Here is a 144,179-nt window from a genome sequence, read left to right as displayed (position 1 = left end):
ACTGTTATTAAAATATATATATTTTGCATTATATCATTTGCTTGTGTTTTTTTTAATGTAATACTATATAAATAATGTATATATATATATACATATATATAAATATATATATGTGTGTATATATATAACATAAACAAATTAACAAATGGAAACAAATAAAAAAGACTTTTACTAAAAATATGAAACAAAAAGCCAGAAAAAAATATGGGCTCCTGTATCCCACGATATTTTTACAGCAATCTCCCAAATTGAAGAAAATACCAGGACTCCCCGAGATGCTTAGTTAATTTATTAGCACAAAATGTCTCTACACCAATGCGTTTCGCCTTTCGGCTTGTTCACGGTGTAGCTCAAGATCCATCAATTCCAATTATACACACAGGTAACGCTTGACATTGAAAGTGGACTAGCTCAATATATCATGTATAAATAAGTCACCACAGTTCCTCCATCTTGTCACATATGTCATGCCATCGAATACATTTATATTTCTGCACTAAGAAGTATCTAGCTGAAAAGCGAGACAAATATGTTTGCTTATTTCTGTTCTAAAAATGGTCCATCTGTTACTCCACCCGTATATTTATGCTGGAATTAATTTTCTTGCCAAATGTAATATTTACACACAACTTTCCAGCCAAAGTAGGCATTGTGTTACTCGGAAACCATTCCCCACGATGGAGGTATTCACCACGTTCATATGCGTTTCAGTCCAAAAGAGCATTGTATACACAAAATGTAGCCCCTATTGGAATTATGAAACACAATTTATCGCCCATACAATGGTATACATGCATCAAAATATTGTATCATCAAAAAACAGTAAGACAGAGTTTACAATCAAAGGGAGCTTTGACTGTAATAGTGAGTTTTGCATTCATGTTCTCATTTGCCCTTGTGGTAATTACTACATAGGGAGCATCATATTTAATGCAAACAAGAGGGTGCTGGAACACAAGCGAGCAATAAGGAGAAATGATGAACACTATCCAGTGGCTCGTTATTTTAATGATATATGTGGCCGAAATGAGAACGTTTTAACTCTTGTGGTTTTGCATTCAGTGAAGCAGCAGGAAAGGGGAGGTGATAGAGAACGGCAACTGAGGATCCTAGAGTCAAAATACATAATAGACTTTGAAACTTTAACACCTATAGGTTTAAATTCCAGCGAGGAATTGTCTGTACATTTAGGGTAAATAAGAACTTACTCTAAAAAATATAAATAGTACAGTGAATTCACACACAAATGAGTGGTAATTGAGGCCATGTATAAGTGAATACCATTTGTGTAGTGAAAGGAGATGCTGTTCACAGCTTTCTCGGGTATTTTAAATTGAATTGAACTTGAATTTTATCTCCTTGTAGTTTGTCTATCTAAATTGAAATGTGGCCTTTTAGATGATTTGTAGATACGGCAGTGATTTAAAATGATTATTTATTGGTTTTACACACTTTTTTAAAATGTATGTCTATATGTGCACACAGGTAGGAAGTACAATTGAGGTTGGAGGAATAACAGTTCAGCGAAGTTAAGAGAAGTGTCATTGTACTACTATTGAGCGAGATAATCACTAAAACATGCTGGAGAAGTTTAAAGAACCAAAAAAGATGTATGTTTGGTGGTACAATTTTTTGATGCATGTATACCAATGTATGGGCGGTAAATTGTGTTTCATAATTCCAATAGGGAAAGCCCACTTGGGATAGATTTTGTGTATGCAATGCTTTTTTGGACTGAAATGCATATGAACGTGGCCAATACCTCCATCATGGGGAATTTGCTTCTGAGTAACGCAATGCCCACTTGGGCTGGAAAGTTGTGTGCAAATATTAAATTTGGCAAGAAAATTAATTCTGGCTTAAATATACAGATGGGCTAACAGATGGGCCATTTTTAGAACAAAAATAAGTAAACATATTTGTCTCTCTTTTCAGCTAGATACTTCTTAGTGCAGAAATATAAATGTTATCGATGGAATGAAATATGTGACATGAGAGTAAAATATGAGGATAATGATATACTCGCATTGCGGTTATAAACTAGAATGCATCATTAATTGCACTTTAGACATTCCAAGATGGCGTAACTGTGGTGACTTATTTATACATGATATGTTGAGCTAGTCCGCTTTCAATGTTTAGAGTTACTTGTGTGTATAATTGGAATTAATGAATCTCGAGCCACACCGTGAACATGCTGAAAGGCGAAATGCGTTGGTGTAGAGACAATTTGTGCTAATAAATTAATGAAGCAGGGAGCCCTGGTATTTTCTTCAATTTGGGAGATTGTTGTAAAAAGGAAGCAAATCTGGAGGGAGAGAAATGATCCCGTCAGAAAATTGGGCAGGCGGGAGAAAGCAAGCCGCGTCTGAGATAGAGCGTCGGCGGGAGATGCGGAAGTCCTCGGGGCACTGTCATGTAACCCTGGTTGCAATCTGGTTAGCAGGAGTCAATCCGGGTGGCAGCGAGGGCGTGCAAAGCTATTCCTCGTGGAGCGTATGATTCAGTAGGAACTACTCTCTCCCTCCAGATTTGCTTCCTTTGATGTTTCCACCCGCTGCTGACTCGCCCAGTTCTCTTCTTACGCCCATTCAGCACCGTCTTTTAAACTGAACAACCCGGTCCCTAACATAGAGGATCGAAACGCCGTCGACCGTTCAGCGCAAATAAAAGGCAACCTCACTGCTGTGGTTTTTTTCCAAAACGATTGTCATGATTGCAAAGAATAATCTATTCATTACTGGAACCACAGTTTATGATATAATTTCTTTCACTGTATATAATTTGTCACTCCTTTTTGCGCCGTTTTCGCTGATTCCACAATTGTCACTTGCGTTGCCACCTTATGTGTCACTTACACATCTAGCACCAAGTCCAATTTGGGTTGTTGTTATTTTCGCTTACAATGTATATCTACAGTGCTGATACAACTGTAATCTGTTTTTATTTATCCTCATGTTTATAAACATTTATTGCCTAATACATTTTTGAAACATCTCTTGCTTGAGTCTTCCTTTCTCCCCCCCGCTGATGTCATGTACATGCATTTTTAATTGTCCAGCATAATCATACCAGTTGAGACTTGTTGTTCTTTTTCTCTCATACCTACCCACATCTCAACGTGGTTTCTGGGTTACACTCCTGTTGATATATACAAAAAAAAATAGAAAATCTTTAAAATATGGAGCATTGCCTGAATCTACATGAGATGCTGTTTTGATCTCACTTTCCAAGACTAATGTACATTGTGCACCTACTATAGCGTTTTATCCCCTGCCCATGCTTAACATGGACTTCACAACCCTTAGCAAAGTTCTGGCCCTCCGGCTACTTCCCCATATGACCGCATTGATACATGTGGACCAAAACGGTTTTATCCCAGCCCGCAGTACTTCCATTAATCTTCAGCAGTTATACCATGTCCTCTATCATCCAGAAATGCAATCTGAAACGAGGGCCACAATTATACATGTGGACTTGGAAAGACCTTTGATTCGGTGCGGTGGTACTAGGGGAGCATTGGATTAATTGGGTTAAGTTACTTTATACTTCACAAAATGTGCGAGTTACAACCGGCACAACCATCTCCCTACAATATAATGCCTATAGAGGCACGAGACAGGGATGCACAATATCCCCACTTCTCTTCGCTTTGGCCATTGAACCACAGATGGAGCTCTTTCAGGAAGAGGGGCTGGGCTCTGGCGTAGGACTACTCACCCAAAGAATCTCTTGCTTTGCTAACAGTGCCACTAGAGTAGCAGAAGTGAGACAGTGACGGCCAGGTCCCATTATTTTTTGTGTCCCCATCTATATTGCAGCCTGTCTGGAAAAGCAGCAAAATTAAGGCTGAAGAGAGCAGCTCTTAGCTCAGCATTGACCTTCTGCCCGGCTGCAAGTGCCACTGAGTGCTACTTTAACTTATAAAAGAGTTGTACAAGCTTTTCTCGCTCACACAACATGTGCTCTTAAGGAATGAGTAGCATGTAGATTATCTCTAGAGTGGGTGCTTAACTCACTGAGAGGAAAGTATAGGAGGATGAGTGAATTAATATGTGAGTTCTGGCACCATTCTTAATTAGGTAATAATCCACATCCGCATCCTTAAAATCCTGCTGCTGTCACTCAAAGAGTTGCAGTTTGTGTTTGTTTTTTAGTTTCCATGTATTGAGGAATTGCTATAACCTAGTAGGTCAGAGTTATTTTGAGAAGCCTCACCACAGCCTAACTAACTATGCTCTAGTCAGGCAAACAGGTGTCAAACTCTTTGAAAAGGTTTTGAATGCGTGCACATCAGGCGCTGTGCAATGTCAGCCTCCGTGCTACACCTGTTCAAAATGTTTAGGGCCACCAGTGGTTCCAATATCTGCGTCTCCCACTCCCTGCTAGGCCCCATTGTCAATATTCCAGTGTCCACTGCTCAGAAAATCCTGTATCCGAGAGTATCCCTGTCTCAATGTCTCTCCATCTATGTAACTCCCATGCGGACACTGTGTCTTCCTGCCCCAGTGTCTCCATGTCTGATTGGCTTTGGGAAACCTCTCTCTGTGCCTCCCTATCCACGTGCTTCCTTGTGCTGGGTCTTCCTGTGACTCACTGACCTCTGACCCATTGTTTTTAGGTCTCGCCTGAGCCAGCGCATGCACTGCTCTGCGAGACATTTAGTTAGTGGATAAAGTGCTACCAGAGGCTTTTCCTGGCCTCAAGCTTGCGTTCACGAGCGTGTGGACGCGCGCAGCCGCCATCTGTCTTTCCTCCGTCTGGCCGTCATGGCTCATAAAGCACAGTGCTCTCCCAAGCGCCTCGCTCTGCCCCTCCCCCACCACAGAGTGCGTCCCTGCGATCACTACCCGCTCACTTTTATTTTTTTCCCGCAGCCGCGTCAGTTTCATTTTTAGGTCATCACGTGACTGGAAGTTTGCTTCGTTGGTGTGTTTTCGCATGTGCCACTGCCGTCTTCATGCATTGTATTGCATGTATGTAATTGTAATTTTTTCGTGAAGGACAGCGCTGTGCCCTACCTACGACTGGCAGTGCTTGCAATGTTCAGCTTCAGTAAACTCTGATTGTACGTATCCTACTGAAATAAAATGGCTAGAAAGGGTTTTCGGCCCCATTCACATAAACGTTCACAAGTTTGCATTCAAAGTTCTATCACTTTGCATGGGTGCAGAAACCTGATTTGGAGAGTTTTACAAAGGTTTCCTGGCATACTCCTCCGAATGTTTTTGTGAATCTCCACTTGAGTCCATGCAGATGTACTTGCTCATGTACTTGCAGATTACCCAGGAAAACAAATGTTCTGATTTCCAACAAATAGCATACCACCTTGTGAAATACATTTCAGAAGTAAAAGCTCGCCAAATTTTGGGAAATTTTATAATCACGTTTTATTTATATGCGCTTGTACAGAACAAAGGAGAAGCGGAATAAAATGAAAGCAGGGGTGAGAAGTTCTTTCAGCCACACAAGGCAGCTGTGATTACTTAACCAGGGCGGCCACAAAAAACTGACATGGCAAAAAAAAACCTTCAAAACTGCACGCACATGTTTAGTTCCTTCCTTTTTCTTTATTTTCCTTCCTCTCTGCCTCTCCCTATTTATTTAATTTTTAGACTTCCTTCTTTCATCATTTCTCTATTCCCTTACCCTATTAATCTTTTTCTTTACCTCTTTTGTTTTTATATTTTTCTATCCTTTCTATCATTTATGTCTCCATTTGTTTTCTTTTCCTATCCTTTCTTTCTTCTTCATTCAACAGCTTTTTAGACGTTATTTTGTCCTTTCGTTATTTCCTTTTTCTTACTCTTATTTTCTTCTTTTCTTCTATTTTCTTTCCTACTTAAAGTCATTATTGAGAAACTAGGCCCACTTCCAGTTAGTAAATAAGAGAAAAATAACTTAAAAGTGCATCACTATTCCAGTGTGTTGAAAATGTTATATCTGGACAAAGACAGGGGCAAACACCACTGAACATTCATGAAACACAGGACAGCAGGAATAACACATTTCTGTTTGGAGCACATACCACAAAATGCCTATTTGGATATTGTTTTTGCAGGGAAAGTGATTTTTTTAGCAAATGTATGTCATAACAGCGATCCCTATAATTAAAAATAATGTATACAAAATCAACCTACAACTTATGGTTGGGGTTAAGAACCATGTTGATCCCCCTTCATGCACATGGTTTAGTGCACAGATCCTGTAATGGCATAACGCAACAAGCATTGGCATAGCCAATAGGTCTCACCTTTGGGACCTTATAAGTGTTTAGCCATGCAACAGTTAATGTTGTTGCACCAAGGATATTTTACTGCAAAACTAAATACTTATAAGGTCCCAAAAGCGAGACCTATTGGCTATGCCAATGCTTGTTGGATCTTCTTGACCCATTTTCTCCCGTTTCCAGTGACCCTGACTCACTGACCCTGGTCCAAGCGAGATTCCAGTCCTGAAAACCTCACCTGAACGAAGGCCCACATCTGGCAGATAGGGGGTTGTTTTTAATTGCATTCTGGCACTTGCAGTCTCCATTGGGGACACTTGTGATCTGTAATGACTGCAAGTGCTAGAATGTAAATAAATCAAAAATAAGCATTGTCAAAATCAATTGGTCCGACAATTAACTTAAAGTGCCCCTTCACTGAGTGCATGCATGTTGAGTATGTGTATGCCTTAATGTCATGAGGATGGCTGAGTGTTCGAACCTGAGAAGGAGGCAATGGCAGGTTGGATGAATGACTGGGTGACTGAGTGAATGGTTGAGTGATTGGGAGGAAGGATGAAAGGGAGAGGCATGAATGATGAAGAAGCGGGGACAGTGTGGGCGAGGGAAGAGTGTGGGGGTAGTGGCAGGAGTAGAGTGAGGTGGGCTTCAGGCAGTGTGTGTAGAGGGGTGGCAGTGTCTATAGAGCATTGAGCAGTGCATGTTGCAAAGGGAGAAGGGGGGCAGGTGCAGTGTGCGCAGCACCGGGGGCAGTGTGTCCCGCACATGGTGAACGCGGCCTGCACATGCCTGAGTGCAGCCTGTTTTTCCCTCCACCCTCCTGCCCAAAGGAGTGCCAGGAAAGCCGCACCGCCGTGGAAGCTAGAGAAGATATTTCACCATATGTAAAACACACAAGAACTGCGTCTGTGTTGACTTGTGGCCACGGTGTGGGGTTTGTTGCTAGTCACTTGTGCTTGTTTTTATTCCCTAGCATGCTAATAGCACTAAGTAAGCCTGCTCACGGCTCAACTGAGACCTGTCCCACTGGCTGCATTACCTCTCCCTCGGCACAGTTCCTATAACGGAGGTCCATTGACAGGCGTCTGGCAAGTGTAAAAAAATCAGAGTTAAACACTGGTTCTTCACATTATATAAGAAATTACATTTTTTTTAAACCCTCTCATTTTGGACACATCGTGTAAATATAACAAGCCGCAGAACTGCTCCCTACCTCCCGCCCACCATAAAATCAGAGGTCTGTACAGTTGAGGGCAAGAGCACACAGTTGTAGTGTTCGATAAAGCTCGTCTATCAAAACATACAAATTACAAGGACATCAAACTTCAATATTCACGGCCTATTCTCATCACTGTGATTGTAACTAAGCATTATATATTATGTAATCAATCTCCTGATGCATTTATGACCGTGTTGATTTAAACAAGGATAGTGTGTTATTTTTATTCTTTATAATTTATGGACGATAACTCCCTGATTGAGTTAATGTTTGGGTCGTAAATTAATCCTTCATATCTAAGATATAATAAATTAAGCACTGGGACATTCTGTGCTGCCCGACGCTGTGCAGTGCATGTGGTCCGAGAGCACCTGCTCTTTGGGACATTATAAAAGATGTTTACGTCTGTGTGGAACGTGTACATGAGGTCCATTCCTCTGAAATGCACCAATTACTTACAAGCAATTTCATGAGTCCGTATATCGCGTTAATTAATTGCATATCGAGTAGGCCTGGGCCAAAATCCTGTTCCGTTCGCGGAAATTGTGATAATTTGGCATTTTCGCGTTCCGCGGAAAGCGCGAAAATGTCAACATTACCGCATTCCGCAGCTTAGCAATAATTTGTTTCTTGCTCGCGCTGTAAAATAATACATACTCGCGTGCGCACAATCGCCTTACCTGAATCCCCGCGTTCGCCGACAAGTTTTCCCGATCCGGTCGCGTTCTCCACGAGATGTTGGATTGTTGGTAGCCATTTGCGCTGTCTCTCGACAGTTCGCGCCCACAGTAACGTCATGCGTCGCGCGATCACGTCTTTCTTCTCGCAGATCATGCACCGCGAGACAAGTGAAAACAAGATGGCCGCGCCCGCAAGCAACCGCATGGGTAAGTTGGCGAGCCGCTACCACGCAGAAAATACCGCGAACGGGCGGGAAAAAACCTTCCGCATCTTCACGATATTTATGCGTGTTTGCGGAGATTTTTAACATTTTGCGATAATTTGCGAAAGTGAATTTCGCAAATTCCGCCCACCCCTAATATCGAGGCAGTTGTGCCCCTTAGACACACACATCCACGGATGTTTCCTCCATAAAAGTCCCTCCCCCACCACACCCTGTTCAGTTGTCTCAAGCCGTTGACCCGGAATGGCTTAGTGGGAGGGAGGGAATGGAGCTATTGAATAACTGAGCCCTACAAACTAAAAAAAAGGGTAACCTGCACCGGATCCTTGGTACATGCCCAGAAGATATGCTAAGCCCCTGGTGAGGATTGTGTCTAAAATTACTAAAGGGGGTTTGGAGAAGTGGTGAAGTGAGGGTGGACTCCAATGCACCGTAGTCCAATTGCCAGTGTGTTATTTGTATCTTTTTCCTCATCTGTGAAGTATTATGTTTTAAGTCTGTCGATAAAGTACTTTTCTTCAATAAAGGAAAGCACTGGTTTGGACAATCGGTTAGTGCATTGCTGGGTGATTGTTGAGTTTTGAGTTTAAGCGCCACCATCGCCAGCTGCTCCCTGAGAAACCTGTGACTGCTCGCCATGGCTACAACTGTGGTATCAAGTGCTGACATGCTGACGCACTTGCATCGGTTTTGCAGGACCATACTAGGACAGTTCCAAAGACATCAGAGGCAAACGACCCAAGCCACAATGGCTAAAGACCACTACTCATTGCTTATTAAACTTTAGATCAAATAGTTTCTGTGCATAGGTGAGGTCGCATCTGCGCCTCCCACGCTTCTTTTATCCTCGCATCTCTCAAGTTTTCCTTTTGTCAGCTTCGTCTTTCTTTCAGCCCTCCCTCTGCATAAATGCTGTCTTTTTCTTCTCTGTTTTGTTGTCCCGTTTTACCTTCTAACGCTTAATTAACATATAACAAATAACAATGCATCTCATTATTTTCTTCTAATCAGAAATAACCCACTCTACCTCATTATTTCTACCCCAAGCCCGCCACTTTACTTTTGCTATTTGTTATTTGTCATTTGACATTTCTAAAGCGCACATACACCAAAGTTTCTTGGCACTGAGAGAAGTGACTTTCACTGAAGAGGAAGCCTAGAAATAAAATGATGACGGACTTAAAATAATTGGATGGCGGCTTTTAAAAAACAATGTTTTAAAATGCTTCCTCCATAATGAGCGAGAAGTGGGCGGTTAGGGAGTGTGTTCCACTCTTAAGCAAGAGATCCTGTCTCAGCAGGAAGTCATCCATACTTTAGGAATGTCAAGCAGAAATTTGCCAGAGGAAAGCAGGGCATGGTGGGGAGCATGAAATTTGGACTCTAGAAAGGAAGGAGGGGTAAGGAAGAGTAATATCAACACGGATGGGGGATCCAGTTATCAGGGGAGCTACAGATCGATAGCTGTGGCTCCTGCATAAGGGCGCCGCGCAGGGTCGTCTTAACAGCATTATGGACCCCCGAACAAAGCAGTGCACTGTCCCTGTCTACACAACCACTCACAGGAATAAAAATGTTTAATGGAAAATTAGTGTTAAATTCTGGTCTGCTTGGGGCCCCCGGGCAACTGCCAAGTGTGTCCATGCGTTAAGAGGGCACTGGTGCAGGGGCTGTGCCCCCACTCCTTTTATATGGCTTAATAATATAAGCTTATTTACATAAACAACAGTAAAATGAAGATCCGAAAAAGTAGGAATTATTTTACATTTTTAGAAGGCCTTATGTGCCTGTGTGAGCATGTGCCTGATTGGGCACTGCTAGAACCTACCCACACACAGCCCTTTTATTCTCTCACAGCGCTATGACGTCAGTCTCATTTCTCCACCTTCCCATTGAGCCCCGCTTAAAAACGGCCTCAGGCGTTTTACTTCCAAGTCCTGGCTGTTCAGGTCTGCATGCCACTCAGTAGTAGTTAATCCACTATTTACCATCTCCCCACAGGTTGAGGTGTGGCTGCAAGCTTCACTGACCACACCCACCCTGTGATATGATGGGAAAGGGTGGACATAAAAGGAATGCGAAAGACGTCACAGACAATCATAGGGGCATATTATCAAGCACAGCGTTAACATTATCGCCGCTTTAGCTGAAAACTGGTTTAGCAGAAAACTGCCGCTAAAGCGGCGATAACGGGCTTGATAATAATTCTCAAGGGCATATTATCAAGCCCATTATCGCCGCTTTAGCGACAGTTTTCTGCCACTAAAGCAGCGATAATGTTAACGCCTATTCTGTGGTTTCAGGTCACCTTTTATTTAGTGTATTTCAAGGACGACCACGCGCATGAATCCTAGATTCGATCGTGCTGTGGTGACCTGATGTAACCTTTTTCAGCAACATGACCAGATAAGAAGCTGCCTCTAAAACAAGTAAATTGGCAAAAGAAATTAAAAATCTGTCCCCTTTAATCCCTTTTCTCTTCCCTTTCTAAGTTTCTAACTGATGCTCTCTCTCCTGTGCAGCAACAACTGGATCAGCGTAAAACTCTTTACTGCCACAATGACATGTGGTTGTTTTTATCTCCAGTGCAGGTTTATGTATTCAATCTTTATCCGATTTTTACAAAAAACCATAAAAGATACAAATTCCAACATTTTGTGCATATCGAACACAAGCCAAATCAGATATATAGTGCAATATAGTAGTCCGAACCCGCACATGGTGGTTACAAGGTTTACCTGACATCTGTTTTTAAATTTGGTAAAATCAATCTAAAAATGAGGTTCTTCGTTTACAAATAGCACTATAAAACAGACTTAATATATAAAACGGTGAAATTTAAATAAGGGAACAGCCATAAAATTAGTAAAGTGCAAATGCATTGATCACTTTCTCCGCTTTCTGGAAGGCGTTACTTCTAGGCAATGTGAGCCAAGCGCCCATTCTATTTATGGACAATAAAGTGCATGATAAGTCATATAGGTGATAAAGTGCTAATGCCTCTGTCACATTGTCGATATCAAGTGCATACTATACATAAACAGGGGATTGTACACACAGTGTGCCATGCTAAAATCAATAGTTAAAATAGTCATTAATGATTTATAACTTCAATCTATTTCTCTTGCGTTTTAAGTTTATAGCAAATAGACCGGTTAAGGGGACCGTAGGAGACCACAGAGTGTGACCGCTCAGCCTTCCACAGGGCTTGGTCGCCCCACTCACTGCTGCCGCTCCTGCCTTGCCTTTTGCCGCCTCCTGCCTGCAGATTCCCCCGTCCTTCGCTCACTGCCCGCTGCTTCTTCCAGTTCCCGATGCTGTCTCCCTGTGGCCCAGCCCCCCTGTGTTTCCATTCGCCGCCCCGCTCCCGCCACCCAGCTACTCCTCCCTCCCGGCTCCTCACTTAAGGGGACCGTAGGGGACCACAGAGTGTGACCGCTCAGCCTTCCACAGGGCTTGGTCGCCCCACTCACTGCTGCCGCTCCTGCCTTGCCTTTTGCCGCCTCCTGCCTGCAGATTCCCCCGTCCTTCGCTCGCTGCCCGCTGCTTCTTCCAGTTTCCCGCCGCTGCCTCCCTGCGGCCCCGCCCCCCTGTGTTTCCATTCGCCGCCCCGCTCCCGCCACCCAGCTGCTCCTCCCTCCCGGCTCCTTACTTAAGGGGACCGTAGGAGACCACAGAGTGTGACCGCTCAGCCTTCCACAGGGCTTGGTCGCCTCACTCAAAGCTGCCGCTCCTGCCTTGCCTTTTGCCGCCTCCTGCCTGCAGATTCCCCCGTCCTTCGCTCGCTGCCCGCTGCTTCTTCCAGTTTCCCGTCGCTGCCTCCCTGCGGCCCCGCCCCCCTGTGTTTCCATTTGCCGCCCCGCTCCCGCCACCCAGCTGCTCCTCCCTCCCGGCTCCTTACTTATGACGCCCCCAGAGCGACCGCGCAGCGGACGCGTGCAGCGGGAGCGCCGATTGTGCGCCAAAGGTGCGACAAAGGTAAGCCCGTCTGCGCCCGTCCGCACCTGGACCGCGCCTGGACCACGCCCAGACTGCAAATTCACCTGCCTCCGGACCTGCACCGCTCCCGCCAAGCCAGACACCAGCAACACCCACCTCAAGTGCATCCTGCTCAACACCCGCTCCGTCCACAGGCACGCCGTCAAACTCTGGAACCTGCTCGACGTAACAGCACCAGACATCGCCTTCCTCACTGAAACCTGGATGAACGCCTCCTCAGCGCCCGACATCGCCATAGCCATCCCGGATGGATACAAGATCACCCGGAGGGACCGCGTCAACCAGACGGGAGGAGGCATCGCCATCGTACACAAGAACACCATCCGCATCTCGACCAACTCCGACGAAACCTTCACCGTCGCCGAACACCTCCACTTCCAGATACACACCGACCCCAAGACCACCCTCAGAGGCACCCTCATCTACAGACCCCCGGGACCACGCACACAATTCAGCGAAGACATCGCAGACTTCATCAGCCCGCATGCCCTTCCCTCCGTTGACTACATCCTCCTAGGGGACCTCAACTTCCACCTGGAGAACAACAATGACAGAAACACCACCATCCTGCTGGACAACCTCGCCAACCTTGGACTCAAGCAACTGGTGAACACCTCCACCCACTACGCCGGCCACACGCTTGACCCCGTCTTCTCATCCAGCAAGCACATCTCCGTCAGCCACTCCACCGGACTCCACTGGACCGACCACAGCTGCATCCACTTCAGCTTCAGAAGAACCACGACCCACCACCACCCGCAACAGGTTCCTCGCCGGAGCTGGAGCAAGATCACCGCCGAGCAGCTCACCGCCTCCCTCAGCCAGAACCCTCCTACCAGCACAACGGACCCCAACGAAGCAGCCAGCAACCTCACCAAGTGGCTGACTGCCTGCGCCGATGACCTCGCACCACTAAAGAACCCTCCCAACAGACCCGGCAGCAAGAAAACCCCCTGGTTCACCGACGAACTCACGGACTCCAAGAAGAACTGCCGCACCCTCGAGAAAGCCTGGCGGCTCGACCAGACCACAGACAAAAGGACCGCCCTCAAGCAGGCCACCCGCAAACACCATCAGCTGATCCGCGCCACCAAGAAGACAACACTCAAAGAAAGACTGGACAACAACGCCCACGACAGCAAGGAACTCTTCAGCATCGTCAAAGAGTTCTCCAACCCCAGCGCCGGAAACAACGACATCACTCCCTCGCAAGACCTCTGCGGCTCACTCGCCTCGTTCTTCCACCGCAAGATCGCCGACATACACAACAGCTTCGACGCACAGACCACGCACCCTACCACCGAACCAACGCCCGCCACCACCACCCTTTGCAACTGGACCCCGATCAGCACCGAAGACACCACCCGCACGATGAACACCATCCACTCCGGATCCCCCACCGACCCCTGCCCCCACCACGTCTTCAACAAGGCCGACGCCATCATCGCACCCCACCTCCAGGACATCATCAACACCTCCTTCCACACCGCCACCTTCCCGGAGAGCTGGAAGCACGCCGAGCTTAGCGCCCTCCTGAAGAAACCGACGGCAGACCCCACCGACCTCAAGAACTACCGTCCCATCTCGCTCCTTCCTTTTCCTGCCAAAGTCATCGAGAAGACCGTCAACAGACAGCTCGCCGCCTTCCTCGAGACGAACGGATCCCTCGACCCCTCGCAGTCCGGGTTTCGGGCCAACCACAGCACCGAGACCGCCCTGATCGCAGCCACCGACGACATCAGATCCCTGATCGACAACGGGGAAACAGCGGCCTTCATCCTCCTGGACCTCTCTGCTGCGTTCGACACTGTCTGCCACCGCACCCTAGTGCAGCGCCTCAGCAACATCGGAATCCAAGAGAAGGCACTGGAGTGGATCATCTCGTTCCTCGCCGGAAGAACCCAGAGAGTCCGCCTCCCCCCGTTCAGATCCGAGGCCACCGAAGTCATCTGCGGCGTACCACAAGGATCATCGCTCAGCCCAACCCTCTTCAACATCTACATGAGCCCCCTCGCAGCCATCGCACGCCAACACAACCTCAACATCATCTCCTACGCTGACGACACCCAACTGATCCTCTCCCTCACCAACGACCCCGCCACCGCCAGAGCCAGCCTACACGAAGGGATGAAAGACGTCGCCGAGTGGATGAAGAACAGCCGCCTGAAACTGAACTCAGACAAGATGGAAGTCCTCATCCTGGGATCATCCCCCTCCGCCTGGGACGACTCCTGGTGGCCCCCTGCCCTGGGCACCACTCCCAAACCAACGGACCACGCGCACAACCTGGGCTTCATCCTGGACTCCTCCCTCTCGATGACCAGACAAGTCAACGCCATCTCCTCCTCATGCTTCAACACCCTGCGCATGCTCCGCAAGATCTTCAGATGGATCCCCACAGAAACCAGGAAGACCGTTACCCAGGCACTCGTCACCAGCCGACTGGACTACGGGAACACCCTCTATGCCGGAACCACAGCCAAACTTCAAAAAAGACTCCAACGCATCCAGAACGCCTTCGCACGACTCATCCTGGACATCCCCCGACAAAGCCACATCACCAGACACCTGAGAGACCTGCACTGGCTTCCCGTCAACAAGAGAATCACGTTCAGACTCCTCACCCACGCACACAAGGCTCTCCACGACCTGGGCCCCAAGTACCTCAACGACCGCATGACCTTCTACACGCCCACCCGCCAGCTACGATCGACCAGCCACGCCATCGCCACCGTACCACGCATCCGCAGAGCCACCGCCGGAGGAAGATCCTTCTCCTACCTGGCAGCCAAGACTTGGAACTCCCTCCCCATCCACCTTCGGCTAACCCAAGACCATCTCTCCTTCAGGAAGCAGCTCAAGACCTGGCTGTTCGAGCAGTAACGCACCCCTCCCTCCCAGCGCCTTGAGACCCTTCCGGGTGTGTAGCGCGCTATACAAATGTCGTGAATGATTGATTGATTGATATCTACTAAGGCTAAAAACTATTTTCTGCGATGTGTCTGTTTTCAAAATAAGTAATGCTCCTAAATGTAACCTGAGTCCCATGTTAATGCAGGTCATTTTAATCCATTTTTTCCGGGGAGTTATGCTGGACAGAAGAACAGTATGTGGGGATCATTTTCTACAGCATTGAGTGTGCATAAAGTGCAGATGGCCTCCTTATCATTGATATTTTTGCACATCCCACTTGGATGTATTGGATTTGGTCTGTAATACATCAAAGCGAAACTTCATATATAAGGACTTTGCTAGTTGGGGTTGTATTTTGTTCATGTAAACCTCAAACAGAGGGACCCGTTTTATCGTTATGATAGAAGATTTTCAATTGACTTTGTTCCTGTTTGGAAGTGAGCTCTTCCCCCAGTTTATTTGCAATCCTGTAAAGTAGGACAATATTACTTAGCCCTCCAAGTGCTGTAGGGCCGTGCAATGAACGTGGTATCTCAGATAATTTTGCACTCAAATAGATTGGATTTGGCGATGTCTTCTCCTTTTATTCACTGCCAATATCTCACGGATTAATACGTGAGTCTCCAGTGGTAAAACCTCATTTTGTAAGGAACGAAGTCAATTGAAGGCCTTCAATTATTGATAAGGATTATCACCCATCCTGGTGGTGAACCCCTACCAAATACAGAATGTATCATCAAGAATAGACCTAACCACAGATTGAAACTTGCACATTAAAATTCTAAAACAAAAGTTCAAAATCAACAATACTGTTTTTAATTAATAAGACTGTCCTGAAGAAGGTAGCGTCAACCAATTTGTCCACTAAAATGCCGCGCCGACTACTGTTTTTCTTTATTTTAATATTGATTTGTCAATACTGTTTCTTGAAGTGTATATTCTACATATATACATACATATACATTACTGAAATGAACAATGTGCTATTGTTTCAATGATATGGGTATCTTTCTATGAAATGGTTTTATGCATTGTACTGATTGTATTGTTTTTATGAAAAAATAATTGTTTTTATTATATTCAAAATAAAGGAGAGATATACTTTTAACTGCTTTTATTGCTATCACTGTCTCGTCTAAGGTAAAGTAGGGAGTGCTGTTTTGTCCATACCAGTCGGCTTCCCCTTGGCGAGTTCGTTAGTTATTACCGGATCACCAGAATCCGAGTGTAACCTCGGAAAGTGATTATGCCATGTACCTGGGTCCAAGTAAAGGTCCAGACTAGAGTTCCCCATTTAGCTACCCTGGGCTAACAGTTTTCAAAATCCCATGTGGTCCTTATGTTTTCCTGTCACAAGTAATTTGTTCCAATTACTTTCCTCACTATCTTTTTTTGCCTGTGCTAATACTTTCCTATACTGTGTCCTGCTAGCTCTTAACTTTGTTACATTGTTAGACCGAGCAGCCAGCATCAATTGGGGCTTTGCCACATGACATTCCTTGGTAAACCAGTGTTTGTGAGAGGAGTGCTTGATGGTATTTGATGATTCTTGGGCACAAGCGATTTTACTCAAGAGAATTTTCACCTTCTCGGCCAGAGTATAATGTATTTGCAAAATCGGGATGTCACGTGGGGGAATATTTATATAGGGGGTTAGTACATCTGTAAAGGTATTGTAGATCTTTGCCAACGCTTGGGGATTCCCTACAATTGAAGGCCACTTTAATGCCCTGTGGTTATTGCTGATCAGTGGATTTAAAGGAGGGTTCTTCTTCTTACAGCTTTTTCCCAATGCCCATGTTTCAAAGAGTGCTCCCTCCATTATCAAGCATAAAGGAAAATGGTCACTGTCATCTCTTTGTTCTACTTGTAGATCGATTGGATTACCCCATAAATTGGTCCTCACTATTATGTAATCAATTTTGCTCCTATGAGGTGCCTCTTTTAAATGTATATGAACTCGAGCTGTCTGATAGCAGCCTACCGTTGCAGGCCCTCAGTCCTTGCCCTGAAACCAATCGAACCAGTTGCATTGCCACTATTGTGCAAGGAGTGGAGGTTCCGGCTTCCAGTGGTGGAATACCTCTTGCCATACCCTCTTCTTCTGATACAGTTTCTAGGCCCACCATAGACTCATACTTACAATTACGATCCCCACCTACAGTTACTGGTATCCTAGGATCAATAGTATTTAAAAAGTTGTCCAGTGTCTCCAATACTGGGGATTCAGTGCTAGCTGCTCTTGGCCTACTATAGACATTTATCAGGAGGATTTCTGCTTTGTTTTGTATTTTTATTTTTACCATTAAGATGTCTGGGAATGATAATTCAAGTTGGCTCATGTGAGAAGTTGGCCTGGTATATGATGCTCACTAGTTAAAGTGATCACCTTGTACCATGCCAAGCAACCCTTATGGTGTGGTTGTAAGTCAACCTTTTCGGACTAGCTGCCCTAGTGGTAGCGTAGGCTAAGCAGTCTTTGAGGCTAAACTCGTGAAGCGTGTTAAGCAAGCTGTTTTACCAATAGTAACCCCCTTTTATACCAATGAAAGGACACCACACAGATATATATTCAAAATATATATGTATTTATTTCTCAAAGTAACCCCTAGTCTCTTTATGAGCACAGGAGCACAAATCGTCAAACAAGATTATCACAGAATACACAGAAGTTGCACTTTATATGGATAGGCCCTGGTGGCCACTCGAACCATATACTAAAATAGTGGTATAAGTACCACGAACAGAAAAGGGAAAAGGCCTAGGGCCTCTAGAATCGCTGGGCCTACAAGGAGCTAACGTCAGTTAGTGACCAGGAGGTCCACGGGTGGCGTGTGCAGAGCAAATAGTCACACGCGTGCTCCCATAGGTTTCAATGGGTGCGTAAAAAGTACAAAGTTACTGCAAAAGGAATCTTCCGGATGACCTAGGAACTTAAGATTTGGAACACAGGCACTAGAGATGTATTACTACACATGGGCACCGGAGTACCAGCTTTACCTCACCCACAGGAAGCGGGTGCATAGGCCTCAAAGTGCGTCGGGTTTCTTCTATCTGTTCCGTTGAGCCGGGGACAAAGATGCTGCAGGCGGTCGGTCCGGGAGAGATGCAGTGGATCCAAGAGTGGATCGGAGATGTTGAAGACCTGTAAGCAGAGGGGACAGTGTTCACAGTCACTAGCCAGTGACCAGCGTGGCACCAGGTGGGTACCAGGCGATGTCGGGTGCAAACAGGTGATGAGGGGTAGCTTGTCTCCGCAGCCACGTGGTCCCTGAAGGTCGATGACGTCCAGGAGTCGGCTCACGAGCTGTCCCACGCAGGCTCTCGCTGTCGGCGGTGTCGGCGACTTGATCGAAGCAAACAAGCCTTGGCAAAAGCAATTGCAGGAGGATTCGGAAATCAGCTGTTGGTTCTGACCAGCAAGGTCAGAGGGATTGCTCCTTTGGAGGGGAGCAAGGGCCAGTCTGGAGCAACCAGACCAGCGGTGTTTGTCGTAGATTTCGTCGCCAAGATGGCCACTAGCCAGCGGGCCAGCAACCGGTTAGGCGCGTCGAGTGGCAAAATGCAGAAGGGCCCCACGCAGATCGTGGAGATGCTGGAGGGCTCACCTTTGGTGCAGATGCTGCTCGAGGGTTGGGCTTCTCAGGACCCAAAGCACAACTTGGAGGGAGCCTCGGTTGTTGCACTGGTCAGCTTGTCGTAGTCGTTTCAAGATGGCTGGCTCCACGTGTCTCGGTGCCTCCACGGGTCTCCTCTTTGCAGGGACTGTGGATCGGGCGGTGAGAGGTCTGGAGGTCCAGGTCTTGTCAGTCTCTGGGCTCGGGCTCCGGCGGGAGGCGGCGGCAAAGCAGACGGTGATTCGCTGGATGGTGCTTGCGTTAGCAAGGTGGTCACTCCCTGACCACAGGGGAGATTTTCTTCAGTCTTCTGTGCAGCAGAATGTCGAAGTTCCCGTCTTCTTCTTAGTTTCAAGTTGATTCCAGGATGTCTGAAGTCTTAGGACACAGCTCCTACCTTTATTCGGATTCTAGGGGCCGGACTACCTGCTAGGTCCCTCCCTATGGGTGGGACCAGGAAGGGGGGTGGTTACACCCCCAATCCTTTGTCCAGCTCGCCCCAGGCCCGGGACTGGTGTGCCCCAGGACCGGTTTGAACTGGCATATGCACCGAGGCTCCTTGTGAGCCACAGGCATGTCTGGTTTCTTTCAAGCCCTACCTGACCAATACACAAAATCCTGTCTGGGGTGGTGCACGCACCTCCCCTGGCAGGAAACCCTTTGTCCACACCTCCCAAGCTGGAAGGACTCCCAGCAGCAGGAGGGCAGACTTGTGTCTGTGGTGGCAGCATCCATTTTGTGGAGCTGAGGCTATGTCTGATTTTACCCGGGTTTCAGGTACTGTACATGTCGTGTCCCTCTAGAAGGGTGGAATGCTAACCCCGTCGCCAGAATTGGCGAGGGGTTAGTATTCCAATTCGTATGACACCTTACTCGACATGTTTTGATAAAGCCAAACCAAAGATAGCATTTAACCGCGAGGTTCATAATGCACTTAAGAGTATATGGTATGACGATATCTGGAAACAGTAGAAGGAAGTTGTTCCGACCACTGCAGACAGGCTCAGCTCATGCCAGAGCACCATCTCACATGGAACCACGCACTCTGCCTTCAGGATTGTTAAGGCCTGCCATAGGAGTGACTTATAGGTTACCAGGTGTCCCATTTAAGGTTAGGTATAGGTATACTACACCTAAGTAAGAGGTGATTACACCAACTTACCCCAGCTGAGTGATCAGCCAGTTGTGTCAGATTGTTAGGCCAAGCCTGGGGTGGCATAATACATGCTGCAGCCCTTGGCAGGCCTTGGGTACACCAATGCCCTGGGTACCTAGTGTACACTGGTACAGGGGCTGACAGGGTGATCCACTTCCAATTGGTTATGCACCTAGGGTGCATAGTTTTAATTTAGTAGAGAGAACAGCAGGCTGGGGGTCTGATTGGCAGGCCCACAGCCTCAATATGTCAAAAACCAGTGAAGCAAAAAGCAAAAATTTGGGGTGACCATAGGATAGCAGACCCTACTCTCCTACACAACCCCCCCCCAAACGCTGGGACATTAAACTAGCCTTGACCAGTCTCGTCTTCATGTCCTAAGTGGAAGTACCTGGAGAGACCATCTGCATTCCCATGGTCAGTACCTGGCCGGTGCTCCACTGTAAAGTCCATCCCCTGTAGGGAAATGGACCACCTAAGCAGTTTGGGGTTTTCACCCTTCATCTGATTTAGCCACAAGAGGGGCTTATGGTCGGTCTGAATCTTGAAGTGAGTGCCAAACAAGTATGGCCTCAGCTTCTTCAGGGCCCACACCACAGCAAAGGCCTCCCTCTCAATAGCTGACCAATTCTTCTCTCTGGGGGTCAACCTTCTGCTAATAAAAGCAATGGGTTGGTCTTGACCATCTACATTAAGTTGTGACAGCACAGCTCCCACACCCAACTCAGAAGCATCTGTTTGGACAATAAACTCTTTGGAGTAGTCAGGACTTTTCAGGATAGGTGCAGAGCACATGGCCTCCTTCAGGTCATCAAATGCCTTTTGACAGCTTACTGTCCACTGAACCTTTTTGGGCATCTTCTTGGATGTCAGATCATTAAGAGGAGTCACAATGGACCCATAGTTCTTAACAAACTTCCTGTAATACCCAGTCAAGCCCAAGAAAGCTCGAACTTGAGTCTGGGTGGTTGGAGGGGACCAATCCTTGATGGACTGTATCTTACTCTCCAGTGGTTGAACTTGGCCCCCACCTACAAGGTGGCCCAAATACACAACCTTACTCTGCCCTATCTGGCACTTAGTAGCCTTGATAGTGAGGCCTGCCCTTTGCAGAGCCTCAAGAGCCTTCTTCAGGTGGATCAGGTGATCCTCCCAGGTGGAACTAAAGACAGCAATGTCATCAAGATATGCTGCGCAAAAGTCATCCAACCCAGTAAGGACTTGGTTCACCAGCCTTTGGAAGGTGGCAGGTGCATTCTTCAGACCAAAGGGCATCACCACAAACTGATAATGCCCACCTGGGGTTGAGAATGCTGTTTTGGCCTTAGACTCCTCAGCTAACCTGATTTGCCAATAGCCAGCTGTCAAGTCAAATGTGCTCAAAAACTTTGCAGAAGCTAGTTTGTCTATGAGCTCATCTGCCCTTGGAATAGGGTGTGCATCTGTCCTGGTGACAGCATTGAGTCCTCTGTAGTCCACACAGAACCTCATCTCTCTCTTGCCATCTTTGGTGTGAGGTTTGGGGACCAGAACCACTGGGCTAGCCCAGGGGCTCTCTGAGGGTTCAATGACACCTAATTCCAGCATTTTATGTACCTCAGCCTTTATACAGTCCCTGACGTGGTCAGGTTGTCTGTAAAGTTTGTTCTTTACAGGCAGACTGTCACCAGTGTCCACAACATGGGTACACCAGTCAGTTTGACTAGGTATCAAGGAAAACATATGTGAAAATGATTGTAGAACCTGTCTACATTCAGTCTGCTGATGGGCAGTGAGGTTGCCTCCAAGGGTCACTCCTTCAACTGAGCCATCTTCAGGGTTCTGAGACAACAGGTCTGGGAGAGGGTCACTCTCTTCCTCCTGTCCCTCATCTGTAGCCATGAGCAAGCCCATGTCTGCCCTGTCAACATATGCTTTAAGCCTGTTAACATGGAGTACCCTGTGGGGACTCCTGGGAGTTCCTAGGTCCACCAAGTAGGTGACCTCTCCCTTCTTTTCCAGGATTGTATGGGGTCCAGACCATTTGTCTTGGAGTGCTGCTGGGGCCACTGGCTCCAACACCCATACCTTCTGTCCTGGCTGATACTCAACCAAGACAGCCTTTTGGTCATGCCAAGCTTTCTGTAAGGCCTGGCTTGCCTCAAGGTTTTTAGATGCCTTCTCCATATACTCAGCCATCCTGGAGCGGAGACCAAGTACATAGTCCACTATGTCTAGCTTAGGCTTTTTGAGAGGTAACTCCCAGCCTTCCTTCACCAAACACAGTGGGCCTCTCACAGGGTGCCCAAACAACAATTCAAAGGGGCTGTAGCCAACTCCTTTTTGTGGGACCTCTCTGTAAGCAAACAGAAGGCAGGGTAGAAGGATATCCCATCTTCGCCTGAGCTTTTCAGGTAATCCTTTGATCATACCCTTTAGGGTCTTGTTGAATCTCTCAACAAGCCCATTGCATTGTGGGTGATAAGGGGTGGTGAACTTGTAGTTGACACCACATTCCTTCCACATAGCTGTCAAGTATCCTGACATAAAGTTGGTACCTCTGTCAGATACTACCTCCTTAGGAAACCCCACTCTGGAGAATACTCCCAGCAGGGCCCTGGCCACAACAGGTGCTGTAGTGGTCCTAAGGGGAATTGCCTCTGGATACCTGGTGGCATGATCCACTACCACCAGTATAAATCTGTGCCCAGATGCAGTGGGAGGATCCATGGGACCCACTATGTCTATTCCCACTCTTTCAAAGGGGACCCCCACCACAGGTAGTGGTATTAGGGGGGCCTTTGTTGTGCCACCTGATTTGCCACTGGCTTGGCAGGTAACACAGGAGCGACAAAACTCCCTTGTATCTTCATTCATATGAGGCCAGTGAAAGTGAGGGACAAGCCTGTCCCAAGTCTTGTTCTGGCCTAAGTGTCCTGCTAAAGGAATGTCATGGGCCAAGGTAAGAAGGAAGCCCCTAAATTGCAGAGGTATGACCAACCTCCTGGTTGCACCAGGCTTGGGGTCTCTAGCCTCTGAATAAAGGAGCCCTTCATCCCAATACACTTTATGGGTACCTTGAGCATTCCCAGCAGCCTCAGCAGCAGCCAGCTGTCTGAGGGGTTCAAGAGAGGGACAGGATAACTGAGCCTGCCTCAAGTCAGCCCTGGAAGGTCCCCCTGTCCCCAGAAACTCAACCTGATCAGGTTCAAGCTCTTCAGGGACAGTTCCTTCAGGGTCCTCTAGATCAGCTTCCTGGGAAGGCTGATCATCACTCTGAGGCAGGGGGGAAGGCACAGCCTTGACCCTCCTGTTCTTCTTCTTGGTAGGTACTTGGTCCATTGTTCCAGGATCCAAGACCTGTGGTTCAGTGAGGCACTTTTTGGCCTGTGACCTGGTCACAGCAAGGACATGTGATGATATACCTAACATCTCTGCATGAGTCCTGTACTCCACTTCTGACCATAGAGAACTCTCTAGGTCATTGCCCAACAAACATTCTACTGGGAGGTCTGCACTAACCACAACCCTTTTGAGGCCAGTTACCCCTCCCCATGAGAAGTTAACAACTGCCACACTATGTGAAGTAGTGGCATTGCTGGCATTGGTCACCAGGTAGTTCTCACCTGGTATGTACTGTCCAGGGTCCACAAAGCCTGGTGTCACCATAGTGACACTGGCACATGTGTCCCTGTAGGCTTGAGCCACTTTGTCATTGATTAAAGGAGTCTGTCTGTACTTGCCCAGGTTACTGGGGCTCACAGTCAGGGACAAATCAATGTCCCCATCACAGATCAAGACTGCCTGTGTAAGGGTTCTGTCTAAGTCAGAATCTCCTTCAGTTCCCATAGTGATTCCCACTACACCCTTTGTCTGGGGACCAACACTGCTAACAGTAGTACTGGGAGCAGGTGCCTTAGGGGCAACAGTGTTGGGGGCTCCACCCTTTTTGCAATCACTAGTCCAGTGAGTTGTATTTTTACAATGATTGCACCAGGGTTTCTTCTGACCTTCTTTCTTCTTCTTGGACTGTTGGGACCCACCCTCCTTAGCAGTAGTTTGGGGCCCTGTTGAAGACTTCTGGTCTTTAGGTTTCTGATCTCCACCCTTTTGGTCTGTTTTCTTCTGATCACCCCCTTGGCCCTGGTTCTGGTTCTTTTGCTTAACCCTGGTTCTGACCCATTTGTCTGCCTTCTTTCCCAATTCTTGGGGAGAGGTCAGATCAGAGTCAACCAAGTGTTGATGCAGTTGCTGGTTTTGACAGTTATTTAAAATCTGTTCTCTCATCATCAAATTATACAATCCTGTAAAATCAGATACCTTACTTCCCAGCAACCAACCCTCCAAAGCCTTAGTGGCACATTCAATGTATTCAGACCAGTCCTGAGTCTGTGTCTTTTGGGTGTCTCTGAACATTAACCTGTACTGTTCAGTGGTTAAGCCTAACCCATCTACCAGAACACTCTTCAGGACTCTGTAGTTTCTGACATCCTCTTCTCTAACAGTGAGGAGTCTGTCTCTGCCTCTTCCTTCAAAGGAGAGCCAGAGGATTGCTGCCCACTGATCTTCAGGAACCTGCTGTACTTTGCAGGCTCTCTCAAGAGCAGTTATCCACTTGTGGATGTCATCCCCACTTTTGTAGGGGGGCACAACCTTAGACAGGTTTCTATTGTCGAAAACCCTATCTTTGTCCTTAGGGACAATGCTGCCACCAGTGGGTATAGACCCACTCTCTTTATGCTGTCTAGCCTTGCTAAGTTTCTCTTCCATCAGGGCTACTTCTAGCTCCTGCTTCCTGATCCTCAGCTGAGCCTCTTGCATCTTGGCCTCATGTTCCCTCCTCTGAGGGGTGGTCATCCTTCTCCTGGAGTGACCTTGAGAGCCTCTAGAGCCATGGGAAGCATTGGAGTCACCTGAGCGATTCCTTTGCCTCCCAAGCCCTGTGTTAAGTCCACTGGGGAGATCCAGTGGGTTGAACCCACTGTCAGTCCCCAATAGCCTTGGTTTAGCTGGGCCAAGTATAATACTTGGCACTGGGCTAGTTCTCCCTTCATCCTCACTACTGTCAGTATCCTTTTCACTCTCTTCCTCTGTGGTAGGCATCCCATCTAAGGGGTGACTATTGGGAAGGGGTACTTCAGTGGCATCTTCAGAAGGGGGGCCTCCTGTTCCTGTCCCTAAGGGGGCTAACTGGGAAGCTTTCTTGAGTGCTCTCTGATTCTCATCATTCTGTAAGAGCTCTCTGAGCTCAGCAGAGTTTGGGTTCTTGGGCTGTTTAAGGCCTCTAAGAGTTGCCAAATGCCTGAGCTCATTCTGATTAAGGGTAGCAAAGCTGGATGGTGCCCTCTGGGGGTCACTCTCAACAGAGATGGGTACAGTGGACCCCTCTGCCCCGGCCATTGCTCTTAAGTGTGGGTGGATGTGTTGCAATCTACCTACACTTGGGTTTACCTACTAAACCTATCTAGTAGTTGTAGTCAGGGTGTGCTACTCCCTTTGCTCTACAACAACTAAGTTCAGTAGAACTTAGTATATCTAATCTTGTTTTATATGTACCTACAGGTACCTATGTGATCTTTCAATTGGTAACCAAGAGATTACAATGGTAAAACACAGCAAGCTCAAATCCAACCGCTGCTCACCAATGTGAGAAGTTGGCCTGGTATATGATGCTCACTAGTTAAAGTGATCACCTTGTACCATGCCAAGCAACCCTTATGGTGTGGTTGTAAGTCAACCTTTTCGGACTAGCTGCCCTAGTGGTAGCGTAGGCTAAGCAGTCTTTGAGGCTAAACTCGTGAAGCGTGTTAAGCAAGCTGTTTTACCAATAGTAACCCCCTTTTATACCAATGAAAGGACACCACACAGATATATATTCAAAATATATATGTATTTATTTCTCAAAGTAACCCCTAGTCTCTTTATGAGCACAGGAGCACAAATCGTCAAACAAGATTATCACAGAATACACAGAAGTTGCACTTTATATGGATAGGCCCTGGTGGCCACTCGAACCATATACTAAAATAGTGGTATAAGTACCACGAACAGAAAAGGGAAAAGGCCTAGGGCCTCTAGAATCGCTGGGCCTACAAGGAGCTAACGTCAGTTAGTGACCAGGAGGTCCACGGGTGGCGTGTGCAGAGCAAATAGTCACACGCGTGCTCCCATAGGTTTCAATGGGTGCGTAAAAAGTACAAAGTTACTGCAAAAGGAATCTTCCGGATGACCTAGGAACTTAAGATTTGGAACACAGGCACTAGAGATGTATTACTACACATGGGCACCGGAGTACCAGCTTTACCTCACCCACAGGAAGCGGGTGCATAGGCCTCAAAGTGCGTCGGGTTTCTTCTATCTGTTCCGTTGAGCCGGGGACAAAGATGCTGCAGGCGGTCGGTCCGGGAGAGATGCAGTGGATCCAAGAGTGGATCGGAGATGTTGAAGACCTGTAAGCAGAGGGGACAGTGTTCACAGTCACTAGCCAGTGACCAGCGTGGCACCAGGTGGGTACCAGGCGATGTCGGGTGCAAACAGGTGATGAGGGGTAGCTTGTCTCCGCAGCCACGTGGTCCCTGAAGGTCGATGACGTCCAGGAGTCGGCTCACGAGCTGTCCCACGCAGGCTCTCGCTGTCGGCGGTGTCGGCGACTTGATCGAAGCAAACAAGCCTTGGCAAAAGCAATTGCAGGAGGATTCGGAAATCAGCTGTTGGTTCTGACCAGCAAGGTCAGAGGGATTGCTCCTTTGGAGGGGAGCAAGGGCCAGTCTGGAGCAACCAGACCAGCGGTGTTTGTCGTAGATTTCGTCGCCAAGATGGCCACTAGCCAGCGGGCCAGCAACCGGTTAGGCGCGTCGAGTGGCAAAATGCAGAAGGGCCCCACGCAGATCGTGGAGATGCTGGAGGGCTCACCTTTGGTGCAGATGCTGCTCGAGGGTTGGGCTTCTCAGGACCCAAAGCACAACTTGGAGGGAGCCTCGGTTGTTGCACTGGTCAGCTTGTCGTAGTCGTTTCAAGATGGCTGGCTCCACGTGTCTCGGTGCCTCCACGGGTCTCCTCTTTGCAGGGACTGTGGATCGGGCGGTGAGAGGTCTGGAGGTCCAGGTCTTGTCAGTCTCTGGGCTCGGGCTCCGGCGGGAGGCGGCGGCAAAGCAGACGGTGATTCGCTGGATGGTGCTTGCGTTAGCAAGGTGGTCACTCCCTGACCACAGGGGAGATTTTCTTCAGTCTTCTGTGCAGCAGAATGTCGAAGTTCCCGTCTTCTTCTTAGTTTCAAGTTGATTCCAGGATGTCTGAAGTCTTAGGACACAGCTCCTACCTTTATTCGGATTCTAGGGGCCGGACTACCTGCTAGGTCCCTCCCTATGGGTGGGACCAGGAAGGGGGGTGGTTACACCCCCAATCCTTTGTCCAGCTCGCCCCAGGCCCGGGACTGGTGTGCCCCAGGACCGGTTTGAACTGGCATATGCACCGAGGCTCCTTGTGAGCCACAGGCATGTCTGGTTTCTTTCAAGCCCTACCTGACCAATACACAAAATCCTGTCTGGGGTGGTGCACGCACCTCCCCTGGCAGGAAACCCTTTGTCCACACCTCCCAAGCTGGAAGGACTCCCAGCAGCAGGAGGGCAGACTTGTGTCTGTGGTGGCAGCATCCATTTTGTGGAGCTGAGGCTATGTCTGATTTTACCCGGGTTTCAGGTACTGTACATGTCGTGTCCCTCTAGAAGGGTGGAATGCTAACCCCGTCGCCAGAATTGGCGAGGGGTTAGTATTCCAATTCGTATGACACCTTACTCGACATGTTTTGATAAAGCCAAACCAAAGATAGCATTTAACCGCGAGGTTCATAATGCACTTAAGAGTATATGGTATGACGATATCTGGAAACAGTAGAAGGAAGTTGTTCCGACCACTGCAGACAGGCTCAGCTCATGCCAGAGCACCATCTCACATGGAACCACGCACTCTGCCTTCAGGATTGTTAAGGCCTGCCATAGGAGTGACTTATAGGTTACCAGGTGTCCCATTTAAGGTTAGGTATAGGTATACTACACCTAAGTAAGAGGTGATTACACCAACTTACCCCAGCTGAGTGATCAGCCAGTTGTGTCAGATTGTTAGGCCAAGCCTGGGGTGGCATAATACATGCTGCAGCCCTTGGCAGGCCTTGGGTACACCAATGCCCTGGGTACCTAGTGTACACTGGTACAGGGGCTGACAGGGTGATCCACTTCCAATTGGTTATGCACCTAGGGTGCATAGTTTTAATTTAGTAGAGAGAACAGCAGGCTGGGGGTCTGATTGGCAGGCCCACAGCCTCAATATGTCAAAAACCAGTGAAGCAAAAAGCAAAAATTTGGGGTGACCATAGGATAGCAGACCCTACTCTCCTACAGCTCATATCTATCTTTAAGGAGATTTTGGCCCATATGACTAGGCCTCCTGATGGTCTGCCTCTTGGGGAAGGAACAGGGTTGATACTAAAGGTCCTGTAGCCCAGCTTATGGGGCGGGTCCAAAGTCCATGTTTCTTGTAACAGAGATTGAATCGATTCATATATTCTTGCCATTCTGAGTCTATTAGTTTATGCCTCTCCCCCGTTATCGCTATATTCCATCAAACCAGGTGTTTAGATCTTTGTATGAATTGCTCGCTTCCGTTCTGGGTGCTAGAAAGAACCGCCACTTCTTCCGTGGTTTCACCCTTTTCTTTGACAGTTCCCTGGTGTACATTATGACAGTGATCAGATAGAGGTTTTTCCTTTGGCTATTCCTTTGAACAGAGTGAGGGCCTAGAGCAGTGCGTGACTCCTGTTCCCAGTGCTTATTGTTGGGACATCTAGATGGAATCTGCAGGGAGAATAGAACCAGTACTAGCAAAGCCACTAAGATTAGCTGGTTACTCAATGAGTGATGTGTTTCTGTAAATGAGTGACTTATTGAATGAGGAGGGTTGACTTAGTGGATAGGTAAATGTGATGACTGGTTATATGAGTTGGGTGAATGATAGTGGGAAGCTACATGCACATGGGTGAATATGAATGGGCAGGTTATTCATGTATGGGTGAAAGTGAAGGAATTGTTGAATATGTATAGGTTAGTGTGTATAGTATGTAGGTTAGAGTAACTGAGCAGATGACTATGCATGATAGGGTGGGTAGATGAAAGCTCATTAAAATACCATGAATTGACTGAAATACAACCTGCTGCCAATTTAATAATATTTTAATACATTAATACATACAGATTATATGTGTATTCCAAACAAATATTACTCTCCAGTTCTGGCTATCAATGTTCTTTCAGAGAATGATAGTGTTGTTAGAGGCATCTTACTCCAGGTTACTTAAACAATGATATTATTGGATCTAATAAACACCAGGGAGTCTGTAGTAGATTAGTTTGCTAGTGATCATGTTCTTCCTAGGAGCACTTCTCCATCAACAAGTGGTATAATTGTGACTGATCAGGTGCCTTTACATTGCAAGCTAATGCAGACATACAAAATTGTTTTGTTTTTCATTTTAATAAGGTATGATTAATAAAATAATTCCAGGTTTCACCCGTATCTTCAAGTCACCTCATATGTTGGGTCCTTTTGCAGCAAATGTCTGCATCTTCGTCTGACTGAACAGATGTTGGATCATAAGTCCTTGTCTGCTATGTTACCATTACAATGAGGAGGAGCAGTCACTCACAACCTCTAAGCTAATAACTTTCTGCCAGTTGCTTTGGTTCGAGGTAAGGCAGGAGCAAATGTTGCTCTACCGCAGGGCTCAGACTGACAGGTCCAAGAGGAGGCAGGAGCAAAGGCCCATCTGACCCTCGTGCCAGATGCTTGGGTCCAGGGAATGTGGAAGTCAAGGTCATACCATCCCAAGTCTGTTCTTCAAGGCCTTGAGCTGGGCAAGGTTGATGCTGCTCCCTCCACATACAATGACCACAATTGGGGCCAGGTTTTTACTCAGACGGCCCTCACTCTGCAGCCGCTGAATCAGCCCAGAGTAGATAGCTGCCAAGGAGGCCCCACAGGCTGGCTCAACCAGAATTCTCTCATCATCTGCAGGTGAAAAAGGGAAAGCAACATTATTGCATGCAATCCATTCTATTCCAACTCCTATCACATTATTCTGATGCATCTATTAGCTTGAGCTTTTCACAATGCCATCCACACTCTACTATGTCTTCTAAATTCCTCTGTACCGCATCTGTTTCACTGCTCATCCGCCATGCTGGACCACCTTGTCCAAATTGAAGACTACGTACCACTTCAAAGTGGTACAAAAGGGGGTGGTGATGGACGGAGCATCAGAACCAATCAAACACTCACACCCAGTCAACAGATCTGGGTTTGATCCATCACCGTTCTTTAGCCCACTCTGCCACCCCAGTTCAGACATGGCCATATGCAAATCAGTCTGACCCTGTGCCTCATGGGAACAGTCCAGCCCGAACTGCCAAGCCATGCCTTCCCTGGACCGGAAACAAGCTTCCTAGGACCGGTTTCTGGCATTTCAGCCTTGCTGGGTGGCAGAGTGGGCTAAAGAACGGTGATGGATCAAACCCAGATCTGTTGACTGGGTGTGAGTGTTTGATTGGTTCTGATGCTCCGTCCATCACCACCCCCTTTTGTACCGCTACGTACCACTTCAGCCATAATAGTCACCACCTCAAACTAGCACCACTAAAATTCAATGACCATTCCCGCTGACCTGCTTCGTTTCCACCACTGGTTGTTACATGGCAACAAACAACAAAGGGAAGCAGCCACTTAATGCCCTCATTTTACACCAACTTCTCCACTTCTTAGAGCCCCTGCATCTCCACTCTGCATATTGCTGGAAGAGTCAGCCCCCCAAATTTTTTATCAGCCCCCCCCCCTCCGAAATTTGGCTCTAATTGCGCCTCTGTGGCAGGCCTACTGGCGATGAGGGCGCATGGACACCGGAATGTCAACAGAGAGCTTTCCCCTGCAGCAAATGTTACACCCCTTAGCAAAACACAGTGTAACAACAGCTAGCATAACACAACACATGGCACAACATGCAAAGTAAAGAGAAGCAAACGCAACTCGGGGTGGAGGACATGAAGGTTGGTGACTGAAAGTGGCAGGCCACGTGCGTGGGAAAATATCTAAAGGAGTCCCGGGAGGGTTAGTCTGCGAAACATACATTTCTGAATAAAGCCATTTATGACAGGAAAAGCAGAACTGGAATGTTATGATGATATTCATTGCGTGCACTCCTGGCGCATTAAATTCGGAGCCCAAGCATGCATGAAGGTGAGGTTATGAAAGCATAGCACACTGAGTAAGTGGCATGGCATTCATAAAGAGGTCAAGCTTGGTTTATGCATACCAAGTAGTTACCCCTAAACCCCATGATCCCTTATAGTTGTCTTAAAATTATTAGTGACAATAAAAGTGAGATATATAGGAAATACAGATGTGTCAGGAAAGAAAACCACGAAAAAATGCAGCACACATCAGAGGGCACAGAAAAGGAAACAGAATTTTAAGACATGGTCCGCGGTGGTGTCCTGCTGCAGCAGTTCATGTGCTATGGCCTCTTTTCCTGCAGATTGCGTGTTCCTCAGTTTTCCCTCTCACTGTTATCCCTGTGCCACTCCAGTTGTTCAAAACCACACTGCACTCTGAGCAGATGCTCCCAGTGGCGCCAATGTGTGTGTGCAATAACCATGTATTCAGTCCTTGTTTTGGGTACCTTGTGACATGTCTCTATCGTTATCAGTTTGTTTACTTTTGGGAAGCATCGGGTGTACCTCTTTTGCCCAGCTTGATCCTCTGTTAATGTTGTCTTAGGTTCCGTTGATTTGCTTGTTTGTGTTATCTCTGTCACTCTGCTGGAATCTTCTCCTGTGTTTGCCCATGGTGTGTAGTTGCTGTACTTCGGATTAATGTTACACACATGCCAAGCTTCTCTATACTTTCTCGTGTCTTTGTCATGTGTTAGTTCCAGTATTTGTAAGTCGCCCGACGCTTCCTTGTGCAAAACTAAGAAACCCCCAACAAGATGGGCTACTGGTTTTGCCAATGCTGTTTCAGGGGTTTAGGAGGTTAGAGGAGAGAGGCACATGAGGGAGAGACCAACACGGAGCAGTGGAGGTGTTTTCCAGATTTTGGGGGACCACAAAAGGAAGAGAGTGACAAGGAGTGCGGGCAGGGGGTGTTTTCAGGGTAGAGAAGCACACAGAGGGGAGATAGAGTAACACAAAGCATGGTGGGAGTTTGCAAGGGAATGTACACGAGGAAGAGAGCAACACAGAGCAGACGAAGCATCTACCTGGGGGAGAAGCACAGAACGGATAGGGAGGAACAGAGATCATGGGGCAAGGGAGGTTTGAAGGGGAAAGAAGTGCACAAGAGGGAGAGAAATACAGTAAAAGGGCAAGGGAGAAATGAGCAAGACAGGGATTTGCAAGGGAAATCACACAGGAGAGAGAGCAACACAGAGTGCAGGGGTGTTCAGAAGGTGAAGAAAGCACATGATGGAGAAAGCAACACAAATCTGAAGAGTAAGATGTGTGGTCAGTACTTGTGTCTCGAATTGCCAATCGTGGTCAACACTCCCATGAAGCATAGGTACTTTACCATCGCTTTAATTGGCTGGCTTTTAGAAAGTCACATTTTCTTTGCTTGAAGCATGTGTAGGCTAATCAGTATTTGCTCTCCAATTTCTCACAACTATAGATTGCAATTGAATGTGTGAACATGGTATGAAACTCAACTTTTTATTTTAGTTGTTTTGCAGCAATTTCAAAATATTGTGGAGCTTCTCATTGCTGAATAGGGTGCAATGACTGATATCTATTACTTTGCACTTTGTAGCTTGGTTTTCACTGAGTGGAAAGTGTCACTCTAAGTGCCATACATACACACTGAAACCATGGAAATGTCACACATAAGTAGGGCTCCCGGTTTTATGGTATTTATGTTTTTTAACATTTCCGTCTGTATTTATCCATATTTATCTTTTGGCCATTTTATCTGTATTTATCCATATTTATTTTGTGCTTTGCATATAAATGAAGTTGTCAAACTGTACATTTCCATATTTATTCAACTGATAGACGAGCGCTCATACTTTGCTGTCTGCCGAGTTTTAGCTATTTAAGCTGGCAAATATTAATTAACAATACATCCACTTTAAATACTATCATTATACCATAAATGTATGTTGACATATGCCATTATTTAAAGAAATGTCATCCTGTTTTTTAATTTCCATGCTGGCCAGCTGCTGGCCTATAATTCATGAAAGACAGCATGGAGAGTCACATAAAAGTAGGACAATTTTCTGTATTTATCCACTTTAAAAAATAAATGCAGACAGAAAACAATTTTTTTTCTCTCTGTATTTATCTGTAAAAAATCTGTGAAAACGGGGAGCCTTTCACATAAGCATGCTGAAAACTTGGCGTGCCATGTTTTAGTATGCCTCACTTACAGCACTTAATGGGTTGACTAATGTAGTTGTTCACCAAACTTCATTCACATTTGGGCTGTTAATTCCTCCATACAGGGACCTTAAGTCACAGGCTTAAGTACTGAGCAGCTTCAATTATTAATTCTTGCAAATGCGCAAATGATAGATCTGCTGCACATGCAATGTCACTTCCTGTTGTGATGTCACTTGTGGCAGTGATGTCACTTCTGGCCGTGATGTCACTTCCGGCCGTGATGTCACTTCCTGTGACACCACCTAACTTGGAGAGTCCCCCCACTTCTGTTTTTTAGGACTTGTGCCCTACTCTAGGGAGTTCATCCATAACTGTGTGGTGATCATGTTTAAAGGTCAGAGTGTGAAAACGGAATCAAAGAGCAGAAGGAATGAGGTTTTTGAATGGGTACACGCATATTATATAGGGTTTGCGTGGGCGGGAGAGTGTGGTATCATTCCCATTGCTTCTCTATTTAAGATAATACACATCAGGAAAAGGTTAAACACCATAGCAACTGAAAGGCTTTCAAAGGAAAATGACCAAATGTGTGGAAACACAACAGTGCGTTTCCTATAAATATTGCTGAAACAAAGTTACATAAAAATACCATCATTAAATGGGTTAAAGGAGCAAAAGTGAATGGGATTTTAAAGCAATCCTCCTGTATACTTACTGGAGTTTGGGGGTAGATTAATTTGTTTCCTTGAGATAATTAGGCTAATCATATGTTTCAAATATGAATGGCAACTAAAGGCCAATACCATGAGTGATTATGAAGAGACATATCTTGAAGACATAAGGTCAATGCGTGGGGTTGGAGTAGGAGAAGGTGGTGTAATCACAAAGGAAGACACCCGTTGAGTAATATTAAATCAATTATAGTTTGGAGAATTGTTCAGAGAAGGAGCTCTTGCAGCAGTGGGCTGATAGCTAAGGTTTTTGGTAGAGGATGGTCAGGATACAAATGCAGGATTCACATAGCATGCAACAAGTGTGAAGGACAAATCTATTGTCAGTGCTTGTCTTGGTGCCTTCTTCATCTAAGCTACCAAGATCTGCACACTGTCAATGTCAAGTCCTTGTCATTTGAATTGTATTCTAAAGGAGGGCTTCAGTGTGAACAGTGAGTTTCCTGGTCACCTAAACTATGCTTCTTGTGTGCAGTTCCAATTTTAATGCCAATGCAATTATCCTCAATCAGGTGACTGAATCCATCAATTAGAATATGAAGGAAAATATGGTGTAATTCAGTGACTTCAGCAATAGGTTTACTGGGAAAGGCAATTCTTAACTTGAGCCATTGGTTGCAGGTGGGGCCCACCGGCATTCGTTTTTGGGGACCACAACTTATTTTTCATCATCAGACTTTGACCCAGAACAAAAGAGAGGAAGGCAAAGAAGCGAGTTAGCAAGAGGAAGAGAAAGATGGAAAAACATCATCAAAGGGAGAAAGCAGGGATGAAAAAGAACCTGAATGAGTGAGATAAAAGGAAAGGATGTTTGTCAGCCGATGAAAGAAGCATGAGGTAAAATCAAGACCAGACCTTCTTGGTATTCAGCAACCCCCAAAAACATTTGTCAGAGCTGATGTTGGGCTTCTGAGAAAAATATAGTTGCCCGGCACTTATTCTTTTGCAAACTAAGCACTGGAAAAGTTAATCTTGAAGTTACTGTAAGTTTAGAAATAAACATATGTCACATTTGTCATCACTTGTTTTCGCGTCATTAGCTCCTGTTTTTTGCTGGTAACTGGAGAGAATGACCCATGAAGGAAAGTGGTATTACTGGATTATGTGATAATGTAAAAATACAAATTTGGTAAATTACTTTTCGTTGCATGTCAGAACACGGTACAACATCGACCTGCAACAATATCAACATCAGAATATAACACTTTATCCTCAAGGGGAGTAGGTGTATATTTCAAAATAATGAATTTACACTTACTTCTGTATACTTACTTGATATAGTGTTAATCAATATTGTTGCAGAACTATTACAATCTCGATATTGTGGTAGAGCGCACCATGTTCTGCCCATTAAGCCTGATTTTTTTGTCTTACTTTCTACATTAGGATATGAGTGTCAATGACTGCTACATTCTAGGCGCCTACCAAGTTCCAGTACGTTTCATTGGACCCTGTTATTCTATTGGCCTGCTTTGGGAATTTTTTTCATCAGTACTTTATAGTTGTTCAGTGTAAGCAGTCCTAATGCTCACCTAGGAACTTCTCCATGGCTTCCACAGCTTCCCGGTCATCCACCACTTCGGAGATGATTGGGCACTCTCGGGCACACTGCAGAGCACGCTCTGCTGGGGACTTGGCTCCTAAGCACGTTGCTACGCTGTAAAATCAGGAAAGATGTAAAGCAATTGAAGCATTTAACCAGAAGTAATCTCACACCCCAAGAAAAAGATGCTTCATGATCTGGCCAGGAAAGACCCCGAGCTACACCAAATGGCAGGACAGGGCAGCAGATTAGCTTGACAGAGCAAGCAAAGTTAGGGAGCAAAGGTACTGAAAAAATAAATTTTCAATGCATTACTGTTGTTAAGAAAACAAATATTGAGTAGGTTAGTTATTATACTGAGAGACAAAGTGAAAATCTTCCTAACATTTGGTCTCCCACGGATATTTCAGTTATCACCATGTGCTTCTATTCAACAAATTAGGATTCTCCTTTTCGCTCAGATTCTGGTCACTAGGAGAGGCACAGTTGCCACTCTTCTCTTATGTAACCACAGAGTGGACATTTCCTATATAATAATCCTCATGGAGAGCTAAAAGATTAAGCTTCTGAATATGTATGGATACTCTATTGAGTGGCGACGGAATATCGATTCCGCCAAGACTGCAGTCTGCCCTTTGGTTTAATCCCGGCGGAGACTACTCCACCTCTGCCGTGATTAAACCCCTCCAACGGCTCTTACACCATCGGGCCATCGGAGGTTGTCCTCTAATTCCACCCACCTAATTTAGATGGGAGGAATTACAGGTCAATTTACACTGCCCATCACCGCAGGAACACCCTGGGAAATTGAACAAAGACGATGTTTGTGGTTTACGTAGAGCAGTTTGGTTGAAGAAAATTAATCTGAGACATAGTGAACTGTTACCCATGATTAAACAGGCACCTCGCCCTTCCACTCTGTAACATTATATTTTGGCCCAGTTCCCTTCAACGTCTCCTCGCAGCCGTAGCTAGTCTGCTAGGGCATTGTTAGTTAATCAATCTGAGTTATAGACTCACCTGGTTATGTCGGGAAGAGTGATCTTTTTTCCAGCCTTTAGGCATGCGTTCAGGCAATCGGCCCCCTTGGTTTCCATGGCAATAACAGGTACATCCGCCCAGCCGACCTCTTGCAAGCCATCCACCACACCCACCAGTAGGCCTCCTCCTCCAACAGACAGAATGATGGCCCCTGGTTTACATGGCATGGAGTGTTTTAGCTCCTTGATGACGCTGCTGTGACCTTCCCTGGAAGAAAAGCAGAAATACCAACTAGATCATACCTCTATCAGGAATACAAGGCATTACAAAGAGAACACAACAGATGTATTAGAGGAGTTAGGCTGGCCAAGTGTCTGTCTACATGAAGTATTGCTCAAGACCAATGGTGGAGAAGAATTCTATGGCCCACATTAGGAGCAGATCAGAGCATGAACATTAAAGCATGAACATTCAAAAAGGCAGGCACCCACACTGACTTTACGTAACTCCTAAGCTAGATAGGGGGTAGACAATGGAATACCATTCACCCAATAATCACCGTAGATCCCTACTGAGCAGGGGAGGATAATTCAAAGGGTAAAACGGAGTTATGCAGCTGCTGTATTTTCCTCATAAGTATAAATTTACCGCACTTGCCACTTTTTCCACGATCTGCAGCACAATTGCAGGTTTTAGGTAAAATGTGTCTGTAGCTAAATGTTGTTGAAAGAAACACACGTGTGGTGTAACACAGAGGCAGCCACTCTGCAAAGGTTAACTGGTCAACTTTCAGCCTTTGATGGCTAAAGTCAGGTGGTAAACGGGTAGTAATAGGTGAAATGTTACCCAGCTGGTGTTAATATGACCAGTGGAAGAATGGGCTGGGGGTGGGGGGTGCTTTTGGCTGCATCATCAAAAAATCCTTGAGTGTTCACATTTAATTCATAGTGTAAATAACTAATGTTTCTTTGTCATAGTGTAAATAACTAATGGTTCTTTGTCATGAAAACGTTTTGTTTCATTATTTCTGTAATCCGTGTTACACTAGAGAAACTGTTCTAAGAGCAGCAGGTTTTTCATGGGAGCAGGCGCCTGATGACTTGAATCTTACACTGCCTGCTAGGAAGATACTTACTTGATACATATGTAGTGTAGATTACAGCTCTGAAAGGCTTTTGAGTAATGGATGAGGTGTTTCTAAAAGCACAAGTGTTGCTACAGGGTATACAGAAATCTGAAGACCAGTTTAAAACAAGATATCACAGTTCTGTTTCGCAATTATTGGCCCATCTTTGACTCCGCCAACAGTGACAGCATCACACCAATCAGCACCCCACTATACATCTTCAAATGAAATTCTGCATAGGGACAATTTACGCCCTTCCGCATGGCGCAGAAACTCTTTGAAAGGAGTGTAAACAAGGCCATTTGAACCCACCAGTCAATGCAGCCTACATTTTCCAAACTCTGCCCTATAGAGGGGATCCTTGGTCTATACACCACCCTTTCTATTAGGCTCAGGTGGCACACGCCCTCGTTTCTGACAGACCCCAACAAACTTCAGATCCTTCCAACACGTTATAAAATCCCTTCCAACAGCAGAGCATTGCTTGGACTCTGCCACGTGTCAATGACTCTGAGCCCTTCTTTACATTTTCATACCCTCTTGGCTGCTTCAAACACAGGGATGGTGGCCAACAGGGAAAACACCATCCTTGTATCTGCATTCCCAAATGGTAATCATGTTTTTTGTTAAAGTAGCCCCTTTTCATTGAAAGAACCAGATGAACCTTTTGTGTTTAAAAAAAGTTTCCTTTTTGGGAAAACATTGTGGAGAACTGGCAGTTGTGACCTAGACTACTGCCTATTCCCACTGAGGGAGCCCCCACAAATAAAAAAGAAACACATTTTCCTCTGTGACTCTCTTTTGAGGTGTTGGTAAAAATTCAATGTCATAGATACATAAAATACTGAAACACATTTAGGCAGGAACACCACTTGATCGCCCCTTTCGAATTGTAATTCAATATTGATGGGTAAATCCATTGAGAGTCTGAAATGCTCTTCCAAATCGCAAAAGGGGAATAGAACATTCCATTTTGCGGTCGCAAACAATGTGATTTTGTGAATCGCAGGGTTTGCAACCGCACAAGGGGCTTTGTGCATCTGGTCCCATGAATGGCCCAGTTAACTCAATGGGATTGGTAAAGGGAGCAACGAGATCCAATGGAACACTCTGGGTCCAATGTTTTTCACCTGAGTTTTCTTCCTGCTAAAAGGGGGATTAAATATCTGAAAGAAACTTGGGCAAATGGGAAAAACATAAACGAATAAGTGTATTTCCTAAATATATTAATTCAGAAGTATGCTAATGCCAAGGATATTAGTAACGCTGGGACAAGGGAGGATACTTGGCTGTTTTGCGGCCCACCCATAATTGTGCCTTTTGTGGCATGTATTGAAATTGTGTATCTTTATTACTTAATTTATCTTCTCCATTAACCTCTATTAAGGTTTTGCTCATCATCAAGGACATTCCCATTAGCTATATCCAGCCAAGTAACTAGGGACACATTGCTCTAATGCTACTGGCCACTTTGACTGCAGAAAGAGAAGGAGAGGACCATGTTTCATTCATGAATTCAAGCTATTGGTTCTATATCTATGGAAATTCTTATTTCAACCCAAACCATGGAATAGGCATCTCCCTATGTCTATTTAGGAACCAATTTGGAAGATCCATGGCACAGCCAGGTTGCAAAAAGGCGAGCATCAAATAGTGCATTCGAAGTTCCCTGTTATCCCAGAATTACTCACAGGATGGAGATCACCGGAAACCAGATCACTATCCTCTCTTAATAACCCCAGCTCTTCAAAAGAAATGACCTAAGAAAGGATTGCACAGAGTATCCCATTGAGGCACTAGAACTGAATAATTTGATAGAGTGAAGGCAAAAGGAGTGCAGTAGATCCTGTGTGTAGGTTGAAGATGAGTGATGGACGCAGTCACAGCTTGTTACCAAATTAAATAGCAAAATCAACAAACTGGGATACAAGTCAGATGGTTATTGCTACTACTCTAGCAGAGCCCGGCCTTCCAACATCAGATGCTGACATCCTATTCGTTAAGTTCCACCATGCACTCCTTTTACCATTTCAAAGTTTCATCCAAGTAGGGAAATAGCACATGCATCCCAAATTATTTTACCAATACCAATATCAGAGATTTATCCCATCATTCAAGTGACAACTAACCACCTCTGTGCCAGAGTGAGGGTGACCTGCAGAGTGACATATATTACACAATCATGTTGCATTTAATGACTTTTGCATTTCATAGCTAGACCATGGGATGATTAACCTAGACACAGACACTCAACACTCCCTCTAGGCAAGCCTTGGCCAAATTAAGTATGAGTCAGAGGTGAAACATACACATATTTTCTCTAGACTTCCCTTTGTCATTGTTAGGGAATGATCAATGGAGAAATGTGCAATTAACTCTTATTCTAGGATATTTCTAATCATACTATTGGATAAGCAAAGGAGACATTAACACTTAATACAAAGACTAGTCGTCTTCTTTCCACAGACGGGAATTACATCAATGTGTAGATCTACTTACAGGAGTGTAGGGGTGTCAAAGTGGAGCTAAATAACCAAGAATCCCTAAGAACAGCATATTACAGAAATTGGCCATGGGCAATGGATAATCAACCTCACAATATGCACCCCAGATATCTTCCTACCAGATAAGAGGATGGTCGAAGGGAGGTACATACACCCAACCCTCACTTTTTGCTAACTCCAGTGCTCGTTCGTTGGCATCATCCCACACCTGTGAATAAAAGGAATAATATTAATATGTGTGTTTCATGAAATGCATGAACCTTCTCTTTCTGATCTCTGACAGAAACAGTTGTTTATGAATACGTTAGGAAATTATTAATACCTGCCTCCCGAGCCAATCCCTAAGATTTGGGGACCTGAATAATTTGAACTGTCACACTTGCAGGAAGAGAGAGGGTTAGTAGTTTTGTTACCGTCATTGGCATAATGACAGGGGCAATGGGTGGTGCAAGCTGCAGTGGACTCCTGGTCACGTCCCTGGCACTTATTATTTTAGAAATTAAGCACTGGGAGTAGGGACACAATGTAAGTACGTCTGGTCAGGAATGCAATCCTGCTATGCAGAAGAAGAGATGCATATTCATAACTGTAGAGCATTGGCGTTGTTGCGCATGCCCAGGAATGCATCAGAAAGAGGTTTTACATGGAATAAATAAAGTGCACTGTTAAAGCTATTTATGGTAATGGTAATGGTACTGTAATAGAAGGATGTCAAACAGATCCTTCTACAAATGCACTCATGCAACTATGTGAGAAAGCCATATTCAAATATGAGAAAGTGCTGCAAACCTCTATTTAAGTGCTTTAAGTTGAAAAGAGGCTGTTGGTTAGGGATGAGGTGCAATGGGTTTATTTATTTATTTAGCTATTGAGCTGCGTGAGAGTCATGAGAGAGCTTTACAATAAAGATTATGCATTACTTTGTGAAGTATGAGGAACTGGGTAGATTTAGGGAGTACATATAAACCTTATAATACCCGAAGGGCAGGAATGTGCTGAAAAAGAAGTACAGCGATAAATTGTGTATGGCTTCAAGGGTCACATGGTCACAAGGGCATTGGATGAGATGTTCGACCCCACTGCGATAATAGCAGTGGTTGGTGATGTGCATTTGTAGAACAGTGTAGCAGGTCATCTAGTAAATAGCATTTATGAAATATCCTGATGAAGGTCACATATATATATTTAATGGCAGGCACTAGCCTGATTCATCTCATGTGGCGTTATCTCATTAAAGCACTTTTTTGAAAATCCTTAACTTATACATCTGGTGGTCCGTACCTTGCTCGTCTCACCAGGATCCATGGTGGGCTATGACCTCACATATATATATATATATATATATGTGTGTGTGCATATATATGTGTATATATATATGTGTGTATATATATATATATATATATATATACTTCATCAGGCTATTTCATAACTGCAACACTGTTCGACAAATGCCCATCAGCAACCACTGCTATTATCGCAGTGGGGTCGAACATCTCATCAAAGATATATATATATATTTATATATATATATATCCAACGGAACTTTCTCCGACAGGATCCTCTAAAATGTGCTGCCATAAAATACTGCTGCCCTTGCACATCAAACGCCCATGGGTTTAATTCGGCAAGAGGAGATGTCACTCTTCCTGTACTCCCCTACACGCCCTTACACGCTGCAATGCATAATTCCTTTGGGTAATTTATTCTGGTTGCGAAGAGAGGTGTGCGGGACATGCTCCCCAATTAATTCCAACTGAACTTTCTCCAACAGAAGGGAGCCCCCATCCCTTATATCATAGCAGAACCAGAGGTGAAGAGGATTACGTAGAATACATACCTTTCCAAATACTTCCACATCACACCCGTACCCCTTTAGCTTCTGCACTATTACATCCGGGGTGGAACCTGGTACCAGAATGGAAGCAGCTATCCCAAGCTTCTCAGCAGCGTAAGCAACCGCAAGGCCAGCATTACCACCTGGAGAGAGGATGGAATGGTCACAGAAATAAGGTAATTGGATAGAAACAAAATACGTGTTTGTGTGTGCTTTTTTTTTTTTTTACAAAGAATATACAATTGTGGGCAGGGTGAAAGTATGAAAAAAGAGGAGGAAGATGATTGTGCAGGGAACAAATTGGGGGAGGAGCAAGAAATATATGAGATGGGGGAATAGAGAGAGCAAGAGAATAGAGAAGGTAAGGGAAAGTAAAGAATGTGGAGTAGAATAGCAAAACAATCAACATAATGTGCACCCATAGAATAGGAGGGAGTGCTGCAAGAAAGTGCATAATGTGTACAGAGGCAAGAGAGGGAAAGGTCATCAAAATAAGGCAGTATATTCACAGCAAGACGATGGTGAACTAAAGTAGACTGTAATAGTCACATAAACAAAAAACCGATGGACAGTGTGTGTAAGTGTGTGAGAGAGAGTCACATTGGTGGGGAATGAGAAGGAAATAAAATAAGGATATTGAACTGGGACAGAGGCCTGAATAGAACAAGCATTGGCATAGCCAATAGGTCTCGCCTTTGGGACCTTATAAGTGTTTAGTTATCCAGCACAATATCCTTGGTGCAACAACATCAAGTATTGCATGGCTAAACACTTATAAGGTCCCAAAGGCGAGACCTATTGGCTATGCCAATGCTTGTTAATACGCAAGGGGTGACGCTGTCCATGGCCAACAGAAGTGAAACTTAATTGGAAGGAGGACGCAGACTGCGTTTAAGAGTTGTTGAATAAAAGGTGATGGGACCTTGGGCCGTAGTAAAGCTGGAAACGTAGAAATGCACAATAAAAACACAGAGAGATTGCAGAGGAGGCAAGTGTGTTGATGACTGTGACAGCAGGCGCACAGTGAAGATTGAGACCAGACAGGGTGAAAACGTCAGGTGAGACACACAATAAGAACGCAAAGATAAGCAGAAGAGACTGGCACAGCGCGAGACACGGTAGAAGACCGAAGTGCCGGCAGGGAGCAGCGGATTAAATATAACGGATTATCTTCAAAAGCCACTTGTTCCGTTTCTTGGAGGGGTTACTATGGCCTTGGGATGCTACTCAACACAGTGACCAAACAAGGATGAAAAGCTGAGCTGTCTTATTGGGATCAACATTTCGTGACCCGCAGACCACGGCGTAGTGCAATCTCGAGCGTTTAAAGAATTGACGTATCTATCCCATCGATCTTGAGAAAAACGTGGGCAACTGTTAATGGACCAGGTGCTTCGAGAAGAAAAAACTAGACCCTTCATGATCAACTGATCAATTGCCCTGCTTGCTCGGGAGAGACGGTACGATAAAGAGAGTAAAATGAGGCAGGGCGCCTGATACAGCGCGTGGCATACGGACTGCAATCGAAATAAGTTAATCGAAAGCGGCCCTCATTGACTTGTAAATAGTGCGGGGTGAGAGAAGAACTGCGCCGAGTGAGTGTCAGACAGGAGGAGCACATGCCGACTGCTCTGCACAGTGCGAGAGACTGCAGAGTATGAAAGGGAGAGCACACGGTGAGGCGAGTGTATAGCCTGGGGATAGAGTGGCGAGTCAGACAAAGCACTGCAGAGCCACAGTGTGCAGAAGCTCGTGTTTGACAGCAGAAACAGGACAAAAACACTGACAGCACTGAGGGAGTGGATACTGCACAAGGACAATCTAAGGACGCGAACTGCCACAGCACAGAGATGCGCTGGCAGTGTGCAGTGTGACTGTCGTGCAGTGATAGCCCTGGGGGCTGTCAGACTGGGGCCGTTTCAAGAAGAGACTGACTGAAGCACAGGCTACTCCGAGGAGAGGCAGCCTGGCCCTGCTTGCGAGGAGCCCACGCGTAGAGCATCTGTGCACAGAGATAGATGCAGTAAGCAAGAGGTTGCTGCCCACCATCCGTCTGCAGTCAGAACTACACTGAAACCAGGAATGCAGCGTCCCACGAGTGGTGCACGCGAGCGATGCGCTTAATGAGCCATGACGACGGAGCGTCCCACGAGTGGCGCGCGCGCGAGAACCAGGCCATATGTTTTGAATTATCGCACCCGTGTCTGGGCATGATAATTCAAAACATATGGTGCCCGTGCGGATAACCGCAAGCAATAGGCCACACACGAACGAGCGTGTGGTGAGCTTTCTGAAGCCCCTTACTAAAAGTCTCGCAGTGCAGCACATGCACGCTGCTCTAGTCTCGACCTAAAAAGACAGGGTATAGACATGATAAGAATTACCTTAGTTAGAGGGAGATAGTCGTAGAGATGGAGAGAAAATAATGCAGAGAGGAGGCAGGATGTGAAAAAGACATGGAGAAGTAAGCAGCGATATACAGAAGATGGCTGACTGAAAAAGGGATGAAGAGTTATCTCACAACCAAATAAAAGACTCAAAGACCGATGTACCCCTTCATACATCCAGTGAGAAAGCATCATTGGCAGACACTAAAAGACCAGTGAACACTATTAGAAACACTATCAGAACACTATCAGACTTCTAAAAATAAAGTGTAATATTAAACACATAAAGGTCAACAAATATGGTCAGACACGTAAAATACAGTGGTCCAAAAGAAATGTTCAGAGATAAATTGAACCAGACATTTAAAACCCAACAGGTACAATCAAATAACCAACTAACACTAGTCAATAACTAATGACCAATGTATGCCATCAAAACAGAAAGAACAATGGACACTCTTAGACAACCGAAGACCAATAAATAATATAGGGCACTCAGTGAACAAAAGGTGCTAGGAGACACCATTCGGCATTCAACCACTAATTGACTGTATCTGACACCCAAAGAAAAACAAACTCAATCAGATACCAAATGTCAATGGGCACCATTGAACACCAAAAGATAAACAATCCTTGAGATATTTGCTACCTAAGTACAATGTTTAGAATCACTGATCACACTCAGAGTAAACTAGACAAAATAAAAAATGCAACGAATAACAGGCTCCATCAGGCAACCGAGGATAATGGTAAAATAGCAATGGCTTAAAAATCCATGAACTCTAAAAGAAACCAAAAAGATCAACATACACAATGTTATACACAAACATTAACAGTGTCATACATTAAAATACAACCACTCATGTCACATAAAAAAAAGCTGGAACAACCAAACTGTAGACTAGCAGATACGTTAACCAAAAACCAACAAACATTATCAGATACCTAAATTCACAGCACGCTCTGGCCTACCCAAAGGCAATTCATCATCATTTTGTATCCAGAGAAATAGACACTATCGGGCACCCAAACACTCAGAGACGTTTTAATGCATGGGCAATGTGGGCTCTGGCCCAGGGCCCCAGCCTTTCAGGGGGCCCCCTGACAGTCAGCTCCATTCTCCAGAGTTTTGCCCTAATGACCTTGAATATTTCCTAAACAGTTTGTTTTAAATTCTGTTTTCCTTTCATTTATTTCTTACGTACCTGATGTGTGAGAGGCTAGTACAGCCATTTTGTAGAGAAATTTTGTGTTTATGTTTCATGCAATATACATAAAAAAACGTTTATTTTAGATCAAAACAAGGCCTAACATATAAGAAATGGGAGGGCGTCACAAAGATTATTTGCAGTAATATTGGTGAGCTGCTGCTGTGTTACAATATTGAAAACACACATAACTATCCCTGAATATTACATGTAAACACATTCAGGGCCTTATTTATGAGAAGTGATGCATCGCTGTGTGAAAACAGGGATGCATTACTTCTTAGTGTGCCCTCATTGCAACATGATGGATGTGTCATATTTACTGTATGACGCATCATGTCGCAAGGAGTTACAGATATGTCAGTATTTCTGACGAATCTGTATGCGCAAAAGTGATGCATTGCTGGGGTGTGTCTGAAAATAGACGCAACTCCAGCAATGTGTCCTTTCACATGGGGCAAGCCCCATGTGAAAGGGCCTGCATCAGACTTATGCCTGCTGTGTGGCAGGTGTAAGATATTGACGCAATGGCGTCCTAGAAGTGGCGCACTGAGTTCTCTTAGATTTCAATGCGCCACTTCTACGAGGCATTTTGCGGGGCAACACCCACCCTGCATACATTATGCCTGACGCAGGTATAATGCGGTGCAGGGGTTTACAAAGTGAAGCATCTGCCTAGATGCGTCACTTTGTAAATAGGGCGTAACATTGCACATATTTTATGCTGCCGGTGTGTCACAAAAAGTGACGCACCAGCGGCATAAAAGTGAAGTAAAGCCTCATAAATAAGGCGCTTAGAATTTGGACGAGTGTTCCTTTGCACTGTCAGGGACCTAATGAAATGAAATTGTGTATTTAATAAAGCGCGCAGCTACTCAGACTAGAGAGTCCTGGCGCATGACAGTGGGAGGAAAACATGCGTAAAAGACCCATCAGTTATCAAAAAGCCAGGTTTTTAAGTTCTTTCATCAAAGAGAATAGGTCTGTGGTTAGTCTCAGAGACTCAGGGACGCTATTCCACAATTTTGGGCCTAGAAAGCCGTGGGATCTGCCTCCAATGCGGGCACTGCATATTTTAGGCATGATGGCCAGGTTGGCATTGGAAGAATTTAGGGGTCTAGCTGTTGTGTAGCGATTAACACGCTTATTTATGTAGCCGGCTCCTAAGCCATGGAAAGCTTTAAAGAAGATGGTCATCGCTTTGAAGCCGATCTGTTCTTTTATGCGGAGAGACTTAAGAATAGGGGTCATACCAGATCTGGGTTTAGGTCTCAGGATGGCTCTGGCCGCCGCGTATTGTACCACTTGTAGGCGCTGGATAAGGGGTTTGGGAAGACAGAGGTACAAGCTGTTGACATAGTCAAGCTTTGATGTCACCAGAGTCTGCACCACGATCTTTCTGCTCTCAAGCGGTCACAGTGGCAGGAGTTTTTTTTAGCATCCAGAGTATGCCAAAGCAAGTGCCATTTAGATTTTGAATTTGAAAGCACATGGAGAGTGTCTTGTCTATGACAATTCCTAAGTTTTTGACTTTCTCCTTTTCAGCGGGCGGGGGCGGCATATCTTTTGGCCACCAAGCGCTCCAGTCAGGCGTTTATGGATTACCAAAGAAAACAACTTCAGTTTTGTCAGGATTGCACTTCAGCTGATTGATCTTAAGCCAGTTAAAAATCTTTGTGAGGCAAGACCTAATCATTGCCCCGTCAAAGTCGGTTCCTTTTTCACACGTAAAAATCAGCTGAGTGTCATCAGCATAGGAAACAATTTTGGCGCCCTCTTCCTCTACCAGAGATATATATTAAAAAGGGTAGGACTGAGAATGGAGCCCTGAGGGACACCTACATTCATGGCTGGAACTGGGGATGAGAAAGGGGGGGCCAGATGTCCTGAGATCTATTTATCAAGAAGGATGACATCCATTGTAAAGGCAGTCCCCCCCCAGACCGATGTTAGCAAGTCTCTCCGGGAGCCTCTCATGTGGGACCATATCGAAGGCCGACGACGTATCGAGCAGTATCAGAACAGTCTTGCCTCCCTGGTCCAGCTTACCCTTGAGAAATTCAGTCACTTCCAGCAGAGCGGACTCCATACTGTAGTTAGCCCTAAAACCGGATTGGGACTCATGAAGGAGCTTCCCATCTTCAATGTGTTTTTGGAGGGCCTTGTTTACATGCTTCTCTAGTACTCTGGATAGAACCGGAAGAAGGGAGATTGGCATGTAGTTGGCAGGGTCCGTCGGTTTAGCGTTAGCCTTTTTTATCAGTTGAAGAATCTTAGCATTCTTCCATAATTTCTGCATGTTGCCTGAGGAGAGAGAAGCATTAAAGAGCTAGTTTACTGTGGGGTTTATGGTGGGAGCTAATAGGTTCAAGATATTCCCTGGACATGGGACAGTAGGAGAGCCAGACTTAATGCTTTGGAGAGGGGTCAGTGACTCTTCAAGCTGAAACTCAGGGAAAGCTAGTAAAGATGTAGGATCCAAGAGGTGAAATTTGCTATTAGAACTAAGGTAGAAGGTCAGTTCTTCCTCTGAGATGTTAGTGAAGGCTTGTTGGATCATGGAGATCTTTTTGTGGAAGAATTCAACTATTTACTTAGACCATTCTTCAGTGCATGGCCCTTCCTTTGTGCCGGCTCTCAAGGCAGTAAAGGATTTAACTATGCTAAAGATTTCCTTACTCTTATTTTGGGCATTTTCTATCTTGGTTTGAAAGAGGTTTTTCTTGGCTGCCTTCACGAGAATGTAATGAGATTTTAAGGTGTCTTTATACACCTTCCTGTCCTCAGGTAGATATGATTTACGCCATTTCCATTCAATTGTTCCACAATTTCTGTTGCGAGATCTAAGGGAATCGTTAAACCATGGAGCTGGTGGGTCTGACCTCTTTGAGGAGCAGCAAACAGTACCACTGCATCAATGTTGGTTCGGAGCCATGAATCTATTGAGAGGGCGTCCGAGTCGGGGCAGCCAGACCGCTCTGGTGAGGAACGACCGAGGGCGTCTGCTAACATCGGGATGGATATTTTATGGAACGTCCTGTAATTAGAGACCCTCTGCCCTGTGTTAGCTCAAGGGGCTGTGGCAGAGTTGGGAATGACGAATTTTAATAGGAGGTGGTCAGACCAGGTAATGGAAAGAGGTAGGCTTACTGATATGTCAAAGTTGTGAACGATTTGGTCTAGGGTATGGCCCTTCTCATGGGCGGCCAAAGAAACAGATGGAAACATGTTGCAGGCCTGCAGCGCCTTCAACAAGGAAATTGTTTGAGGGTCTTTTCCATTGTCCATATGTATATTGAAATATCCCAGAATGAGGCAGTTTTTGTATTTTAAGGCCAGGGAGGTGGTGGCTATATTAAGCGTAGTAATAACATTTCCAATAGCACTGGGAGGTCTGTAAATCAGAAATCCAGCTATGCTATGATGGGGGGATAAGGTACAGCAGAAGCCTAAGCAGTCTAGTTTTTTATTGTAAATTATGGCAACACCTCCCTCCTTCCCATTCGATCGGTCCCTCCTAAGAATGTTATAACCCGTAGGGATGGCCGAGGTGATAGTAGGGTTGGAGGCTTCAGACAGCCAGGTCTCAGTGAGAAATAAAAGATCAGACTGTTAGTCTAAAAGTAGGCCATAAATGTATGGTTCATGCTTTTGTATAGAGTGACAATTTAAAAGGGTGGCCTTTAAGTCCTCTGTTTTCTTATTCTTTTACACATATTGTTGCGTGGGAGGATATTGGGTGTGAGTTTCCTGGGCTGGAGGAGAGTCCAGTTGCACTTATTGCATCGAAAGTCTACCTCCAACCTTGGATCAGCGGCTGTACAGTGATATAATGGTAGTCGCCTAAGGCTAAGCAGTTTTTCCCTATTGCAATATAGTGGAAGAAACTCACCGAAGGGGAACTGGGCAGCATGGCCGGCGCCGAATGCCTCCGGGCGCAGACAGGCTTACCTTCGGTGCCAGCGGCGCGCCCGCTGGGCACGTCCACTTAGCACGTCCGTTTGAATCGGGAATATATAGGCTAATGCCTATGATGCAAACTGGATCGCCAACGCAGCTGAGGAAGTGGAAACTGCATAGGCATAAGTGAGGAGCCCTATAGTAGCCCCAGCCCTCCGCACAATCGGCGTATCAGCCGCGGCGGACCAGGACTGGAGGAAAAGCGAGATGCGATTCGAAGCAGCCAAGGAGGTGTAGGCAAGCAGAATCAAGTAAAGTGCAAGTGCGCATAGGTAGGAGAAATTATTAAAAAGCACAGAGTAATTCAGCCAGACATATACAATTTAAAAAGTAATAAAAACCTAGTAGCAGGGCAGAAAACACTAAATCCTACAGCTATCAGCTGCGTGCATCCGTTTGCATCGGGAATATATAGGCTGATGCTCATGATACAAACTGGATCGCTAGCACAGCTGAGGAAGTGAAAACTGCGTGTGTGGAAGTGAGTAGCCCGATAGTAGCCCCAGCCCTCCACACAATCGGCGTATCAGCAGCAGCGGACCAGGACTGGAGGAAAACCAAAATGCAAATCGGAGCAGCTAAGGAGGTGTTGGCAAGCAGAATCAAGTAAAGTGCAAGGGCGCATAGGTAGGAGAAATTGTTAAAAAGCACAGAGTAATTCAGCCACACATATACACTTTAAAAGTATTAAAAACGTAGCAGCAGGGCAGGAAACCCTGAATCCTACACCTGTAAGCTGCACATGTCCATTTACATCGGGAATATATAGGTTAATGCCTATGATGCAAACTGGATCGCTAGCGCAGCTGAGGAAGCGGAAACTGCGTGGGAAACAGGGGCTCAAATTAGATCATAAACTCAAAGGTGTCCTGAACAGGGGCCCCCAAAATATGTTTGGCCCAGGGCCCCCCAAATCCTTAAAATGTCCCTGCAAACACTTGCAAATACTCAAAGAGTAAAAGACAGTTTAGTCACTGACCCAGTAAAACACACATGGGCACACTTAAAGACTGAAAGGCATTTTGATGGTTAGCTCACTTTACATCAGGCGGCTCTTATAACATCTTTCTAGCTGACCTTGTCTATGAGCTGAGCCATGACTAAAGGGACCTGAGGTCTTCCCTATAACACTTGCATGGCACAGACTCCAGCTAGGCCTTTGTTATCTATATCAATCCGAAACAGAAAACCTGAGCACATGCCAGAGATTTATGATAGAGTACATCAAAATATGCATTAAATTTGCATATTGCACTACGGCTCACATGTAGAATTCTTAAAGCCATTTAGGGTAATACCACAATTCTAGTAATTGGTAAGTGGGATATTATGTTTAATTAACTCCTCAGCTCTGATAGAAACCTCTATCTCTACTCAGCTCTCTCTCCAACTCTTGACTATGTAACACATTGTATGGATTATTGACAGGCTACAGGGAGGTTTTACTGTTCCTGTAGGTATATGTATTGATTAGTGAAAGAGAGCAGGAAGGCCAGCCTGGCACTGCAGCTAAATTTATTGATTAGTGAAAAGGAACCGGAAAGGCTGTTTCCCCTGGACCAGGTATCTATACCATTGTTTAGGAAGATATGAAATAAGCAGGCAATGGTTTGGTGATTCAATCCTTCACAGTGCTTTTGGATAAAAAAGATTGACTAGAGATTACATTGATATGCTGTCCCAGCGAAAGATGAGGCATATAAAGTATATGGACAGAGACGTTTTAATGCATGGGCAATGTGGGCTCTGGCCCAGGGCCCCAGCCTTTCAGGGGGCCCCCTGACAGTCAGTTCCATTCTCCAGAGTTTTGCCCTAATGACCGTGAATATTTCCTAAACAGTTTGTTTTAAATTCTGTTTTCCTTTCATTTATTTCTTACGTACCTGATGTGTGAGAGGCTAGTACAGCCATTTTGCAGAGAAATTTTGTGTTTATGTTTCATGCAATATACATAAAAAAACGTTTATTTTAGATCAAAACAAGGCCTAACATATAAGAAATGGGAGGGCGTCACAAAGATTATTTGCAGTAATATTGGTGAGCTGCTGCTGTGTTACAATATTGAAAACACACATAACTATCCCTGAATATTACATGTAAACACATTCAGGGCCTTATTTATGAGAAGTGATGCATCGCTGAGTGAAAACAGGGATGCATTACTTCTTAGTGTGCCCTCATTGCAACATGATGGATGTGTCATATTTACTGTATGACGCATCATGTCGCAAGGAGTTACAGATATGTCAGTATTTCTGACGAATCTGTATGCGCAAAAGTGATGCATTGCTGGGGTGTGTCTGAAAATAGACGCAACTCCAGCAATGTGTCCTTTCACATGGGGCAAGCCCCATGTGAAAGGGCCTGCATCAGACTTATGCCTGCTGTGTGGCAGGTGTAAGATATTGACGCAATGGCGTCCTAGAAGTGGCGCACTGAGTTCTCTTAGATTTCAATGCGCCACTTCTACGAGGCATTTTGCGGGGCAACACCCACCCTGCATACATTATGCCTGACGCAGGTATAATGCGGTGCAGGGGTTTACAAAGTGAAGCATCTGCCTAGATGCGTCACTTTGTAAATAGGGCGTAACATTGCACATATTTTATGCTGCCGGTGTGTCACAAAAAGTGACGCACCAGCGGCATAAAAGTGAAGTAAAGCCTCATAAATAAGGCGCTTAGAATTTGGACGAGTGTTCCTTTGCACTGTCAGGGACCTAATGAAATGAAATTGTGTATTTAATAAAGCGCGCAGCTACTCAGACTAGAGAGTCCTGGCGCATGACAGTGGGAGGAAAACATGCGTAAAAGACCCATCAGTTATCAAAAAGCCAGGTTTTTAAGTTCTTTCATCAAAGAGAATAGGTCTGTGGTTAGTCTCAGAGACTCAGGGACGCTATTCCACAATTTTGGGCCTAGAAAGCCGTGGGATCTGCCTCCAATGCGGGCACTGCATATTTTAGGCATGATGGCCAGGTTGGCATTGGAAGAATTTAGGGGTCTAGCTGTTGTGTAGCGATTAACACGCTTATTTATGTAGCCGGCTCCTAAGCCATGGAAAGCTTTAAAGAAGATGGTCATCGCTTTGAAGCCGATCTGTTCTTTTATGCGGAGAGACTTAAGAATAGGGGTCATACCAGATCTGGGTTTAGGTCTCAGGATGGCTCTGGCCGCCGCGTATTGTACCACTTGTAGGCGCTGGATAAGGGGTTTGGGAAGACAGAGGTACAAGCTGTTGACATAGTCAAGCTTTGATGTCACCAGAGTCTGCACCACGATCTTTCTGCTCTCAAGCGGTCACAGTGGCAGGAGTTTTTTTTAGCATCCAGAGTATGCCAAAGCAAGTGCCATTTAGATTTTGAATTTGAAAGCACATGGAGAGTGTCTTGTCTATGACAATTCCTAAGTTTTTGACTTTCTCCTTTTCAGCGGGCGGGGGCGGCATATCTTTTGGCCACCAAGCGCTCCAGTCAGGCGTTTATGGATTACCAAAGAAAACAACTTCAGTTTTGTCAGGATTGCACTTCAGCTGATTGATCTTAAGCCAGTTAAAAATCTTTGTGAGGCAAGACCTAATCATTGCCCCGTCAAAGTCGGTTCCTTTTTCACACGTAAAAATCAGCTGAGTGTCATCAGCATAGGAAACAATTTTGGCGCCCTCTTCCTCTACCAGAGATATATATTAAAAAGGGTAGGACTGAGAATGGAGCCCTGAGGGACACCTACATTCATGGCTGGAACTGGGGATGAGAAAGGGGGGGCCAGATGTCCTGAGATCTATTTATCAAGAAGGATGACATCCATTGTAAAGGCAGTCCCCCCCCAGACCGATGTTAGCAAGTCTCTCCGGGAGCCTCTCATGTGGGACCATATCGAAGGCCGACGACGTATCGAGCAGTATCAGAACAGTCTTGCCTCCCTGGTCCAGCTTACCCTTGAGAAATTCAGTCACTTCCAGCAGAGCGGACTCCATACTGTAGTTAGCCCTAAAACCGGATTGGGACTCATGAAGGAGCTTCCCATCTTCAATGTGTTTTTGGAGGGCCTTGTTTACATGCTTCTCTAGTACTCTGGATAGAACCGGAAGAAGGGAGATTGGCATGTAGTTGGCAGGGTCCGTCGGTTTAGCGTTAGCCTTTTTTATCAGTTGAAGAATCTTAGCATTCTTCCATAATTTCTGCATGTTGCCTGAGGAGAGAGAAGCATTAAAGAGCTAGTTTACTGTGGGGTTTATGGTGGGAGCTAATAGGTTCAAGATATTCCCTGGACATGGGACAGTAGGAGAGCCAGACTTAATGCTTTGGAGAGGGGTCAGTGACTCTTCAAGCTGAAACTCAGGGAAAGCTAGTAAAGATGTAGGATCCAAGAGGTGAAATTTGCTATTAGAACTAAGGTAGAAGGTCAGTTCTTCCTCTGAGATGTTAGTGAAGGCTTGTTGGATCATGGAGATCTTTTTGTGGAAGAATTCAACTATTTACTTAGACCATTCTTCAGTGCATGGCCCTTCCTTTGTGCCGGCTCTCAAGGCAGTAAAGGATTTAACTATGCTAAAGATTTCCTTACTCTTATTTTGGGCATTTTCTATCTTGGTTTGAAAGAGGTTTTTCTTGGCTGCCTTCACGAGAATGTAATGAGATTTTAAGGTGTCTTTATACACCTTCCTGTCCTCAGGTAGATATGATTTACGCCATTTCCATTCAATTGTTCCACAATTTCTGTTGCGAGATCTAAGGGAATCGTTAAACCATGGAGCTGGTGGGTCTGACCTCTTTGAGGAGCAGCAAACAGTACCACTGCATCAATGTTGGTTCGGAGCCATGAATCTATTGAGAGGGCGTCCGAGTCGGGGCAGCCAGACCGCTCTGGTGAGGAACGACCGAGGGCGTCTGCTAACATCGGGATGGATATTTTATGGAACGTCCTGTAATTAGAGACCCTCTGCCCTGTGTTAGCTCAAGGGGCTGTGGCAGAGTTGGGAATGACGAATTTTAATAGGAGGTGGTCAGACCAGGTAATGGAAAGAGGTAGGCTTACTGATATGTCAAAGTTGTGAACGATTTGGTCTAGGGTATGGCCCTTCTCATGGGCGGCCAAAGAAACAGATGGAAACATGTTGCAGGCCTGCAGCGCCTTCAACAAGGAAATTGTTTGAGGGTCTTTTCCATTGTCCATATGTATATTGAAATATCCCAGAATGAGGCAGTTTTTGTATTTTAAGGCCAGGGAGGTGGTGGCTATATTAAGCGTAGTAATAACATTTCCAATAGCACTGGGAGGTCTGTAAATCAGAAATCCAGCTATGCTATGATGGGGGGATAAGGTACAGCAGAAGCCTAAGCAGTCTAGTTTTTTATTGTAAATTATGGCAACACCTCCCTCCTTCCCATTCGATCGGTCCCTCCTAAGAATGTTATAACCCGTAGGGATGGCCGAGGTGATAGTAGGGTTGGAGGCTTCAGACAGCCAGGTCTCAGTGAGAAATAAAAGATCAGACTGTTAGTCTAAAAGTAGGCCATAAATGTATGGTTCATGCTTTTGTATAGAGTGACAATTTAAAAGGGTGGCCTTTAAGTCCTCTGTTTTCTTATTCTTTTACACATATTGTTGCGTGGGAGGATATTGGGTGTGAGTTTCCTGGGCTGGAGGAGAGTCCAGTTGCACTTATTGCATCGAAAGTCTACCTCCAACCTTGGATCAGCGGCTGTACAGTGATATAATGGTAGTCGCCTAAGGCTAAGCAGTTTTTCCCTATTGCAATATAGTGGAAGAAACTCACCGAAGGGGAACTGGGCAGCATGGCCGGCGCCGAATGCCTCCGGGCGCAGACAGGCTTACCTTCGGTGCCAGCGGCGCGCCCGCTGGGCACGTCCACTTAGCACGTCCGTTTGAATCGGGAATATATAGGCTAATGCCTATGATGCAAACTGGATCGCCAACGCAGCTGAGGAAGTGGAAACTGCATAGGCATAAGTGAGGAGCCCTATAGTAGCCCCAGCCCTCCGCACAATCGGCGTATCAGCCGCGGCGGACCAGGACTGGAGGAAAAGCGAGATGCGATTCGAAGCAGCCAAGGAGGTGTAGGCAAGCAGAATCAAGTAAAGTGCAAGTGCGCATAGGTAGGAGAAATTATTAAAAAGCACAGAGTAATTCAGCCAGACATATACAATTTAAAAAGTAATAAAAACCTAGTAGCAGGGCAGAAAACACTAAATCCTACAGCTATCAGCTGCGTGCATCCGTTTGCATCGGGAATATATAGGCTGATGCTCATGATACAAACTGGATCGCTAGCACAGCTGAGGAAGTGAAAACTGCGTGTGTGGAAGTGAGTAGCCCGATAGTAGCCCCAGCCCTCCACACAATCGGCGTATCAGCAGCAGCGGACCAGGACTGGAGGAAAACCAAAATGCAAATCGGAGCAGCTAAGGAGGTGTTGGCAAGCAGAATCAAGTAAAGTGCAAGGGCGCATAGGTAGGAGAAATTGTTAAAAAGCACAGAGTAATTCAGCCACACATATACACTTTAAAAGTATTAAAAACGTAGCAGCAGGGCAGGAAACCCTGAATCCTACACCTGTAAGCTGCACATGTCCATTTACATCGGGAATATATAGGTTAATGCCTATGATGCAAACTGGATCGCTAGCGCAGCTGAGGAAGCGGAAACTGCGTGGGAAACAGGGGCTCAAATTAGATCATAAACTCAAAGGTGTCCTGAACAGGGGCCCCCAAAATATGTTTGGCCCAGGGCCCCCCAAATCCTTAAAATGTCCCTGCAAACACTTGCAAATACTCAAAGAGTAAAAGACAGTTTAGTCACTGACCCAGTAAAACACACATGGGCACACTTAAAGACTGAAAGGCATTTTGATGGTTAGCTCACTTTACATCAGGCGGCTCTTATAACATCTTTCTAGCTGACCTTGTCTATGAGCTGAGCCATGACTAAAGGGACCTGAGGTCTTCCCTATAACACTTGCATGGCACAGACTCCAGCTAGGCCTTTGTTATCTATATCAATCCGAAACAGAAAACCTGAGCACATGCCAGAGATTTATGATAGAGTACATCAAAATATGCATTAAATTTGCATATTGCACTACGGCTCACATGTAGAATTCTTAAAGCCATTTAGGGTAATACCACAATTCTAGTAATTGGTAAGTGGGATATTATGTTTAATTAACTCCTCAGCTCTGATAGAAACCTCTATCTCTACTCAGCTCTCTCTCCAACTCTTGACTATGTAACACATTGTATGGATTATTGACAGGCTACAGGGAGGTTTTACTGTTCCTGTAGGTATATGTATTGATTAGTGAAAGAGAGCAGGAAGGCCAGCCTGGCACTGCAGCTAAATTTATTGATTAGTGAAAAGGAACCGGAAAGGCTGTTTCCCCTGGACCAGGTATCTATACCATTGTTTAGGAAGATATGAAATAAGCAGGCAATGGTTTGGTGATTCAATCCTTCACAGTGCTTTTGGATAAAAAAGATTGACTAGAGATTACATTGATATGCTGTCCCAGCGAAAGATGAGGCATATAAAGTATATGGACAGAGACGTTTTAATGCATGGGCAATGTGGGCTCTGGCCCAGGGCCCCAGCCTTTCAGGGGGCCCCCTGACAGTCAGCTCCATTCTCCAGAGTTTTGCCCTAATGACCGTGAATATTTCCTAAACAGTTTGTTTTAAATTCTGTTTTCCTTTCATTTATTTCTTACGTACCTGATGTGTGAGAGGCTAGTACAGCCATTTTGCAGAGAAATTTTGTGTTTATGTTTCATGCAATATACATAAAAAAACGTTTATTTTAGATCAAAACAAGGCCTAACATATAAGAAATGGGAGGGCGTCACAAAGATTATTTGCAGTAATATTGGTGAGCTGCTGCTGTGTTACAATATTGAAAACACACATAACTATCCCTGAATATTACATGTAAACACATTCAGGGCCTTATTTATGAGAAGTGATGCATCGCTGAGTGAAAACAGGGATGCATTACTTCTTAGTGTGCCCTCATTGCAACATGATGGATGTGTCATATTTACTGTATGACGCATCATGTCGCAAGGAGTTACAGATATGTCAGTATTTCTGACGAATCTGTATGCGCAAAAGTGATGCATTGCTGGGGTGTGTCTGAAAATAGACGCAACTCCAGCAATGTGTCCTTTCACATGGGGCAAGCCCCATGTGAAAGGGCCTGCATCAGACTTATGCCTGCTGTGTGGCAGGTGTAAGATATTGACGCAATGGCGTCCTAGAAGTGGCGCACTGAGTTCTCTTAGATTTCAATGCGCCACTTCTACGAGGCATTTTGCGGGGCAACACCCACCCTGCATACATTATGCCTGACGCAGGTATAATGCGGTGCAGGGGTTTACAAAGTGAAGCATCTGCCTAGATGCGTCACTTTGTAAATAGGGCGTAACATTGCACATATTTTATGCTGCCGGTGTGTCACAAAAAGTGACGCACCAGCGGCATAAAAGTGAAGTAAAGCCTCATAAATAAGGCGCTTAGAATTTGGACGAGTGTTCCTTTGCACTGTCAGGGACCTAATGAAATGAAATTGTGTATTTAATAAAGCGCGCAGCTACTCAGACTAGAGAGTCCTGGCGCATGACAGTGGGAGGAAAACATGCGTAAAAGACCCATCAGTTATCAAAAAGCCAGGTTTTTAAGTTCTTTCATCAAAGAGAATAGGTCTGTGGTTAGTCTCAGAGACTCAGGGACGCTATTCCACAATTTTGGGCCTAGAAAGCCGTGGGATCTGCCTCCAATGCGGGCACTGCATATTTTAGGCATGATGGCCAGGTTGGCATTGGAAGAATTTAGGGGTCTAGCTGTTGTGTAGCGATTAACACGCTTATTTATGTAGCCGGCTCCTAAGCCATGGAAAGCTTTAAAGAAGATGGTCATCGCTTTGAAGCCGATCTGTTCTTTTATGCGGAGAGACTTAAGAATAGGGGTCATACCAGATCTGGGTTTAGGTCTCAGGATGGCTCTGGCCGCCGCGTATTGTACCACTTGTAGGCGCTGGATAAGGGGTTTGGGAAGACAGAGGTACAAGCTGTTGACATAGTCAAGCTTTGATGTCACCAGAGTCTGCACCACGATCTTTCTGCTCTCAAGCGGTCACAGTGGCAGGAGTTTTTTTTAGCATCCAGAGTATGCCAAAGCAAGTGCCATTTAGATTTTGAATTTGAAAGCACATGGAGAGTGTCTTGTCTATGACAATTCTTAAGTTTTTGACTTTCTCCTTTTCAGCGGGCGGGGGCGGCATATCTTTTGGCCACCAAGCGCTCCAGTCAGGCGTTTATGGATTACCAAAGAAAACAACTTCAGTTTTGTCAGGATTGCACTTCAGCTGATTGATCTTAAGCCAGTTAAAAATCTTTGTGAGGCAAGACCTAATCATTGCCCCGTCAAAGTCGGTTCCTTTTTCACACGTAAAAATCAGCTGAGTGTCATCAGCATAGGAAACAATTTTGGCGCCCTCTTCCTCTACCAGAGATATATATTAAAAAGGGTAGGACTGAGAATGGAGCCCTGAGGGACACCTACATTCATGGCTGGAACTGGGGATGAGAAAGGGGGGGCCAGATGTCCTGAGATCTATTTATCAAGAAGGATGACATCCATTGTAAAGGCAGTCCCCCCCCAGACCGATGTTAGCAAGTCTCTCCGGGAGCCTCTCATGTGGGACCATATCGAAGGCCGACGACGTATCGAGCAGTATCAGAACAGTCTTGCCTCCCTGGTCCAGCTTACCCTTGAGAAATTCAGTCACTTCCAGCAGAGCGGACTCCATACTGTAGTTAGCCCTAAAACCGGATTGGGACTCATGAAGGAGCTTCCCATCTTCAATGTGTTTTTGGAGGGCCTTGTTTACATGCTTCTCTAGTACTCTGGATAGAACCGGAAGAAGGGAGATTGGCATGTAGTTGGCAGGGTCCGTCGGTTTAGCGTTAGCCTTTTTTATCAGTTGAAGAATCTTAGCATTCTTCCATAATTTCTGCATGTTGCCTGAGGAGAGAGAAGCATTAAAGAGCTAGTTTACTGTGGGGTTTATGGTGGGAGCTAATAGGTTCAAGATATTCCCTGGACATGGGTCAGTAGGAGAGCCAGACTTAATGCTTTGGAGAGGGGTCAGTGACTCTTCAAGCTGAAACTCAGGGAAAGCTAGTAAAGATGTAGGATCCAAGAGGTGAAATTTGCTATTAGAACTAAGGTAGAAGGTCAGTTCTTCCTCTGAGATGTTAGTGAAGGCTTGTTGGATCATGGAGATCTTTTTGTGGAAGAATTCAACTATTTACTTAGACCATTCTTCAGTGCATGGCCCTTCCTTTGTGCCGGCTCTCAAGGCAGTAAAGGATTTAACTATGCTAAAGATTTCCTTACTCTTATTTTGGGCATTTTCTATCTTGGTTTGAAAGAGGTTTTTCTTGGCTGCCTTCACGAGAATGTAATGAGATTTTAAGGTGTCTTTATACACCTTCCTGTCCTCAGGTAGATATGATTTACGCCATTTCCATTCAATTGTTCCACAATTTCTGTTGCGAGATCTAAGGGAATCGTTAAACCATGGAGCTGGTGGGTCTGACCTCTTTGAGGAGCAGCAAACAGTACCACTGCATCAATGTTGGTTCGGAGCCATGAATCTATTGAGAGGGCGTCCGAGTCGGGGCAGCCAGACCGCTCTGGTGAGGAACGACCGAGGGCGTCTGCTAACATCGGGATGGATATTTTATGGAACGTCCTGTAATTAGAGACCCTCTGCCCTGTGTTAGCTCAAGGGGCTGTGGCAGAGTTGGGAATGACGAATTTTAATAGGAGGTGGTCAGACCAGGTAATGGAAAGAGGTAGGCTTACTGATATGTCAAAGTTGTGAACGATTTGGTCTAGGGTATGGCCCTTCTCATGGGCGGCCAAAGAAACAGATGGAAACATGTTGCAGGCCTGCAGCGCCTTCAACAAGGAAATTGTTTGAGGGTCTTTTCCATTGTCCATATGTATATTGAAATATCCCAGAATGAGGCAGTTTTTGTATTTTAAGGCCAGGGAGGTGGTGGCTATATTAAGCGTAGTAATAACATTTCCAATAGCACTGGGAGGTCTGTAAATCAGAAATCCAGCTATGCTATGATGGGGGGATAAGGTACAGCAGAAGCCTAAGCAGTCTAGTTTTTTATTGTAAATTATGGCAACACCTCCCTCCTTCCCATTCGATCGGTCCCTCCTAAGAATGTTATAACCCGTAGGGATGGCCGAGGTGATAGTAGGGTTGGAGGCTTCAGACAGCCAGGTCTCAGTGAGAAATAAAAGATCAGACTGTTAGTCTAAAAGTAGGCCATAAATGTATGGTTCATGCTTTTGTATAGAGTGACAATTTAAAAGGGTGGCCTTTAAGTCCTCTGTTTTCTTATTCTTTTACACATATTGTTGCGTGGGAGGATATTGGGTGTGAGTTTCCTGGGCTGGAGGAGAGTCCAGTTGCACTTATTGCATCGAAAGTCTACCTCCAACCTTGGATCAGCGGCTGTACAGTGATATAATGGTAGTCGCCTAAGGCTAAGCAGTTTTTCCCTATTGCAATATAGTGGAAGAAACTCACCGGAGGGGAACTGGGCAGCATGGCCGGCGCCGAATGCCTCCGGGCGCAGACAGGCTTACCTTCGGTGCCAGCGGCGCGCCCGCTGGGCACGTCCACTTAGCACGTCCGTTTGAATCGGGAATATATAGGCTAATGCCTATGATGCAAACTGGATCGCCAACGCAGCTGAGGAAGTGGAAACTGCATAGGCATAAGTGAGGAGCCCTATAGTAGCCCCAGCCCTCCGCACAATCGGCGTATCAGCCGCGGCGGACCAGGACTGGAGGAAAAGCGAGATGCGATTCGAAGCAGCCAAGGAGGTGTAGGCAAGCAGAATCAAGTAAAGTGCAAGTGCGCATAGGTAGGAGAAATTATTAAAAAGCACAGAGTAATTCAGCCAGACATATACAATTTAAAAAGTAATAAAAACCTAGTAGCAGGGCAGAAAACACTAAATCCTACAGCTATCAGCTGCGTGCATCCGTTTGCATCGGGAATATATAGGCTGATGCTCATGATACAAACTGGATCGCTAGCACAGCTGAGGAAGTGAAAACTGCGTGTGTGGAAGTGAGTAGCCCGATAGTAGCCCCAGCCCTCCACACAATCGGCGTATCAGCAGCAGCGGACCAGGACTGGAGGAAAACCAAAATGCAAATCGGAGCAGCTAAGGAGGTGTTGGCAAGCAGAATCAAGTAAAGTGCAAGAGCGCATAGGTAGGAGAAATTGTTAAAAAGCACAGAGTAATTCAGCCACACATATACACTTTAAAAGTATTAAAAACGTAGCAGCAGGGCAGGAAACCCTGAATCCTACACCTGTAAGCTGCACATGTCCATTTACATCGGGAATATATAGGTTAATGCCTATGATGCAAACTGGATCGCTAGCGCAGCTGAGGAAGCGGAAACTGCGTGGGAAACAGGGGCTCAAATTAGATCATAAACTCAAAGGTGTCCTGAACAGGGGCCCCCAAAATATGTTTGGCCCAGGGCCCCCCAAATCCTTAAAATGTCCCTGTATATGGACCTTCTCGGCTCTCTAAGAGCTGTGTGCTAGCTATTAAACACCCGAGGAGCGGATTAAGAGTTTCAGTCGTATCCAATGTACAGGCCCGCGTTCGGATAAACAGATTTATGAAAACCATTGCTTACCATGGTGGAATAGTATTTTAGTGTAACCAGTGAAATACTCTGGGCTCAAATTGCAACGTTGTTGCTAATATTAATGTGTTTCTTTTGGAAAATAGTTGAATTAAGTTTAAAATTCTCGTGGTTTTGCTGTGATTAACTCATTTTAATTTTGAATCGAAATGAACAGCAGAGGTTTTATTTAAGTAATATTGTATTGTTATAATTGGGCAAATGATAAAATATCGAAATAAAGAGCAAATAAATATTGTTAAGGGCATTATTGATGTCACCAGCCACTTATGAATTATGTTTTATAGTGCATGTTCGTATTGTTCCAGTTGAGTTTAATTGTTTATGCTCTTTGAGAGGAAACTGCATCTGCCTATATACCATGGAACAACATGCTGAAGTCAGTTGGGCAAGGTCAAGAGAATAGGACTGGAGCAGGCCTCCTCTTCTCCCAAAGAGAAACTGACTTTGCCAATGTAAACCTATTGGCTTTGCAAATACTTTTGCTGATGGTGTTAGAAATGGTTATTGCTGATGCAGAATAGCATATGCTAAAATAAAAGCACAATGATGTAAAGGCATGCATGCATCATCATGCTAAAGGGGCCCCAGCATGATGACACGTAGGTGCTTTTGCATTACTACGTATTTGTGTATCCGTCATGAATTACCCCCCTTTTTTTTTACTGTTCCAAGATGGCAGACGTCCTGCTTGGTGAGTTCAATTTAAAAGAATATACAAATCTACACAAAAGAGCATTTTCAGAAAAAAGAGTGGTTAGGTAACTAAGCAACTGCTAACCTCACCTAAGAAGTGAAATTGAGAATAAGAAAAGGGATGGGGAGGGGCAGGGGAGCAATGGAGGAGTGGGGAGATGGGTCTTTCAGATAAATTCTGCTGATAAGCTTAGAGGCGAGGTTATTAAAAAAAGGTGAGCAGGACGGAAAGGGTTGGTGAAAGCAACAGAGGGCTGTGAGAGCAATGGAAGAGTGTGTGAGGCCTGATGTTTAAAGGGGAAGTAGCACACAGGGCAAAGGGGGAGACAGCAAGAAAACACATACACTCCCATGAAGTGCTAAAGACAAAAGAAACATGTGTTGCTGGGTGAAAGCAGTGGAAAGATATTTGTCATCCAATCTAAAGGTTGGTAAAGAAGGTATGCTCCAGGTGCGGTACAAAAGAAAGAAGATGAAACTAAGTCATCACATAGGAAGCAAGCAAATGAGAATGGTAAGAAATTCAACTAATGATGTGCAATGGGCTGACAGAAAGACTACTGATAGTACTCGTACTGTCAACAACATGACTTTCGACAGCAGACAGCCAAAGCTGTTTGAAGGGAAGACATAATAAGTAAGAGAGAAAGAGAGTGTGTTTGTTTGTGTGTTACACAAACGTAGATAAACTCTAATAGATTAGTATGCGTTTGTTTTAAATGCATTTGTTATTATTACAAATTAGGTTTTGTATTTTTTTTTATTACAATTCTTTTGGATTTGAAATAGACATGGTTTGATTTTTAAATCCAGAGCCGTGTTTCCCTTACCCGTTGCTTATTTCTTAATGACTACATTGTGGCTTAGTGAATTAAGGCCTGACATTTGTAATTGTAAACAGGAACAGTTGGGCTGCTGGAGGCTACTTGTTATTATGTATCATTTATAAGTTACATGTAACTACAAAATGTTTCTGGGGAACAGAATGCAACAGAGTCTCTGGTGTTTACCTACAGCTGCACACACCGCGGCCATATTTTCCCTTGCAAAGAAAGTGTATGTTTAGTGCTGACAGCGAAAATAAGCGATGAAAGGAGGAGCTATCTTTGTACAGGTTTGTCCTTCAGGACAGAGTGTACCCCCCTGAAAGGATCAGTGTCACTGTTCTAGTCCACTATTTACCTGCACTCTGTCCCCAGCAGTGTATTTCCTGCCAGGAGGCACCCACACTCAGAGTGTCTGAGACAAGACCCTTCAGCTGCCCTTCCTCACATCATACATTGCCCTGCTCCAGTTGTGGCATCAGCCAGAGGTTTGAGTGGTAGATTCACCCTTATAATTGATCCATGTGAATGTGTTAAAGGCCCTTTGTCTATGCAGTGCAGCGGGCCCAGCCACGGCCAGAAGCTGGTCTATGAACAAGCATCTCCTGAAGGTGATAAAGGTCACACCCTCCTATGCCCAAACTTAAGACCTCTCACTCTGCGACACACCCGCGCTTCTGTTCCAGAATCTCTCTTCAGACATATGGGTGGCATAATTGACATTTTCTATCACGAATAATATAGACTTCTTATAAATCACATTGAGGGCTGAAGCTACAAACATCCTGTTTGATCTAGGGCAATCTCTGTCCTTGCTCTATGTGGGTCTTGTAGCCCCATGCGGAGTAGCTGACGCCAATATCTCCATCCAATCTCCTACCTGAAACTATGTATCAATCTCAGAGCTATTCTTTCCAACAAAGCAATCTTTCTTAACTCATAGGTTTTTGAAATGGTCCCTGACCTGGCCATCAAAGAAAAATTACTCTTATCCCCACCATTAAATATTTGTTCAACAAGCAGTTTTATTTGAAAGGTTTTCAACGGTCTTTTGTCCATGACACAATGATAGAGAAGTTGGGACTATGCCCCTATCTTCTGCTTCGCACACCTTTTCCCCAGTTTAAAACCTCTTTAGCACATGTCAGAATCCAGAAAATAAAGCTGGTGCACTTTTAGGGTCAGGGAGTAAGAAGTTTTTGTTCCCTTCACTAAGATCCCCCTCATTCTTGAGCCTGTCGTGGAATTCAATGCTTCATTCTAATTTTGAAGATGTATAACGAATAAGGAATGATAACTATATTGTGTGGGCAGGTGAATCGCTGAAATTCGTAAGTTTTGTAACAACTCCAGTAGTGCAGTCTTGCAAACACAGTCTATTGTATAATGATCACGAAATGAACCACTGCCTGTCTGGTCCCATAAAATGCCAAGTGTTCATTCTTGTAACTTACAGATGTTCTGTAGTTTGTTAAAACAGATGGAAGCGCAGTAGTGGAAAACTTGAGCTAGACTTTAAAACCCCGTTTGGATCCAAATTTCTTAATTTAATGATCTCCCCAGTCTTTTAGCAATAAATCGACAAATCCGTTGTAAATGGAAGCCTTGTCTTGTTTGATTGGGCTTACTTCCTGACTTGTTGAATGCTGGAATTAATTTATTCCACTAAGTGCACTTTCTTGTTGGCCTTAGTTCACTAATCTTTTGGAGGTCTTAAACACCCCACTATAGCGGCATTTTCAATCAATGACGACTTGATGCCTATCTAGGTTGCATCTGAATAAGGGACGTACAGTATTGTTTTGAGTTGGAATGGCAAGATGCATTCCTTTTTGTGGGTGATAGAGGTCAATTTATTGACAACTAACAATGGGTTCTTAATATTGCACAATATTGCCTGGGAAGAGACCTTTGGAGATTGAGGCAGCAATGGTCTTATTGTCATAGGGTTTATTAAACATAACTTGTTTTCCAGGTCCTACAGTAGAAGGGGAGTAGCTGGTAGCATTAGGGGTTCACACTGTCATTTCTTCTCACTCTCACTAGATTCCGTTGCTTGTAAAGGTAAGCCAGTTTTCCTTTTGCTTGAAACTCTCTTGGTAGCCATGGTGGAGCTGTCAAGGGAATCCTAGACCACCTGCCCTGGAGCCAGGAGCACTAGCGTGTGCCTGCTTGCAAAAATCAGGGTGCCCTGTGAGGGAGTGGAGAGTGTTGGAGGGAGTGAGATCCAGTGGGTGGGGAGCCCTGTTGAAAGTTGCGAGGTATGAGGAAAAAGATGCTGCACCAATCCGGTCATTGCTTGTGTGCAGGACAGAGTCAGTGATCCCGTATGCAAGGAGAGGGACACCGTAAATTTAGCAGTGTGTCATGCTGCATCGATCAACCCAGAGACTGTGATTGGTAGCAATGCAGTGACCCCGTATGCCAAGACGGGCTGCCTGGAAAAAGAGTGCCATGACAAAATGGGCTGTAGCACTGTGCGGTAGCGAGACGGCGACCCCGTATGCCAGGAGGAGCTGCCTGGGAGAATATCACTGTGCTGATCGGGCCGGAGCCCATGAACTGTGAGTTATGGTGGACCCGTATGCCAGAAGGGGTAATTGGGAGCACCAAGACCTGCGACTTGTTCTCCCCTAATGGAGAAGTGAGGATGCCGTGAGAGTACTTGTGCAGCATTCTGTCTTCTCTTCTTCATTTAGCCTTCAGTATAACTTTTTCTTTTTTATTCTTTATTCCTTTCTCTCACCATTTCTCGCTCTCTCTTGCTGTACTCTTTCTTCCAATTACTCTTTCCTCCTCCTCAAATTCACCTTTGCATTTTTTGCCTCCTTCATTTATTTTTTTCTAATTGCTTCCCTTAATTTCTCTCTCACCGGTTTCATTCCTATTTTCTAGCCTTCATCTGGTCTTCCCTTTCTTCCTTGTCGTCTGAACCCTTTGATACCTGTATTAGGTCCCCTCTAGTTACTTCAATCATCCCCCCTTCTTTCACACTTACCAGATTTTTTCTCTTATTTTATTTCTTGATGTGTGTTCCATCTTCCTTTGCTTCCTCTAGTATACTGCTTCAATTTCTTTCATGTCTTACTTCCCTTTTCCCTTCCCTTTCCTCGTTTGTCATTTTCCTTTGATTGTCTTTCCCAACTAACTCATTAACCCTTCCTCACTTCTTTCTCTCTTCCTCGTTTCTTTCATCACTTCACTATCCCTCTGGATTAATTAATCTTCAAATACTGCGTTACCTGATGAGCATATGAAGTGTCTGCTTCCTTGCTCCACATACTGCAAAAAAGAAAATTAAAAATGTCATTGGACTTTCAGAAGCAAAGGAAACATTGTACAATGCAAGGGATGATGTCCCAGTATCTGCGGAAGTGAGAGAACAGGAATATCATAAATAAATATAAATTGCTCTGCAACTTGAGCTAGAGGGTCACAGAACCAGCAGATTAAAAATGAGATCAGGGGATCCTTAGGAATCGCCAAAGTACATTGGATCCAAGTTTAGGATGCATCCTCATCTTGGGTCTGCGGATTCCTTTCAAGATCCACAGGTTTTAAGAAAAATAATAAAAGGAAGACCACTCTGTTCTGAGGCAGACGGGCAGGTCGCAGGGTGAGGCTGAAGCGTATGTCCTGCACCCAGAGCCTGTAATTCACCAACAAAGCTCTTACACAGCAGGTGCTGGGAGCACATTGCTAGTCAGGGGGTGTGGCCAAAGTGTCATGTACCGCAGGTTCAGCGCCACGTGGCTGCTCTGAGGGTGCAGCCAAAGTGTCATGTACCGCAGGTTCAGAGCCACGTGGCTGGTCTGAGGGTGCGACCAAAGTGTCATGTACCGCAGGTTCAGCGCCACGTGGCTGGTCTGAGGGTGCAGCCAAAGTGTCATGTACCGCAGATTCAGAGTCACGTGGCTGGTCTGAGGGTGCGGCCAAAGTGTCATGTACCGCAGGTTCAGAGCCACGTGGCTGGTCTGAGGGTGCGGCCAAAGTGTCATGTACCGCAGGTTATGGGGACACGTGGTTTTGCTCAGGGTGTGGCCAAAGTGCCCTGTGCCCAAGGCCAAAGGTTTTGTGCCACAGACCCTTTTCACAGAAAGGATATTAAAATTGTGCAAACCCCGTTATGGAAAAGGTTCAACAAGACTGGGCTTCTTTAGAGGCTAGGGGACTGACAGAGGGCTTGGTTACCCCATACAAGTTTATGGTTAGTCCCCAGACTGAGTAATGAATATGATCATATGATCAGCCATTTAACAATTCAGATAATGTGTGACTATCTAAGGAAACTTTTCAGATAACTTCACTATGGAACAGGCTCCCATCAAGGGGGCACGTGCAGCTTCCTATGTGGTTGTAAATGCTTGGAGGGATGAGTTCCGGGTAGAAGTAACGCTGGTGAGTACAGAGAGAATGGGTAGAGGAGGAAAATGCATAATGACAGAAAAATGGAGCACGGATAGTGAGTGCAAGAGGAAGATGGGACGGGGAGAGATAGAGAAGAGTTGACAAGAGAGCGGGAGGAAGGATAGATACTGAGATGTGCATGCAGATAGGACAAATAATTGTGTGGAAGGGGGTGGATTAAATAACAAGGAGTGTAACAAGAACAAGGGAAAATGGATGAAAGAAGAAGGGATGAACGGTAGATCAACAGACAGAACAGTGGAAACAAGAGGGGAAATGAGACAGTATGTAGAAGAAAGGGATCTTAGAGTGGCCCATACACACTAAAGGAGGCGAATGGCTTGTGGGAGCAGGTGACAGTAACTTGGTTCTGAAAAAGAGAATGAAATATAAAGGCATCAACCAAATCATGGTAGGAAAGTGAACTAAAGGGAAGAAAAGACAGGTACTGAATTGATGGAGTGGCTTCAATTAAGAGGAAAGCAACAGAATGAGACACGCATTAACGTTAACTAGGCCACAAGGGCCAAAATTGTGCAACGTTTAGATCTTCCGATACCTTTGTGCTGTCAATGAGCCGCAATTCCACCTGGGATACAAGGACTTGTAACACTAAATTTAGAATGTCACCATGTTCTCTCACAGCCAGAGGCCATTTTAGAGGAAGAATGTCACTAACCGGTCATCACACAGCCTGGGGCATAGATGTGGATTGGGAGGGGAAGGAACTAGAGAACCCCAAGTCTCATCAGCCAGGGAAGACCTCTGACCCCACAAAAATCCCAGATGTTGCTAATGATCATTTACTAATTCATAGCCACGAAGACCCCGTGGGAAACTCCACTGGACATGCCCAGCACGGTCACATAATTATCTGAAGCACGCACCTTCTGGCACAAGTGTCCAATTCCACGGATTTTGAAGGACCCCACTGGCTGGACATTGTCCATCTTCATGAAAACCTTGGTGCCGGCCAGGGAGGACATGGCTTTACTCTCCAGGAGGGGGGTGTTGAGGTGGAACACATTATCTCCCATGATGTGGGTAGACTGCCCAGACAGGAACCTGCAGGACAGAGACAAAGACACAGAATACAGGATGAGAGATGCCACACACCTGACAGCTCACTAATCCATGGTTACTATATTTTCAGTATGCAATGCATGGGAAGCCATCTACGTACTGTGGAGTACTGAAACATTTCTATAGCCTGATTATTGACTCCGCTGGGGCTTGGGACGGGGATGTATGCAATGATATCAGCCCTTTTGTTCTTCAATTAAATGGTTAACACTTTCCTTGTGTGCACATTATACAGGTAGCAAGAGTGAGGTCTACTTACGGTCAGGCCTCTGATGCGCACAAGACCTGTGTAGCAGCTCGGAGCCTCATTGAGTGAGTTTTAAAGTGTGGTCCTACTGGAGATGTGGCCTACCTAATGGCCTACCAGCCCAGATGGCCCCTGCTATTGGTGACTGGGACCGAAGTGGGGCCGCTCTGTCTTTTTCATTAAAGATACTCCCATTAAATTCAGCATGCGCCTGTGAGCGGTCAGTTCTTCTAAAGTGTGTTACCTTTCAAATTAAAACTGCTAGAAATGTTTACCTCTCTCCAGCGACCATCTTTCTATCCTTATGTTGGTTCTTGTCAACGCAGTCCTTCCCTTGGGGCCTACAGGCTCTGTATCCGGATTTAACATCTTTTAATAACAAAAGTATACACCCATAACTCCATGATGGCAGCAATTACTATTGATATTAATTTGGGAACACAGTGGAGGTTATTCACAAAGGTAATTTATACTTGTGAGCAAGTTACACATGTAACTTTACTCTTACACTTTTGAGTAACTTTACTACTTTTCACAAAACCTGAGTGTAAAGTTACTCAAATTTGACTCTTACATGTCTCAACACCCTGAAAAAGAAGGTGGTGTCAAACTTATGAGTAGCTACTACTAAACTTTTCCTATATTTTATCATAAGGAGAACTCTGTCCTGACTACAAAGATCTCCCGGTGGTAAATTATAGGGTAATGTTCCCTATACTTTACCATAAGGAGATATTCACCCTGATTGCATAGGCTCCCTATGGTAAAGTATACTGAAAAGTAAAAAAAAGTTTTTTTTAAAATTAGTATAAATAATTTTATGTTAAATTTGAATGTAAATTCGTTTTCTTTACTTATTTTAAATGTAGAACACAAGAAAAAGTTATACAACATGATTAAATTAATTTTGAATTAAAAATTGAACTTAAATATATTAAATTAAAATTATTTTGCTGAAGTTTAAAATAAAAAATACATTCCCACCTGAAAAAATTCAAAATGTGTTATGAAAGCTAATGCGTATAGTAAATTCAAATGAATTTACATTTATTCTACTAAATATAATTTAACATTCTTTTTTAATTAAAAAAGTTGTTAAAATATTCCATGATTAAATAATAAACATATTATTTTCAGATTTTTTTAAACACTAAATTATGTTTATTTGTATTTTTTTTTAAACTATTTTAAATAATTTAATTTCATGTTATTTCCTATGGGACTGTATTTTAAATTGTTACCTCCACTGATTTGTGAGGATGTTGCAGTACCAGTGGTTGGCAATGTGTGGTGCTGGACTTACTGCAGATCTGAACTAGAGTAATTTACTACACTTTTGGTCCCTTTGGATGTAACAATTTTAGAAGGGCAATTTGTGAATAGCATGGGCTCACGCTTTTGTGAGTGGGTGCACGTCTTTCCCTAATCTCCTCCCAAGCCCTGCCGTAGGCCCTCTCTAAGCCCCTCCCCTTTTGTAGTAAGTATTCCTGATTTTCCAGCCATGCTCTTACTCTCAGTGAACCCCATGACGACCAATACCAACTTCCACAACTGCATGAAGAACATCTCAGCCTGGATGAAAGACAACTGCCTGAAAGTCAACACGGACAAAACCGAAGTCCTGATTTTCGGCAGCCACACCTCTCTCTGGAATGACTCCTGGTGGCCATCGGAATTTGGACCCAACCCCACTCCGAAAGATTACGCCCACAACCTCTGCATCATCCTAGACAGTGAGCTCTCCATGAAACGACAGAACAACACCGCCTCCTCAACCTGCTTCCAGATGTGGCACAGGCTCTGTAGACTCTTCAACTGGCTACCCACCGGCACCAGGAAAACAGTGTCTCAGGACCTCATCACCAGCCTTCAGGACTACAGCAACACAATCTATGCAGGCACCACCAGGGAACTCATGAGAAGGCTCCAGAGTCCAGAGGATCCAGAAATCAACAGCAGCCAGACTGATCCTCAACCTTCCTATAAGGACCCACATCTCCCAACACCTGAGAGACCTCCACTGGCTCCCCATTCAGAAGAGAAGCCTTTTCAATCTCCTGATTCACACCTACCAAGCCCTACATGACTAAGGACCGGCATACATGAACCACCGCCTGAACTTCCACCACCCACCCAAAAACCTCTGCTCCTCTCACCTCGCCCTCAAACAGGGACTGCTCATCCTCCACTGCCGCACCAGAGGACTATCATTCTCCTACCTTGCAGCAAAAGCCTGGAACGCCCTTCCCCGCCACCTTCGAACAGCTCCCTCTTTGGTAAACTTCAGGAAGGTCCTTTCAAGAACCTGCCCTACAAATGAGACACACAGTCCAGCGCCTGATACCGTCACAGATGATAAGCTGCACTATATAAATATAGTTTGATTTGATTTGATGCGCTCCATCCCTTTCACATTTGCTACTAAAACGTATGAAGGCCTTTCCCCGATGATAGAAAGCAATACACTACAAATGAGCAAGTAAGTAAACAAGGCATAGCCACCAGGTAAGGCAACTAACCCCTCACTGGTGCCATCTGCATGGGGCCTCTTAAGGTGTAGAAACATACAACAAATAGGCAGAGGAGCACTCACCACAACATGGAGACCTCTGCTGTTTTGTAATTGCAGAAAATCACACAACACTCTGGAGGTCCGAAGACAGCCCACACTCCATTTTAATAGGCCTCTTTGCTATAAATGCAGCTGTAGATGTCCTAGAGATAATCATTAGTGCACTGTAAGCTCAGAAATGACCCAATAAAAAGCTTTAAGTATATAGCCCCTTGATGAAGCCCACTGAAATTGTAGCAGTAGTAGATACTGAAGAAATCTTCAGTATCCACGTCTGCTGGCGTAGGCCCACCTCCACCTGAGCTACAGCAGTTTGCACACCATATTTACCATTTACCATTGGAGGCCATACGATAGCAGTAAACTTTGGCATTTTAATAATGAATAAACATTGGCAAAGCCAATAGGTCTCACCTGTGCGAGATCTATTGGCTTTGTCAATGTTTTTAAGACATATGGCTTAACGTCAAGAAAAACAAGCGAGATGAGGTATCCAGCATTTACCAACTCATAGTGCTTTTCTTTTTAAAAGCCATGTTGCACAGCAGCCAATTGACCTTTGTTGACTTTCTTGAAAAAAGCCTGAAACCTAGGTGATGTCCAGTTTTTATCCACTCTAGAAATTTCACTTGGTCACAGAAATAGCACTAATGCTAGAAAGCAAGATACTTTTTCCTGTAACAAAGTGGCTGCGACCACAGGAGCAGATAGTAGCACACACATTTCAAAGCCTGTAATGCCACAACAGAGAATCAGGGTGTACCGACCAATTTAAGAGACTTCTTATTATCCCACCAGCCTCTGTGAAAAAATTTAGCGCACTTGGGTCGTCTACTAGGTATCTTGCTGCAATGTGAACTTATTAACCACTGTTTTAAAAAAAGTATGCATATTTTTTGATTCTATACTTTCCATTTGAAACTATTTCCTATGTGGTTATGGAATTTCAAAATAACCTTCCACAGGTGCTTTATCACAAACTTGAACAGCGGTTGCTCGTCTGTCTGCGCTTTCCCTGCTCCGCCACTGTCTCAGCACACCAGCAGCTACTGAACTAGAAGCAGATATATATCAAAAAGGGGTCAGACTTAATTGCTCAAATTTGTGGAAATGAAATGGAGTCTAAACAGGCAATGTTGGTAAAACATTTTTAATATAGTGAAGTTTTTGTTTTCTACATTTTGAGACCAAATGCTCTTTAAATCCATTATCTACAATCAAGAGTGAGGACACAGTTAACGTGACATGGTCTCCAGAGAAAAATAGAAATTGAAAGATTATCTGTTGGGAGCTGTGCTGTGAAGATGTGTACGTTTACTTTGGGGTAAAAGTGGAGGAGGCACTCTATACAAGAGTGCCCCTGTTTATTCAGATTTGTAGTAAGTAGTGAGAAGGGAAAAATCTCGAGGGAGCAGCAAGGGTAAGAAAAAAATCTACCTAACTTAACAGGTTTTCAGACTTACGTAACAATTGCAGTTTGGGGTAAATGTTGTAGAGTAAAAGAACCACAGGCAAAGCCAAATGGCCCCACCTTTAGGACCTATTGTCTTTGGCAATGGTTTTAGCCACGCTGTAGAGCATTTCAGACACTGTGCCGCATGATTTAAAAAATTGAAGAAAAAAATATGGCGCAGCCAGCCATGTCTTTTGTAGGTACATGCAGCAAACATGGACGAGCCTACAAAAAGACACTAGCATATTTTTTTAGTTCACGGATCTGAATTGGATTAGTAAACAAAAAGAAAAAAGAGTAGCGTGGGTGGGTGGCAGCATCATAGGGGAAAGGGTAGGGGATTGATTGATTGACACAGAGGGTGCAGAGAGAGAGGCAACTGGAGAGAGAGTACTATGGGGAGAACAAATGGATTAGAAAGCACAATGTGGAGTTGAGGGGGAGAAGCAAACGGACAAAAAGAACAAGCATTGAAAATGCAATAGGTCTCGCCTTTGATTAAGTTAAAGCCATTTGCTTTGCTAATGGTATTGTATAGCAAAGCAAATGGCTTTAACTTAATGAAAGGCGAGACCTATTGCATTTTTAATGCTTGTTTCACTATAGAATGTTGGCAAGTATGATAATACATTGGATTATGGGCATGTCTTCTTCAAATGTTAAAAAATAACAGCAACAAGAGCAAATGATCAACCTTGTCGATCCAAGATATTTGACTAAAGACCCAAGGGACTCATTGCTTTTGGTCTAAAAGTTCTAACGTTGAAAACACAAGGCTTAATTGTTTGACTGCAGGATACCTGCCAGGATATAAGACAGATATGTGAAAGTTCCTCCATCCATAAAATAAATAAAAAGAACATTAGCAAGTATCGTCGCAGATTGACAGCGTTAAACAATACGTTTGCGAGTGTACCTAGTACCTTTGAAAAACAGTTTAAGGGGGTCCACTGAAAACAAATGACATCAAAGTAGCATGCAATGGACTTTTTTAGACAGTGCAGACAGAAGCAATCAATTGCCAATTAAAATTAGGTAAAGTGCCACAGAACGAAATTGAAAAAGATATACGTGACAAACTATATTTCGGGAAATAAACAAAATGATACAGTCAGTAAGACCACTCCTTGGGGCAGGTGGTACCCAGGGCCCGTGGCCGTCGGCTATCGATTACCTAGCCTGTCTCCAAGTGTCAGCGATAGCGCGGCCTGGACACCCGCCTAGAGCTGCGGCCTCGATTTATAACCTCTGCCGCCCCGGGCCCGCCATACCCAGCCAGTCTGCTCTGCGCCCACTCGGTGTCCTCTTACACCCACTCTTTCCACCCTAGAGGCCTCGCACCCTCCACCCACGATGTGGAAACTAATAAATCCCTGATGCAGGAACAGGCCCTGCAGAGTGAAGGTTGGAAGAAAAAACACAAGTTGCATAGCAAGTCTTTCCAAAAATTGTCAACGCCGCCACCCCGTTCCACACTACTGACAGTTGCACTGCAAGTTAGTTGCGGATCTGTTAATGAATTAGTTTGAGGGAAGGGTGACAAACACAGTTGAAGGAAAGGCTTCTTTGAGTCATCTGATACTTTGTTTTCAAACCTTTCCTATTGGTGCTGTCCTGTTTTCCAACTTTTCTTATTGGCTCTTTTCTATATGTTCTGGGTGTGTTGGTTAATGTATTTTTCACCTATGTGGTATATAAGATTGAGCGCCACGGAGTGAAGTGGCAGTCTCCTGAGAACCTACCTTGTGTACTTCTGGGACAACTGTACTAGCTGCAGCTAATAAATCTGATCTTTTACGCCGACAGAGGGTCCCCGTGTCTCTGTGTAGCTAAGCAGGAGAACCCAGGAGATTAAGGCGTACACTGCACCGCCAGGTCCAAAAGGTTCTGATTCTTCAGCATCCATGCTCCAGGGGAGAGACAAACAGATGAAGAGGAAGGAAAGCCCACACATGTTAACTGATGAAAAGCAAGCAAATGAGAGTGACAGTCAATCCAACTAATGGTAAGCACTGGGCGGCTCTAAGCCCACAGTAAGCTGACAACAGGTCTTTTCGCCATCGGACAGCTTGCGCTGTCTGATAGCCGAGACATAAAAAGGTCAAAGGAGAAGCCTACTTAAGTATTGCACATGGCTTACATATAATTGAAATAAGCGATTTGCTTAAGAACCCTCGGTTTTTAATATGGTGGAGCTAATAAGCCACTGCTGTATGAAAAGAAATTGATGCAACCACCTAATAAATGCACTGATCCAGGCTGGAATGTAACTAGTGGAACGAGATAATCGGCGAAAGTCTACCAACAATGTCAAATTACACGATTATGCTGCGTCTAAATTTTCCTATTTGGATTTCTCCTAAGAAAATATGTTGTGATTATCCACTGAGTGCAAAATGCAGTGATATGGCATCTTTAAACTCGCAACATATGGTCATGTATCAAATTAATAACATCATTACATCGACTGCAGGTTGTAATACTCATTAAGCTTTCCTTGCTGTTTACTATGGTTACTCCTGGTCCATGTTTTAGGTGATCAAAAGCAGCGGATTATATGCTGACCAGCGCTGTGAAATCCATGTCACAATTCAAATGCATTACTCCTAATTTAAAAGCAGCCACCGTGAGAGAAAAAGAGAAAGAGTGTGTGAGTGTCTGTATATTCTTATCCCACCTCTCAACTTAGAAATGGAACAAGCTTCCTCTCGAGAACTGAAAAATCGAAAATCAACTGTATTTTGGATGCAGGTTAAAGACTCTGCTTTTCACTACCTAACCAAGTTTCTTTAATCTTGTAAGACCACTTTAACTGACTCATCCTCAATACCAAAATGCCTTTCAGTGACCGTTGTGCTTAGAGAATCTAGATTATCGCACTTATAAAAAAATGCAATATACCACTTAAATTGTACATCCATATATCTGGATGAGACAACATGGCAAGTGAAGGTTCCGGCAGGAAAATATATTTGGCCTTTAAGATTGGGAATTTATGTAATCTGGAACTGAAGCACAATCTGATTTGATGTGGTTATTTATTTGTTGAACAGGCTTCTTGGCACTAGAAAAAAAAAACAGAGAAAGAGAAAATTACTACATGCTAGGAAAGCGATACAGGAATGGCTACCGAGTCTTCCTTGAGGGCAATGTGGGAGACAATCATTCCTCTCTAAGGGGGCAAGCTATTCCAGAATTTGATGTTCAAACTTCAGCCAGTGGGGAGGTCAAGGTGCTTGTGAGACGTGATAATTTTCCTTAAAATGGCAAACAAGGCATACTGGCACATTCTGTACCCACTAATTGTCATTCAGCATAGATTTCAAATCCAGGACTTTGTAAGAAAACATCGCCACTAATGTTGTGAAGCGCTCCGATACCTTTGAGTCTAGCCAGCGCTATACAAAACTCTGAAATAAATCGTCATGGGTGCAGTTGTCAACAAATTTCCTGCAAAAAGAAATCTCGTAGTGTTGAGCCCACCGGGTTTAATTTTGCAGCAAATTCTTCAACGATGGAGACCATGAAAGCATTTTCTTACAGCAAGGATCAGGATTTAATACACCAATTCGATCTGTTTTCCTGGGTGGCTCTGAAAATCACTTGGAAAGCTGATAGTTGCATTGTTGGTGCCTCGGTGTGAGTGGTGAAAGTTGTCTCTTCACTGCAACTTTAAAGATGTTTCAGATAGGCTGATGTTCTGTGCATTCAACGAAGGAGTTTGTTGTCTAATCAATGACAGAGGACTCAATTTCTGCATTTTATACTGTTTGTTTACTTAGATATTCTAATTGTTAAGAACTTGCATTGAAAACGATCATACTTCAACTCAGGGGGTTAAGCAATCACTGCAGAGATATGTAAATTCTAATTTATAAGCTCAGATCTGGGAACAGTGAGCATATCCAGTTATCCTTCCCATGTAAATTAAATGAGCATCAACTTACATAGCTAATAATTATTGCATGCAAAATGTACTAAGTAAAGCTCTAATGATAAAAGCTTTACATAAAGAACACGTTTTAGGTAATCCTCTCTATTGTGATAGCGTAAAGCTTTTGTTCCATGTTGGTGTGTTTTTTAACAAGTTAAAGCTCAAAAGCTCCTCCTTTGGCACATTAGAAAGACAGTGTAATTAAGCTGGCCATCAAGCTGAGCTCATCTCTTTGCGACTAGAATACTGTGAGGAAGGGGTAAGTGCTAGGCAATTCCCTCTATAATAGTTAAGTGTCCCATAACTATTGGGCCCTCTGAGAGATAAAGTGGAGGCGGGTACAGAGCCCCCTGGAAAGCCTCAATGAAAATGCGTATGTTAGCATACAATAATTATACATGCTGACAGTCCTGACATCAGAGAACCAGGGCCCAGACTTGCTAAGGCATTACAACAGTTCTAGCATGATGCAAAGCAGAGTTTGCTACTTTCTATCCAGCACAAAAGATGTTTTAAGCCAGAAAAGTGAATGCTTCACAGAGCAAAAGCACCTTCGCAGTGCTTTGCACCACTTTGTAACAAGGGGGATTCTGGGGCAGATCAGTGATAACACCTATAGATTTTGAGGCAAAGGTTCATCTAAGATAGCTGAACCAGGCTTTGCGTCAAAAACTAATGCCGACTTAAAGCAGGTGCACAGGGGGAAATGCATTTTTTTTTTAATGACACATTAAAAGTGTACTGCAGTGCCATACATGCCAACATTTTAGAAGAGGAAAGTGGAAGATTTTGAAAAACATATCAGGGGACTGTATTTTCCTTCCTCCCCCCGCTCACTTTTAAGCAGAAGACAGCTCAAATAAAGCAAGTTTGGCTACATTAAATGGGAGTCTCCCACCTGACTCGGTTCTATTGGCATGTATTCAGTGCACAGCACACATCCAATGTGCAGGAATTATCTGACATTGTCTACACATAGGAATTTGTACTGGAAGGATAAACCTCTACGACAAATTATTTTATAGACAGCGCACACTCACCTCTGCAACATGGCCTCGTTTAGGGTAGATTCACTGGGTGTCAACACAAGGAATGACACCAGCAGCCGGCCAGGCTCAGTAGATATGGCCCACAGCTGTATTTTCCTCCTTGCACAACGTAGTGCCTCTTTGCATGAAATATTAAGAAATCTCGGCCACTCAGGTGAGGCTTATGTTAGGGGACTTGACCAGGGCCGGACTGGGAACCAAAACTGGCCCTGGCAAAGAGCTCGGTCGGCCCTATCTCCCCAGGTATTGGGGGTGCCGCCGAGTTCTTTGCCAGGGCCGGTTTTCAGCCGATTTTGTTACATGGCCGATTTTGCAGCTATGCTGCAAAAATGGTCCTGCAATAAAAACGGCCCCCAGGGGCCCAAAAACGGCCCCCACCCGTGTGGCGCACCGTGGGATTGCCTGGTGCCCGCTACGGCCAGTCTGGCCCTGGACTTGACACTTTTCCCTCGTGCCTCTGCTTCGGACTGCAGGAGTCGGCATTGCCGCACTAACAATTGCAATTGTATTTGGGTTTCTATAGCGCTTACTACCCCTGGTGAGGCGTCAAAGCACTTTACGGCAAGTAGCATGTGACTCCGGAACCCAAGTTTAGTGGTTAGTCCAGTGGTTATCGTTGGTTATTGTGATAAGTAATGTTCTCTCAAGAAAGAGGGAAAGAGAGGGACCTCTGCTTTGCCTCTAGTTCACACTCAGCACACGTTGTGTTCGAGGGGACAGCGTGTTACCACGTCAGTGGGTTTTATCGAAATTGTAAAGCTTTTACTGTGTAATATTGCTGCTGCCTGTACTTTTTTTTAAACTTTATCGTTACCTTCATTTTACATCGCTGGCACTATTCTTTGCACATTGCCATTTTGCACAGCTCTGGGCTTACCGGGAAGGATTTCTTTTGCCTATTTCTCCCTGCTAAGTCTTCTCTGACGGTCGACCCAAGCGGACCCGGCTGTAGGCGGGCCCGCATTGCACCTGGGTTCGACGCGTCAGCTGGGGGGCGTGGCTATTTTTAAAATTGAAACGGCGCTGGGATGGCCGCGCAGCGGTCTGTAGAGAGGGACCTCTGCTTTGCCTCTAGTTCACACTCAGCACACGTTGTGTTCGAGAGGACAGCGTGTTACCACATCAGTGGGTTTTATCGAAATTGTAAAGCTTTTACTGTGTAACATTGCTGCTGCCTGTACTTTTTAAAAAACTTTATTGTTACCTTCATTTTACATCGCTGGCACTATTCTTTGCACATTGCCATTTTGCACAGCTCTGGGCTTACCGGGAAGGATTTCTTTCGCCTATTTCTCCCTGCTAAGTCTTCTCTGACGGTCAACCCAAGCGGACCCGGGTGTAGGCGGGCCCGCATTGCACCTGGGTTCGACGCGTCAGCTGGGGGGCGTGGCTATTTTTAAAATTAAAACGGCGCTGGGAAGGCCGCGCAGCGGGCGTGCCGGCGGCGCGCCAAAGGCAAGCCCGTCTGCGCCCGTCTGCGCCCGTTTCACGCCCAGCGCCAGGACCCCTGCTCCTCGGTACTCATACAGCAGAGGTGAGTTGTTAGCTTTGAACAACTCCCTGTGCAGGCCCCTTGACTGGAATCTTTGTCGGGAGGTTTCGGGGATAAGAGCCTGTACCAATTGTGCTGTCCCGTCTCGGGAGTATCGTAAGGAGGCGGGTGGGGGAACCCTGCTTGATAGGCAGCATGGAGGAGAGATAGCGAATAAGAGTGGAGAAATGACCCCTCCTTTGAGGAAGACTCTACCGCCCCAAATGTTAAGTTGTGTTTTGTTGAACGTTCGGTCGCTTCATAAACACTGCTACCAAATTCATGATCTTATTGAGAATGGGGCGTATGACTTAATTTTTTTAACCGAAACCTGGACGGACAACACATCCGGTCCAGACTGGAACATCGCCTTACCTAGCGGTTATGCTGTCTCTTTCCAGGATAGATTGGACAAGAAAGGTGGGGGAATAGCTGTCGTTCATTCGACACAGCTAAAAATTTGTGTGGAAACTTATCTGGATCTCCCCGCGGAAGCAATGTCTTTTACCATCTATGTAGCCAATATGTACAAATTCCTAGGAATTCTAGTCTATCGTCCGCCTGGCCCTAAGTCCACGTTCCCTGTAATGCTTATGCATTTTTTAGAATCCCGGATGGATCACCATCCTTTTATGATCCTGGGTAATTTTAATTATCATCTAGAACGTGCTGAGCAGTCAGGTGCTATTTGACAATCTAGCTGCACTCGATTTTAATCAAGTAGTCACAAGCCCCACTCATAGTCTGGGACATACTTTAGACGGCATCTTTATCAACAACATGGACCTGAAGGTGGCTAATATTACGCCATTTCCCTGGTCTGATCATAAGGCAGTGAACTTTATTATTAGGACCGGAATATCGTTCATTCCCTCAGGCAATAGGGCAGAGAAACACATGATCAGACCATGGTCTCAGGTGACCGCTGTGAAGCTGCTCCCTATCCTGGATGGCTCACGCCCCTCCTACACTAATGATATTTCGGAGGCGGCAATACTCTTTAAGGATCGGCTGGCGGCCGCGATGGAGATTGTAGCTCCTCAGACGCCTCTGGGCTCCAGAAGAACCAAACTATCCGCGCCTTGGTATAACAGCGAACTCAAGATCTTGAAGGGTACATGTAGGAGGGCTGAGCGCTTGTGGAGAAGGGACTATAGTGTTGAGGGCAAAGCACATTATAATTGCTCTCTTACAGCTTACAGGCAAGCAATAGTGGCAGCCAAAAGTGCCTATTTTGAGTCTAAAATTAGCGAGGCTGGCAACTCAGCCAAGGAGCTTTTTAAGACCATAACAGCTCTTGCCAAACCTCCGCAGGATAACACCTACCGACCTGACCTGGAAACCTGCCAAAAGTTGGCGGTATATTTCCAGGAGAAGGTACAGGCCATCTACAATGAGTTTAGTAGTATGTCTTCCAGCTCAGAGTGGAGCGATCAGAGGCAGGAATCCGGCCCTAGGGCGAATACGGGTCTCAGGGAGTTTGCCCCCATCACGGTGGAGGAAACTCGTAGGTTGATCATTTCAATCAATTCAGGATCACCCCTGGATCCATGCCCGCCATCAGTCTTTCATCTTGCTGCCGAGGTGATTCCAGAGGAGCTATCCCAGTTAATGAATATAGCAATGCAATCTGGTCGCTACCCCTCGAGCTGGAAGAGAGCAATAATCAAGCCTCTGCTAAAAAAAACCTACACTAGACCCCCAAGTCTTAAAAAACTATCATCCAATTCCCGCATTGCCCATGGCGGCTAAGATTCTGGAGAGGGAGCTTAATCGCTCCCTGACGGCATATCTGGTGGCCCACGATCTGCTTGACTCTTCTCAGCATGGTTTCCGCGCCCAACACTCTACAGAGTCAGCACTTCTGATGGCAGCAGAAAATGTGCGTACTATAGTTGACGGGGGAGGTCGGGCAGTCCTGGTGATGTTGGACCTCTCGGCGGCCTTCGATACCGTGAATCATACGGTGCTGATTCGGAGGCTCCAGGAGTTTGGTGTCCAGGGTTCTGCATTGGCCCTACTAGCCTCTTTTCTGGAGGGCAGGGAGCAGAGCTTGTCGTGGGATGGTCTGCAGTCCGACCCCTATCACCTACCGTGCGGAGTGCCACAGGGCTCTGCCTTATCTCCCACGCTCTTTAACATCTATGTAGCCCCCTTGGCCAAGCTCATTAGGACACATGGCTTCACGATTATCTCCTATGCTGATGATTCCCAGATCATTGTGTCCGCGGGTGAACAAACCAATGACACGGCTATTAAGTTTCATAGGTGCTTGTCAGAAATCATGAGCTGGATGCGAGAGAATTTTCTCAAAATTAATACGGAGAAAATGGAGATAATAGAGTTTGGCAGGGGAAATCCCGTGTGGAGGGGTTCCTGGTGGCCAGCAGAGGCTGGTGAATGCCCCTGTCCCGCGCTTAAGGTCAGAAACTTGGGAGTGGTGTTCGATAATCAGCTCAATTTTTCTGCGCATGTCAGTAATCTGGCCTCGTCCTGCTCTTATCTAATAAGGACATTGCGGAAGATTTTCCCTTTTATTAAAGTTGATCTTCGTAGGAATGTGGTGGTAGCTTTAGTGCTGTCCAGAATGGATTACTGTAATGCATTGCTATTAGGAATAAATAAGACCTTGATGAGGAGACTGCAGGTCCTGCAGAATGCGGCAGCCAGACTCTTGCTAGACGTTCCCAGAGGTCAGTCTATCGCTGAGGGAATCAGGGCACTTCATTGGCTCCCAGTCCAGCAGCGTATAGATTTTAAGGCTCTATGCCTAGTACAGAAGGCTGTGTCTGGGGGGTGACAGCCGCGGTCGGTAGTAGGAGTTCCTGCAGGGCGGTGACGTGGGGAGGGGGAGGGGCAGGGTGGGGGGTAGTAAACTATGGATTACGGAGGTTTACAGGTAAGTAAACATATAAATTAATTAAACGAATTTCGTTGCGTGCACTGCATCGCATTTGGCGATGCAGTGCACGCAACGAAATTCGTTTTATTAAATTATATGTTTACTTACCTGTAAACCTCCGTAATCCATAGTTTACTACCCCCCACCCTGCCCCTCCCCCTCCCCACGTCACCGCCCTGCAGGAACTCCTACTACCGACCGCGGCTGGGGGGGGAGCTAAGGAGGTTCAGAAGCTTTTTATTCCCTACGCCCCAGGTCGGGCTCTTAGGTCCTCCTCTCAATCCCTCCTTAAGCTAAACCGTGTCAGGAAAGCCAGATGGGGCGGCAGAGCCTTTTCTTTTCATGCTGCCAGTCTCTGGAACAAACTCCCTGGTTCTCTGAAACTAACAGACAGTCATCAAGTCTTCAGAAAAATGTTAAAAACACGGCTTTTTTATGTGAGCAGGTGTTAAGACGGAGCTGTATTCTCTCTACCCACCAGCGCCAAGACGCTTCGGCATTCGTTCACGCTTTACAAGTGGCTATCCTATCCTATCCTAAAAATTGCATCCATTTACTCCAGTTACTTTGGAATATATTAATACCCGGTAAGTGTGATCATTAGTGTGGGCTATGTGGTTTCAGGTGAATAGTTGGTGGGATAGACAGGCTGATGGTGGCGGCACACCCTTTTCTTCCTTCACAAATTGGAGCACAAATCGAAAAAAGCCTGTTCGTTATGCAATGTAACATAGCATTCAATGGTTTGAACTTTATGTTTTTGTCACAGAACGATTCCTTCAGTGTTTTGAAAATAATTAACCTAATGGCCTCTAGGTGGCGATAACAGATAAGATAGCGGTTCCCTCAATGGTTCCCAGGAAACACACCCTCGTAAACAATTTGGAAATTGTCCGTGTTATGCATTCATAATGTGAAATTGTAAGACCAAGATTATATTTTTTCCTTTTTATTGAGCAAGATATACAAAGAAAAAACTCTAAAATGTAGGCACTAAATAAGACATTGCGTGAGATTCAATGAAAAATATGAATGAATGTTAGAAAGCAATAAAGTGCTGTAATGCAGCAGATATTACAGACAATGTCGATTCCCAATCCTTTATTAAAGTTTAAACGCCTCTGGGTTTCTCGATTTCAATACGCAACACAGTTCTTTCCTAATAGCAGAATTGCTTTATCAGAATGATCAGAATAAATCTTAAAATCTAAAGTGTGTCGGTACCAGTAGCAAACGCAAACAGCCATTCGTGTTATAAATGATCGACAGTTCAATGGGCAATGAAAACGGAGGTAATCAATTCAGTTCAACAGTTTAGACCCTTTGACAGAGGTCAGACGCACTTTTGAAAAATAAGGGTACATCAGGTATACCCCTCAATAGCAACAAACGGCGTGAATCTATAATCGAAATCCAAATCAGTTCAATTCAGGAATCAATAAATGCATCGTTTGTTTATTTAAACATCAACGCTACATTACCAAAGTCTAGGATGAACGAGGATACAATCTCGAACCTAACGTCAAGTGCCTACGTGTCAGTGATGCAAAAAGTCACGTTTCATGTCCTCGAAAGCAGCAGAGAGATGGGACTTAGATTATCGATATGGGAGAAGAAACCCCTGTCACTATGGTATTGCCTATAGGATCTGTGCAAAGAGTAAGCGATCCTACAACGGTCACGGCCGGTCGCTTGTTCAGTTCTTTTACATTTACTGAGTCATTGCACAGATTCTAGCGAAGAGCTGAGTGACTCATCAAAGATCAAATTGACTACATGTCCCAGTAGCAGCTTCTACTTCCATAAACGGAGCACGCGACCCCGCCCGGACGGGTGTTTATCTTGGCTGTTCAAGTAAAAACTACAGCGTGAATTGAAATCAGAACAACCCCCTACCCCCACCCCCGCACAAATTCGCAATGTTACTGTAAATACCAAAGTGTTCTTCAAACTCACTTGTGGCTGCAGCGCCCTCTGGATAACAAAACTTCACTCAAGGAACCCACACATTCACATTCTGCACGGCAGAATCGATATCTAATCTGGAGGGCGGGGTCGAGGGGGGCGGAGCCAGCAGGAGGGGAGTTATTGAACAGCAAGCCGGTGCTCTGGAGGACAAAATGCATTTAATAAGGAAATGCATTGAATATATGGTCGCAGGTTTGAATATTCGTAAAAACACAAACAAGTTGATTGGGCCTGCTGCAAGGCATCGCCCGAAACCTGAGGGTCACTAGCTTGCGTTCTGTGTAAGATAGCTCAGTGGGCTAGCAGGTTTGTTGCAGATGTTCATGTGTACATTATGTATTTCCAAACCTGGTAAAATAATTCAGAGGAGCTACACACCCACAGCACAGAGATGTAAACAGCCTCTAGTGCATGCATTAGACTGCGTGCACGCTTGGTTAATAAAATGGGCTCCCATGAGTTGGGTAGCAATAACGTGTCACTTTCAAAACCAATTCAGTTTGAATTGTGTGCAGAATAAATGGTCCTTATTAATTTAACTGCACACATAGAGTTAGACACTTTGCTACACATAGAGCTCGAGAAACTAAGCCTCTCTCCTGGACCATCTCTTTGCCAACCTAAGCGCCATGCGGAGTGCGTCTGTGTTTCCCCTGATGATCTCAGGAGCCTGGCAGCCAGGAGAAAACAACCACATGTGCCCCCCATTCTCATTTTCAACACATCCACCCAGCTAAGATACAAGTAGAACAGCGGGAATTGCTGATTGTTCTTTAAATAAATGTCTTCAGGCGCCACAACGTCCGGCAAACACAAGGAGATGATGGACGGATCGCTGGAACTTTTCAGACACTCATCCCATCCATCATCGTTCTTTAGCTCACTTTGCCACCCAAGTTCAGACCCAGCCATATGCAAATCAGTCTCGAATCTGTGCCCCATGGTAACAGTCCAGCCCAAACTGCAAAGCGAGGTCTTCCTTGGACCGGAAACAAGCACCCTGTTCCTTTCTCACTTTGTCACTGGATTCAAGCTAGCCTGGCTGATGAGGGGTGTTACCCCGAAACCAGTCCCAGGATGCTTGTTTCCGGTCCAGGGAATACCTGGCTTGGCAGTTCTGGCTGGACTGTTCCCATGAGGCACAGGGTCAAGACTGATTTGCATATAGCTGGGTCTGAACTGGGGTAACGAAGTGAGCTAAAGAATGATGAAGGATTCAACCCAGACCTGTGACTGGGGGTGAGTGTCTGAAAAGTTTCAGTGCTACGTCCATCATCTCCTTGTGTTTGCATTGTCTACACATTGCACCAACACGCAGTCGGTATGATTTGCATAGAGTGTGGTTCAATCATAAGGGTAACTGCCCCGTCCCAAACCCAGACGACCCACACTCCATGCCTGGACTAGGCCACCATTACATGAATAGAAGTGCAGCTCCCATTCCTCTCAGCAGCTGGCTGATAGTTGGAGCATCTCAAAGCCCACTTGCTTGAAAAGGGTCCACTTTTTATTTCCTATAGCTATTACCATTAACAGCAATCTCATTTCGTTAAATACATCACGTCATGTACAAGTTTTGTACCAAACTGTGTACACAATGTCTTTGTATTACATTTTTTTAAAAGTCTTTAAACATGATTGCCCTGAGGTTGTAGACTTAGTTTTACATATTTATGAATGAATTATCGCTAACATTCCATAAAGACAACACTCTGCTATATACTGAATGTATCCTATATGTGTGAGCAGTCCAGAAGTCCAAACACTGAGGGCCTTTCTTAAAAAGTAGCGTTAGAAACACATTATTAGTATGCTCAGAACAACGCTGGAATATTCAGAACCCTTGCTTTATCAGAAACATGGTACAAGCAAAAAAAACCTTCTTAGATCAGACTCCTGAAAGCTTCAAGACCCAGATGTAGTCATAATTCATGTTTATTCAAGGCCCATTCATGGACAGAGCCCTGACATATCCAGAGCACAGTGCCCTTTCATAGCTAGAGGTCTGGCCAGTCAGGGACTAGACTGTTCAGAGCCCTGGGATAGTCACAGCCCTGCTTAGGCATACCACCATACTCAGTGCCTGAGGATGTTTGCCACAATATCGAGGTCAAGAACATGGGCCATCACATATATCAATTTTGACTATAATATTGTCAAGGTAAACATATTTAAGGAAGTGAAGATTTACTATTTTTAACTCCTGATTTAATTACCATTGTCAATATGTTGGCAATATGTTGGTAATCGATATTGTGGAGTTGATATAAGAGAAGGTTCATATTCTAACTTTGATATTATGATAGCAAACTAGTCCTGGTGAATTTATAACCCTAGTCCAGTTAGAGCCCTGGCTTACTGAGAATGCTGATAGATTCAGTAGATTCAGAGCTCTAATAAAATCAGAGTCCTGGGGTGGTGGAGTGAGCTAAAGAATGATGATGGATTAAACCCAGATCAGTTGACTGGGGGTGAGTGTTTGATTTTCTCAAACGCTCCGTCCATCATCCCCTTTGGTATCGCTTTGTTCACCCTAAGTTGGCAGGGTATGCCCAGACGTGGGTCCCTTGCTCACTTTGCCACTGGATTCAAGATAGCCTGGCTGATGAGGGTTATGAACCCGAAACCGGTCCCAGGATGCTTGTTTCCGGTTCAGGGAAGACATGGCTTGGCAATCCGGGCTGGACTGTTCCCATGAGGCACAGGGTCAGACTGATTTGTATATGGCCATGTCTGAACTGGGGTGGTGGAGTGAGCTAAAGAATGATGATGGATTAAACCCAGATCAGTTGACTGGGGGTGAGTGTTTGATTCGCTCAAACGCTCTGTCCATCATCCCCTTTGGTATCGCTTTGTTCGCCCTAAGTTGGCAGGGTGTGCCCAGACGTGGGTCCCTTGCTCACTTTGCCACTGGATTCAAGATAGCCTGGCTGATGAGGGTTATGAACCCGATACCGGTCCCAGGATGCTTGTTTCTGGTCCAGGGAAGACATGGCTTGGCAGTTCGGGCTGGACTGATCCCATGAGGCACAGGGTCAGACTGATTTGCATATGGCCATGTCTGAACTGGGGTGGTGGAGTGAGCTAAAGAATGATGATGGATTAAACCCAGATCAGTTGACTGGGGGTGAGTGTTTGATTTGCTCAAACGCTCTGTCCATCATCCCCTTTGGTATCGCTTTGTTCGCCCTAAGTTGGCAGGTTGTGCCCAGACGTGGGTCCCTTGCTCACTTTGCCACTGGATTCAAGATAGCCTGGCTGATGAGGGTTATGAACCCGAAACCGGTCCCAGGATGCTTGTTTCCAGTCCAGGGAAGACATGGCTTGGCAGTTCGGGCTGGACTGTTCCCATGAGGCACAGGGTCAGACTGATTTGCATATGGCCATGTCTGAACCGGGGTGGTGGAGTGAGCTAAAGAATGATGATGGATTTAACCCAGATCAGTTGACTGGGGGTGAGTGTTTGATTTGCTCAAACGCTCCGTCCATCATCCCCTTTGGTATCGCTTTGTTCGCCCTAAGTTGGTAGGGTGTGCCCAGACGTTGGACCCTTGCTCACTTTGCCACTGGATTCAAGATAGCCTGGCTGATGAGGGTTATGAATCCGAAACCGGTCCCAGTATACTTGTTTCTGGTCCAGAGAAGACATGGCTTGGCAGTTCGGGCTGGACTGTTCCCATGAGTTACAAGGTCAGACTGATTTGCATATGGCCATATCTGAACTGGGGTGGTGGAGTGAGCTAAAGAATGATGATGGATTAAACCCAGATAAGTTGACTGGGGTGAGTGTTTGATTTGCTCAAACGCTCCGTATGGTATCTCCTTATAAATGCTGGCATACATTCAATCAAGGATCTTGGTACGAAAGACCAGCCTATTTCATGGACCCAAAACAAAGAGGAACATAAACTCCAAAATATTGGCTTCTATAACTTCCTTAAGCTAAAATACTAATTTCAAAACCAAAATGCTCACACACGGCCCCTGACTTAATCAGACCTCCGAGCCGCACAAAGTCCTAAGTAGAAATGGAATAGAATAAAAAAATGAAAGAAAGCTGGGACAAATACCTAAATCCTTTTCTATCTATCATTGATGAATGCTGGAAAAATATATTTAAGTAGCGGCTGCTGGCAAGTAGTCAGAGTGGAGGTGCTGGCAAATGTGTGATCGGTGAGTGTATGCCTAAAGGTGGATGGTAAGTGAAAATAAAAAAATAACCCATACCTTGCTTACTGCACAAAGTCCGATGTCCTCCTCACTCTGTCCATGTTCTGCTCTGTCTCCAGCAAATTCCCCTAACCAATCCTGACACTGCTCTCACTAGCATGAGAGCAGCACCAGGATTGGAGGGAGCAGCCTCTCTCGGCACTCCAGAGGGCACTGGAGGTTTGCGCTTGCTCTAACCCAGCTGTCTGAAAACAGCTAGGTTAGAAAAGATTAAAATGCGCATGTCCGGCTGGCCGTCACAAGATGGCCAGCCAAAATTGACATGCACCCTTTAAACTGAAGTGCACAGCTCACTGCTGCCACTCAGCAGCTGTGCAGCAGTGGCCCCACCCCGTCCTGACAGGAGGTTCAGGACGGGTGGATGAAAAATAAAAAGGTAACAAATTAATTTTATTACCTTTTTATTTTTCATCTCTGGGGCTTTCCTGGGGGGCATTTTTGGCAGTGGGGTGACACTCCCCTGCTCTCACGGAGGAGCCAACCCTGTATTAAAGTTGCCCTTTGTACCAAAATTAGCGTCCTCAATAGCACAATCCAAAGATATGTTAATGTGCTGCACTCCTCGAACACCTGTTGAGAAAGTCAAAGTGGGCCTCTCTGACTCAAATTCCTACTGGCTCAATCACATCCAGATGATGTTTGATTACAGCAAGGTGAAACATTTCTGGGAAAGGGAAGAAATGGAACTATAATTGTATCTACGCAACATAATAAAACACAAACTGCTTGAGCCTGTTAATGTATTTTAGTACATCCGCCAAAAACACTTAGGGGCATACTTGCAATGAAATGGCGCAGGTCCACAAGCAATTTTGCTGGGCTGAACTGCGTCATTTAAAAAACGCAGGGATGCGCCATATTTACCAGACTACGGTGCACGCCTGTGCTCTCCCCTGTGCTGGTGCACAAACAGCAGCAGTGCACCAATGCAGGCACCCTTGCACCATGGTGCAAGGGTGCCTGCGTTGCCGAGATGATTGTGTTTGTCCAGGAAGGGACATCTTCCTGCACAAAAACAATCATTAATGGCGTTTTGCTCCTCTTATCTGTGCTGCAGAATGCAGCACACTTTGAAAGAGCAATAAACGAGGAGAAATAAAAGTATTTCTCCTCGTTTCACCACTTTAATGCCTCCCCTAGAAAGGTGTTCGTTTTTGTCCCTGCCTCAGATGTACGAATCCTTGTAAATCTGGGGCAGTGTCAAAAAGCCATGGATGTTGCGTGGGAACACCCACAGCAACATCCATGACATGCCACTTTGACGCAGCGTACTGCGTGAAACATGGCCATATTTACAAGGCCGTGTAAAGCCACGCAAATTGGGTTGAGTGACCTTGTAAATATGGGCCAGCACATAGCACCACCGGAGTGTAAAAAAAGTGACACTCCGGTGACGATAGGGGCTTGTAAATATGCCCCTTATAATCAAGGGTCTTCTGTTCTATATCCTAATCGCCCTCAACTCCAGGTACGTTTTATGCAACTGCAAAAATGCTCCGGAATCACATCATTTTGGTTGGTCCTGGGGTTGCTAAGCACACAGGTGTAAATCGCACATACCTACCTAGGCTCTCATTACGAGTTCCCTGTTAACTTCTCTGGGAGATACCAGGGCTGCAATTAACAATTCCGGTGGGTATGTCCCCTTGAGTTAAAATGAATTATGAGTTAGAACTCCCAGAACGCAGAATAGCACATGGACCCAGGATTACCGAATCCGATTCTGCATGTTTTTGCTCCCCCCAGATGAAAAAACATCCCAAATCTTCACACATTTAACACCTGCATGGGGCAATTGGCAATTGTTGTTGGGGCTTTCTTCTTGGCCTGCGTGTGAAGTGTGAAACAAAGGGCGGGGATGGTGGAGGACTGAGTTTCTATTACTTCAGCTGGGGCTTCTTCTGCTTCCCTATGCTGAAGTGTGAGGGTGGACGTGGGCCCGAGAACAGCAGCTGCCCGCAGCCCATGCACCTCCTCATAAGTCTCCAGATCCTGTGCTGCAGCCCAGAATGATCAGAACCAGAGTTTAGCACCCAAGACAACCTGTAATGAGAGCATTACAGCCTACCATTTAGCAACAAAAATAATTTGAAGAAAAACTTTGGAACAGATTAGATTAATGCCAACACTAAAACCCTCTTGAAACCATGCCCGCCTGGACTGTCTGTTGTAGGAGCCCGTCTACCAACCTCTCCCAATCATAACCAAAGATCCAGTCATGGCCAACCTAGGGCTTCATTGCCAGAGCTGACGAAGGACATGGTTGCTCATGATTGGCTCACTGGTCATAGTGATGTTGCTGCAAACTTCCCTTCCCTCTCACTGCTGACCCCTCTCATCCTCCCATCCTCCTCTCTTTCTCCTTGTCTTTCCCTATTATGTAATCTCCCCTTTAGTCGCTCTTTCCTGTTTCTTATTTCCTGTCCTTTCGATTATCCTCCTGGGTATTTATCTGATGCTTTCTGGATCTCATGCCTTTTTCATGCTTCCTTTACTACTGGTAGTCACTATGGTCAAGATGTACATAGCATTTGTGATGTCGCATATGGCGACCTGCAAAAATGATTTTTTAAATGAACAAACACCAAATTGCGATTTTGTAACTTGTTGCCGTATCACAATTTGGGATTTGCAACCAAATACTGAATTGGGATTCGGAAGGGGCATATTAGGGGTGTCACTTCCAAATTCGGAATCGTAGTGGTATGTATTAATGTTTTGCAACCAAAATGCAGTTGTAAAATAATATTTTACATCTCTTCTCATCAAGAGAATTATTCACTAGTATTATCTCAAAATTTGTATTGTTGCTTGGAAACTGCTGAACACACTAAGAAATCTGCAGCAGGTGCTCCTAAACCCATAAGTTATTTCTAAACACAGCGCCCCCACCCTAAGTTCAGTGCCAGGTGCAGCTGCACTGGTCTCACCTCCTTAACGCCAGCTCTGCATACACCTTCAATAAAAAATAAAACCACTATAAAGTAATGGTGGGAAATGCATTCTTTTATTGCATGAATACTCAATTGGTTAATGCTGTCCTTCTAGGTGTATGTGTATGTGACCAAACAAAAACAGAACTGAATCCTGGTTGGTTCGCTGGACAAAAGTGATATGTATTTATAATGCAACGAGGTCCCCGCCTGCGACTGAAAGCACTGTGAACCTTCTCCTCCCCTCACTTACTATTGCACTCTTCACCCGGCCCAGCGGTCCATCAAATATTTACCACCCGCTTTGTGCAGATGGTAAATGTATACGTTAAATGCGCTATTACAGACCAGAAAAATCAGTTTGAGATAGTAATTCCCCATTCCATAGGTTTAACTTGTGACTGTACGGTACTTGGCAGAATATACGCGTGGGGGTGCTCTACATTTTCCCTGTAAATGAGTGATGTTAGCCCCGTCTTCAATGGGGTGAGAACACCATCATTGGGACTTGACAGCTCAAAGATTTAAACCAACAGAGCCAGTGGAGTCTCCATCGATGTACACATGGGCGATCTGGCAACTCTAAATAGAGCGGGGGAATGGCAAGTAGCATGGGGGAAGTACCGCAGAGGTATGGTGGTGCTCCCGCTCCACCATCTTCTAAATGATTCCTTTGGTTTTCACCTTTGTCTTTGCCCCTGGTGCCTTCAAACTGCCAGCAAGGGGTATATAGTGCTAAAGTCAACACCAAAAATGATCACATAATCAGCAAAGCACTGTTCTTTAGAGGATAGGGCAGGCAGGAGGTAACTTCGGCATATCCAGTTGAGGTCAGGGGAAGAGAAACAACCCCTATACCGTTGTATTTACAAAATATATAATTTTGCATTTACTGTAGCCCAAATGTGAATATGAAGACACAATGGGGTTTGATCCAATAAGGCCTAATAGATGGGGAGGGATCAAGGTCACAACACAAAATCATATCAAATACCCCACAAGGCCAATGACAAACACTAATAAAAGAAGCACGATATACACATCAATCTAAGGTGCTTAAGAATGTATCTCATTTCACAATTTGTATATTCTTTTCACTGTTTTCCATTTTTTGATAATCTTCTCCACTTGGTACAAACAATATACAAATAAAATACAAATTGACATAGGTCAACACAAATCAAAACACGACACAGAACAATTATTTGAAAAAACAATATCTACTAAACAAATGTGAGTTGTTGACAATGAGTCCAATGTAACTCACATCTATCTTTATAGTGCCCCTTAAAGAAGTGCATGGGGTTATCTGGTCAATATTACATTCCCACACTCAGCCCAACCTAGGCCAATCAAATTTATAGTCCTTTTTTTGAACTGTTGAATTCTTTTCAGACATAGCCAATGTTCTTATATTGAGGTGGTACTCCTTATGAATCCCCAGGACAAAATGCCAACGCCTTTCGACCTCATAAAGTATTAGGGGAAATAGAAACTTTTTGGGAGGTCATCATCAGGGCAAAAAATAATGAGATTGCTCAACCCAAGCTGAACGGTGCAAATCCACACAGTGTGTGTGTGGCAGTCACATAACTGTCTCGTTATCAATGCGCAGCCAAGAGTAAATGGTTTTTATTTGCGCATTTAATTACTGGAATGATTTTAAACGACTCGGTACGTGACTGAGCAGAAAACGGTGTCGGTGAAGCCCCGGTGAGACACTTCCTGTTCCGGCTCACATCATGTATCAGACTTTGAAAGCAACAAATGTCAATAACTCAGGTATTAAAATTGGTTAGTACACACATACAGAGGAAACATCTGTACGCCCCCAGAAGATGATAGTGATTAAGGTGAGGACATGTAATGTTGTGTAAATCAAATGTGTAATCAAGGAGTCAGAATATGCCATTGTGACTTGGTAGAATTGTTTATCAAGTGACTGTACAGAAATGACATTGCGAATGTACAAGAACACATGCAGATCTTTATTGTTGTAATAAAAAGTTCAATACAAAAAAATAATAGATAAATGAAAAAAAAATTAAGGTAGTACTACTCCTTTTTTTTCATTTCCAAATTCAATTTCTCAGGCCTCCAACTCTTCAAGGGCTCTTTTCTAGTCATTCTCACCAATCTGCCCGTGTAAAATGACTATTTGCCCTCTTTAATTGCTTGTGATAATTTGGCCTCTTTTTTATGAGATGAAAGCCATTCATGAATGTATTGCCCAGCTTCCAGTTTGATCCAGTCCCATACAGCATTATTATAAGTCTCCAACCTTTTGAGAGTCATCTTGCAGCTCTATCAATGATGAAGGATGAGGAGAAGGGGGTTTCCTCCTTGTTTACCCCCAAAAGTCACACTCCCCAGATGAAGTATGTCCAGTCAGGTCTTTTTCTCCAGTTGTTACACCTGCTGTTACCTTCATCCGTAACACCTATTTTATGTGGCTCTGTCCCTAATGGAAGGAAGAAAGGGATTGTCAACTAAATATAGTATGGGCTAATTATAGGTTCATTTTTCTTGCCCAGCAGTAACTAAAATTATTGAAAGTTCTAGCTCACCGACTTTCCAAACATCTTGAAGAGCGCTAGTCACTAGATGGTAGCCAAATGAGTAGTTTAAGAACTGGTTAAGGCACTGGGACTGCTCCTGTAGCTGCATTGAATAACATCAGACAAGATTACAATGATACCAAAAACAGCACAGTCGTACTAGAATGTGTCCCCCTGGGCACACTGTTGGATCTCCTGTTGGAGACCGAGTTTGTAATATAGATTCAATTACACGTTGCCTATGGTTTCCACAATTTTATTCATTGTTTTTCTCTGCAGTTACGTGCTCATTTCTACTTTCTTCATTAACAACTTGAAGTTGAACTAAACATCTTGTAATTCAAATGTTTATTGTTTGTCCAATGCATTTCGGGTTCGTTGAACCCTTCGTCAGGGACATATCTGTAAAAACAATGATAGTACGCAATCATAGTGGGGAGTCTTATGGCAATGAAAAATCATGATGTTATCAACTATTTTATCTTAATAAACAAGGCTAAAGTCATGATACATTGTTGTTTTAAAAGGACATTCTAGTACGACTGTGCTGTTTTTGGTATATTCGCGACGTTCTCTGACCGAAACGTCACCCCAGGAGCACCTACAAAACCTACTTATACCCAAGGAACACCAAAACACGTGTATTATAAACCCGTTGTAGCGCGCACCAGCATTTTATCTCAAAGATTACAATGATGGCATTTCCACCTGCCTCTTTCAGCTGTTGCAGTTGTGTCGTCCTGTTACCTCCAAAAGAGGATCTTGAAGAAAAACCTTCTTTCTTTCCCGTGCCACTTGAAAGCTTGAGTTGTTAATGCTACCATCATTTGCAGCTAGAACTATGCCAATGTTTGCTAAATTGGCCATCCTAAGTCAGCTATTTACAAACGTCAAGGAGTCAGAATATGCCATTGTGACTTGTCAGGATTTTCAGGAAATTTGAAAGATTTGTTGTAAGCTGTGCTGGTTGGCGGTTTCTAGAAAGATCCATTACACAGCCCTTTACTTTGCCCACAGAGCCTATTCTGAAACAGGCCCAATGTTGCTTATGTGATTGCGTTCGAGTCTAAGTGATCCCTTCATTTTGTCTCTTCCTCTGTGCAATTAGTCCTCCGATTTGTAAAGGCTCAGCGTATCGGGGGCCTACGGGAGTGGTCTTTATTCTCCTATTTTTCACTTCCTATATTTGAACTGCATTCAGGCTTGGCCTTCCCAGAGTAAAGATCCATTCTATGTTTAGGAAGGCTCTTAAAATTCATCTATTTGACTAATTATCTTAATATCTTTTTTGGTGTTGTTAATCAGTTAAGCGCCCAGATGCCTTAGGATGTTCATTGCACTTTAAAAGTAATAACTCAACTCAACTCATATCTAGCATTTATAGTTTTTCAAGCTATTTAGTGGGTGCCCTCTGGCACTAAACTAAAAGCTGTTGGCAATTATAGAAGAAATCAAGCAGAAATTATGGTTTGTGCCACTTCTCATTTAGTGATGGAGCATTGTCACCTGAGAGATAGCTCAGGTGTCTGGTGCCAGACTTAGCTATGTGAAGCTTGAACATATGAGTTCTGCCTAATCAGGGTCATATCCCTTCTGCCTAGAGCAAAATTCCTCCATGATCAGTATCTCAGAGTACATTGTAAGACAGATGTAGAATGTGTGCTAACGTATGCCTTATGTGCTTCTTCTATGGAATGGTGATTATGTAGAGGCTGTAGACGGCACTCCCCTTGTGTAGGCATTGCATTGCTGAGCCCTGCTTCTTCAACCTTGAGTAGTCTGTCATCAAAATGCTTGTGAAACCATATTCTGTCACTTTATATAATATCTTGCATACAAGTTGGATTCAAAATAATTTTATTGTGTATTAAGTTTTATCTTGTGTTAATGGATTTGCATATTTTAACTGTTGCTTTTTGATAACTCGTATTTTATTGATGATTGTATAAATGTTAATGCTTTTAAGATACCTGTTATAGAATAAAGCTATCTTTGACATATTCTGCTGTCACAAGAAGCCTGCATCTGTCAAAAGCAGCAAAACTCTGATACTGTGGATAATAGGTTACCAATGCAGAAGCATTGCACAATGACAGCAGTACATTGTGCAGTGCTTGCTCTAGTGTTACAATGACAAACTGGACATTTTTATGTTTGTCTGGCGTCCCTCTTCTGCTTCTTTCAAGGTTGTCTATTTCCCTTACCAGGCTAGGCAGTTGCTGTAATAACTATAGACATTTAGGAACAACTATTATAGAGAATATGGTCATTTTTAGGTCGAAGACTACCAAACAGCACAGCTGTCTGGTTTGCTGAAGACATCTTGGAGACATTCAGAAATCTTTCCTGGAAATGCATTCTGCCTATTGCTTACCATTGGATTTGTGGTTTGTAACTCACATTACCTTGCTTTCTATTTGCAGGCTCTATTTGTTCGAGCCTGTCCAGCTTGAGTTCGTCCCTTCCCTTGCCTAAACCTTGTTTACTGTATCCTCCTGAGATCTCACTTTCTGTAAACAGGCCTTTAAATCTTGTTCTTATCTGTCACATTTGCTGTGAATTTAAACACAAAGGTCAAATATCAGGCTCCATCTTCGGCTTCAGAGGCAGCTTGGTGTATACTTTTCTTTCTGTGACTTCAAAGTGAGAGTGTTTATAGGAAAGCAAGATTAATGCAGATTACTGTACCCAAGGAGCTCGCTCATGCCCCTCATATGCCTCAGTTTACAAGACTGAAATAGAACCCTTAAAACAGGCCTGCAGGCAGGAGATGCATGCAGATTATGTGGCAGTGCTACACACATATTCATGCTTTTTGCCTGATTTTTGATGCACCTGTGACTGAAGTGTACTGAGTCCCTGTTAACCAGGTTCCCAGTACCAGTGTTCTTTTCCTAAAAATAATGTACAGTTGTTCCACCAATAGACAAAACCTTTACCACCCTCTGTAAGTATCTAATAAATGGTACTCCTGGTACCTAGGGCCTGAGGTACTAAAGAGGGCCCCTAAGGGCTGCAGCACGAATTGTGCTACCCTAAGGGACCCCTTATCAAGCACATGTAAGACTGCCATTGCAGGCTGCGTGTCTTGGTGCAGACAAAAGTAAAAGCATGACATGTCACACATCCCTGTGTGCCATGTCTCCTACCACTGCTCCTAAGCCACCCCTACAGCAGGCATGACAGCCCTAAGGCATGAGCAGATATGCTACTGTGCTGGTCAGTTCCATTACTGTCAGTACAAGTGATCAGGAAAGCCATTTCAGAACATGTGCTGGACACTGGTGTAAACGAGTTCCCCGGCTACATGATGGGTTCACTGAAAATAGGGATGTTTGGTATCAACCATCTCATACTGGCAAATCCACATTGATTCCAGTGTTCGATTTACCAATGCATGCACTCAGAGGGCACCTTAGCGGTACCCCTGAAACCCGACCAGTCTCTGGTGTCCTTGCTGACTGGTTTCTGTCAGCCTGCCACCTGAGACGCCGTTCTGACCTCCTATGGTAAGAGCCTTTGGCTCTCAGGAGACCCAGAACAAAAGCCAGTCCGGGAAGAGGGTGAAATCTGGCTCCCCTCAAGAAAGAGGAACCTGCCCCCCCCACCCCCCCGTCCAGAGCCGCCTTGGCACATGGACAGGCAGGAAAATCAGCTAATCAGGTAGGCGTGCCACCTCCAGGCTAGTATCACCTCTAAGATTTTTCAGAAGAAACATTCTTTGTGATGGCATACTTGGAAGTTCTGGGACAGGGTTAGGCCCACTTCCCACAGGAAGTGGTCATAGATGGGGCATAGTGACCCCAAAGGTCAGCAGCCCATTGGCTTCTACCCTACACTCCCCTAATGCCTCAAAATTCAGTATTTAGGAGAGTTGCTGGCACCAGAGAAGCAGATCCTGATGACTACAAAGAAGGACAGGAAGAGCCTCAAAACCGGAAGACTGAAAAGAGCACCTGACTTGGCCCCAGCCCTACTGTCCTGTCTGTTGTTCGCTATCAACCCTGCACCAAAAATAACTCGTCCTGCAGCTGTGTCTCCAAAATCTGGGAGGATGGCCTGCCTTCAATAAAGACCAAGACCTCCCAAAGAACAGCAGAACATTTCCCTGCATCCTGCAGAAACTCCAAAAGAGAAGACTTTGAGGCCTCCGTAACCGTCAAAACCAGACACCCGAAGCCACCACTGCACCTTTCGCCTCCAGCCCAAGTTGAAGTGGGCCAAGGTGCCAACAAGGTTCCCCTAGCCTCTAGAGCTCGAGTCCATCATGGTCTCACCCTTTGTGGACTCCCTGACGTCGCCTTCAGCATCTGCATGCGAGCCCCCTCAACCACAACTGTTCCCGGTAAGAGAAACCCAATGCCTAAAGACACCTCTGCATCCGTCACCGTGGAGAAGAGTATCCCAGATGTTTCAACGTCCACGAGAATCACAAGCCTTGAACCCCTCTGTTGGTTCAACCTGGCTGACCGCCTAGACAGAACCTCTAGCCTCTTTTCACAGAGACCGATCCCCATTGAAACCTATTGTGCTCCCAACACTGATTTGCACCCTGTACCCAGCCACCCTCATGCTACTGGTCGTATACCGCTGGTGCTGCCTTGGACCTTGCCCCCCCCACTTACCTTAACTCTGGGAGATTGGTCCTGTAAGTCAATGTACTGTACCTGTTTCCAGAACCTGTTCTTCCTTCCATATGATAACATTGCAGAACTCAAAAATTGAATTAAATTCAACTTTTTAAAGTGAAAAGAATTTATCTTCAGGGGGCATGGCTTGGCACCCGGCGGGCATGGCAGCACCTAGGTGAGGCTCCCGACACTGGCGCGTCGGATTACCGCTTCAAGGGCACACTGCTGAAGTGCTGTGCGCAGGGAAGCGCTGGCGCCTGCAGTTTTTCTCTCACCACGGAACGAGCTTGTTGCAGGTAAACGCTCCGACGGGAATTCGCGGCATCGCTGCCGCCATTTTGGATATCGTTTCAACACAACAAGCGTTTTTCTGACTAAATTGTGGGGAGAATAAAACACTTATATACGCTCACCTTACTTTTGGAGCTAGAGCTATTCATTGGGCTTCAGTAGAGGACGTTTGAGAGGGCTTTTTACTCAGCGTTTCCTCATTATTATGCAATAACTGAGGAGACAGAGAAATGGCCTCCATCTTGAGGAACCTTTTATAAATGCTTTATGATACTCCCTCAAGCGCTAATGCAGTCTGTCAATGTTTCCATTTATGCTCTCTTATAATGTCCTCAAAATAAGGGGCTACTCTTTCAATTCTTTGTCCCCATGTCCTACGTGTTTCAAATGTTTTGAATACTGGCTTACATGACAAATATTAGGAGAAGGAAACACATATTTGAAGGAGCATAATAGCTATTTTGGCAGTTATGGTTGTAGGGGTTCATATGCCTTAACGACTGCAAATTTCTCATAGTTTATTGAATGCTACATTATCAAACCTAGCTGCTTAGTCTCCATTTAAAAACGTTACTTATCCCAGGTTGAAGTTGTTTCCTCATACATCCATTGTTGCGCCAACTTTCTCTGAAACCACTTTCAAGACTTTCTGCTTGGCTTATCTTTCATGTTCATGGGCAGAACAAAAGGATCTTTTTACAGTATACCGAAGCCACAACGCTCCTTTATTAAAAATTCAAAGCGTTTTTCACAACTTTCCAAACTGGAAGACTCAGGATTAATCGAAGTAGAGCACGCCAACGAAACAATGGATTCCTCACAAGGAGTATCAGGAAAGTCCAATGTGAAATGCTTGAAAAAAGACCCTCCCTCACCACCTAAACTAGCTTCTCCAGTCTCAATGGAGTTATTACTACTAGAGATAAGGGCCCTCAGACCCTTTATGGAAGAGACAAACTCTAAATTACAAACCCTCTCCGACAATTGGTCGCAACTGGATACAAGACTTACAGCAGTAGAACATAATCTTTCTTCCCTCAATGAAACCACTAAGAATGTCACTTTTTTGCATTCTCAGGTCTCTACACTTCAGAAGCAGGTCGAGGATCTTGAAAATCGTAATAGAAGAAACAACATGCGTATTTATGGCCTGGTGGAGGGGGCCGAAGGTACAGACTCTCTCTCATTCTTTAAATCACTCCTCCCTAAAATTCTGCACATGCCAGAAGATACTGTACTTAACATGCAACGTGCTCACAGGTTGGGACGAGCTCCCACAGCAACTTCATCTTCACAAAGACCAAGGGGAGTCATTCTTTATTTTTTAGAATACACTGACTTGCTGAAGGTGTTGGCAGCGGCTAAAGCTGTTCAACGGATCTCATGGTCTGGTTCTACCTTGTTCTTTGCACAAGACTACTCTAAGGCTACAGCTGCAAGATGTAAAGCCTTTCTTAACATGAGATCTGACCTTCGCTCCATGGGTGCTAGATATGGTCTTTTTCACCCATGTCTTTTCAAGGTTACCTACAACAACAACATATGAAGATCCAGTTCGGCTGCAGAGCTTTATAAACTCGCAAAAAACGGTTATTATGGACTTTTCCGGATCCTCCTCCTCTCATATTACATGAATTGTTTGATTTCTATATGTGAGATGTTATTTTCTGCTGAGGGAAGTCTTTACAACGTCAGTCTTAGGCTTATGTTGATAAATTTTCCTCCATGGCAATATAGTTCTAGCTCTCTTGTTTTCAATGTTTTTATGTTCTATGCTCACCTTCTAACTTATAGTTAAACATGTTATTTTTCGCTTCACAGTTAGGTTTTGTCACAATGTGATCCTCCCCCGGTCTAGTCGAGTCATCACTGGATGTCTGTCGGCTTCATGTGGTTCCACCCATCCCGGCATTCAAGTTCCCTTTATGTAGGTATGTCATTTGTTTTATTTTTTGTTATTTGTTTTGTCCTATCTTTTGCTCTTTTCTCTGTCTCGCATATCTTGGTTTCTTGCTTACTTGGTGTCTTCAATATTCCCAGTTCCTTTTGTATTCTCGTGTTTATGCTTATTTCCACCGATGCAGATTCAAGTTTTCATATAGATATGTTATTTGTTTTGTTTCTTGTTATTTGTTTTGTCATGCATTTCCTTACTCTCTTCTTTTTTGGTGTCCTTAATATATCCACCTTTCTCTGCACACTTACGTCTGTTAACATACTTTCTACTATTTCTCTAATCCATACTGTATACTCATTCTTATATTACCCACTTATAATTCATATTTCTCGCTACACTGTCATCTCTAATTTCTATTTTTGGTTTAAGACTTGTGCTTCATCTATCCTTTTTCGCCTTGTAAATGAACTGATTATCAGTTTCTACTGTCTCTTTTCCTATACCCTCCACTGTCACATTCATGACTTGGACTTTTACTTCTTGTTCCTGTTTCAGTCTTTTCCTAAAATGTTATGTCTCTAAAATTAATCTCATGGAATGTTAGGGGATTAAACTCCTCCATCAAAAGGCAAAGAGTCTTATCTCATCTAGCTAAAATGGGCGCTGATATAACTTTTCTGCAAGAAACGCATCTTACGGAAGTTGAGTCTTAAAAATTAAAAAGAAATTGGGTTGGGGAATTCTTCTACTCTCAAGGGGATGGTAAATGTAATGGAGTTATGATACTTTTTCGTAAATCACTTTTTGTTAAACTTACATCACAGGAATCAGATGATGTAGGTAGATGGTTATATGCTAAATTGTCTCTCAAGAATGTTCCAGTCTCTTTCCTTAATGTTTACGCTCCCACTGGTGGTGACGTCTCGTTTTGGCACACATTAGCTAAGCAAATCTCTCATGGCATTGAAGACAACTTCATACTTGCTGGGGACTGTAATCAGATTTATGACCCGTTCATAGACAAATGCTCCAAGGTTTCTTTTGTCCCTAATAAACCTCATAAATCTTTCGTTCACACTATCACTCAACACAAACTCCTTGATGCTTGGTGTTTATGTAACCCGACTACCAGAGAATACACTTTCTACTCCCCACCTCATCACACTAAATCACGAATTGACTATATATTTGTTTCTCATAATATCTCGCAAGCCCTTATAAATGCTGAAATTGGCCCTATCCTATTGTACGATCACACTCCTGTCTTAATTAGTCTTGATATACTGCCTAAAGTTAATGTCCCTAGAAGATGGCGTTTTAATAATGCTCTTCTTTTGGATCCTGCATTTACAGCCTCCTTCACCTCCTTTTTTAATGAATACTTTGCGGTAAACCAAAATGATTCCATGCCATTTTCAACCATTTGGAATGCTTTTAAGGCCTCTGCGAAAGATTTCATTATTAATTTTGTTTCCAAGAAATGAAGAACAGCACGCAACATTACTAATTATCTTTTTCATGATTTTAAGAGACTGGAGCACTCATATTACATGTCCCCTTCGCAGAAATGTTTGACAGCTCTTATAAATGCTAAATTTCAATTTAATAAGAAATCTACAGATAATGCCTCACTTTATTTATTAAAATCCAGTGCAAAATTTTATGGTGGCAAGAATATGGCTGGGAAAATATTGGCTAACTATTTAAAAATTTGGCACAACAAACTAAATATTGAATCTATCTATGATGAATGTTCTGTCTTAAAATTTAAAGATGCTGAGATATTGAATGAACTTTCTACCTTATATAAATCATTATACACGTCTGAAACACATCCTTCAGATCAAGAATTGTCACTTTTTTTTCTAATGTTCAGAAATCCCAACACATTCCTTCTGATTTACCTTCCTTGGACTTGGACCCAACACAGAAAGAATTACTTAAAGCTCTCCAATGTCTTAAAAAAGATAAAGCGCCAGGTCCCGATGGTCTTACTGTTAAGTTTTATCTTCATTTTTCTACACTTTTATTACCCAAGTTGTATTCTCTGATAAAATCTTTTTGCTACGTAAATAGCTCCTCAGGTTCTTTCTCAGAAGCCCATATTTGCCTCATCCCGAAAGAGGGAAAAGATACTACACATTGTAAAAATTATAGGCCTATTTCCCTAGTTAACATTGATTATAAAATTTTCTCCAAGGCTTTAGCTATACGCTTAGATTCTTACTTACCAAAATTGCTGGGTAAGGAGCAATCTGGCTTTGTTAAACGATGTCTAATTACAGATAACACACGTCTTCTCTTAATTATCTTGTCTAAATCATCACATCTAAAGCAGCCCCTTGCAGCAATAGCATTAGACGCAGAAAAAGCATTTGATAGAGTTGAGTGGACTTACTTGTTTTATACTCTTAAGTGGTTTGGTTTTGGCCCTAAGTTTATATCTTTAATATCTCTTCTTTATTCTAATTCTCGTGCTGCAGTATGTGCTAATGGCATGATTTCCCTGTTTTTTAATTTGCGAAGAGGAGTGCACCAGGGTTGCCCTCTTTCCCCCTTTCTTTTTAATATAGCTTTGGAACCATTCTTATCAAAATCTAAACGTACATGGTTTCCAAATGTTAAACTCCCATATTAAACTTGCAGCTTATGCTGATGATATTCTACTTTTTATGTCCAGGACAGAAGAATCAATCCCAGCTTTTTTAGATAAAGTAAGTTCATACTCCATTATTTCTGGATATAAACTGAATAACGATAAATGTGAGATTCTGCCCTTAACCAAATACACTTTTAAAACAAACTTCTTTGCTTCTAATTTTACATGGAGTCCTAAACATATTAAATATTTAGGTTTACACTTCACTCCCTCAGTCTCAGATACAGTAACATTATGTATGAATAAATGTATACAAAGGATATCAGAATTAACTACTAGGTGGCATCCCCTCTATTTATCATGGTGGGGACGTTTGGATACTATAAAGATGATGTTATCACCCATAGTATTATATACTATTTCTAACATTCCAGTACCTATCTCTGATAAATTATTTTAAAAAATCAACTCCATCCTTTCCTCCTTTCTGTGGAATAATAAGAAATCCCAAATGTCTTTATTAAAATTAACTTGCCCTAAATTGGAGGGCGGAGTCAACTTTCCAGATTTCCCATCATATCAAAAAGCCTTTCTTTTGCGTCAAGACTCTTGTTGGTTATTGGACTCCACGGAGGACTGCCCAATTTGGACCTCACTCGAACGTCTATTTTTAAACCCCTTTTCCTTCCTTCTCACGCAAACCTCAATTTCTGTCTACTCCCATAATTAAACTCACTTCAAAACTCCTTGAACCAACACCTCTTTCACCTCATAGTACTCTAGAGTCTTTTCTTAACTCACCAGTTTGGCACAACAAGAATCTTCTTATCCAAAATAAACGTTTCTATTGGAAAACTTGGAGACAAAAAGGACTAATTTGGGTAAATCAATTATTTTCAGGATCAGATTTTCTACCCTTCTCTTTGCTCAGAGAACTATTTAATCTACCTGCTTCATTCAATCATAAACATAATTCCCTTAAGAAAGCTGTGATGGATACTTACCTCCAATTTTCTAACACACCTGATACCTCAAACACTCCAAATTCCACCTTGAGACTTCATACTCTGTTGCAAACCATGCCCAAGGCTTCCACTATCTATAGCTATATACAAAGCTCCGTCTCTGATAGGCAGAAATCTAAAACAGAACAGCTATGGGAGCGCGACTTTATGACATCTTGGCCGTTGTCACTTTGGAAAAACATATGGACCTAGATTCGTAGGTCTTTTAGAGCAACTACTACAATGCAAACATTGTTTTATGTATATAACAGACTCTTACTAACACCACTTACTTTGAGTAAAAGTTTCTCAATGGTGTCTGATACTTGCTGGACATGTGCGTCTACAAATGCTGGTTAATTTCATATGCTATTTTATTGTCCATGTGTGTATGCATTTTGGAAACAAGTATGGGCCCAAATTAATTAAATTTTTGGTACTAAATTTCCTTTTTCCTTTACTCATATTTTTCTAGGAAGTCTTTCTCCTATTTGGGAAAATGTCACGCTAAATGTTAAAATTATTGACTTATTATTAGCAGTTGCTTTTCAGCAAATTACCATAAATTGGAAAGATTTTACAAAAATTTCTTATAAAGCTTGGTGGTATGCTGTCTGTCATAATCATAGACTGGACACTTCTTTTGTTTACCCTTTGCAGATGGCAACGAAACGTTTAAATGTGTGGTCACCTGTCACAGCATACATTGACGCAAGTGCCCAAAGCTGCTCTGTACCAGAACCAACTCAGCAAGAAGTCCTTAAACCACCTTGAATCTCCTGTTGGTTCCTGAAACTTATTTGATTCTATGTTATCTATGATTCATTTATATTGTTTTACTTTTTCTACTTTCATTAATAAGTCCGATTCATGTAAGTTCTATTGTAACAGACATTAATTGTAAAGCAGTGATTTCAATATCTTGTAATGTATGCAGGCACCTCTACTCTTTTCAATAAAATTATTTCTGAACTAAAAAAAAAAATAATAATAATAATTATCTTCCGAAATATACTTACCTCAATTATTTCTCTCTGATGCCTAAACATATAGAAAGATACTTGCTATTTTCATAAATTGGTGTGGCTCTCCCTTTGAGTAGTGCTTTCATTTATTCATCATTGTGCGTATTTGCAAATGTCTTGTACTCCTCTGTGTTAAGCCTAAGGCTGCTCAACCACACTACCCCCTAACAGAGCACTTGGGATTACATACCAATCCCGCTCCACTCGTAAGGGAACCCCTGAAATCTATTCATAGTGTATAAACTTTTTGAAATATCACATACAGAGCCAGCTTCCTATATCAAGGTTCTTCTATCAAAGTACTGTCGGCTTTTGCTTAATGTGACCCTCTAGAGAAGATCTAATGATCTTTCTGTTTACAGTCAGTGAGTCTGAGTACACACCCCTTTTAATAGTAGCATGCAGTGGCAAGCGAAAAGATATAGCCTACACCGCTACACTTAATGAGCAATAGCTTCAGCATGTGCAACACGTGCAGTAGCACTGTGCCATAAAAACCTAGACAACACAGATTGCTGCTTTCCTGAAAACTGCAAATAGGAGCCTGGAAACTTGCTGCATTATTTACACTACAGCTTTAAACACCCTGCCTATGTAAAAACATAGTTTGTATACTAATTGGTGGATGTGTGTGTTGTCAACAATGAAATAGGTGAACATGTTCCACTGAAACAACAACAGTATACCACCGGGTCCAGCTTTAGCACTAATGGCATCTAGTGCGACACTCTGTGCCACTTCACTCTATGCCTCTCTACTCTACTCTGCACCACGCTACTCTATGCCAGTGCACTCGATGACCCCACTCTACTATGCACAACTGCACTCTTCGCCACTGCACTCTACACCAGTCCAGTCTAGGCCACTCTGCACCACTCCACTATATGCCACTTCACTCTATGCCACTCTACTCTGGAACACTGCATTCTATGCCACTACACTCTACAACAAAGCACTCTACGCCACTACTCTACACCACTGCACTCTATTCTGCACCACTCTTCTCTACCCTGCACCACTCCACTTCACTCTACTCTGAAACACTTTGCTCTATACCACTGCCCTCTACGCCACTCTACTCCACTCTGAGCCAGTGCACTTTATGCCACTGCACTCTACCTCATTTTATTCTTCTCTACACTTCTCTATGCCACTGCGCTTTACACCACTACTCTATGCTGCTGCACTCTAACCTGCACCACTCCACTCTATACGACTTCACTCTACTCTGAAATAATCTACTTTATGCCACACTACTTCAGTCTGCACTACTCTATGCAACTGCACTCTATGCTATGCCACTCTACTCTGCAGCGTTCTACTCTACACCACTGCCCTCTACGCCTCTGCCCTTTATGCCACTCTACTCTAAACCACTGCACTCTATGCCACTGCACTCAACACCACTTTACTCAAAAGCAATACACTCTATGCCACTGCACTCTACGCCACTGCACGGTAGGCCACTCTATTCTACCCTGCGCCACTCTACTCTACGCAACTCTACACTATGCCACTCTACTCTACACACTCTTCTCCACGTCACTGCACTCTGCAAGGCTGCACTCTCTACCACTGAACTCAACACCACGCTACCCTTCACCACTGAACTCTGTCAGTCTACGCGATTGCGCTCTACATCACTGCACTCTACGCCACTCTATTCTACTCTATGCCACTGCTCTCTGCACCATTCTACTCTGCGCCACTCTACTCTGCACCACTCTACTCTACACCACTCTACTCTATGATACGTCACCCTACTCTGCACCACTCAACTCTACGCCACTCTACTGCACTATAGGCCAATACACTCTGCATCACTCCACGCCACACTAATCTATTCTGCACCACTTCACTCTATACCACTGCACTCTACACCACTGCACTCTGCACCACTCTACACCACTGCACTCTACGCTGCACAACTCCACTGCATGCTATGCCTCTTCAATTTACTCTGGCGCAATCTACTCTATGCTAACGTACTCTACACCACTGCACTCTACTCTGCACCACTCTACGTCACTGCACTCCACACCACTCTACTCTGTCACTGCACTCAACATCAATGCAATCTACACAAAATAAATGCCCTATACACCACTGCGTTCTACCCCAATCTACTCTGCAACACTGTACTCTACGCCACTTCACTAGATGTCACTCTACTCCACTCTGCGATACTACACTCTATGACACTACACTCTATGTTACTCCACACAAACACTCTATTCCATTAAACTCTACTCCACTCTACTCTACAACACTCTATTCCACTCTACAACACTACTCCACTTAATGACACTCAAGGCAACTACCTCTATGCCACTCCAGGCCACTTTTCTTCACACAATTCTACTCCACTCTATGCTACCCACTGAACTCTATGCCACTCCACCCTAAGCCACTCAACTCTACATTATGCCATTCTACTCTCCTACACTACTCCACTCTAAGCCACTCCACTCTGCGACAATCTACTCAGCTCTACGTCACTCTACTCTACATCACTCTACACCACTCCACAACACTATGCTACTTCACAACATTCTACTTCACTCTGACAGTCTATGTAATTAAAATATACTCCACTCCATGCCCTTCCACTCTACACCACTCTACTCCCTCCATGGCACTCCACGCCACTCCATGATACTCCACTGTACTCCAATTTATGACACTCCACTCCACGCCACCCTCCTTTACCCCTCTAACTTTTAGCCATGCTGAACAGCAGCTATGCTGTTATGTAACATGACTGAAACATTTTGGTAACGCCAATAGCTCTTACATAGGCGAGACCTATTGACTTTGCCAGTGCTTGTTCTGAAAGACATTTTGGAGAAGTTCATACAAATTGTTGTATTTTATAATGCACATTGCCTCTGCAGGCTGTAAAAACAAAATTCATATTTTAGTGGACTTCACACTTTATGTTCTGGGGGCTTCAGAATGGAATTTAAAGCAAATATTTTGTTATAATAATATATGGTATTAAAAGGCACCATTTTTGTTTCTGTTAGAGTGACCTATTTGCAGGATTTTGACCATCATCTACACATTCTATGTGTTCTTAAGTTTGAAAGAATACTTGTATACTTTTCATGCAAAACAACTATCTTTTTTGCAAATTCTTTAGGCCTGGTGGCTTCCTGCATGAATGTACTATATAAGAAGTGTTCAGTGTGCGGTGCTAACAACAACTATTTTGTTTTGAGTCAAGTTAACATTGATTTCCAACATATTGACATTGAGGCATTAAATTTCAGGAGGAACAGAAGATGTATTAGGAATCAAACCTGTGACTTGCCGATCACACATCCCAAAACCAAGTGTGTTAACCCCCTAAGCTCAGTTTTCTGAGACCTGCATAGTTGTGCGGCTTCAAAAAAGTCAATGGCTCAACTACCCAAGAAGCAGACTTAAAATGTACCTTTGGTCAGAAGTCAGGGTGGAGCATTTTTCTGAAGAGTGAATTAAAAATATTTCTTGAGCTCACTGTCATTTCACAGATTAAATATTTTTGAGAGTTGGCAAAAAGGGTGATCCTCTCAAATAACTTAGCTAAAAATTATTTTAAAGTGCTTTGTATTGAGGTCTTTAGAAGTTGCTTTTTAGTTGTCAAATTCCTCATTCCCCTTTTACAAATTCTCTGTCAGTAGCCTACAAACATTGTCAAATCCACTAGAACATATTTGTTCTAATCGTATCCGGCTTGACAAATATGTTTGTAATGCACATGTTATCACTATTTTCTTGCATTGGCTTTAAGGATAGCTCTGCTGCGTTTTTTAAGTGTTAGCCCTACCTCCAGTGGTAGACTTGTTAGCCTCCCCCAGAAGTTCGGGTAAAGTTGCACCTCTGACTGCTGCAGTGTTAGAAGAGAGGCCAAGGATGGGAGGTTCATCTGCAGGCTGCCCTGTCTCCTCCCTGTGAGGATCTGAGGCGCACAATATTATGGGCAGTTTAAATGGCTCACACCGGTGAGAGGTGGTTCAGATATGTGTTTTTTGCTCTCAACCCACCTCTTACAAATAACACACTTCACATCCTAAAATTATCTCAGGTGCACTACACATAAAGGTATTTCTCACGTCCCAAAGACTGAAAAGAACATCTGTTTTTGTTTCACAGTTGGTAGATGACAGTGGCTGTAGGGGGTGAAGGTCCGCCTCCACAGATCAACACGACCTTGGACCCCCTCTAAAAGGGGAAGCATGAGTCTGAAGAACTAGGGTAGAGATCGTCTGGTGCCATGGAAAACATTTACTGCCTCACAAAACAAGTTCCTTTTCCCCCAACTTCAAGTTCAGTCCCAGCCGGGGAAGCAGCTGGCTCCTGGTCTAGGCAGACTTCACAAGACCAAATCACAAACCCTTGTTTGATTGCCTCATTCCTATGGATGCAAGTTTTGTTACCTTTTTATTCTATCCCCATTTGAGCACAACAGCCTCAAACACTTTTTGCACCACAGTTTGCTGAGAATTAAAGTGATCTGCTTTATATCATGAAAATCGCTGCCCGGCTTTACGTTTTTACTGGAAATTGTGGCATGTATTGCATCGTTAACTACGGCATTTATTTCATAGTCATGGTTGATATAATTTCTCTTGGTTCATATCACATTGAACTATTGTTATCCATGACAGATTCATTGCCCGGGATTGCTGTTTGGTTTTTACGGTAGCTCCATTTGTTGCATTGATATTATACGTAGAACTGTTGCAGAAAGGCTCGTTGCAACCTGTACGGCCTTTAGGTTTATGACGTAGGTGCATTTATGATTTACTCCTGTTTGCAACACTGTCTCGCAATTTATTGCCCGCTGTTTCATACCATTCCTCAGTATTTGGTGACCGGTATTTTGGTAGCTCATTTGCTAACAGGCGTATATGTAGCACAAATGTATCCACAGTGGCAACAGTATGCGGTACACTATCATTTTAGGAGTTTGAAGGACCGGGGCAAGGAATATTTTGAGGGCCTCTCTTTGGAACAACTTTGAATTTTAGTACCCATTGTCTGCTAATTCACAGCATGTTAGAGAATAATATTGAATTATACATTAAATATTACAGAAATACACATAAGTGAGCTAGAGAGAAACTTCTCATTCCCAGGGGTCCCGCCTTGCCCATGCGCCTCTGCTGTGCATTCACACCAAAAGAGAGTAAGATGAAGAGGTGCAGAAATCTAAATAGAGACCTGTTTCTTTTTTAGGCAAAGATGTTGCCTGATGCTGTGCACAGATACCAAATTAGTTGCATTACAATCAGCAGCTACAATGGTGGAACTTAGACAATGTTTTTGGGGTACAGATTATACTTAGAGCCTCCTAAAGGAAGGATCAGTTTTTAAGCAAGAGTTTTATACGCACGCCCTTTTTTGCTCAGGAAGGCATCTGGGCCCTAAACAGGTCTCGCTGTGGCTAGGCTGATACCCTTCACCTGCAGTGGCGTAACGCTAAATGATGGGGCCCTTCTGCAGAATGTGATGAGGGAACCCTTGGTCTCTCATATCTTACAGATATTCATTGGCCTTGGGCTGAATGCTCCCCCCTTTGAATGGTGGTGGCCCCTAGGAGGTTGGTGGGACCCCTCCCGCCCCCCCCCGAACCACGCCCCTGTGCACCTGGCTGAAACTCACAACCGTGGCTCTGCAATTGCCCTGACTGAACCTTAAATCACCCCAATACCAAGTTCACCAAACACAAATTTTGGTATTCGAGTTCCGACTTATGCAACCCCTAAATCAGCATTTTCACGTTTGACACTACTACTCCACTCTAGTCTATGACACTCCACTCTGCGATACTTAATGACTCTCCACTTGACGTCACTGAACTCAACATTCCACTCGACAACACTCCAATGACAACACTCTATCATACCCCACTCCAGTCTATGCCGCTCAACTCTACACAACTCCCTCTATACCACTCCATGCCTACTTTACTCCACTCTACACCACTCAACTCTACTCTCCCACTCTATGCCACTTCACAACACTCTACTCCACTCTATGCTCCTCTATTCTATGACACTCCACTCCCTCCATGACACTCTATGCCACTTCACTCTTATCTACAACACTCTACTCAACTCTACGACACTCTATGACACTCAATGCCACTCCCCTGTACAACACTCTACTCCACTCCATGCCCTTCAACTCTACTTCAGTCTACTCCCTCCATGCCACTCTACGCCACTCCACAATATTCCACTCTACGCCACTCCACTCTACTCTACACCAATGCAAACCCATGGGTATCGGTCCGGTCAAGAAGAGGCTGCAGGGTGAGCTGAGATGTCATTCTGGCAAAGCCCACGAGTGGCTTCGGTTCTTGCGATGTTGGGGGACATTGGGACACATTTGGTCCTCTTCTCCTCGGGACAGGCTGTCCAGGTGCATAGGGTCTTTGGGGTGTCGGGTTTCTCCGTACGGGAACATTCGCAGTGGAGGAGGCCTGCACTCAGAGGTGGAGGCAACACTGGGGAATTCACGAGGAGTCACTCCACAGTGGACTCAGTACCTGGAGGGCTTGGGGACCATGCTGACACTGTGGGTCCACTTTGACATTGGCTCGGTGCAGTGGTGCTTGACGACATTGGGTTTTGGCAGTTCTGGAGTCCTGGAGGTTCATGTTTGCTGTCTGCAGGGGACAGTTCCATTGTCCATCAGGAGGTCATGGATCCTGGGCGAAGTGCTGGCAGGTCTCCCGGACTTTGGGGACTCAGCAGCTGCAGGACAAGTCGGCTTTGGGTTCAGTTGGCAAAGTCAGCAAGCAGGCTGGCAATGTTGTTGCTATGTCAGTTGCTGTGTCTTTTGTTTTTGCTTTGCAACTCTTCACATCTGTCTTCTTTCTTCAGGCCACCAGGATCTGATTTCCCGGTGCCAGGGGATCTCCTAAATACTGACTTTAAGGGCATTAGGGAAGTGTAGGTTAGTAGCCAATGAGCTACTTACCTTTGGGGTCACTACACCCCCTGTATGACCACTTCATGTGGGATGTGGGATGTGGGCATAACCCTGTCCTGGAGTTTGTAAGTGTGCCAACACAAAGATGGCAATTTCTGAAAAGTTGTGTCCACATCAGGTTAGGCCACCTTAGGGGTGGTAGCAGCCTGGGGGTGGGCAAGCCTACCTGACTACATAATTTCCCACCTATTCAGGTGCCAAAGGGCTCTGGGCAAAGAGGGGGTCATCTCCTCTCCTGAGAGAGAAGCTAGATTGCATTTTAAAGGTGGGAACTTCTTTGAAGCACCAGCCTAGGAGTGCTACTCAGCAGGTCATCCTGAGGGAGGGCGTGTGAACACCCTCTTCCCATGCAGGCTGTTTCTGACCTCCTGAGAGCAAAGACCCTCACCCTGGGAGGTCAGAAATCTGTCTTGGGTGGCAGGCTGGCAGAGACCAGTCAGCCAACACAACAGAGGCTGGTAGGTTTTCATGGGGCACCTCTAAGGTACCCTCTGTGTGCATGTATTCACAAATCCACCACTGCAATCAGGATGGGTTTGTGAATATGAGATGTTTGATACCAAACATCTATATTTTTAGCGAAGCCATCACATAGCTGGAAAACTCGTTTTCATCAGTGTCCAGCACATGTTCTAAAATAGCTTTCCTGTTTACTTGTACGGGCAGTAATAGAACTGACCAGCACAGGGGCACATCTGCTCAGGCAGGTATGCCCTCACATGTAGTATCTAACACCCTGCCTTATGGCTGCAAGGCCTACTGTAGGGATGACTTACAAATACTACTTGCAGTGTTAGGGGACATGACACACAGGGATATGTGTCATGTTGCGCTCTCACTAAAACATGCAGCCTACGATGGCAGCCCTGCATGAGTTTGGTAAGGGATCACTTGGGGTGGCACAATTCATGCTGCAGCCCTCAGGGGACCCTCTTTAGTACCCCAGGCCCTAGGTACCAGAAGTACCACTTACTAGGGATTTACAGAGGGTGCTAAAGATATTGCCAATTGGGGAAACAATTGTACAGTTTTGGGAATGAGATCTGGCACTGGGGACCTGATTAGCAGGAGCCCTGTGCACTTCCAGTCAAAATCACACCATGTACTACACAAGATGTAGGAGTGGCAATGTGAAAAAGGAGTACTTTCCAACAATACTAGTTCACAATTTGCCTCTTATGAAGGTGAACCACAATCAGTACTTAATTTAAGCCGGCGGTTGCAAGTGGGGCCTACCTGCACTAATTTTTGGGGACTAGTACTTATAATTCCTCAACAGATTTGATCGAAAGCAAGAGGAAAACACAAAAGGGTGAATGCCGGAGGAAGAGAAAGATCGAAATACAGTGGCAAAGGGATGAGACAGAACCTTCAAGAGTGCGATAGCGAGGCAGGAAATCCATGGTGGTGGATGACAGACATGAAGTTGAATCAAGACTACAGAGCCTCAGGGCTGAACTAGGAAAGCAAAAGCACCCTGGCAAATATGCTCAAACCAGTCCCGCTCGATTTGTCTTCTTGCACTCTCTCTCTCTCTCTCTTTCCATCCATCCATTCTTTCTCTTTCTCTCCTCTCTCTTTCTTCTGCCTCTCTGACCACTCTCTGTCTCCCCTCTCCTTCTCTCTCTCTTATTTTCCCTCCTTTGAAGCCTCGTTGTGCCTTCGGCAATAACTCTGGGGGGAAGTGACTGAGGAGTAGCACTGGGTTTTTTATAGATGGGCTCCAGGGGCTCCAGCCCACCTAGGATATGCCAAGTAGAACTAAAGGCCTGTCTGGTCCTGCGCAGCTTTGGTATTCAGTACCCCGGTCTTCAATAGCACCCACCGCAGGCATCGGAGCAAAATTTTGGGCCCTGGTACCTATTCTTTTACAGATTAAGCACTGGCTAGAATAACAAGAAGCTACTGAAATGCCGCTGTTTCTACATCACACTTGGATGCCAGGATGCGCGGCTTGAAGTCAGAGCCTTCACTCTAGTGCACCCTCAACCACGCACTCAGGTTAGTAGCGCAGGAAGGAGCTAGGTATTAGACGTACCTTAGCATGCAGCTTGCTCTCAGAGCTAGAGAGCCCAGCCTCCTGGCACCCAACCCTACATCGATAGGCCCTAGAGGGTGGCTCAGATTAACCGATGCAGATGCATTAAATGTGTGTATTGTCACCACATGCCATGTAAATCCAGCATGTGGGCGAGCCATGTGGAAATTGCATGGAAACAGAGAATGATGTGGAAGCGCCATGGAAATAGTGTTTTGCATACTAAAAGCAATGAGAATAATGACAGGCAAAGGCACTTTACATACCGGGGCATAGAGGATACTGGCTGTCAGTGTGTCAGTGGTGACTTTCTTACATAGACAATTGGTACTGACACTGCAGTAGTGCATTGCATACTGAATGTAATATAAATACTGACTGATAGAGGGGCTTTGCTTACTGGAGACAGTAAGTATATTCACTAAAAATAGTGCCTTTCGCACTGGGTCAAAGTGCTGGTTTGGAACCAGTGATTTGCTGGAGTAAGGTTGGTATTGGCTTGTGATACAGCTTTGAATACTAGGCAGCGAGTATACTGACTATTAATGGTTTTGTTTTCATATGGAAAAATAGGGTCCAGTGGCAAAGGTGCTCTATGAACCAGAAGCAATAATGTAATGAATGGCAATGGCTCTTTGCATACTGAGGGCAATGCTAATACTGGCTCGTAATCGTACTCACTGGCAACAGAGGGTTCCAGGCTGGAGCAATGCAGATTGGGAGCAATGAGAATACTGCCTGCCAGTGGTTTTGCCCATGTTCTAGTACTACAGGGCTGATCATTACAGGTGAGTGTTTTAGATATGTGTATTGGATTTGATTTTTACAAAAACTAAAATCATACTAACACCAAAGTGCGAGGGCTCATTAGAAGTTGGGGGAGTTTAGCCCCATGTTCACTCCCACTTGATTTATCAATACGTATTACCTATACGTACTGTCAAATTAGAGGTGGATGAGCCACTGACAGCTCGAGCCAGGATTGTGTTTGAAGCCTGGCTCTGGTTCAGCTTGAGGTCCTGTTGGAACCTTGAGCCCAAAAACGAGCCGGGCTTCGTGTGGCTGCCTGCGATGTTACAGCCAAGGTTCGAGTCTTGGCATCAGCTCAACATCCTGTGATTCTGGGCAAATTACTTAAACTCCCTGTGCCAATAAAAAATGAATGCAACTTTATGTGATGTTACTGGTGCTCATGTAAAGCGCCCCAAGTCAAGTTTGCTCTAAATAAAAACTGCACAAAAATGCACAAAGAGGAAAATACACAACCGTTAACACAAAAAAGGAAAGACAAATACATAGCCATTTAGTGACAGATTTGTACAAAGTGAAACCAGAAAACCTGGATAAATCGTGGCCTTCCTGCTTACATTGTGTGATCTTAGGCAAATCTTTTATTTCACCAAAACTCTTTTTTCTTCATTATGACATATGAAACCGCTTATGTGAGTTCAGAATACCAGCTGTACAAAAACATTATGTTTGATTTAAGAGACTATAGTGTTGGTCTATAATAATCTGGGTCAGTCAGGGTTCACAGGACAACTGTCTGCTTCTTAGTTCAATAATGATTCTTGTTTAAAAACTATCACTTTTATTAAGTTCTTCTCAGTGCAGTGTTATAATGGCACATATTAATGTCAGCTTCCACGTGATAACGAAAAACATGCGCCTCTTTGAAACTTGAAGAGACGTCATCATATTTTACCTGATGTTTGTTGAATGATTTGCTTTTTCAGGGCTCAGCTCTCATGCACGGGCTCCAAGCGCCAAGCCAGAACTTCGATTCAGCGTTTACTCCCTAGTTAAGAAAACGTTCAGTTTTCAGGGAGAAAAGGATTCGGGATGTCTGCCTCAGACAATGTGGACGTCAGCAGCAATGTACAGAAGTTTGAAATTTGAGAGAGCTCGTGAATATCAGCTGCACATATTCCAAAAAAATGTCCAACCCTGAACAGAATTAGAGCAAGCAAGCCCCTGTAAAGTGCGCTCTGTACACGTCATTTCCAAGATGCCGACTTCTCGGGCCCCTTGCTTACCTCACTTTCCTCTCCGTGGTATTTACTTCACTTCCTTCTCCGAGGTGGCTGCCTCACTTCCCTCCGGGGTATTCTTCACGCGCCGATTCTCGACGGTCGGTATTTGACGTCTGCTTAGACAGACGGCTCCCTGAATGTATCCTTCCTAGTTCAGGCAGGTCTCCAGATATTTACTGCCTGCAGACTTACTGTGCCAGCATTTGATAATAAAATTGCAAGTCAGCAATCCGATTTGCCAGCTCCCTCGCAGTTTCGTAATCGGCGAACAATTATTAATCTTTAACCCTATAACCTTTCAATTTTCCAGCCACAGTATTAAACTTTCATAAAACTCTTAAATGTGCAGTTTTATAGATGTCCAGCTGTTTATTCGTTTTAGTTTGATACCGCGCACATAAGGGGAGCCGCTCCGTTGTGAATAAGAACAACGGATTGGCAAACTTTTTTTTTTTTACTTCGCAATGTTGTTTCGCCTCAATTTGGTATGGTTGCAGGCTGTGCATCATTTCTGTAAAGCCAGTTATTTTTGTCCGCATTAGGAAGGAGGGCCTCCCCCAGTGCTTAATTTGAGTTGGTGGTTTCCGGTGCTCAGCACTGGCACTTAATCATCAACACCAGCGCTCATAGCACCAAGGAGATTAAATGAGTTGCCCAGAATCACAGGAGTTTGAGCCACACCGAGACTCGAACCTGTTTCCCCAGGTCCACAAATGGGTAGCTCTGGCCATTACACCACATCCTCTCAACACTTGTTGTGTTATTCATTTTTAGTAGTTGGTTCTGTTTTAGGTGGCTGTAACAGGAGACAGGAGGATGGTCCAAGCTGACTCCTGAGGAGTGACCCCGCACTTATTTTTTTACAAATTAACCATCGGCCGTCCCTGACTTGGCCACTGAGGTCATGCAGGACTTCGGGTGGGAACAGTTCATCGCATTAGCAGTTTCAATCAATCAGGGTTCTGTAAAGCACCACTACTCACCCGGAAGGGTCTCAAGGCGCTGAGTGTGTGTGTGTGGGGGGGGGGGGGGGGGCTGCAGTTCAGTGGAAGAGCCAGGTCTTGAGGCTCTTCCTGAATTGAGGCAGCAATGGTGATTGACTGAGATATAGAGGCAGGGAGTTCCAGGTCTTCGCAGCAAGGTAAGAGAAGGATTTTCCTCCAATAAGGTCTACTCTCTAGTTGACTGTGCAGTCCAATGGTGGACGAGAGCATAAGGTGTCTGTCGTCGGTCTGTGCAGCTGTTAAATACGTTTATGGCCTTCACCATGTTGGTAGAGGAACCCTGCTCCAGGCATGGTCTCCCGTCGCGTGGGGAGAAAGAGATCTGTCAGGATGTCTCAGAAGGTTGGGGGCATCTAGATATATAGTCTACCCCCTTATTAGGCTGTTGTGCCCGCTGCTTGGTGGCTCAGTTTGCCCCGTGCCTATTCATCTATATTTCTTGATGCTGGCTGTTCGATAATAAGGGCAGGAGTTGATTGAGTTGCGTCGCCTGTCTTCAGGTGCTTAATGCCCAACACCAACCCCTGTCTTCACGTAAACAACTGAGGCCCATACCCTCCATGTCCCCGGTTTCCTGATGGGCCTTTAGAATCATCGCAGCAAATCCATCATACATTCCCTTCTGCCTACAATCAGGGTCACTGGAATGTGATTTTTAAGTATAATTACGGATTTGCCAAATTTGTCACATAATCCATAATCTGCAGATTTTAACAACAAAAAATGCTTTTACTTTGGCCCTTGCATCAATCTAGTCTATTGTGTGTGAGCAGAGTCCCAAACGTGTCCCTGACAATGGGTGGTCCAGGATCTGTCCTGTGACCTGAAGAGCGCACGAGGCATACCGTCACACGAGGCAGTGGCCTGCTGTTATTGCCTCAAGTACATTACATAAAGCGGTGATGGCAGCATACCTTGCTTTGTGAATTTATAGTGTAACCAGACCTTTTACTGTGTGTCAGTGAGAGTGCAGTCTATTGCAAAAAGTTCTGAGTTATCTGACACCCAGACTCTTGCATTGACATTCTGTATGTATGGTGAGTGTGTTTGTATGTGAAGGGCATGTGTAGCACATGTGCAATAGTAGCAGTCTGTGTGAGGTATGAGTCTGAGTACTGGGGCCAGTGGGATGAATATTGGATGTCCCTAGTTTAGCATGACACAGGACGCAGGATGAGTATAGCTTCTCCAGACAGCGGAAGTGTATTACCGCCATTCCTGTGACTGGAGGGTGGAACCCCAGACACTGAGGTTAGGAGGATGGAGGCAGGGCTATCTTTATAAATTCCATGGGAACCTTGTTAGAAAAAGGGTGCAGAGTAATTAATCCTGAGCACTGCCATTTGGTACATGGAAAGCGTTAGGGATGGTGCTGTAGTTCATGTTGCTGAAGATGAATAGGTTTCTAGGTAGGGTCTGCCTGTTTGTTTGTCTCTGATTACTTCTTCAGGAAGGGGATGGCAGCTGCTACAGAGAACTCAGACTTCATGGCATCCTGTTTTAGATACTGTTAAGTTAAGATACTAAGCAAGGGGGTCACACTCCATGTTGTGGCACCAGCCATAAGTTCAAGCACCTTACATGAAGGTCCATCAGTCCCACAGCATACTGAGGCAAACTTGTTCTGATAAATGTTTAAAGTTTAATGTTTAAGTGCTGTGTCTGCCACCTGCACCAATGTTATCAATTTTTTTTTTTTTTTTTACAGCCGATCATGTTTATGAAATTTCAGTTTTAATGCGGCGTGGTATTAGTGCCGGGAAGCGCACTTTGAGTTTGTATCTATTTATTGAAGGTACACTGAGCCAAACTATGTGTAGGTTTTAAAAAGGAACAATTTGCTCCCACACCCAACCACTGTTGACAAACGTCTGCTGCTATTTCGTACATTCCACTTTGCACTTTGTTTTTATCATCTATTGGTGTAGTTTGCCAGCACTTTCGTTACTGATAAATTAAAAATGTATTGAAGTTTTTGGATATGACATTTTATTGTCATCTATGTTGCTATATATTGTAATGGTTTTAAGTAACCAAACAATAAATAAAATAATTTATTAAGGATATGCTTTGTTGGTGCCACTCATTGCTGCTTCCTGAGAGAACAACTCCTTTGCACAAAGGCTGTGTCTGGAGAGAAGGCTGGAAATGACACTTGAAAGAGAACCAACTCAAACAAGTTCAGAGGTCTGAGACAGTGGATCCACATCCCTGTCTGGAAAATATGTATAAATGCGGGATTCAAACCACCTCACTTTGTCCGTTCTAATTCTTTAAAGACCATGGAACAGAATGCGTCCCAGAGTACCCGACGCACTGTTTTGTGATCAGGACTGGTTTCTGCATGACAGGCAGTTTCCGAGAGATGAGGGGAAATCACCTGATATCGCACCGTGCTGCAGACACTGAGGGTCTTCCTGCACCCATAAAAGCCTGCCTGCCTTCACAGAGATGGAAGGAGTGGGCCTGGCCCTGCAGAAGGAGAGGCCGTCCAGGAAAATAAGCAGAGCATGTTCATGGGTGTGTGAGGCACCCAGAAGTAGCTGACTACTGAGAGAGGGCAAAGCCAACCCTAACCCAAAGTCTGCAGGGTCCCCTGCTCTGCTGTTGCAGCTCACACTGTGAGCTGTGTGAAGTGTGGCCCAGCACTCCTGCCATCAAACCTAGGAGCCTAGTTCTGCCGCTGCCATCCGAGGTGCCCATTACTGAGGAGCTGCTGCAATGTCATCCAGGCCTGCAACTGCAGAAGATGAGCACCCCCCTGCATTGGCCCAAAGACTGTAACCACCGACAAGCTCACAGAGATGGTTCCTGAAGGACTCTAGACCACCGCCCATGGTGTCCCGCCCTAGCGCTGAAGCTCACGAGTATGACGGCGCTGATTGCACTGACCAGCACGGACTGCTCCTGAATGCGAGCAAAGGGAAACTATTGCTACTTACATTAATCTTTGCTGGCACTGACTTCCTGGGCCAAAAGACAGTTGAACAGACCTACGGGCCACTCTTTGTGGGAATCACCAGTAATCTGCACCTGTGGCTAGCCTATACCTGTATCCATAACTTTGCTTGATTCACACAAGAGAAGAGAGGAGAAGCAGCTACCATAGGGGCATCGGTATTTCGTTAGAACCCCAAGGTGGTTAAATAACTTTGTAACCGAACCACCTGTAGAATGTGTTGCGTTGAATGCTGTATTATTAAAGTATTACTTTTGATTAAAAGACAAGAACTAGGCTGGAAAGTACTTTACTTTGTCTTTCGCTTGAGCTCTGAGCTCTTGCCCCCCACATTACTTCACTGAGAAGACTGTGACTGCTCCCCCTCACTAACCTCAGAGTCAAGTGGCATGAAAAGTTCCCCTTGGCCTAGTTTGCAGAGATCAACCACCACAATTCTGGCCTGATAGCCCCAGTCTTCCCTTCCCCCAAAACTAGGCCTGGCACATGCCTACATTCCAAACTTCCTCTGACAGCTACCTACCTGTAGTGAGCCACCCAGGCGCTACTATATATCGTATTCCGCACACATCCTGAGGGCTGGGCTCGGTCCGGGGGTTTAAATTAAGGGTTCCACAACTACTCATTAAGGGTTCAGCTTGTCCGCAAGTGCATTTTGAGGTTATAAACGTCTCCTAATTAAGGAAAAGAGTGATTACTTTGCACAGGAAATAGAAACCGCTAAGGATTGCACCAAACAGTTGTTTCATGTGGTGTCTAAACTTGTGTCACCACCAGAGAACCATTCTGATATCGCTGCACAAGCTTTCTCTGACTCGTTAGCCCAGTGCTTCCAGACAAAAGTAAACCAAATTTACTCTAAGTTTGAAGCTTCCTCTGCTGCCGAGATTGCATCCGATTCAGGCAAGGAGGGATCTGCCCGAGACCTGTGTTTCATGGAATGTTCCTCGGTTACCAATGGACAAATAGCCACTATGGTGAGCAAGGCCAAGTCTGGCTCACCAGTTGACCCATGCCCCCCGTCGGTCTTGAAACTTATCCCAGACCTGATAGGTGCAAATCTTGCAGCTATCTTTAATACTATGTTTAATTCAGGAGTTTTCCCGACTCAGTGGAAGAAAGCGCTCATTTTTCCGCAGATAAAAAAAACAAACCTAAACTCAGCCGATCCCAACAATTACCGACCTATCTCGTGTCTCCCTCTGCCCGCTAGACTCATTGAAAAAGTGATGAATAGTCAGCTCACACGATATATTCATGATAACCAGTTGCTGGATGGAACGCAATTCGGTTTTAGATCCAGCCATAGCACTGAGACATCACCGATCAAAGCCACTGAAGAAATAAGGGTCGCGCTCGACAGAGGTGGAGCGGCGGCACTTATTCTCCTTGACCTATCAGCTGCTTTTGATACGGTTGACCACGGGATGTTGATCAACCGTATCGCCACCTTCGGCATCAAGAATAGGGTTAAATCCCTTCTGATATCTTTCTTGACTGATCAATCACAATCACTAGCTCTGACAAATTTTGAATCAGCTTCTTTCTCTCTTCCCTGTGGGGTTTTGCAGGGCTCATCTATCAGTCCCACCCTGTTCAACATTTATGTTACAGAGTTGGCTGTCTTAGTCAAATCCTTTGGCCTTGCGTTAACCTCCTATGCTGACGATACCCAAATAGTCTTGCCCATTTTTAAACATGGCACAGAGGTATTGGCCACCTTCCACGATGGTATGCTGGCAATCAGTTCATGGTTGTCTAGACACTGCCTTAAATTGAACTCTAATAAAACTGAGGTGATCTTGTTTGGTAACTTACTCCCTGTCTGGTATTCTAGCTGCTGGCCGGAAGAACTGGGATCTCCCTCTATTCCAGCAGCTAACGCAAAAACTGTTGGAGTTATAATAGATGACACATTAAATTACAAACCTCAAGTCAACTCTTTGACCTCCTCCTGTTTCTCCCTGCTCGGAATGATAAAAAAAACGTTTCCCTTTCATTCCAGTGGAGGCGAGAAAGACAGTAACCACAGCTCTAGTCCTTTCTAACTTCGACTACTGCAACAGTCTATATGTTAATACGCATGGGAAAAAAACCGTAATAAGCTCCAAATGGTGCAGAATGCAGCTGCTACGATTCTCACGGGGACTCCTAAATTTAATTCGGTAACCAAAGTAATTCGGTAGTTGCACTGACTGCTAGTTAGAAGCAGCATAAAATGTAAGGCTCTGTGCATAGCCTATTAGGCGCTACACAATATTGGCCCTGGGATTCTTAAACACTCCTTACAGATATATACTCCTGGCAGACAGCTGCGATCACTAGGGGTGAAGCTTTTGACCACGCCGAGAATCTACAAAGCAAATTGGGGAGGTAGAAGCTTTGTAGTTGGAACTACTAAGCTTTGCAACAACTTGCCTCCCCACCCTCATCTCATTTAGATAAAAGCTAAAAACTCGGCTCTTCAACAAATAGGTTTCTTCCTGCTCAGGAGCAGACAGCGCCAAAGCACCCCAGGGTGTATATGCGCTTAACAAACTGCATTAAAATAACATAACAGGCAGCCTGGAATACTGCTGAATGACATCTAGCTGATATTCTCCCGCTCCCATGAACTGGCTCACAGTAGAGCTGGGTAAATGGATTTTGCCCTTTCCTGCCATTCAATGGGTCCCCCAACAACACAAGCTATAAAGGTCAAGGAGGAGCAGATGGAGGCAATACAGCGGCGTCCAGTGAGACTCCGTGGGACAACCGTTACGAAGCCTAGCGAGAAAGAGAACGGAAACTGTGGAACTGTACACTATCCACCAAGCGGGTGTTTGGCACAAGGAAAGCCATGCCTCAAATGCGGCTGTCTTAATCACTTCGCAAAAGTGTGCTGTAGTCCTGGTGCTGCATCGGTGGCAAGGAACAGCATCAACACTAGCCAATAGGAGGATAAAGAAAAAAGAGGTGTACACCATATCCTTCACATAGCAAGACAATCAGAAGAGGAGGCCACCACCCATGTGCCAGGTGGAGATTAGTGGCATCAAAATTACTACCCTCATTGATATTGGAGCCTCCGTGAATGTAATCAATGTAGAGCAATTCCTGAAAGTAGACCTCAGCCAGCAATACTCCCCACAAAGGCTATGATTTACACCCATGGGGGCACTGACCCCATCCCCCTACAAGGAGACATCGAAGTAGAAGTGGCCCATGGAGGCACCAAGACGCAGGCCAAATTTCATGTGACTAAGGGCGACACCAGTATGCTCTTGGGCTACCACATGGTGGAGGACCTCGGTCTGATGTTCTTTAGGAAACAGATTCACCAGTCCCATGCAAAAGCCAATCCTGCAGACTTTCCAGAGCTGCTCAAAGGGCTAGGGTGCTTGAAGGGTGTCCAAGTCAAACTCCATATCGATGAGATTGTCTGTCCATGGCATTGCGTCACAGAAGGGTGCCTTTTAATCTTAGACCATTGGTCAAGAAAGAACTGGAACAGTTGGAACAGGCAGGTGTAATAGACAAAGTGACAGGGCCACCCCCTGAGTGTCCCCGGTGGTCATTGACTCCAAACACAAACAGCCTGGGACGATAAGACGGTGCATGGATATGAGGCTGTCCAACCAGGCCATTCGACGGTAGAGACATATCACCCGGCCAGTGATGAAATTGTGGCCGACCTGAATAGGGCCCGATGTTTTTCTAAAATCAATTTTAATTCTGTTTGCCATCAGTTGATGCTGGAAGATTCCTGCCACTACATAACAACCTTTTCCACTCACGTAGGCCTGCGACAGTTTAAGCAACTTAGTTTTGGCATCCCTTCAGTGGTGGAGGTCATCCAGGATGCAATACGGGAAGCCCTGCCAGGACTGGTGGGCGTCATCAATGTGAGTGATGGCATATTAATATTCTCCAGTACTTTTGAAGAACATCATGCTTGATTGAGAGCACCTATTAAACAGCTGGTGGAGTAAAAATTGACCCTTCATCGACAGAAGTGTGCGTTTTACACTAACAAAATGGAATTCTTTGGATGCAAACTCTCGAAAGAGGGTCTCCAAGACCCCCAAAAATTTGAAGCAATCCGGTCCGCAGCAGTGCCCCAAAATCATTTGGGAGATCGCAATTTCCTGGGGATGGCCAACTACTGTGGCCAGTTTATACCAAATCTGACCACTCTGGCTGACACTCTTCGAGCACCGACCCGGAAAGATGTTCATTGGGAATGGGATGACAAAGCAGCACAGGCCTTCCAAGAGATCAAGAATGCTCTACTTCATGGTGCAATCAAGGTGTACTTCAGCCCAACCCTGCCAACAGAACTGATTGTTGATGCAAGTTCAGTGAGGCTAGAGGTGGTGCTACTGGAAAACGAGAGGAGAGGGGAATGGGTTCCCATAGCGTATGCGATCAGAGCCCTCACAGCAGTGGAGGCCAGATAAGCCAAAATAGAAAGAGAGGTGTTGACTATTCAGTGGGCATGCAAACATTTTCACCGCAACCTCTGCAGTAAAACGTATCAAGTTGTTATAGATCATAAACCACTAGTATGGCTCTTTGCAGGCACAACTCAAAATGGACCCCCAAGGATTGGAAGGATGGCTGTCCTGCTCCTTCAGTACTTCTTTGAAGTCACCTACCAGCCAGGGGTAAATATTCCTGCTGAATATTCATCACGCTCTCCTTTGGCCTCTGATTTCAGTGACCCGAGAGAAGATGACCCGGATATTGGGTGGTTTGTACAAGTTGATCACAGAGATGTTGTGCCCCGTGCACTTTCTTTGGAGGAAATTGTGGAAGTGACAAGGTCCAATGCAGACCTCACAAGAGTAAAGGAAGTGTTGCAAGGACACCAATGGATGAATTTCCTTCATGGCCTTTGTAGGCTGACGGAGGAAAAGCAAGGTGCCAGGACACAACTGTGGAGATATCAGGTTGAGTTTAGTGAAGGTGAGAAAGGGTTCATCCTCTGATGCCATCAAATAGTCATTCCTCGTGGACAGAGGGCCCAAACTGTTGAACTGGCCCATCAAGGACATCAGGGCTTTGCAAAAACAAAAGCCCTCATTAGGAGCAAAATAATGTTCCAGAGGATGGATCAGCAGGTGGAGGAAAGAGTAAGAACCTGTTGATCCTGCATCTTCACAAGCAGGGAGTCACCTGTGGCTCCCGTGATCACAGAAGCTGCCATTACAAGACCCTGGTCATCCGTGAGCATGGACTTTGGAAGCTTTACAGACCGCTAACTCATGCTAGTGCTCATGGACTCCAAATACCACGTGGTGGAACTTGTCAGATCTACCTTGTTCGAATGCGGGAGACAAGCTCTAGACAGGATCTTTGCATTGCTGGGGCTGCTCAAAGCAATAAAAACAGATGGTCCCCCATTTCAGGGCCAAGAATTTAAGGACTACTTACATAACCTCAATATGCAACACAGGAGGATCACTCCTCGATGGCCTCAGGAAAATGGCGAAGTGGAAAGGTTTATGAGGATGCTCAATAAAGCACTCGGGACTGAAGTGGAAAAAAGAGAAGATCTTGAAGGCTGTTTACAACAATTCCTGTTGACTAGCGCCAAACACCGCACAGCACGACAGGGTGTGTGCCGAGTAACCTCTTGATGAAGCTGTCTAGGCGAGCGTTGCTGCTGGCAGGCCCCTTGTGGATTAGCGGTTGTTGATATAACAGCTACACAAGAGAAGAGACAAATTAACAATGAAAAGGCAAGCCGAAGCAGGAGGGCTACAGAGCCCCGCATCCAAGTGTGAGATAGAGTCATCTTTAAAGATCGTCACCCGGGGTGGAAATATTACAAACCTTTCGAGCAAAAGACTCGGAAACTTGCCAAAGTTCGAGACACCATGATAATAAAAGTGAGAGGAAACATGGAAATTTCTAGAAATGTATCATGGTTCAAGAAAATCGCAGAAAGGGACTCTGGTGCCACAGAGGAGGTTGTAGCCGATGAACTGGATGATGTCGCCATCAAGAATGCTCCTGTGAACACTATGAAAGATACCACTACAGAATGCACCAGGAAGGACTCCAGTGCAACACCCCTGTTACCAGGGCGGGGGGACGACCCAGCAACCTTGTCTTCCAAAGATAACCCTCGTGGTCATCCATATAAGCTGAAAACCAATCTCTGGCCCAGCCAGAGACTGAGAGATTTTATGTTCCAAACACCAAGCATTAGTGTACAATTTCCTTTTTATTATTTTTCTTTATTATAGATTCTAAGGGATGTAGTGAGCCACCTGGCTGCTACTGTACATTGTATTCCGCACACATCCTGAGTGCCGTGCTCAGTTCGAGGGTTTAAATATAGGGTGCTGCAACTGCTTGTGGTTGAGCACGTCACAACCCTACTAAGTGCATCACGTGTCTCTGTTGCTGCATGCATGGAGGACCAAGAGCGGCCTTTGCTACTTAATTACAATTAAATTACTTCCGATCCTATTCCCTTATCATCCCACAACCCGCTACAAAACTAAAATGCAAAATTTAATTAAAAATAATTAGTAATTTCTAAAAATTATGAATTAATTTACTATAATTAAATTACTTCCCACCCTATTCCCCTATAAACCCACAACCTGCTACGGTACTTAAACGCAAAATTTACTTTAAAAAAAATTACTAACTCTAAACAATTAATACACATATTTTAAAACAAACACAAAACATAACAAAACATGTTGAACACATCCATATAAAATACGTACTAAAATACATAAAACTAACATAAACATCGACTTATTAACATTGATATTTTTGTTATCGATATTACAAACTTTGATATTAAACAAAACGATATTTCTTACCTTCAGGTCAATATTCTGATCGCCGATATTCTTGATGTCGATATTCTGTCCCTACGATATTTAAAACTCGATATTAATGTATGTCAAAATAAAAAACTCTGTATTTTGTCTGTGCACCAAACAAACTTACACCACAATGATAGAAAAACAATAAAGGGAATCAGAGATATGCATTTTAATATGTTTTAAATAGGAATAGCACCAAGAAACATAAAGTGCCAATGATAGTCAATGGTCACGGTAGCCTAGCACCTAGGAAAAATGTAATGCTGGCAGATAACTAGGATACACTACCAGGTTCGTCCTGGTCAAAGATTGTACCTTCTGACCTCATTCCTTCAATTCTCAATCTACCATAAGAGAACAATTCTAAAGTCCCCAGGTTCTCTGGGAATAAACTTGGAGACGCACAGAGTATCAGACAGTCCATTCCAGGTCTAGTTGCCACTATTCAGCAGAGCAGTTTCAGCAAGTCTCTTGTAACTTGTTGTATACTTGTAGCTTTAGCAGGAGGTCAGCCTTATGACTCTTGGAGTCCACTTCATTGTCCTGGGTACAAGAGAGAGAACAGATACAGTCCTTTAGGGCTCTTTTCAGGTCTCAGACAGCAGGTATAGGCCTCTTCTGATATTCCACAGGTCTAGGAGGGTTTTGAAGTGGATTCCTGGAGATGCTACCTTCATGCTTGGCACAAACTCATGGGTGGAATGACCACTCCGGATGGTCTATCCAATGGGGATAAGGTTACCGGGACAAACTCTAACAACTTTTATCATTTTCATGAGTATCAAAGTCATCGGCCACATGAAACCTGGGCACGAATGTGTGTGGGTAATGTACTATGGTACATCTAACTTTAAAATCTAGCTTGCAGCAGGTCCTCTACCCAAACTAACTCAGAGACATGAGTCTGGTAGAACAAAGCCGAGTTTTCAGTAGCCAAACATGAGGTACATAAGATCCTAGCTTAATCTTTTGATGTGCGCCCCAAAAGTTATAGGGGAAAACCCAGCAGACCTGTCGAGCATAATGTGACATTCAAGCAGGATTTAACACTTTTCTTGTGAAAAAGGATCCTCAAAGCCCGACCCTGCATATTCTGTCAGGTTCATATTTCTCTACTCAGGTAAGCCTTGTTTGCTCATGGGAGCAAGCTCACACCTCAATAACATATATTCAAGTACTAATTACTGACTGGCAGAAGTGGGAGAGCAAAAATGCAGATTAGGCTTCCAGCAACTTCAAGCAGGGCAATAGTAACTTTCTAAAAGTCCCCTTTCTAAAATATTTATTAAAAATCTGACTTCACCAGTGAATTGGCCTTGTAATAAATATGACAAAAAGTCTGAAAATGAAATGTATAGTTGTTTCGGAGCTGGAGATAACATTGATTAAACTTAATGTTGTATCCCAATTCATTACCATGGTACAGCCAACCCAGCTGCAATAAACTAGTTTCAGGGCCTTTTCATGGTAAGGACATGTCAAACATTAAACTTTTACATTCTCTACATGAAAACACTATGCACCCTGCCTTACTAGCAAAAAGCCCTCCTTAATAATATTTAAAAGAAGGGTTAGGCCAGTCAAAAGGGGTTATTTTTACAAGTCAAATTTGCAGTTTTAAAGCTGCACAGCTAGGCTAGAATGGCAGGCCCTGAGTAGACTTGGTACCAAATATGGGAACTGATAGGCAAATTAAATAAACCAACCAGGGGTAGACTAATTTTACCGTGTTGAAAGGAGGAGCACAATCACTGTCCCACTGGTTAGCAGTGTTATATAAAGTTATATAGCCAGCAAAAATAGGGATCAGCAAAAAGGCAAAATAAAGTCTGGGGCAACCCTGCAGAAAGGGCAAATATTCAACAATTTTCCCATGGGGAGGTAGGGTGTATAATTCATCTTTAGGATAAAACATGCTTACATAATGCTTTACTATGTCCACTGCATCATCCATTGAGGTGACAGGCTCTGTCTTTCTATGCAAACTCTCAAGACCCCAGAAGGGAAAGATCACTGCATCTACATGCCAATATCCTAAGTCATCCAGCCCTCATAGTGTTCTGCTTCTTTGAGATCAAACGTCATTTCAACCCATTCCTTTCAGAATCCTTAGCTAGTGGAATGCCATCTAACAAGAGAGGTGCCAATCTTCGCAACCCACACTAAGGGGCCGATTAGGATGCCCGCCACCCTAGCGGTGCTGGGACCGGCCGCCAGTGGTGCGGCGGTCCCGCACCTGCAATTAGGATGCCACCGTGGTATCCTCTATTCCCAGCATTGTGGCAGGCGGTGCTCACAGCACCGCCCGCCACAATGCTGGGAATGCACAGTGTGCATTGTTATGCACAAGGTGACAGGCACCGCACGTGCCTGCCACCTTGTCCATGACAATGTAGGGGGGTACCATAGGTACCCCCATGTGCACCCCCCACGCCTCCAATACCCTGGGGGCCTGCAACAGGCCCCCGTGAGCACAATCCACATGCCTTTCATTGCCGCCACGGAAAGGCTGCTCCCCACTGCCTTCCTAATATGGATGGCGGTGTCTAGCAGACACCGCCACCATATCAGGCCCCTTTTCCGCCCGGTCACCTCTGTGACCGGCGGAAAACCGGCGGACGGTCTTTCCGTCCGCCGGGGCCCCCCCCCCCGCCATACTAATATGGCGGGGGGAAATGGGTGACGGGCGGGGTGTATTGTAGGGCGGATCGCCACTGCCATGCGGGCGGTGGCGATCCGCCCTACATCCTAATCGACCCCTATGTTTTTGAGCTACCAGCCATTAAAGTGACATGCACTTCACTATGTGTTATCACCCGTGGTCAGTCCAGGTCTCTTGGGCACTCATCATATCCTACCATGCGCTAGATATTCATAACTTCTGTACGAATTCACTGAGCCATTCAGCCTTAGGTTAAAAAGGTGCTATACTCATGCCAGAGAGGCCTTGAACCTTGGTTCTCTCCACATCTAAATATGAAAGGCTCTGTGTCTCTATGCCAGTCCCCTGTGAGGTTTCATACCTGTGTCTTCTTAGGGGAATGCTGTCTGCATTCTGCATTGCCCATGTCTCTCAATTTCAGATTCTATGTCTCTGTATTTCGAAGTGGCAGTGTTTCCCAGTCCTCATGACCTTCTTATAGTAAGCAAGCATTCGTTATGTGCCAAAAACGAAGAAACATATGCATCTCACTGCGCAGCCTTCAAACTTATTAGTGATTGTTCTCAGGCAGGGCGATAAATGCATTCCATGAATCGCGACGTACAAGGAGGTTTATATAAACACAAGTAGTGAGTTGAATGCATTTCATGTGTCACTTTATCGTCTATGGGATATGTAACCTACTTATAGTGTAGTATTACTTTTTGACATGGATACTCAGAGGGGGTCGGGCCCTGTAGTCACACACTAAGGGAGTAGAAGCGTGTCTGATAATGCCCCTATCATTTGTAAAGTAGTTATCAAAAGTACCCACACCCAACTAACTTCGGCATGGTGTCATGCCCATATGCTACCTCTTTGGTCCTCCGAACTCATCATGTTACTTATCCCCTGTCCCATAGGGACTAAATACAGTTCCCAGCAAGGGGGGAGAGCTTCTGTGTGCACACATCGGTGCACGTCAGCGCATGACGTTAGCCAATGGGCAGGCGTTCACGTATTGCAGTGAGTGTTCATGGCAACTGGAATTAGAGGCCTGGACATGCCCATGCGAGTCTAAGGATGGGCTCCTTCTAAGGGCGGTCTGATTCTCGATCTACGTCTATCTCTTATTTATTCCTTTATTTATAAGTTTTATATAGCGCTAGCTAGACTCGTGGTATCAGAGCGCTTTACATACCCAGGGGGAACAAAAATTGCATTGCATAGCAGGACCTTGAGATGCATATAAGCTAAACATTATACTTATGTGTAAATATATAAGCTAAACATTATAATTAGTCATAACATTACATAGCAGGACATAAAGGTACATTAGGATATAAGCAACACATTATAATTAGGCACATGGTGAAGGGTAGGGAGGAAGGTCAAGATGTTGAAACATTCTCATAACCATCTATCCTAAATGGACAAGTGAGCAGGGGGACACCTAGGCTATTGAAGTCTAGGTTCGTTGACTTGGGCGGTAAAGTATTTCTTGAGGAGAAGGAGTTTCAGGTCCCTTTTGAAGCAGGGGAAGGAGGGGTTGCATCTGAGGTCAATCGGGAGTGAGTTCCATATCCTGGGTACGTCACCAGAAAAGGATCAGGACTTGGTGGTTTCCTTTTTCAATTTCGGAGGGATGAGAAGAAGTGAGTTGGAGCTTCTCAGGGAGCTGGATCTTCCAGCTTGAACCAATTTGCTGTTTAGGTAGTTGGGGGAATGTGAGTGAAGAGTTTTGTGTGTGATACATGCCAATTTGTAGGTACATCCACCTTCAATGGGCAGCCAGTTGAGGGAGCGGAAGGGTTTGTGTGATGTGTTAAATCCTTTTTACCCCAGTTATGAGTCGAACTGCCATGTTAAGGACTGAACTTAGTGGTGCTAGGTGAGCTTTCGGCATCCCTGTAAGGATGGCGTTCCCGTAGTCTAGTTTGGAGAGGACTAGGGATTGAACAATAGTCTTGAAATCGTCCTGGGGAATGAAAGGTTTAATTTTCTTCAGGTGTTATAGTAAGTAAAGTGCACTTTTTGTAGAATTTTTTATGTGGTCCTTCATTGATAAGCTCTTGTCTAGGGTAATACCTAGTGACTTAACCGAGTCGGAAAGGGCGAGAGAACAGTTTAGGGGATCCAAGTTCTTGAGCCAGTCTTGGACAGGAAGGTGGTTATTTTTTGTAGCGAACAGTACTAATTCCGTTTTGTCCAGGTTCAGTTTTAAGTGGTTTGCGTTAAACCAGGATTGGATCTTGGTTAGTGTGACATTGAGGTGTCGGATGTCATTAAGTGATTTCATTTTGTAGTAGAGTTGAGTGTCGTCTGCATAGATGATATTTAACTCCTGCTTGTTTCAGAATGATTGTAAGGGGTTCCATGAAGAGATTGAAGAGGGCTGGGGAGAGGGTCGAGCCTTGAGGGACCCCAACTGTGACTCGTGTTGGCTTAGAGAGACAGGAGTTGATTTTAATTTGTTGGGAGCAGTGCGGAAGGTAGGAAGCGAACCATTTTAGTACTATGCCATTAATGCCAGGATGGCCCTTCAAAGTTTCAAGTAAAGCTGGATGATTTATTGTGTGGAAAGCAGCAGATAGGTCATTAAGGATGAGAAGACAGGCTTCACCATCATCTAAGGCTCTGTGGATATCATCTGAGATATTGAGCCCTTTCCTTAATCCCGATTGAAAGGTGTTGAGGCGGTTGAAATCATAGATATGTTTGTTAAGTTGTTGGAGAACACACTACTCCAGGGTTTTGGCAAGGAACGGAAGGTTGGAGATAGGTCTGAGGTTGTTGAGATCGTTAGGGTCGGCCCTGGTTTTTTGAGTATGGGTGGGATTTGTCCTAATTGAAGGGATTCTCGGACACAGCCTGATGTGAGAGAGGAGTTGATAATTTTTTTCCAGGCAGGGGTAATGATGTGGTTGTGTTTTTGTACTATTGTGGCTGGGAGAGGGTCCATAGTGTGAGAGGTAGGCTTTAAGCTAGCAATTATATAGAAGACCTTGTTTTCCAACACGAGATCAAAGTCCGACCAGTTTGCATCATTTTTCAATTGGTAGCGGACCTGGTTGTCCTTGGTATGAATAATATCTGCTTGGTTGAGGCTGAGTGTTGAGGGGCAGGTTAAGATTCACGGTGTATTGGAGGTTTGGATGAAGAATTGATCAATTTTGTGACTTTGTCTGTGAAGAAGCTAGTAATTTCTTCGCATTGGGCCTTGGTCGCTTTTATGTCGTGAGGGGATGCGCCATTTGTTTGCCTTTTGACAATGTTGAAGAGTTCTCTAGGTCCATTCTTGCCCTGGTCTTGTCTGCGGAAGAATGAGGCCTTTTCTCTAAAGATGTGCTTTTTGTATTCCGACCATGCAGATCTAAGTAGCACTAGGTGCCTTGTCGATGGGTTTTGTCTCCATGTCCTTTCCGCAAGTCTCAGTTGTCGTCTTTTGGTATTGATATCCACACTGAACCATGATTTAGATTTGATCGATCTCAATTGTTTAAGTTTGATTGGCGCAACTTGATCTAATACCTCGTCATTGTTGAGTTAAAGTGAGCTGTGAGGTCATCGGCCGACAAGGAGGTAGGCTGGGACTGTAGATGGGCATGAATCTCGGATTCAAGTTCGGAAATAGGGACTTCATTGATGTTCCTGATCCAGTGCTAGGGTTTGTCAGATCGTATTGGATGGTATCTGACAGGTGAGTCGATATTAAACAATATGAGGTGGTGGTCAGACCAGTCAATGGGAGAGATCGATCTCAGGGAGACTAGTTTGTTTTTGGTGATGATCGCATCCAGAGTTGCTCCTTTGCTGTGTGTTGGTTCATTGCAGAGCTGTTTGAGGTTGGTTATTTCCAGCAGTTTGGATAGGTTTTGGGTAGTGGTGACCCAGGAACATGTCTTTCATGTCTGTTAGGGAGAAATGAGTTATTAGGTCGGTTAGTTCTTCGGCAAAGAGTGCACGGTCCCCACGGGGATTGTAGATAGTGTGAAATTTGATGGGCGTGGTGCCTTTGACTGTAAGTTCAACACCGAGGTACTCCAGAGTCCAGTATTCTGCAGATATTAATGTAGTAATTTGTATACCTTCTTTGTGGACAATCGCTAGCCCACCACCTGTTTTGAGCGGTCTGTCCTGTCTAATGATGTTGTATCCTGGCGGGATGAGAAGGTCTAGAATAGAGGTAGAATGGCCGTTGAGCTAGGATTCTGTGAGGAATGCTAAGTCTATTTCTTCTCCAAGTATCCCTAATCTCAAAGTGTCATAATGTCCAAGGCATAATTAGGTATTAAAAGCATACTCATTTTAAAAGTGGCATGGTTAAAATGTTCAAGGTTATGTGTATTTGTACATGAATGTGTGAGACGACATCCCACTATTCAGTATATATCGGACACACAATGGTAATGTGTCTATAGTGGCAAGCAGAAAAGTATAAGTATAAGTATAAGTATAAGTATAAGTATAAGTATAAGTATAAGTATAAAAAGGCTTATATAGCGCTCTAATGCCAACGGCGTCTTGGCGCTGAGGTGTGAGAAGGTGAAAAGGGCAGAACGGACTGAGAAACCTAGAGGACATTAAACAGCCTGGACTTCAACGCTTTCCTAAAGGAAAGAAGATCTGGCTCCAGTCGAAGAGAGACTGGAAGCCTGTTCCATAATTGCGAGGCACAGATGGAAAATGTGCGACCACCCCATCTGGCGCGTCTATGTCTGGTGAGGCGCTTTGAAACCTACGGGTGATTTACGCGCCTTATAAATGCCAATACAAATACAAATACAAAAATACATAAGGCCAAGATTGGCCGAACGTAGATCACAACGTAAGGCTTGAAAATGTTATGGCAGTAGATAGAACCACCCCCATAATGTGCCTTATGGACAAGGCATAATGCCTTAAACTCAACTCTCTGTTGGACCGGGAGCCAATGTAACGATCTCCTAGCAGAGGAGATGGAATGGCCCATGGGAATTTGCAACAGGACACGGACAGCGGCATTTTGAAGAGATTGAAGTTTGCTGATCTGAAACTTGTCCATGCCCAAAAACATAGCGTTACAATAGTCAAGTCTTGACATAAAGAGAGCGGCCATCACCGTCTTCTGAAGAGCCGCAGAAATAAAAGGAAAGATCTTGCGGAGAGACTTGAGCAGGAGAAAGCAGGCAGAAGTTATGCTATTAACCTGTGCTGACATGTTCAACTTAGTGTCAAATATCACACCCAGATTTCTAACCTCTAGCACAGGAAGAGGGCAGAGTCCTGCCTCCGGTGGCCACCAAAGATTGTTCCAAATAGGAGGCCCAATCCCGAATTCCATAACTTCGGTTTTCTCGGTGTTGATTTTCAAGAAGCTCAACGACATCCAAGCCATAATATCTTTAAGACACAGATGGAACCGCCGTGCAGTTAGCTCAGGGGAATCTACCAGCGAGATGACCAGTTGCGAGTCGTCCGCATATGAGACAAAGGAAAAACCATGCTTCCTCACAACATCCGCCAGGGGTCTCACATAGAGATTAAACAAAGTGGGGGATAAAGCAGAACCCTTTGGGACGCCACAGGTCAGTTTAAAATTATCAGATTTCAAGCCCTCCCAACTAAGAGATTGCTGTCTGTCCTGCAAAAAGGAAGAAAGAAGGGCCAGGGCTCGGTGACTGATGCCTGCCTCCTTTAGTCGCTGCACTAAAACCGTATGGTTGACCGTATCAAAGGCAGCCGACAGATCGAGGAGAACTAAAATAGCTCTACCACCTCCGTCGACCGCCATACGGATTCCCTCCGCAGCCGCAATGAGAGCAGATTCGTGGAATGATTGGGACGAAATCCATGCTGAGCTGGATCAAGTAGACAATTATGGTCTGAAAATTGAGCAAGCATGGTGTTCATAAGGGGGGGTTTGATCCAAATCATGTTAAGAGACCCTTAGATTGGTATGTTACAAGGTAATCTGTTGGCATGTGCTAAGTAAAGAAATTTATATGAGATTAAGGTTACACACATTAAAGGCAGTCATATTCTCACAAAAAATAGTCAGACTTCAGTATGTTCAAGTCTATTTTATAAATTACAGTTGCATGGCATTCCATGCTATAGTGTCATTTAGGCCTGTTTTCTATGTGGATAAACAGTTTATCCACTGCCGTTCCTACTCAACAAGGAGCCTTTTTCGGTATCTCATTCTACTCTCCAGTTGCACAATTATGGCCCATCTCATATGATTTGTCCTGTGTCCCTCTTCAAGGAAGTGGTCAGTCATTTTAGGTGTATTCCGTTTGCACCGGATGTTGTGTCGATGCTCACATATTCTTTTTTTGATTTTTCTACTTGTCATACTAACATAACGGTGCCCACGGAGACAAGTTATCATGTATATAACGTTAGTGGAATTACAGTTAGTATGTTTTTTGATGGTCCACACTCTCTCTGATTCCAGATCAAGAGTTTTTGTGGAGCAAGCCAGGTGGCAAACACTATGATTACCACATGCATAATTACCTTTGACGTCCGGAAGACCCCAGCTGTTGAGCACTGTCATTCTCGTTTCCATGTTTCTCTTGGGGCGGGTTAATATTAGTAAGTTCTTTTCCGGATTGTACTCAATCATATTCATCCCAGTAACAACATTACAATCCCTCTCACATGTGTCACGATCTACAACATGATTTCTGACCAGGTAAAGAAGAACATAAACAAACATTGGTGCATTAAACATACAGGCAATCTGAAATTGGAAAAAACACTACTTTACTACAAACAAACAAGAAGCCTGAAGGACAATCTGGTGTCCACCCATTGCAAGACAAACAGGGAAATGAGAACAACAGTTCTCAACATCTAGGGTTCTGCATGTGGTACCTGTAGTGTTTGCCACCTGACTTGCACCACAAAAACACTGCATCTGGAAACAGGGAGTGTGGACCATTAAAAAACACACTAACCATAATTCCACTTATGTTATCTACAGGATATCTTGTTCCAGAGGACTCCGTTATATGGGTATGACAAGTAGAAAAATGAAAATATGTGAGCATCGAACTTGGTACTAAATAATATATGTTTGCCACCTAACTTAATGGTACTCTGTTTTGGCCTTGGAAGGTGACACACTGAGTGGACCCACCAGGATTTAAACCGAGCAAATTGATCATTAGCCAGCAATAACCAGGGCCAGGTGTTGAACTTTCAAAGTTGTGCAGCATAAATATCGGTCTTGAATTGGAATCAGTGAGCCAGACTTCTTTTACTGGTTTGGTGATGGAGGAGGGCTAGTAGTGATGTGGGGACTGAATTTGGCCACTGGCATGTACAAATGATGCCTTTAACTGCCCAATTTCTACATTGTGTGGCTAATAGACTGAGGGTCTCAAAGGAGCAGCAAAAAACAATTACAAAAACAATTTGGGTTGCCAGGCAAGCCTTCAAGTTCTTATGGGTTATCGGGTTCACCTTCTGAAAAAAATGTTTTAGAAAACTGAAGCAAAAGGGTCCCTTTTCAGAATAATCTCCCTTAATTGGCTATAGAGCTGTGTTTTCCTCATAAGTATACGATCAAAATGACTCCTAGTAGGTGTGAGACAATTTATGGTACGGTGTGGGAGCACAAGGGGCGACTTCAGGCTGAAGTTGTGATAATATCAAAGAAATTATTGGGAATATAGATGATGAAATTTCCCTATTCAAGTATTGAAACAGCAGTCATAGCAACAGGAACCTAACATTATCAATATGCTTTCCAAACTTTGCATGAATCAGCCCTCAAATGTTAGCTAGAGTGGAATGGTGGGTGAAAAGTGATGGACTGGAATGCAGCTCTGAGCAATCAGCAGTGGCTGAGATTACTTCATACATTCCATCCATTTATTTATTTTATTTATTATATATTTAGATAGCGCACTACTACCCGGGGGCGTCTAGGCGCTTGTGGAGGTAGCCCACAGAGCATCTGCATGATGTAGGAACCAGTGCTTACCAAATTGCAGAGTGTAAAGCCATGTCTTCAGTCCCTTTCTAAAAGACAGAAGATCGGTGGAATTTTTTTAATGAAGAGGTAGCTTGTTCCACCATCTAGTGGTGATATTTAAAAAGCTCTTATCATCCCATCTCTGAAGGCGGGAAGATGGTACCCTCACCAGCTTCAAAGAGGCCTTAAACCTAAGTCGCTTCTCAATCGGCAGCCAATGTAAGGTGTTTAAGGCCTGTTTGGCAGATGCATATTTGGACAGACCGAAGAGCAATCTGGCGGTGGAATTCCGAAGAACCTGCAGTTTTATTATTACTGATTTATTTGCTCCAACCAGCAATTCATTGCAATAGTCGAGTTTGGACAGCACTAAGGCTGCCACAACTGTTTTCTGCAGTCCTGCCGGTATGAAAGGCAGAATTTTCCTCAAGATTTTTAAAGTGTAGTAGATGGATGCAGTAAGTTTGTTTACGTGGTGACAGAGGGAGAGGGAGGTGTCTATGATGACTCCGAGATCTTTTGCCTTAGTGACCGGTGTTGGGAGACTCCCCAGCTCTGCTGGCCACCATTCTGAGGACCAGAAGGATGTGTCTTTCCCAAAGAGTAGAACCTCAATTTTATTTGAGTTTAATTTGAGACTGTTCTCGGCCTTCCAGTCACTGACACATCTCATGCACTCCTTAAAATGTTGAGCTGTTTTAGGATTGTTACTCGAAATTGATACAATAATCTGGGTATCATCTGCATATGATACTAATTCAAACCCATGAGTTTTGATCATACGTGCCGAGGGGGCAACATATATATTGAAAAGGGTAGGGCTCATTGATGAGCCCTGTGGCACCCCACAAGAAAGCCTAAAGCATTTAGATTTGTAGCCTCCTGCTTCGCGGTTGAGCAGGAAGGATCTGAACAGTGCTAGAGCCAAGCCTTCTACTCCTACTTCCTGGAGCCGGTGTATTAGAATACCGTGATCCACTGTATCAAAGGTGGATGATAAATCTAATAGTATCAGAGCTGCTGATCCTCCATTATCAACCGCCCGTCTGACTTCCTCCGTTGCAGTGATCAAGGCTAGTTCAGTTCTATGGTGGGCTCTAAAGCCGTATTGAGTGGAGTCCAGAATGTGATTGTTCTCAATAAAAACCGCTAGTTCCCTGTTCATATGTTTCTCCAGTACCTTCACTGGTAGGGGTAAACAGGCGGTAGTTTCTTGTTTCTGTATTATCCAGGTTTGATTTCTTTAGCAGAGGTAGGATTGATTTTTTCTTCCACATTGTGGGAAAGGTCCCTGTTTCAATAGCCGAGTTAACAACCTACATGAGTGGCAAAGCAACAAATTCTACTAACAGGTGGGTTACTCGCGCAGGGCAGGGATGCAGGGGGGAACCGGACTTTGTGGCTAAAAGAAGCTTTGAAGTTTGTTCTTGAGAAAGCAGTGTGAAATTTGAAAGACTGGATTGGGCGAGTTTGGAGCCCGGGGTGGGCTGGACTGAGGTCATACATGTGGTATCAGTTTGAACGCCCTGGGAGTTAACCGGTCATAGAGCAACGGTGTCATAAATAGAGGAGACTTTATTGTAGAAAGAAGAGGTCAATGTGTCACAAAAAGCTTGATCTATAGTGCTATTATTGGTCTCTTGCACTTGACTGAGTTTCAGCACTGTTTTAAAGAGCTCCTTGGAGTTATTTTTCGCTCCTTCAATTTTTTCAGAAAAATAGCTGATTTTAGTTTTTTTATCAGTTCTTTATGATGTGCCAGTCTTGACTTATATAATTCCTTTTCTCTGGGATCATAGTGTTTACGCCAGCGTCTTTCATGAATACAACAGAGTCTTCTTGAGGTCTTTAGTTTTTCAGATAACCATGGTCAGTAGGTGCTGTCCTGCTAGTTTTCCCTTTTCTCTGGGAAACAGTGGTGTTAGCTGCTACTGAGATCCAATGATGATATTGTAATGAGGCCACCTCTGGATCTTTAGCAAAGCAAGGCTTGTTCTGACTCAGATGGGTAGAGAAATCATTTCTATCTGGCCTATGCCATTGATAACTTATTTCGCTGTTTCCTGGGACGTGCTTAGAAACCGGCGAGGAAGGAAAATTAAGAGTGAACAACACGTCATGGTGATCAGACCAGTGAAGTTGTAGGGTATGATTATATTTCAGCAATGGTCAGTCTGTGAAAATAGCGTCTAAGAGATGTCCCGCTGTGTGGGTTGGACCGACCACAATTTGCTCAAGGCCTGTGCTAGTCATTAGGCCAAGAAGGGCCCTCGAGTCTTTATCGAGGGGATTGTCTAAATGGAAGTTAAAATCGCCCAAGATGGGAAAATTATGAGATGTTATTTTATGTTCCAAGAGCTGGCCCATGGTATGACTAAAGTTTGTTCTGGATCCTGGTGGTCTGTAGACTAGCATCCCATTAAATGAGTATACATGGTTGACCGCTATTTTAAACAAAAGCACCTCAGCTTCCTTATCTATAGTAGTGTCTTTGAATGATGCTTTTAAATGGTTTCTATAAATTATTGCCAGACCTCCTTCCTTTTTACCAGGGCGATCCCTTCTGGTTATTGCAAACCCTTGTGGGACTGCTGTCACCAGATCGGGTCCTGATGTTTCATCTGCCCAGGTCTTCGAGACAAATATCAGGTCCAGGGCATGGGAGTCAACAAAGTGACTGAATTCAAACTGATGTTTGATTAGTGACCGTGCATTTACTAATGCACATGACAATCCTTGGATCAGTTTTAGAATCTTGGGGGCAATATGCTCATTCCTTACTTCTACTGGATATTCCTTAAAGATATTATTGGGGCTTTGTCAGAGTAAAGCTTACTTTTGATGTCTGAGAGCCTAAGGTTACAACGTTGACAAGTCTGCTTCCCAGTGTCCTTAGTGCCTCCTAAAATAGGCCCAGGACATATAGGAGACCTAAAAGATAGTGCCAGAAGCTCACCTCTAATGTATGACAGCGGAGGCGCCCCTCTGTCTGCAAACCGGCAGTGTGGCTGGCGCTGAGCGTGGAAGGATCCGGACGGGTACAGACGGGCTTGCCTTTGGTGCACCGGCGGCGCGCCCGCTGCGCATGTCCACCTCAGGGGGAGCTTTAAATAGCCTTCCTGTATAGCCGTGGGACAACTAGAGCGATAACTGACCTAAAATGGTGGCCGTTACACACTTAGTCCCGCTGGGGCCTGGCCTGCTTGTTTGTTGCAATTGTTCCTCTAAGTGCAACAGGTATGCCTGACCTAATCGAGGCCACTAAGAGGCTCATTTGATCTTGTGAGACTTTGCCAGACCCATTCGGCTCTTTAACCCAGGACCATGCCCCTAGTTATCTATAACTGGATACGGATTATCGTACTTCTATTTTCGACCATGGCTATCTGAGCCCTGTTGCTCTCCTTTATCCTATGGAGCGCTCCGGGAGATGCTTTACAATTCTGAAGCTGTAGTGGGTACCATACTTATCCAGACCTTTTTTTTCATCAGTCCTTGGCTACAAGTACCTATATCATTAGAGCGATGATAATTCCTTGATTACCTGTTGTATTGAACAACTTTTAGCCCCCTGCCATGTGCATAGTTCTACTGAATATGTTCTGAGTGGATGGCTTGGTGCCACCGACGTAAAAGCACAGACACCGCCCTGATGAAGGTTGTTGGCACTGAATTGTAAACTTCCAAAATGAGCATCTGCGCATTTCTGTCCATTTGTTTCAATACACGTTATAGTAGTATCATCATTAGTGTACTACAGTTGTTATTACAATGAGTAATAATTTGTAGAATCTTATGATTTTTTCTGTTTTTGATTGTTGTTATGTGAATATCGTTATGTAGTTTTATGATGCATGTTTTCTTTGTTTTGAGTGTTTTGCAATTGGTCATTTGTCTTCCTGTATTGTATTTGTACTTAGATTTAATACATTTAATACATTCGTCCCTATATGTGATACTCACTAATTATATATATATATATATATATATATATATATATATATATATATATATATATATCGTCAGCAATGTGATCCTTTTACTCCCACGCGCTCAATTACGGGTGCTTAGCGTAGGGGCCGGATCCTGGCCCAATTATCTTCAATTTTGAAACAAAGGACGCGGCACTCAGAACTTGGCTTTTAGCTTCTTTTAATGCAGTCTTTCACCACTCAGACCAACGCGTTTCAGCCTACTCTCGGCTTTGTTCACGGTCAGTGAGTGATCGTTTGTTTCTACTATATATCCCATTTTTGCCTCAATGTGGCATTATGGGAGTTGTAGTGTCTATTTTTATACTTATGTAAATAACATTGAAAATAACAAATGAAAAAAATTATTCTGCATGTTTGTTGATTTGTCACATGTTTACAAGTTTTAGTAAATTTACATTAGCTATATGAAGATTTATACGAGGCATTGTTCGTATCACCACTTCATGGTATAGTACCTGAATTTTACGCATTTACCTGCGCTATTTTATCTGCACTCGAATTTAATTACAATTAAATGATGTAGTTTAAGCTAATACAGAGGCCATTCACTGCATGCATTAATCGTATTAAATTCATGAGTCTTTTCTATATATATGAACAATCACTGGGTATAGTACCCTATTTCTATTGTCCACACTCTTGATATTTTCTAATTACCAGCAACTCTTTTTTAGAGCAAATGTCAATATTCATCAATGGGAGCAATCACTTTCGTTAGTCTAGGTGTACAAAAAGTTACTCATCGTAGTTCATCCCTCTTGGGTTTTTTGTTTTCAGTCTGATGATTAACCGTGATTCTATTTGTCGCAGTTTTTTCATCCTGTTTCCACCCCGTTCGTCTTGGGGCATCATTCGTATCCCATAATAGTTCATGGCTCTCCAATCGCTTTTTTGGCAAGACGCCATGTGCTTGGTTGTTGCGTATGACATGTCTTTATTTTTAACGCCTCTTATGTGCTCTAGAATCCGTTTTTTCAACATGCACACCGAGCTTCCAACTTATTGCATTCCGCATTTGCATTCGATAATGTATACTACATGCGTTGATGTACAGAGAATTTTTTGTTCAATTTTGATGACTTGTCCACTTGGGTCATTGATAGTACTTTTATTTTTTCCAATGTTACAAGCTTTACAGACACTACATTTTTAAAAACCCTTTTGTTGATTGCTTAGCCAGTTCTCTGGTTCAGGTGTTTTAAAATGACTTGATACTAGTGTGAGGCAGTTTGTTTACCTATAGGTGATTATCGGTCTTTCTCCCAACATCTTCCCAATATCTGGATCCCCAGATATTAGGTGCTAATATTTCTTAATTTTTCCTTCTATTAGGCCGCTTTCTTTACTGTATGTTGTTATAAAGCGCGGGGGACCGTATTCCTCTTCTTGCCTAGTGTCTTTTGGTGTCAGAATTCCCGTTC

At 44.5% G+C, this 144,179-nt stretch overlaps 1 protein-coding gene across 3 annotated transcripts; it reads right to left on the bottom strand.

The window, feature by feature from the left end:
- Nucleotides 1–29,222: 29,222 nt before the first annotated feature.
- SDSL (serine dehydratase like) lies at nucleotides 29,223–117,529 on the bottom strand. 3 transcript variants are annotated; one of them, XM_085633438.1, is made up of 9 exons: nucleotides 117,367–117,504; nucleotides 117,036–117,128; nucleotides 69,289–69,466; nucleotides 67,237–67,276; nucleotides 42,157–42,296; nucleotides 40,439–40,527; nucleotides 36,729–36,956; nucleotides 35,698–35,822; nucleotides 29,223–30,075 (listed from the first exon to the last, which is right to left on the bottom strand). In XM_085633438.1, exons 3-9 carry the CDS (start codon nucleotides 69,436–69,438, stop codon nucleotides 29,882–29,884), a joined length of 966 nt encoding a protein of 321 aa, XP_085489564.1. In that variant the 5' UTR covers nucleotides 69,439–69,466; nucleotides 117,036–117,128; nucleotides 117,367–117,504; the 3' UTR covers nucleotides 29,223–29,881. The 3 variants fall into 3 exon arrangements, with proteins under 3 accessions (XP_085489564.1, XP_085489561.1, XP_085489562.1); XM_085633435.1 differs by lacking the exon at nucleotides 117,036–117,128 and having other exon boundaries at nucleotides 117,367–117,529; XM_085633436.1 differs by lacking the exons at nucleotides 117,036–117,128; nucleotides 117,367–117,504 and adding an exon at nucleotides 85,129–85,218.
- Between the last annotated feature and the right edge of the window lie 26,650 nt (nucleotides 117,530–144,179).

Source organism: Triturus cristatus, chromosome 11 (genome assembly GCF_964204655.1).
Source record: "Triturus cristatus chromosome 11, aTriCri1.1, whole genome shotgun sequence".
Taxonomy (NCBI): Eukaryota; Metazoa; Chordata; class Amphibia; order Caudata; family Salamandridae; genus Triturus; species Triturus cristatus.
Note: the sequence above shows the minus strand (reverse complement) of the source record. Positions and strands in the feature narration are given on the sequence as shown.

Bases quoted from the DNA above. Each gene is read 5' to 3' on its own strand.
- SDSL (XM_085633435.1), bottom strand. From the start codon at position 69,438: ATGGGAGATAATGTGTTCCACCTCAACACCCCCCTCCTGGAGAGTAAA. The intron at 42,297-67,236 runs GTAACGCAGTAT...TCCTCTCTCCAG, and splicing joins ACACTTCATATGCTCATCAG to GTGGTAATGCTGGCCTTGCG. The intron at 30,076-35,697 runs GTGAGCATTAGG...TTTCACCTGCAG, and splicing joins AGCCATGGAGAAGTTCCTAG to ATGATGAGAGAATTCTGGTT.